The sequence below is a fragment of the Pelophylax lessonae genome (assembly GCF_965119305.1).
Source record: "Pelophylax lessonae genome assembly, chromosome: 12".
NCBI classification, from domain to species: domain Eukaryota; kingdom Metazoa; phylum Chordata; class Amphibia; order Anura; family Ranidae; genus Pelophylax; species Pelophylax lessonae.
The window spans coordinates 99,812,766-99,956,944 of record NC_138779.1 but is presented as its reverse complement, the minus strand read 5'-3'; the positions used below and the strand labels follow the sequence as shown (position 1 = coordinate 99,956,944).

Below are 144,179 nucleotides of genomic sequence, written 5' to 3'. Positions count from 1 at the left end.
GGTCCCAGTGGCAGATCCGCTGCCGAATCCGCCGCAACGGTGCATGGGAAGAGGTGCCCCCCCCCCTCCCGCCGCATCCTAGACGTTTTCTCAGCTTACCGGACCCGCCGGCAGCGGGGAAAACTATCCGGTGTAACGTTAAAAAACCATACCCCGTGGAGAAACCATACCCTCGTCACTTCCGGGCTGAAACAGCTGAGCAGCGCAGCAGTGCGCATGCTCAGAGCCCCGGATACGTGATTGAACATTAAAGAATTAGACAAGTGCGCATGCTCGGTGGGCATGAAATTCTCACGGCACTGTGTGTAATGTAAAACTTGCGGCGCTTACATTAAAACAGCTTATCTGAAACGTAAATCATCTCCGCTCTTCGCCCTGTCACTGCCCTCATCTCCGGTAATAAATATAAAAGCGGCGGTGGGTGTATGAGATGTAAATGTGACGGCGATCGTGGCTCCGTGATCCGCTTTTATATTTATTACCGGAGATGAGGGGCGAAGAGCGGAGATGATTTATGTTGCAGATAAGCTGTTTTAATGTAAGCGCCGCAAGTGAGAAATCCATACCCTCCGTAGCGGAACCGGAAGTGACGAGGGTATGGTTTTCTCACGGGTATGGATTTTTCACGGAACACCGGTCCCGGATCCTCAGAGACAGGAAGTTGAGTGAGGGCAAGATGGCCCTCACTCGACTATGGTCTTGGAGGACCGGAGCTACGTCAAAAGTCGTTGCCTAGCAACCGGTTTAAAGGGCCGGTTTTTTTTTGTTTTTTTTTTTCTTTTTCAACAATTTTTTTTTTTTTTTTTTTTTTTTAGTGTAGTTGTGAGGTGGGAGGTCTTTTTGACCCCAGATGTCACAATAAAGAGGACCTGTCTTGCCTATTTCTATTACAAGGGATGTTTACATTCCTTGTAATTGGAATAAAAATGATCAAAATTTTTTTAAAAAAAACTTTAAAAATAAAGAATTATTAAATAAAATAAATAGGAAAAAAAAAAAAAATTAAAGCGCCCTGTCCCCGTTAGCTTGCGCGCAGAAGCGAACGCATACGCAAGTCCCGCCCACATATGTAAACGGTGTTCAAACCACACAGTGAGGTATCGCCGCGATCGTTAAAGCGAGAGCAATAATTTAGACCTCCTCTGTAACTCTAAGCTGGTAACCTATAGAATTTTTTAAAATGTTGCCTATGGGGATTTTTAAGTACCAATGTTTGGCGCCATTCCGCGAGCGTGTGCAATTTTGAAGCATGACATGTTGGGTATCTAATTACTCGGCGTAACATTATCTTTCACATTATGGAAAAAAATTGGGCTAAATTTACTGGTTTCTTATTTTTTTTATTCAAAAAAGTGAATTTTTTTCAAAAAAATTGCATTTGGAAGACTGCTGCGCAAATATGGTGTGATAAAAAATATTGCATTGATCTCCATTTTATTCTCTAGGGTCTCTGCTAAAAAAAAATATATAATGTTTGGAGGTTCTAAGTAGTTTTCTAGGAAAAAAATTGATTTTAGCTTATAAACACCAAGTGTCAAAAATAGGCCCAGTCTTAAAGTGGATAAATGGACAACTTTGTGTAAATAGCTTCTTGGATGTTAGGGCTCTGTATGTGGTCAGGCTCTGTAAAAGTGTTACACATGTGGTATCGCCATACTCAGGAGGAATAGCAGAATGTATTTTGGGGTGAAATTTTTGCTATGTATATGCTATGTGTTAGAAATATTGCATAAATGGACAGCTTTGTGCAAAAAAAATGCATTTTCATTTTCATTCCACATTTTCCAAAAACTTGTGGGAAAAAAAATGACATGTTCAAAAGACGCATTATGCCTCAAAAATTATACGTTGAGGTGTTTGCTTTCCAAAATGGGGTCATTTTATGGGAGTTTCCATTGTCCTGGTGCTCCAGGGCCTTCAAAAGTGCGATAGGTTGTCAGGAAATTATATGTGTAATTTCTGCTTCTAGAATGCCGGACGGGGCTACTTGAATGTTGGGCCTCTGTATGTGGCCAGGCTGTGAAAAAGTCTCACACATGTGGTATCAGCATACTCGGGAGAAGTAGCAGAATGTATTTTGAGGTGCAATTTTTGCTATGTACATCCTATGTGTTATAAATATTGCATAAATTGACAACTTTGTGTAAAAAAAAAAAAAAGCATTTTCATTTTCTTTCCACATTTTCAAAAAACTTGTGGAAAAAAATGACATGTTCAAAAGACTCATTATGCCTCAAAGATTATAACGTTGGGGTGTTTGCTTTCCAAAATGGGGTCATTTTATGGGGGTTTCCATTGTCCTGGTGCTCCAGGGCCTTCAAAAGTGCAATAGGTTGTCAGGAAATTATATGTGTAATTTATGCTCCTAGAATGCCGGACGCTGCTACTTGGATGTTAGGCCTCTGTATGTGGCCAGGCTGTGAAAAAGTCTCACATGTGGTATCGCCATACTCAGGAGGAGTAGTAGAATGTGTTTTGGGGTGTAGTTGCAAGTATACATGTGCTGTGTGAGAGAAATAACCTGTTAATCAGGCAATTTGTAAAAAAAAAAAAAATCTTCATTTTGCAAAGCATTGTGGGAAAAAATTACAACTTCAAAAAACTCACCATGCCCCTTATTAAATACCTTGGAATGTCTACTTTCCAAAAAAGGGTCATTTGGGGGGTATTTGTACTTTCCTGACTTTTTAGTGTCTCAAGAAATGAGATAGGCCTTCAGTACATCAGGTGTGATCAATTTTCAATGATTCGCACCATAGCTTGTGGACTCTATAACTTTCACAAAGACCAAATAATATACACTTACTTGGGTTATTTTTACCAAAGATAAGTAGCAGTATAAATTTTGGCCAAAATTTGTGAAGAAAAATTACTAATTTGCAAAATTTTATGACAGAAACAAAGAAAAATGCGTTTTTTTCACGATATTTTCAGTCTTTTTTTTATTTATAGCACAAAAAATAAAAAACCCAGTATTGATCAAATACCATCAAAAGAAAGCTCTATTTGTGTGAAAAAAGGGACGCAATTTTTGTATGGGTACAGTGTTGCATGACTGAGTAATTCTCAGTCAAAGTGTGAGAGCGCTGAAAGCTGAAAATCGGTCTGGGCAGGAAGGGGGTGAAAGTGCACTGTAGGCAAGTGGTTAAACATATCACGCTATAAGAGGCTTTTCTGCTTGTATTTTTGGAGATGATTAATAGTGACAGGTGGGCTAATATGTTATGCTGAGAGTGATGAATTGTGTGATCCAGACCCCTCGTTTCCGCTACCTACAGTCTGCATTCTGTGACCTGTTTTAGGTTTAACTGTCTGGTAAAAAACATATTAAGGAAATTTCCGGTGGTGGATCTTTACTCCTCTGCACTACTAAGCCTGCTGGTGTGATTTATAATTTTACGTGGATATCCATAATTTTCTATGGACTGTAAATTATCTGTCTCTGGATTAGCGCTACATCTCCACCTACATTGCTTTTACTGATTTTTATTCAGAATCATTTTGTGTTAGCTGCTTTTCATTCATGTATATGTTTTATCATTATTGTACTAGTGTATTTATATGAAATTAGCGCAGCAATACTTAACTTTTAGGGCTCTTTCACACGGTCCGCCTCCGTAGGCGGATCCGTGTTGCTCAGCGGGGATCGATCCGCGATCCCTGCTGAGCCGGCGGATGACAGCTCCGTCTCCGCTTGCAGAGCGGAGAGGGAGGTGTCTCAGTCCCCGCTGCCCTCTATGGGGGATCGGATGAGAGATCATCAGATCCGATACGCTCTGATTACTGAACGGATGGAAAAATAGGGTTTCCATCCGTCCAGATTTCACTGACAGGATCGGATCGGATGCGGATGGCAGCGGGTGTCAGCGGAGGTGTCTCCGCTGACACCCGCTGCCCCATAGAGCTGCATGGAGGATCCGATCAGATCCGCCTAAAAAACTGACAGGCGGATCTGATCGGATCGCCCGTGTGAAAGAGCCCTTAAACCACTACACTTATCTGGACTTTTTTCACCCATTATCGCCGTTGTCATCCGTTTTTCGTCCGATCTGTTTTTTTGACGTTTGATGTAAAAACGGATGACAACGGATGATCATCAGTTAACATCCGTTTTCATCCACTTCCGTCAATGTCCGTTTTTTTGAACGGATGAATGCCCTATTTTATCATCCGTCAAAAAAACAGATCGGATGAAAAAACGGATGAAAAAACGGATGAAAAAACGGATGAAAAAACGGATGAAAAAACGGATGAAAAAACGGATGAAAAAACGGATGAAAAAACGGATGAAAAAACGGATAACTACTGACAAAAAACAGATGACAACTGACGAAAAATGGATGAAAAACTGATACATTTTGATGTGACTGAACTGATGAACTGAACGGACTGTATGTGTGAAAGGGTCCTATCTGTTTCTTTAGAAGTTCATTCAGCTTCACGTTTTTGCTCAGGCTGGCCATACACTATACAATTTTCTTGTTCAACTTTCCTTTAGATTTACCAAAACCATGTAATATAGGGTCAAACCTAAACACTTTCAATTTGTATGCAGTCAGGCAGGCCCTTGCACTACATAGTTTAAGGTAAATCTAAAGGAAATTGAATAAGAAAATTGTATAGTGTATGGCCAGCCTTAGTCAAAGCAGCTTTATATGTTCTCAACCATTCTTATGCTTGATCTGGAGTGCTAAAAAAAACACAGCCTTCTATCCTCTACTCTCCGTCTAGCAGGATATGCCATTGAGTATACTATTTCTTTTTCTCAAAGTTTCCGCTTAATTTCATTAAATGTAGCACGCTGTTTCTGTAATTCCAATGAAAAATCTGGGAATATGGATACTTTGTGACTTTCAAACTGTATGATGCCTTTCTGTCTTGCCTTCCACAACATTGATCTGGGTCCTTGCAGTTTAGTAGGCATGCTATTATTGGTCTTGCAGGTGCACCTGGTTGTGGGGATCTTGCTGGAACTCTATGAGCTCTCTCTACTGCAAATGCAGTGGAAAACTCAGAAAACTGTTAACCATTTTTCCACAAATACACCGTGTTCTGCCCTTTAGCTCTTTCAGGCATCCGCTCAATCCTAATATTATTCCGCCGTATGCGGTTCTCCAAATCATCCATTTTCTGTTGCCACCAAACGGTTTGCTTTCCCATGTCTGCTACTTTTTAGATATGGGAGGAATTGCATCCTCTATAGCGGACACTCTGTTTTCTACTTCAGCCATCCTTTCCTGAATGTTCTTAATATCATGTTTAAGCAGTCCTATATCTTCCTTTAGCTCCTCCATTGTACCTGTTAAGGTGCTGCTGCTTACTTGTATTGGTGCCAGAAGCTGTGTACTCATTTGCTCCAGAGTAAGCCTCGGGTGCCGGTCAGTTTGCTCAGACTTTTTGTGTTTTGGGTCTCCACGTTTGGCAGGCTGCTACTCCGCGTCAGAGGCGGGCTCCGTCCGCCCTCCTGCTTCTCTGTCCTGGCATATTCTCGAAGCTGCTCCGCCGCTGCATGTCGGTCCTTGCTTGCATTCTGTCGCCATATTCACTGAATCAGAAACCCTCCTTATGGGTCCTCAGCCGCGGATACATTACATGATTCTGCTGGAGACTAGAGGCTGAACATGGAGCTCACGCTCACCACGTTGACAACGCTCCTCTAACCACTTCCGTGCATGGTAAAGGAAGTCACGCCTTGTCTGTCCTGCTTGCGAGAGCAATAAGAGCCGGTTCACACTGAGGCGACCTGTGAAGTCACGTGCACCGCTTCACATAATGTAAGTCTATGCAAGTCGCTCCCAGGTCGCCCCAAAGTAGTACAGGACCCATTTTCTAAGTCGGAGCGACTTGTGTCGCTCCTATTAGAACGGGTCCTGTACTATTCAATGGACCGCGACTTGTCAGGCTCACAAGTCACGGCAGTGTGAATGGGCTCTAAAAGCGAACAGATTTTTTTTTTTTGTTAAATCGGAAAAAGGTCTGGTCTGGTCTGTCTTGCAAGAGCAATAAAAGTGAACAGATTTTTGTTGTTTTTTTTTTGTTAAATAAATAGGAATTTTTTTTTTTTTTTCGTTTTTTTTGCGCCCCGCTCCGCTCGCCGCCTGTCTGTCTTGGTTGCAAGAGCAATAAAAGTGAACAGATTTTTTGTTTTTTTTTTGTTAAATAAATAGGAAAAAAAATGTTTTTCCGTTTTTTTTTTACCGCCCCGCTCCGCTTGCCGCCTGTCTGTCTGTCTTGGTTGCAAGAGCAATAAAAGTGAACAGATTTTTGTTGTTTTTTTTTGTTAAATAGGAATTTTTCGTCCGTCCGTCCAGAGCAATAAAAGTGAACAGATTTTTTGTTGGTTTTTTTTTTTTTGTTAAATAGGAAAAAAAAAAATTTCACCATCTGACTGCGAGGACAGCGACCACTCAGGTAGGGCGGCATCTGGGGTGACCACATCAGCCTCTGATTCAGAGGACACCTCGATAGATGGAGAAGGCAGCGGCCGTTTTAGGCTATGAACCTTTTTCATGACTAAATCAACTTTAGTCGCCAGGCTTTGTAGGGCTGCTGAAATCGCAGCCAGCAACTGTGATCCGGACTGTCTGGGAGTCGCACAGAGCGGGTCTGAGGGGGATTTTACAGTTTGGGACTCCATTTTTCAAGTAGCAAAAACCAGAGTACTGTAGCTTTAAGAGCGCCGATCGTGGCACCCACCACCAATTGCAGCGGTATGCAGGGAACCCCATTCAAACTAAACTGACAGCAGAACGTGCAGGAATATGTCTGCAGGGACCCCAAGTGCTGTACCACCTCAAACAAACCGTCCTCCTCAGCATGGAGAGAAAGACAGGAAGTGACCTCGGCCAGCAGCAGGAAACAAAAGCACAGAAAGTGATGTCACCTGAGGAAGGTCATGGCTGCTCAGCATAGCACAAAGGCTACACAAAGATGGATGCCCATACACATCAATAGGAAGCTTCAGGGAAAATGGCTGCCCCATACCAGTCTATAGGAAAAATTCACATTGCCCACACTTAAGATGGCGGCGCCCACGGTGAGGAGGCCTCCGGAACCACAACAGGAACCAGCAAGCCCAAGGTACCATGACTCTCCCCCACCCCCCCCCCCCACCCCCCAGAGCATCAGGCACTCCAGACAACTCCAGCAGGGTCAGAGGGTAGGAGACAGACCGGGCAGGCCAGGGGGATCTTCTGGGAGGCACAAATCCCATTATCCCCAGGAGAGGGCCCAAATCCCCCCAAGGCCACCAGGGGCAAGGGGAGCACATTTACTCACCATACTATCGACCGGGTGGGCTCTGCTCCAGGCAGGCTGCCTCCCACCTGAAGTAGGGGTGCTGCCAGCCAAGGGGTACGATACGACTCAGGGCGTTACAGGTCGTCATGTCCCAGGAAGGCATCTGCTCGCAGGCTCGTCCCCATCTGGAGAAGGGGCACCGTCGTGGCTAGGCCTAGGTCCGGACTATAACCTGCTCACGCTCGCAGGCTAGACTGGGGGGACCATAAGGATCTAGATTATCTAGTGCAAAGCCCCAGCCGGCATCATTGCTTGAAGATCACCACCAGGAAAATTCTGGACTACTCCTGCAGGTGGCAGCATAACCCACTATCTAAAGGGATGGAGGCCCAGCACATTTCCTCAGAGCTTTGCAGGTGCACAGCCGATTGATAATTAGGAAACCATTCCCATTAGACAAACTCAGCGCAGAGGAACAAACCGTGATTTCTTCAGAACAAAAAAGGTAGGAATCCGCAACAAAGGTTATTATATTCCTTGCAATGTACACAATCACCCAGAGGGGAATGTTTCTCAACAAAAGTGGAGTTACGCTTAAATGAAAGGGTTGAACAGCGCTGGATAATTTATGGCCAATAATAGGGTCTTCACAAACTCTCATACTTAGGCTTATCGCAAATTATATTTTAAAAATTAAATACAAGAGCCTCATTGCAAGCTGACATGCTCTCCTGTATACAGCAATGCAGAAGTGAAATCCATGATGTTGGGGATAGGGTGCACCAAGTTGAGACCCAATTGTGTGACTTCTCTACCTCCTTCAACACCCTAGTGGACTCCCATGCTGCCCACCAGGAAACCCTGACCAATCTTCAGGCCAAAAATAGCATACCTGGAGGACCGTTCCCGCTGGAACAATTTAAAGATTAGAGGCATACCTGAAAACGTTCTACCGCAGCAGCGTTCTTGGGAGGATCCATTTCTTCCAGGTTAAGCAAAGTATCCCGAGCTCATTCCGTCGCCCAGCCGACCTGCCTCCACAAGCAGCTAACCTACAAGTGCTCCCAGATTTCTCCCAATATACGCTCCAACGCTGCCGCAGCCTCTCCTCCCTCACCAAAGCAATGAGGAACCATAAAATAATCTATCGCTGGAAATACCCAGCAAAGCTGGACATCACCTACAACGGGTCCAACCACCTAATCTCCTCAGAAGATGGCATTCACCTCCTCCGTTCCTGGAACATACTCCCTGACAACCAAGGGGCTCACACTACGCCATCCTACTTCCACTACGACTGGCAGAAACTCTCCCACCGCAAATCCTTCAAGAAAAGAACAGAGAGTAAGGAGTCCTCACCACATCACTAGGACCGATCAGTTCCCTGAGTGTCTGCGGGTACTGTTGAGTGTACCCAAGCCCTCCTTACTGCAGCAAAAAGCTTTGCTCTAGCCCAATTTGTGTTCTGTTTCTTTTAGTTCTCACCTTTTCACCTTCAACGTCATCCTTAGTCTCCACAGGTTCAAGCTTACCTGATGTGCCACTACCAAACTTCATATATCCCCAGGCCTGCATCTGCCCATCAGCCCTCTTTCTACAATGGTCACCTACTGCTACGACCCATTACCATAGTTTGTTTCCATGTACAATATTCCCTTTATCAGTCCGTGACTTCCATTGACTCCCTTTCATTGTGCTCTCCTCAAGCATTGATCTGGCTTCTGGAACATACTCTACCACCCTACATCATTTGGAACTGTCCCCATGACGATTAAAGTCCTTTCAATTAACACCCGAGGCCTCAACCACCACCCAGCAAAGAGACGCTCTCTTTGGCATCTAGCTCTCCAACAAAAAGCTGACATTGTTGTAGTCCAAGAGACGCACTTTGCCCGTCAAGCTCCGCCCAAATGCTCACACCCGAACTTTCCCACTATCTTCACTGCCTCGGCAGAGGAGAAAAAAAAAAAAACGTACTGTTAGTTCACCGGTAACGGTCTTTTCTTCTGAGCCTTCCAGGACGGCCCAACAGTGAGAGATGAGAGGCTCCTCCCTACCGGAAGCACAATCAATTAAGATTAGTTAAAAGGCCCCACTTTTCCCTCTAGCCCTCAGTTGTAATAGAGTATTTTCCACAACCAATTTCGAGGGAAGTGTCATAATTTTATAGGTATATGTCACCTACATTTATCCATATTATCATTCACCCTTTTAACAAGGGCGGGTAGGCGGGCCGTCCTGGAAGGCTTGAAAGAAAAGACCGTTACCGGTGAACTAACGGTAAGTTTTCTCTCCTCACCTTCCAGGATGGCCCAACAGTGAGAGGATAATAGAGATCCTTTTTGCCTACCTTAGGGTTGGACCACTGCCTGCAAGACTTTTCGGCCAAAGGCTAGGTCTTGTTGAGACAGTATTTCTATACGGTAATGCTTCAGGAAGGTGTCATGACTAGACCAGATGGCTGCAGTGCGGATTTGTTCCCATGAAGCTCCGGCCTTTTCAGCCCAGGATGTGGTAATGGCTCTTGAGTGCGCCTTTACCTTAGTTGGAGCAGGAAGTCCTGATGCCTCATAAGAGGTGGTAATTGCATGTCTAATCCACCTGGCCAATGAAGGCTTAGAAGCCTGCAATCCCATCCTAGGCCCAGAATGAAGGACTAGGAGGTGGTTTGATCTCCTGAAGGTTTTTGTTCTCTCGGGAAGAGCTCTTCTCACATCAATACAGTGGAATTACCATTCTCATTTTTTGTTTTTTCACAAAAAGAAAGTAGATTTATCTCCTGAGTTCTATGGAACGAGGATGCTACCTTGGGTAAATACAGAGGGTCTGCCTTTAAAACAATCCTATCTGGGAAGACCACCATAAAGGGTTCTTTAATAAAAAGAGCCTGTAGATCACCGATTCTTCTTGCTGTAGTGATGGCTAAGAGGAAAGCTACTTTAAAGACAGAAATTTAAATGAGATTTCCTTTATAGGTGCAAAGGGGTCCTTAGATAACACCTCTAAGACCCTGTTCAGGTCCCAAGCAGGGAACATGTTTTTCATAATAGGGGTAATCCTATTCCTAGCCAACAAAAATATTTTAAACTAATGGCTCTTTTGCCAGACTGGTGTCCAAAAATATCTAAAGAGCCGCTATCTGTACCCTAAGGGTGTTAACCGCCACACCCTTATCTGCTCCATCTTGTAAAAATTCCAGAATAACGGGAGTAGAGGTAGAAGCAAAACCCTTTTGCTTCTGCCAGGCACAGAATCTTTTCCATATTTTTAAATACATTTTTTCAGTGGACTGTTTTTCTACTCAGTAAGAGGGTATCTACCACTCTGAGCATCCCTTTGCTTTAAGCAATTGGCGTTCAGTAACCAGGCTGTCAATTGGAAGAAGCCTGGATCCTGACAGTGTACTGGCCCCGGAGACAGAAGGTCTGGGGAAACTGGGAGATGCCAAGGACAAGACACAGACATGGCTTTTAGGAATGGGAACCATGGTCTTTTGGGCCACCATGGAGCAATCAGGATTAGTTTTAGACCCTGAGACCTGCTCAACTTCTGGAGGACTCTGGGAATTAGCATCAGAGGGAGAAAGGCATAGGCCAGATTAAACTGTCATGGCTGGGCTAGAGCATCCAGTCAAACCATTTCTTGGGCCCTGGTTATGGAGAAGTTCTTCACCTTTTTGTTCTGGGCTGAGGCAAATAGGTCTATCTCTGGTTGCCCAAACCTCTCTACAGATTGGAAGACATTTGGATTCAGTTCCCACTCTCCCTCTTTGATGCAGTGGCGGCTGAGGAAATCTGCCTGCAGATTGTCCTTTCCCTTGATGTGGACCGCTACTAGGGAAATTACCCTCCCTTCGGTCCACCCAAAGATGTCTTGAGTCAGGGAAACGAATGATCTTGATCTGGTTCCTCCTTGACGATTCAAGTAGGTCGTGGTGTTGTCTGATAATATCAAAACTTCTCTGTTCGATATGAATTTCCTGAATGCCTTTAAGGCTTTCCCTACCGCCTTCAGTTCTCTGAAGTTGGACGAGGCCTGAGCTGTTTTCTTGCTCCAAATCCCCTGGGCTTGCGCCCCTTCTAGGTGGGCTCCCCAGCCTCTGGTACTGGCATCTGTGGTAACCCTTACTGGGTCCCATTGACCCCAAAGTCTGCCCCCTGCTAGGTTGTCCTGATTGGTCCACCACTCTAGAGAGTTCTGGACCTGTGGAGTGAGGGTGACCATTTCGTGTAGGGATTCTATTCTTTTGTTCCAGGAGGACAGATGGAAGAACAGTAGTTCTTTTGCGTGGTGTTGAGCCCACACAATGGCTGGGATGCTGGCTGACATGAGGCCTAAGACCTTTAGAACATTTCTCCCGGTACAGGATTGAGCATCCTTTAGGTCTAAGACTGTCAAAACTATTTGTTCCCTCTTGTCTTTGGGAAGAAAAAGTTTTTGCGACAGAGTCCACTTGAAATCCTAGGAAGGTTTGCACTTGAGTCGGCACCAGGGAGGATTTTTCACAATTTTTAAGCCACCCTAGCTTCTGTAGGTAGGTTACTACTTGCTGGGTGTCCATTTTTATTGTACCTCTGATCTTGCAAAGATCAGCAAGTCTTACAGGTAAGGGATCAGGGCTGTCCCCTGGTTGTGCAAATGAGCAACCGGCTCCGCTAGGATCTTGGTAAAGATTCTTGGACTGGAGGATAGGCCAAACGGTAGTGCTCTGAATTGCCAATGAGAAGTTCCCTCCTTTGTCACTATTGCAAACCTCAGAAATGGCTGATGGTCCTGGTGAATAGGAACATGCAGGTATGCATCCTTGAGGTCCAAGTGGTCATGAACACATCTTTCAATACATTTTTTTTTTACTGAGTAGATGGTTTCCATAGTGAATTTGTTGTAAAGAAGGAACTTGAGACTTCTCAGGTTTATTATCAGGCAATGTTTCCCTGAGGGTTTTGGTACCACGAAGACGTGAAAATAAAACCCTTGGAAAACCTGACCCTTTGGTACTGGGATGATTACTTGTTGCTCTGCCAGCTCCCGAATCCCTAACAATAGGGCTTGTCCTTTTGCAGTTCCCTCGGGGACATGTGTAAGGATCATTGTTGGAGGGGGTATTGATACAAATTCTAGTCGGTAGCCTTCCTTTAGGGTACTGAGGATGTATGGAGAGACTCCTTTCTTCCAAACTGGGAAGACATTGACTTAGTCTGCCCCCTACTTTGATTCCGGAGTCATTTTTTATTCCTTGCGGTTGAGCTGGAAGGAAAGGAAGTCTTGTTCCTTGATCTTTCCTTCCTAAAGTTCAAATTTTTTGTGGGTTCCCTTTTTCTTCTTTGCTGCTTATCTCGGGGGCCACGAAAACATTTCCTACTAGTCTTTTGGCTTTGTGGGAAATGTATTTCCTTTTTCTGAAGATCTGGAAAGGACCTCGTCTAGCCCTGAACCAAACAGGAGGGTCCCCTCAAATGGAAGACCTCAAGGCTTGGTTTTGGAAGGGAGGTCTCCTTCCCATTCCTTAAAGCCAAATGGCTCTTCTGGCTGTGTTCAGGAGAGCTCCTGTTTTTGCAGAGGCTTCCACTGATTCTAGTGCAGAGTCTGGTAGATATGCCACTGCTTTAGTTATCACCGATAGGGAATCTTGGATATCCTGGGTTTTTGTCTGAGAAAGGTTTCTGTTCAGTCTATCTATCCAGGAGAAGGCATTTCTTGCCACACAAGAGGCAGTTAGGCCTGAAGCCATAGCAACTGCATTGGCATCTCAGGCTTTCCCCAGTAATGTCTCAGCCTTTCGGTTCATGGCATCCTTGATGCTACCAGCATCCAAAAAGGAGAGATCTGACTTTAGAGACCTGTGCAAGGGGGGCATCTAGTTTTGGCCTTTTTAGGAATATGCTTGAATCCTCTTCCTTAAAGGGGAATCTCCTCTTTCAAGAATTCCCTCTATTTTACCTTTTTTCAGGTAATTGCCATTGTTGAAGAATCAAAGTCTTCAGTGAATGGTGAATATGAAAAACTCTAGAAGGGCTTTTCCCTATCCCTTTGTAGAGTTTATCTTGTGCCGTGGTTTCCTTAGGCAAATCAGGTATCTCCTCTGAGGTATAGATGGGCCTGAAGGAGAGCCTGCATATTTTCCAACCCAAAAAGGTTTTTAGCTGACTCTACCTCCCCTTAGGTATCCGAGTCCCTATCCCCCTAAGCTTCTGAACCAGATGGGGAATCTGAGCGGTTATCTTCTGGAGATCATCTATTTTCTTCTGTGACCTGGGTTAGGGGGAAGACTTGTAGCTGGTGTAGTGCCTGAAGGTCCTGCTCTAGACAGAGCTTTCTTGGGATGAAGTCCCTTCCATTGAAGAAGAGTCTATAGGTTCCACTCTACCAGACATTCCTAGGGTAGACCGAACCATCATAGTGGATAGCATTTAATCTTGCATAGTTTTAAAAAAAATCTTTCATCATTCCTGAAGTTTCCTTCCCATCAACTTATAAATGCATTCATAACAAAAGGGCTTGGTGTGGGAACTGGACAACTTATCTGAGCAATTGCCACACTTCTTATAGACAACTGGCCCTTGTACTGCCGGATAGATGTAACTTCTTGTAAACCGCTCAGGGACTCTGGAAGACAGGATACAAGATAGTATAAGTATCACTCTTCCTTAAATAACATAACATAACATGGGGACCATAGAAAGAACATAGCAAGTTCGACTAAGGTCAGGGAAATGGAACAACTTCCAGGTACATTTAATGTCGGTAACCAGCAGACTTTTGGATGCATAGTCCAATAAAAGGATACATGTTCAGCACTTACCATGTTCTGACCTGGTTTTGGCTGCCGACACCTGGACCTGCCTCTCCTCATCCTTCCCCGAAGGATGAGTCGTGGAGGGCTTCATTTCCCCAGCAGATATCAGAGCTCCGATAGCCTTGGATTCTGCTTTACCGCTAACCAGCGATTCCGGCGTCTCCTCCATGTTCTTCTTCCTCTTCAAGTCGCGTGTGACGTTGCGCCGGAAGTTCCGGTCTGAAGAGGAGGCTTGGAGCACCCGTCCGGCGGGAAATTAAAAATCTTGTGGAGGAGAGCTGCTGGCGCCGGAGACAAGACCTGGAAACACAATCAAAGGTGACCGAGGGCTTGTGCATCAGTGGGCGACCTGTGAGCTCCCGGAGGGGATGGCAGGTAAAGCTCCGCTCGTAAGGTCCCCCAAGGGGAACCCGTGGCCTTCTGCTGAACCTGGCTCACAGGGTACCTTTCGACTCTAGGAGTCTGCAGGTAACACGTAACCAACGTTTCTTGTAGGAAGAAACACAATCTAAACTGAGGGCTAGAGGGAAAGGTGGGGCCTTTTAACTAATCTTAATTGATCGTGTTTCTGGTAGGGAGGAGCCTCATCTCTCACTGTTGGGCCGTCCTGGAAGGTGAGGAGAGAAAAGAGGCGTTCGGTTGCCATCCGCGACTGTCACGTTCGCACTTCAAGACTATCATCGATCCAGATGGCCGGCATTCGATTCTTGTTTGTACTGTGAAAATGCCATCAACATTGGTCTCCGAATATGCACCGAATACGTACCAGAGAAAGTTCCTGCGCCAACTTATAAAAAAAAACGGAATTTTTGTAAAATCTTACCTGTAAAATTCCTCTCTCCGAGTCCTCCGACAGTCGCCGCCTCCTCTAAGTCCTCACTGTTGGGTATTGTCTTCCTATCCGTAGGAATAGCTAGGCATATAGACTTAGTCCAAAGACAAAAGGCATTAGCATATACACACCAATGGGGGCTGTCCCATCCGGTCAATACCCCCCCTGCATCACCACTCCCAACTCAGTTTGGTAGCATAGCAGTAGGTAACAAGAACCCCAAAAGAGGGGCGGGGGCGGCGACTGTCGGAGGACTCAGAGAAAGGAATTTTACAGGTAAGATTTTACAAAAATTCCGTTTTCTTTTACGTCCTCTGACAGTCGCCGCCTCCTCTAAGTCATCACTGTTGGGATGTCCCAAAGCAGTATAGACATGAGGGGTGGGAGACGCAACCGTAGAAAAGGCAACGCAGTACCCACATCAGAGAAAGGAATCTTACATGCACCGTAAGAGAACCAACTGGGCAACAGAAAACAATGCTCAACAGGAGCAACAGCCCAGGAAAGCAAATGCCAACAGCCAGGGACCCAGAGAAAAATTCAAGGGTCCATCATGGCACTGCCGCACTGAGAACTTTGCGGCCAAAAGAAGCATCAGCTGATGCCAGAACGTCTAATTTGTAGAACTTGGAAAAAGTGTGCACCGACGACCAAGTCGCCGCCTTGCACACCTGGGCCACCGAGGCCCGATGCCGATAGGCCCAGGATGCACTCAAAGACCTGGTAGAGTGCGCCTTAACAGGGAAGGGCGGAACCCGTTCCTTCAAGGCGTAAGCCTGCTCAATGGTCTGTCTGATCCATTTGGCAATAGTTGCTGCGGACGCAGCCATGCCCTTCCGAGATCCCTCAGGAAAGACAAAGAGGGAAACCGTCTTTCGACAGGATTCCGTAGACGACAGGTAAACCCTGATCGCCCTGACAACGTCCAAGGAATGCAACGCAATCTCCTTTGGATGTTTTAGCTTCGTACAAAGCGAAGGCAGGACAATGTCCTCATTAAGGTGAAATTCAGAGATCACCTTGGGAAGGAAGGATGGGGGAGGTCTCAAAACCACCTTATCCTTGTGAATCAAGTAAGGGGAGCGGGCAAGACAACGCCGCCAGCTCCAACACCCTGCGAGCCGAAGTGATCGCCAATAGAAAAGCAACCTTTTTCGACCGTAGAGGCAACGATATCTCCCTGATGTTTTCAAAGAGAGCACAGAACCAAGTTCAAGTCCCATGGAGGTAAAGGCTCCTTCCTGGGAGGAGCCAGATGTCGCACACCTTGAATGAAGGTGCACACCAAGGAATGAGACGCCACAGGGCGTTGGAAAAGAACAGCCAGTGCAGACACCTGGCCCTTTATCGTGGCCAGCGCCAGGCGCTGATCCACTCCAGACTGGAGGAAAGCCAAAATTCGACACCGAGTAAAAACGAGGGGAGAACCCCCTGGACTCACACCAGGTGAAATAGGCTTTCCAGGTACGGTAATAGATCTTACCAGAGGAGGATTTTCCTAGCCTTGATCAGGGTAGGGATAACCTCAGGGGATAGACCCTTGTCCTTCAAGACCTGGGTCTCAACAGCCAGGCCGTTAAAGCCAGCGACTGTGAAGCAGGATGGAAGATCGGACCTTGAGACAGGAGATCTTCCCGCAGAGGCAGACGCCACGGAGGCGCCACTGCCAGGTGAACAACGTCGGCGTACCAGTACCGGCGAGGCCAGTCCGGCGCCACCAGAATCACCATGTGTGGTTCAGAGACCAATCTGCGGAGGAACCTGGATAGTAACTGAATCGGAGGAAAGGCGTACATCAGACGATACTGATGCCAAGGGGCCACCAACGCATCCGAGGCGTCCGCCAACAGATCGCGCGTTCTTGCCACGAACCTTCCCACCTTTCGATTTAGCCGGGATGCGAACAGATCCACGTCTGGGGATCCCCACCTCGCACACAGCATCTGAAAGACCTCCGGGTGCAGGGACCATTCCCCCTGGTCCAGGGTCTGGCGGCTCAGATAGTCGGCCTGCCAATTTTCCACACCCGGAATGTGAACTGCCGAGATCGCCGGGACATGAGTCTCGGCCCAAGACAGAATATCGGTCACCTCCCGGGCCGCTTGAGCACTCCTGGTGCCCCCCTGGTGGTTGATGTAAGCCACCGCGGTAGCATTGTCCGTCTGTACGCGAACAGGCAGGCCCTGGAGACGGTCCGACCACTGGAAGAGACAGTTTTATCGCTCGTAGTTCCAGCACATTTATCGGGAGGGAGGATTCCTCCTCTTCCTCCTCCGACCAAGTGCCCTGGGCAGACAGGTTGCCCAGGACACCACCCCAGCCCGACAGGCTGGCGTCCGTGGTAACCACTGTCCACACCAACGGGCGGAAGGGACTTGCCTTCCGCCACCGATGGGGACTGGATCCACCACAGAAGAGCCAATCTGGTCTGGCGACTCAAGGAGACATCTAGATCCAAGGACTGAGGAAGTCTGTCCCCTCTGTGATAGCGAACCGAAGGTACCGCTGATGACCCTCGAAAATGGGGATGTGCAGGTACGCATCCTTCAGATCTATCGAAGCCAGGAATTCTCCTGGACTCAAGGAGGCCACTACCGAACGGAGAGACTCCATTCGAAACTTCCGAACACGCACGAAGCGGTTCAGCGCTTTCAGGTCCAGACTAGGACGCACTTTGCCCTCCTTCCTGGGCACAGTGAACAGATTCGAATAAAACCCCCGAAACCTGTCCCGATGAGGCACCGGGACAATCACCCCCTGAGCAAGCATGTCCTGCACCGCTTGATGCAAGTCCTGCAGACGCCCCGGAAGCAGATGGAGATTGGAGGGAAAGAATCTGTCCACCTGCCTGGAAAGGAATTTGATCTAGTAACCTCATCGAACGATTTCCTGGACCCACCTGTCTGAAATCCGGAGCAGCCAAGGCTGGAGGAAACCGCGCAAACGTCCCCCCACCCCTGAAATGGGTGAGGGCGCCCCTTCAGGCAGAGGCGGATTGTCCCGCCGAGCCGGCATTGCCGGCCTTCTGCTTACCCGCCCAGGGCTTCTTCTGGTTGCCCTGGGCCTTAAAGGGCTTGCCCTTGGATTGGTTCCGAAAGGACCCCTGATTGGATCTAGGCGCAGAACCCCGCTTGCCTCGGAAAGACTTGTTCTTGGGGTTCTGGGGCAGCATAGTGCTCTTACCCCCCGTGACGCCTTTTACCAGGGTATCCAACGCCTCGCCAAAAAGGCGAGAGCCAGCATAGGGAAAATCAGCAACTGTTTTCCGTGAGGACTGGCCGGCCGACCAGCTCTTCAGCCATATCAGTCGCCGGTTAAGTACCGCGACACTCGAGAGGCGAGCCACCAAGGGGGCCTCATTTAACCGCTTGCCGACCGCCGCAAGTAAACTTACTGCGGCGGTCAGCCCCGGCCAGGCAGAGTGACGTTAATTAACGTCACTAGCCTGGGAGGGTCTGGCTCAGTCACGGACCCCCCCGCGCGCGTGTGACCGGCGGACCCGATGTCCGCCGGTCACTCGGCGATCGTCGGGGAGAGGGAGAAAGTCAGGCGGCTTGTGTAAACAAGCTGCCTGTCATTCTCCTTGGTGTAAAAATACTAATCACACGGTTCCACTATGTAGAACCGTTGATCAGTGTCCTTACACCTCAAGCCACAGCCAATCACAGTAAGAATCACGCCCCTAGGGACACACACAGCCCCTCCCTCTCAAATAAAGTTAACCCCTTCACTACCAGTGTATTTTTACAATAACAGTGCATATGTATAGCACTGATTACTGTAGAAATGTCACTGGTAACCCCAAAAGTGTCAAAAAAGTCAGTCAAGGGTCCGATCTGTCGGCCACAATGTCGCAGTACCGCAAAAAAAAAAAAAAAAAAAAAAAAAAAAAAAAAAAATCGCAGATCGCCGCCATTACGCGTTAAAAAAACAACAACAAAAATGACAAAAATCTTTCCCTTTGTTAGTAAACGTGATAACTTTTGCGCAAACCAATAAAAATACGCTTTTTGCGATTTTTTTTACCAAACATATGTAGCATAAAACAAATTGGTCGAAAATGTTAAAAAAAATGGATTTTTACATTTTTTTGGGGGGAATTTCATATAAAAAAAATGTGAAAAATATTGTTCTTTTTGCAAAATTTACGCTCTTTTTTTGTTTATAGCGCAAAAAGTAAAAAGCGCACAGGTGATCAAATACCACCAAAAGAAAGCTCTGTTTGTGGGAAAAAAAGGACGTCAAATTCGTTTAGGTACAGCGTCGCAGGACCGCGCAATTGTCCGTTAAAATCACGCAGTGCCGAATCGCAAAATACCCCCTGGTTGTTTAGCAGCCAAATCCTCCGGGGCTTAAGTGGTTAAGGCTGCATCACACAAATACATGACTCCTTGGTGGATCTGATCCACCATTTCCAGTCGGGCAGGCGGCACGTCATCAGACACGAGATTGCTTCTAAGCATCTTAGTCCAATCAGCCACCGCCTGAGCCACCAGAACGGACGCGAAAACGGGTTTGAGCAATGAACCCGCCACCGTATAGGAATGGCGGGCTAGAGACTCCAACCGCCGGTCCGTGGGATCCCGGAAAACCGGGGTATCCTCAGTAGGAACCAAGGTAGCCTTGTTCAGCATGATCTACCTGTGGAGGCACACACCATCGCGATTCCGTAGCCGGCGCAAAAGGATAAAGCAATTTGAACCGACTAGGTACCAGGAATGGACGTTTTAACGTGCGCCACATTTCATTAACAGTGTAATGAAATTCAGCTGGGCAGGGAAAAACCTGCGCAGACTGTGCGTCCCAAACGAGGACACAACGCCCGGAGGACAGGTCTCATCCTCTAAATGCAAGGTTTCCTTAACAGAAACAATTAACTCATCCATGGTCGCCCGTTCTTCAGGTGACCCTGGGGAGGATGTATCAACACCCTCCATTTCAGCCTCCCCCTCAGACCCCGGGGGGTCTAAGGATGAGCGGGACCCTGAAAAGGGCACGCTCGCAGCAGCAGCCATATCCCCATCTGAATCAGAAGAGAGACAACCTGGACCTCTTTCTCGTAGCCCGTTCAGACATCAGCATTTCCATATTTGCCACCAAAGTCGCAACTACAGCAGCCAGATCAGGTCGCAGCAGGGCCACAGGAGAACTGGGGCCCCCCACTAAAGCTGGAGGAAACTTGCTTTCCTGAGAATCCATGGCTCAAGTTAACAAAAAAAACAAACTACAGTGCAAAAAACAGTGTACTGTCCCCTTAAATAGCGCTGCGGAGTGCGCAGCCCACCGCTACTGTCACAGCTATGAAAAGACCCCCAAAAGGAGAATAGAAACTGAGCCAGAAGCAATATACAGAGGGAGATTGAGAGAGAACCTGCAGAGCCCGCAGAGCGTTGCTACCAGTGTCCTTGCTGCTGATGGAAAAGGAAGTGCTGCTGGAGAGGGCTGGACTATAAGCCAGACCCCAGGGAAAATGGCTGCCCCATAGGGATGCATTGGAGGCTACGCCAAAATGGCCGCTGACATGCGGCCGAACCGATCGTTCCACCACTCCACAAAATGGCGGCGGATGGCGCCAAAATGACAAGCATGATCGTCCCAGAGGAGCTATACACGTGTGCCCACAGTAAAGATGGCGGACCGCGCGAAAATGCACCGCTGCGGTCGCCGCACAATCATAAACGTCTGCACCCCCCAACAATGCACCTAAGGTGACACAGGGACCCCCAAGGCAACATACAGATCTGCACAAAGCGAACCCCGCAGGGATCGCACAGGGAGTCACACAGGCACAAACACGGGGAACATACAGCAACACAGACTGTCACCCCAAACAGAAGCCCCACACAGAAAAGTACTTACCTGTACCAGATGGCGTGGGGAGCCTCTAAGCACGGAAAACCTCTGTCCTCTCTGACAGGGAGTGCCGTGAGCCAGGGACATGACGCTGCAGCACCGCAGACGAGTCCTGTGAGGTAGCCACCTCACGGCTGCATCCCTGCAGCGAACAGGGATGGGTCGTTCGTAATGCCAGGGCGAACCATAGCTGAACGCTCGATGGCGGGCTGGGGGTCCATCTGACCCTTGTGCTCTGGAGAACCAGGGCGGCCAGTCCGAATCCCAGCACCGCATGATCCATCTTCATCCGAAGAGAAGACTAACACTAGAAGCTGACAAAATAAACAGCTAGTAAAGTAAGAGAAAAAACTGACATTTTCAAAGAAAATCAAATTAAAGATTAGGAAGGCTGAGACTGAAGCCCCAGCACAAGGGAAGCCTGACTATTCCTGACGCTAGGCAAATTAAAACTGAGTTGGGAGTGGTGATGCAGGGGGGGTATTGACCGGATGGGACAGCCCCCATGGGTGTTTATATGCTAATGCCTTTTGTCTTTGGACTAAGTCTATATGCCTAGCTATTCCTACGGATAGGAAGACAATACCCAACAGTGAGGACTTAGAGGAGGCGGCGACTGTCGGAGGACGTAAGAGAAAAAGTTTCTCCGTTACGTTCCAGTAATCTCATATGTGGCGATTTTAATACTGTTAGACCCAGGCCTTGACACATCCTCCCCATCCGGGGGTCGTGACCTCCTAGATGGCGAGGACCTGTTCGACGCCTGGCGTTGCCTCCATGCCTCTGAGTGGCCGTATACATACCACTCTCCATGCCACAACACCTACTCTCGTTTGGATTTCTTCTTAACGAGTAAAGGGCTGCTGCAAAGGGTAACCGACTCCTCCATCCTCGATATTACATGGTCGGACCATGCACCGGTGACCCTACAATTAGAGGAGGGGGTGCCCTTTGCACCAGCCAATGTATGGAGATGTAATAACTCGGTGATTCAAAACCAACACCCATAAAGAAATTGTAAAAAACTTTTAACCAAATTTTTCCGTTTTAACCGCCCCAAGGATACCAACCCTTTTAACAATCGCAACTCCCACAAAACCTTTATCAGAGGCGTCATCCTTAAATATAGTGCCCAAGCAAAGAAATCATCCAAGTCGTTAATACTGGGCCTACCACTTCTCACATCCTCCTTTCGGTATGCATGGACAGATAAATCTATACCATACCTCGGGATAATTATAACACCTCAAACATCGAAATTTGCAGATATCAACATAAAACAGCTACTTCACCAAATTCCCCAAGACACTGCCCGTATCTCTAAATTTGAGGTCTCATTGACAGGGAAACTAGCTTCTTTTAAAATGCTGATTCTACCCAAAATCATCTACTTATTCTGTACCCTTTCGATTCCACTAAAAAGTCCCACATCAATGAAATCTCTAGATGCCTCAAACACCACCTTTGGCAAGGGAAAATACCGCATTGCCCCCATCAGCACCTCATCAAACACGAGTGCAGGAGGCATAGGCTTACTAGATATCAATGACTAACTACCACCTAGCCACTATACTTGCTTAACTGGGACACTGGTTTTCACACACTCGACTCTTGCTGGGTCGACTTAGGTTAGTGGTGCAAGAACAAGCTGCTTCTATCACTCCTCTTGATAGCGGACACATGGAAGCCCTCTCACCCACTTTGAGCATCACTGATGGCTTGGAGAACCTTGCTTTCACAATCTGACCCTGCTCATTCCTACCGCCTCCCCAATATCCCACTAGGCACACTGGAAGTCCTGATCCCGAGTCTGTTAAATGCCTCCAAGACGCAGGCATATCCTGGATCTCTGACCTACTTACCGATGGCAAACCTAAACCACTTTCCATCCTGACTTCACACTACGACTTACCAAAGACGGTAGCTTTCACTTATTCCCGAATTACCTCTTTCCTCCAAAAATACCCACCACGGGTTCTCATGCTCGAATCCTCAGCTTAGGAATTTCTTCTGAACACTGCCTCCACCAACAAAGGCATTTCCTTATTCTACCATATCCTTCAACATAAACTCGATCTGACTAAAACTATCTCTATGAAAAAATGGGAGCTTGACCTAAAACAAATACTCCTCACAACAATGGTCTCTAGCCTTTAGATATAGCTACAAATCCTCATTGCATCAACCATTTGGAAGCGACCCAAAAATTGGTGGCTAGATGGTACAGAACTCCATCCCTCTTGGCCAAATTTTACCCCTCCACGTCCCCACTATGTTGGAGGGACTGCAGATTTCGTGGCATACCTTCTGCATACCTTTTGGACCTATAAAAGCCTTAACAGTTACTGGAACAAAATTTTTTCTATTGTAGCCACAATTACCGGCATTGTATCCCCTCCACAGATGCAGGTATGGCCCTACTACTACTACTAGGCATTGATAAATATCCACCTGAATTTAGAACTTTTATCTCCCATATCTTATCGGCGGCAAAATGAGTCATAGCCAGGCACTGGAAAAGTACTCTTGCCCGAATCCCTCAGAGGTAACAGCTCAAGTTGACCTTAATTCACATTATGGACCGCTCCTGGCACGGAGATAACCTTCACACTTCGCAAACTCTAAATACCTCAAACATTGGCAACCTTGGCTTATGTGGTACCACCAGCCATAGTCCTCTGCCTTTCACTAACCGCTACCTATTCTAACAGCCGGTTCCCCTCTATCATAAACATGTCCTTTGTATTCATCTCTACCATGATTATAGCTTGATGTTGACTGATGCACCTTTTCAGTTATTTGTTCTGTTTTCTACTGACAAATTACCGTTCTTTGCTTGAACCTTAGTGGCTGCGACCACACATGTTTTATTCCTTTACTGGTGTATAACTTTTTCATATTGTTTAATGAAATATTTCATGTGTCCTGTTTATTCCTTTAAAACAAATAAAAATTACTTTAAATAAAAAATTAAATACACAGATTTCTCTACTAATATGTTTGAGGTTAATGTGATTCTAAAGGCTCTTAAATAAAAAAAAAAAACACACAAAAAAACTGGGATTTTTGACTTACCGTAAAATCCTTTTCTCTCAAGTTCATTGACGGGCGCAGTTCTCTCCGATTCATATCAGTAGGGATGTCCCAAAGCAGTGCCATAAAATGAGGTGTGGGAAGCAGAAAAGAACAAGTCCCCAAGGCCAAACATAAATGACCAGGCAATATAGGACTTATCAGCTCAAAATATGAAAACAGTAAACACCCTAAAGGAAGGCCAAAAGTCCTCCAAAAACACCAGCCAGCAAAAACATTGCGGCCGAAGAGAGGCATCTGCAGATGCCAGCACATCCACTTTATAAAACGTGGTAAAGGTTGTGAACAGACTACCAGGTAGCCAACTTGCAACCTGGAGCACAGATGCCTACAAGGCAAAAAGCCCAGGAAGCACTAGGCACCTGAGTAGAACGCGCCTGAAACAGGGAAAGGTAGGACCTGACCCTTAATTTGACAATACTGCACCACCAGCTGTCCGATCCATCCGGGAATAGACGCAGGCAGTCCTGTTCACGGGCCATCTGTAAGTACAGAGAGCGAGCCTGACTCACGCAAAGACTCAGTAGTCGCCAAGTACACCTTGAGTGCCCGCACTCTAAACAGAGTAAGAAATGCACATTCCTTAGGATGTGAGGGCCCAGGTCACAAGATGGGAATACAATGTCCCCGTGCAAGTGAACACCAGAAACCACCTTTGGAGGGAAAGGAAGGATCCGGACGAAGGACCACTTGGCCCCATGATAAACATATAGGGAGAACGAAAGGACATTGTCGCCAGTGCTGACACCTGCACACAGAGTGTAATCGGGACCCACAGGGAGACCCCCCCAAACTCCCATCCATAGCAGAGAAAACCCCACCAAGGCCACCCCCCCCCCCCCCGCAGGATCGGTCGAGGGCCACGGACGGCGCACTCTCCCGGCCCCTCATGCGGTCTGCACACTAGGCCCCAGTCTCAGGTAGGCCCAAACAGTCCCCCACGTGGGAGTGGGGATAAGAGGGGGGAGTGGTGGAGAGGGGTCACAACAGGACAGAGGGAACCCTGGAGTGTGAGGGTCCGATCATCCCAGAAAGAGGCCCTGCGTCCACCCCAAAATCCGCCAGGGAAGGGTGGACGTTACTCACCACACCGGGAACACAGGCGGGCGACATCTCATGACAGGACTCCCCGCCACCTGAGTAGAGGGGCTGTCGGGCAAATAGGAATGCTGCGACATCCGTCTAGACCCTGTCGTGTGCATCCTGGCGAGATGTTTAACTCGCGGGGCCACTCCCCGTCCAGTGGGACTATGTCGCGGCCGACCCAGCGCGGAGCTAAGGCCTGCACACGCTCGATGGCCAGACTGGGGTGACCACTGGATATGGGGGTCCAGTCTGTCGCCCAGCCAGGCATAATTGCTAGAAGATCTCACAGGAAAAACAATCCGGAGAAAAAAACATTACTAGCAAAAAAAAAAAAAAAAAAAAAATCTACATAAAAAAAATTACTTCTTTGCCAGGACCAAAGATCCCAGCAAGGAACTAGGTCCTTACTCCTGACTAGGCAAATTAAAAAACTGGCATCCTATGCAGGAAGAGAGAGGGTGTACCCTCCGGGACTGCCCATAGGCCTAGACAGAACTTTTTTCTGCCTAGTGTCCTACTCCTGTAGGGGGTAGTATTACCCTACTGATATGAATCAGAGAACTGGGAGAATTACCTACCCCGTGAGAAAAACCTACCCCTCGTCACTTCCGGCCAGGAACAGCTGAGCAGCGCAGCAGTGCGCATGCTCAGATCCCCGGATACCTAATGGAAGAGCTGAGGATCAGACTAGTGCGCATGCGCACTAGTCTGAAACGATCTCGGTGTCCGTTAAAAAAAACCTACAGACGTGGCGGTGACATAAAATAGCTGTGCTGCACTATGAGTCATCTCCGCTCCTGTCCCGGTCACTTCCCTGATCTTGGCTAGTAAATATAAAAGCGGCTCTCGGCTCCGTGATTTATCTTTTCATACAGCCGCCGCTTTTATATTTAGTAGCCGAGAGCAGGGAAGTGACCGGGACAGGAGCGGGGATGACTCATAGTGCAGCACAGCTGTTTTAATGTAACTGCTCGCGTTACACAGACTGCCGTGAACCGGAAGTGACGAGGGTAGGTTTTTCTCACGGGTAGGTAATTCTCACGGAACACTGGGTCTGAAAATGAACGATAGAGAAAAACTGAATTTTTTGTAAAATCTTACCATAAAATTCCTTTCTCTGAGTCCTCCAACAGTCGCCGCCCACTCATACAGTCTTCACCAATGGGTATTAACTTCCTCTCCGCAGGAGTAGCTAGGCATAAGACTTGTTAAAAACAAAAGCTCTTAACATAGACACACCCATGGGGGCTGTCCCACTGGTCAATACCCCCCTGCAGTAAGCCATCCCAACTCAGTTTGGTAGCATAGCAGTAGGTGTACAAAAAAAACCCAAAAGAGGGGCGGGGGCGGCGACTGTCGGAGGACTCAGAGAAAGGAATTTTACAAAAAATCAGTTTTCTTATGTCCTCCGACAGTCGCCGCCCACTCATACAGTCTTCACCAATGGGACGTCCCAAAGCAGTGTAGACATGGGTGGGAGACGCAATCGTATAAAAGGCAACTCAGTACCCACATCAGAGAAAGGAACCTTACACGCACAGTAAGAGAACCTCCTGGGCAACAAACGGCTCAACAAGAGCAACAACCCAGGAAAGCAAATAACCCAGGGGATAAACAACCCCAACAGCCAGGGACCCACAAAAAAAACAAGGGTCCCCTATGGCACTGCCGCACAGAGAACTATGCGGCCAAAGGGGGCATCAGCTGATGCCCGAACATCAACCTTACAGAATTTGGAAAAGGTGTGCACCGACGACCAAGTCGTAGCCTTGCACACCTGGGTCACCGAAGCCTGATGCCGGTAGGCCCAGGACGTACTCCTCGATCTGGTAGAGTGCGCCTCAACAGGGAATGGAGGATCCAGTTTCTTCAAAAGCATAGGCCTGGACAATCGTCTGATCCATTTGGCAATGGTCGCCGCAGACGCAGCCATGCCCTTACGAGGTCCCTCAGGAAAGACAAAGAGGGAATCCGATTTCCAAAAGGATTCAGTGGACGACAGGTAAACCCTGATCACCCTGACAACATCCAAGGAATGTAACGCAACTTCCTTGGGATGTTTAGGCTTCGCACAGAGCGAAGGCAACACAATATCCTCATTTAGGTGAAAATCAGACACCACTTTTGGGAGAAAAGACGGGTTAGGTCGCAAGACCACCCTATCCTTATGCACCACCAGGTAAGGCGAGCGTCAAGACGCCACCAACTCCGACACCCTGCGAGCCGAAGTGATCGCCACTAGAAAGGTGACCTTCTTAGACAGCAGAGGCAACGATATCTCCCGGATGTTTTCAAAGGGAGGACACTGCAATCCGGACAGAACCAAGTTAAAGTCCCATGGAGGTAAAGGCTCCCTCCGGGGAGCGGCCAAATATCGCACACACCCTGAATGAAGGTGCGAATCAAGGAATGAGACGCCACAGGGCGTTGAAAAAAACAGCCAGTGCAGATACCTGGCCCGTTATCGTGGCCAGCGCCAGACGCTGGTCCACACAAGACTGGAAGAAAGCCAACACTGTCGCCACCGAGTATGAGCGAGGAGAAAAACCCCTGGACTCACACCAGGCAAAATAAGCTTTTCAGGCACGGTAAAAATTACCAGACAAGGTTTTCCTAGCCCTGATTAAGGCAGGAACGACCTCTGGAGGAGAGACCCCTGTCTCTCAGGACCTGGCTTTCAACAGCCAGGCCGTTAAGCCAGCGACTGTAAAGCAACTGAATCGGAGGAAAGGCATACATCAGACGATACTGATGCCAAGGGGCCACCAGCGCATCCGAGGCGTCCGCCAGAGGATCGCGCGTTCTTGCCACGAACCTTTTCACCTTGTGGTTTAGTCGAGACGCGAACAGATCCACGTCCGGGGATCCCCACTTCACACACAGCATTTGGAAGACCTCTGGGTGTAGGGACCATTTCCCCTGATCCAGGGCCTGGCGGCTCAGATAATCTGCCTGCCAATTCTCCACACCCAGAACGCGAACTGCCGAAATCGCCGGGACAAGAGTCTCGGCCCAAGACAGAATGTCGGTCACCTCCCTGGGACTCCCGGTGCCCCCTTGGTGGTTGATGTAAGCCCCTGCGGTAGCACTGTCTGTCTGTACCCGTACAAAACGGCCCCGAAGTCGACCCGACCACTGGAAGAGACAGTTTGATCGCTCTCAATTCCAACATGTTGATCGGAAGGGAGGATCCCTCCTCCAACCAAGTGCCCTGGGCAGACAAAGGTGCCCAGGACTCCACCCCAGCCCGACAGGCTGGCATCCGTGGTAATCACTGTCCACAGTAACGGACGGAAGGATTTTCCTTCCGACAGCCGGGAACTGAAGTCAGCACAGAAGATCCATTTTGGTCTGGCGACTCAACGAGACACCCAGATCCCCAGGGACCGCATGCAGGTCCGGAGTGACGAGGATTCGTTGTCCCTGAGGGATCTCATCTCGTTCTGAAGGGTCCGGAGCTTTTCCTCCGACAGAAACACCTTCGCTTGAGCAGAGTCCAGAACCATTCTTATTAGGGAAGACGAACCGAAGGAGACAGTCGACTTCTGAACTTTGATGGTCCAATCGAACTCCTGGAGCGTCTGCATCGTAGTCGACAGATCGCGCAACAGGCTCTGACTGGCACTCAACCTTAACAGGAGATCATCCAGATATCCCAAGACCGCAACGCCCTGTGCCCTCAACAGGCCCAGAACAGGTGCCAGCACTTCGTAAAGACCCTTGGAGCCGAAGCGAGACCAAAAGGTAACACTACAAACTTTTGAACTCGCACGAAGCGGTTCAGAGCTTTCAAGTCCAGGATTGGACGTACCTTGCCCTCCTTTCTGGGCACAGTGAACAGATTCGAGTAAAACCCCCAAAACCTGTCCCAGTGAGGCACCGGGACAAGCACCCCCTGGGCAAGGAGGTCCTGCACCGCTTGATGCAGGTCCTGTAACCGCCCTGGGGTCAAATGAAGATTTGAGGGAAAGAATCTGTCCGCCGGCCGCGAAAGGAATTCGATCTTGTATCCTGATCTAATGATTTCCTGAACCCACCTGTCCGGATTTCGGAGCAGCCAAGGTTGGAGGAAACCGAGCAAAACGTCCCCCCACCCCTGAAACGGGTGAGGGCGTCCCTTCAGTCAGAGGCGGATTGAGCCGCCGCACCGGCATTGCCGGTCTTTTGCTCGCCCGCCCAGAGCTTTTTCTGGCCACCTTGGCCCTTGAAGGGTTTACCCTTGTTTTGTGGCTTGAAGGTACGAAAGGACCCCTGATTGGGTCTAAAGGCGGGACCCCGTTTACCGCGAAAAGACTTGTACTTCGGATTCTGGGGCAGCAGAGTGCTCCTGCCCCCAGTGACTCCTTTCACCAAAGTATCTAAGGCCTCGCCAAAAAGGCAAGACCCTGCATAAGGAAAATCAGCCACCGTTTTCCGTGACGCCTGGTCAGCCGACCAGCTCTTCAGCCAGATCAGTCGACGGGTAAGTACCGCGACACTAGACAGGCGTGCCGCCAAAGGGGCCTCATTCAAGGCCGCATCGCACAAATACATGATCCCTTGATTAATTTTATCCACCATGTCCAGCGTAGCAGGTGGGGCAGAATCAGACGCGAGAGTGGGGCTAAGCACCTTAGTCCAATCCGCCACCGCCTGAGCCACCATGACAGAAGCGAAAATAGGTTTGAGCATGGAACCCGCCACCATGTAGGCATGGCAGGCAAGAGACTCCAACCTCCTGTCCATAGGATCCCGAGACACAGGGGTAGCTTCGGCGGGAGCCACACACCAGCACGGCCACAGTGTGATCCACCTGGGGAGCCACACACTAGCACAAATCCGTAGAGGGCGCAAAGGGGTAGAGCAATTGAAACCGTGTAGGCACCGTGAAAGGGCGTTTCAAACTGCGCCATTGTTCATTCACCGTGTGATGAAACTCAGCGGGGCAGGGAAAAACTTGCGCCAACTTGCAGGTCCTATGTGTACCAAAAGAGGACACAATGCCCGGAGGACTGGGCTCATCCTCCAAATGTAGTGTTTAACAGAAGAAATCAATTCATCCATAGCTGCGCGTTCTTCAGGCGACCCCGGGGGAGAATCCTCTACCCCCTCCACCTCAGACCCCAGCGGGTCCTGAGAAGAGCGAGACCCTGAAAAGGGCACGCCACCCACAGCAGCCACATCATCTGAATCAGAAGAGAAAGATATCCTAGGCCTTTTTCTAGCAGCTCGTTCAGCCATCAGCACCTCCATTTTGGACACTAAAGTCACCACCACAGCGGCCAAATTAGGTAGAACGGGGGGTTCAGCAGAACTGGGGTCCCCCACCAAGGCTGGAGGGAATTTGCTGTCCTGAGATTCCATTGCAGAAACACAATTGACACAAGGTACTGGCCCTTTAAGAGCGCTGCGGACCGCGCAGCCCACCGCTAAATAGACTGTGTACACAGACCCCCCACAGGGACAAAACTGAGCCAGAAGGAATAAAAGGAAATATGGAAAGGACAGTCTGCAGAGCCCCACAGAGTGTTACCACACCGATCGCTGCTCCAGAGGAAAAGGAAGTGAGGTCGCCAGGGGCTGAACTGAATGCTGCAGGCTAAGGGAAAATGGCTGCCCATAGGAAGAAATGGGAGGCTTCGGCAAGATGGCCACAGACATGTGCTCGGAACGATCGTTCTGCCATACACGATGGCGCCAAAATCACTACATCGCAAGCTGTTGCAAAAGCCCACAGTGAAGCCAGACCTATTGCCCACACCTAAATTAGCGGACCCACAGCGGCCGCCACACACATAGTCTGCACCTCCAAACACTGAAGTAACACAGGAGAGGGGCCCTCAAACCCACACAGCGCAGTCAGTGCAATAAAAAAGACCCCTGCAGGGATCGCATCAGGGAGCCCCACAAATGCACAGACATGAGGGGACACACAGCACACAGGACTGCCACCCCAGACAGAGGCCCCAAACAGAAAGTACTTACCTGTACCGGATGGCGCGGGGTGCCTCTATGAAACAGAAAGCTGCTGTCCTCAGATGACAGGGGATGCCGTCAGCCATAGCGCAGGACACTGCAGCACTGAACCGCAGATGTGTCCAGTGAGGTAGCCACCTCACAGGCTGCATCTCTGCTGCGAACAGGGATGGGTCGTTCTTAGCACCAGGGCGAACCATAGCTGAACGCTCGATGGCGGGCTGGGGATCCATCTGACCCTCTGCCCTGGAGAGCCAGGGCGACTAGTCCGATTCGAAGCTCCGCAAAAACCATCTTCGTCCGAAGATCCGACTAAACTAAAGCTGACAAAATAAAGCTGACAAAATAAACAGCTAGTAAAGCAAAGAAAAAAAACTGACATTCTTGCAAATAAAAATCATAAGAAAAGATTAGAAGGCTGAGACTGTAGCCCCAGCACAGGGAAGCTTATCTACTCCCAACGCTAGGCAGAAGACAAACTGAGTTGGGATGGCTTACTGCAGGGGGGTATTGACCAGTGGGACAGCCCCCATGGGTGTGTATGTTAACAAGTCTTATGCCTAGCTACTCCTGCGAAGAGGAAGTCAATACCCATTGGTGAAGACTGTATGAGTGGGCGGCGACTGTCGGAGGACGTAAGAGAAATAAGTTATCCTTACCTGATCTATAAAAGAATATTGCACAGAGCGGTCCTTTTCCTCGGCAGTCCTGCCAGTGTCGTTTGCTCCTCCTTCCTTTGAGTGCACCCTCAAGCAAGCATCACTTAACACTGATCAAATTTCACCCTTTAAAAAAAAAAAAAAAAAAAAAAAAAAAACTTATTCTTTGAAATCTGTCTATTCTCCTTTCAGCTTCCTCTCCATGCTCCCACACACCAACTGATGCGAGGCCAGCATCCCCTTAGTTCTAGTCTATGAGCACAGGATGAATGTGTAGACATCGTCAGTCTACAGATCAAATTGGTAGCAAGCAGCCTTGGGCAACATTGCTACTAAACCTATACATAGAGCGAGTTAGTTTTTTTTTTTAGCTTTCTCACCCTTGGACAGAAGGGTCATAAAGTATTAAAAAAAAAAGATATACATTCTTAAAGTGATTTAACCACTTCCGGACCGCCCGTGTATTTCATTGCCTTTTAGTGTAAAACGTGAGATTTGAGGTCTTTTTGACATCAGATCTCAAAAAATTCTCGCTTATTTCTAGTACAAGACTGTTTACATTCCTTGTAATAAGGGAAAAAAAAAAAAATGGAATTTTTTTTTTTTTTTAAAGAGACAGGGAAAAAAAAAAATAAAACAAAATAAAAAAACAAAACAAAATGTAAAGCATCCTGTTCCTCCAAGCTCGCAAACTCATATACAAGTCACGCCCACAAATGTAATGTGTGTTCAAACTATATGTTAAGGTATTGCCGCAATTGTTAAAGCGAGAACATAAATTCTAGCACTAGACCTTTAACTCCAACTTGGTAACCTGTAGAAACTTTTAAAAAATCTTCATAGGAGAGGGCTTTAAGTAGCAAAGTTTGTTGCCGGCGTGACATCTTTCACATTATAGAAACAAAATTGGGCTGTTTTCCTATTTTTTATTTAATTCAAAAGTAACAAAAAAAAAAAAAAATGGATTTTTAACTTACCGTAAAATCCTTTTCTCTGAAGTTCATTGACAGACACAGCTCCATATTAATATCTTCTTGACCATTGGGTTATGCTGCCCCATACAGGAGGAGGACACTAGGCAGTAAAAATCTTTACCACGCCTATAAGGCAGTCCCTGCAGGCATACACCCACTCACTCTGCTATAGGATTCAGTTTTGCTGCAAGCAGTGTTTAGAAGAAAAAAACCCATCCCACTCAGAAATAGAGGGGTGGGTGCTGCGTCTGTCAATAAAAGTGAAAAATCCCGTTCTCTCCATCATTCACTGACAGACACCACTCCATATTCTTAACCGTTGGGCCGTCCCAAAGCGGTATTTGCATGAGGGGTGGGAAAACAGCGCAGAAAGGAACGTAATTCCCCAAAGGCTAAAAACATGGCCAACCAATGAACATGGACCTCAACCAGGAAAAACTGGAGCTCACCTAAAAAACAAATACACCCTCGTAAGAGAAAATTCTCTTTAAACAGCAGCCTGCAAAACCTTGCAGCCAATAGAAGCATCCGCGGATGCCAACACATCTACTTTGTAGAATTCTGTGAACGTGTGCACAGATGCCCAAGTTGCCACCTTGCAAACTTGCATTACTGACGCCTGATGGTGAAAAAACCAAGAGGCACTCGGCACCCTAGTAGAATGCAGCTTCACAGGGAAATATGGAACCTGACCCTTTGGTAAATAAGCTTGAACTACTTCCTGCCTGATCCATCTGGATATGTCATGGCAGAGGCAGCCAATCCCTTTAGAGGTCCTTCCGTAAGGACAAAGTCTGATGTCCTGAAAGATTCAGCAACGGACAGGTAAACACTAATTGCCCGAACCACATCCAAAGAATGCAAGGCAATTTCCTTGGGATGCCTGGGCTTAGGACAGAGTGAAGGCAGCACAATGTCTTCATTCAAATGGAAATCAGAAACCACTTTAGGAAGAAATGACTGATTAGCACGAAGTACCACCTTATCTCTGTGGACCACCGGACAAGGTGAATGGCAGGATAGCTATCAGAATAGAGGTACTCACCGAGGCCGAGATGCCGAGAGCGGTTCGCTGTTGCGACTAAGCGCACTCTGCCCCTCTGGAGGTGATACAGAGGGTGGATGGCACAAAGAGGCACAAGCTACCAGCAGGCAGGATAGAGCTTGCGTGGAGGTCCTGTAGAGCTGGAGCAGAGACTGATCAGGATCCAGCAGTAAAAGTCCGGAGCAGGCTGAGGGTCAAACACAGGTAAGCAGACAATCCAGGTCACAGGCTGAGGGTCAAGGCACTGGAGATAGGAGACAAGACTAGGTCACAAGCAGAAGGTTAAGGCACAGGAGACTGAAGGTAAATCCGGGTCGCAGGCAGAGGGTCAAACACAGGTAAGCAAAAGCAAAGTCCGTAAAACAAGCCAAGGTCGGGTCCAGGAGAAGAGCAGAGTAAGTCAGGGTCAATCCGGGTCACAGCAGGTAAACGATCACACAGGAAAACAGGAACTCAGGTACAGGAAGCTGAAAGACAAACCAGCAATTCCTCTGAGCACTTGCTCAGCTTTTATAGGCAGCCAGGAAGTCATGTGGAAGTCATGTGGTGCTTGTCATGTGACGACCAGTCTGCAGCTGAAGGTTTCTCTGACAGTGCCCCCCCCCCCCCCCCCCGAGGGGCGGCCTCTGGACGCCCAAACTGGACATCAACTCCGGGTGATTCACATGAAAAGCTCGGATCAAGCGAGGGGCGTGTATGTTTCTTGAGGGTTCCCAAGAGTTGTTTTCAGGTGGGTACCCCTTCCACTTGATTAGGTATTGGAGAAGTCTACCCCTCTTCCTGCAGTTCAGTATGGCTTCAACCTCAAATTCATTTTCTCCATGCACCTGGACCGGTGGAGGAGGCGGCTCCTCTCTTCCCGGGAAGGGGCTAGAAATCACTGGTTTCAGTAAGGATGCATGAAAGACAGAATGAATCCTGTAAGAGCTGGGTAAGGCCAATTCAAAGGCCACAGGGTTAACCATCCTCTTGATTTTGAACGGCCCTATGAACTTTGGGCCCAACTTCCGTGAGGGAAAAGGTAATTTGAGGTTAGCTGAAGATAACCAAACTTCCTCACCGACCTTGAAAACCGGGTTCTCCTTCCTTCCCCTGTTGTAGTACTTCTTATAGTCATCCTGGGCCTTTTGCATGGTTTCCTGAATCCTTTGAAAGTTCTGTTGGATGGAGGCTATGCGATCTTGGACAGCAGGAACAGATAATTCAGGGGTAGCGTTTGGAAGGAAAGAAGGGTGAAACCCAAAGTTAGACCAGAAGGGCGTTTGGTTGGTGGCTGAATGAACTGAATTATACGCGAACTCCGCGTAGGGTAGCAGAGAGGACCAGTCATCCTGGGAGCCAGAAGAGAAACAGCGGAGATACTGCTCCAGAGTTTGGTTCGTTCTCTCTGTCTGGCCATTGCTTTGAGGGTGATACGCAGAAGAGAGACAGACCTTTATTTGTAGTGCTTTACAAAGTTCTTTCCAAAATTTGGAGGTGAACTGAACCCCTCTGTCAGAAACAACACTGTCGGGTACTCCATGTAGCCTTATTATTTCTTTGATAAAAATGTTAGCTGTCTCCAAAGCAGAGGGGGTGCCCACCATGGGCAAGAAGTGTGCCATTTTGGAAAGGCGGTCGACAACAACCAGAATGGAGGTGAAACCTTCCGAGGGAGGAAGATCAACAATGAAGTCCATAGAAACTTCAGCCCATGGGCGTTCTGGAATGGGTAAAGGTCTAAGTAATCCCCAAGATTTGGTGTTAGCCACTTTACTGCGCTGCCAAGAAATACAAGAGAGGACATACTTTTTACAGTCCTGCCTCCAACCAGGCCACCAAAAAGAACGGGCGACCAATTCCAAAGTCTTTTGAGTCCCAAAGTGACCAGCCAGTTTATGGTCATGAAGCAACTTTAACGTCATGGGTCTAGCCTCCGGTGGGACAAAAATTCTTCCTTGGGATCATCTCGTTTCTCCAAGGAGGATATTTCTGGGTCAGTACAATGGCTGGATGCCCACTTGATGGTGGTCATAAGATCAGTGTCTGTGAGCAGAAGGAAGTTTTGTGGAGATAAGATGGTGCTAGGTTCCGTTGACTGGGGAGATTCAGGGAACATCCGGGAGAGTGCGTCTGCTTTCCCATTCTTAAGGCCAGGTCTATAAGAGATATGAAAGTTGAACCTAGAAAAGAAGAGGGCCCACCGGGCTTGCCTGGGTCTTAAGCGTTTGGCTGTCCTGAGGTATTCTAGGTTTTTATGATCGGTGAAGATCATGATGGAATGGGAAGCACCCTCCAACAGATATCTCCACTCCTCCAGAGCGAACTTGATGGCCAACAGCTCCCGGTCTCCCACATCATAATTCCTTTCCGGGGAACTTAGTTTCCGAGATGCGAAAGCTACAGGATGGAGGAGAGCCTTGGGGCCCTGTCTCTGGGAGAGGATGGCTCCAGTGGCGGTTTCCGAGGAGTCTACCTCCAACACAAATGGCAGGGCTGGATCCGGATGCCGTAGGATTGGTGCAGAGGTGAACAGGGCTTTGAGCTTGGTAAAAGCTTCCTGGGCCTCTTGGGACCACTGAAAACGACTGTGTTGGCGGGTTAGTTGGGTGATGGGTGCAACAATGGATGAGAAGCCAACGATAAACCTCCGGTAAAAATTAGCGAATCCGATAAACCGCTGTACCCCCTTTTTGTCTACTGGAGCCGGCCACTCCTGAATTGCCTTGACCTTCTGTGGATCCATTGCGACCCCGTTGGTAGAAATGATAAAGCCTAGGAATTGCACAACAGATTTTTCGAATTCGCATTTCTCTGCTTTAAGGTACAATTTGTGTCTCCTGAGAATTGCAAGGACTGTCTTTACATGAACCCGGTTTAGCTCAATGGTGGCAGAAAAAATAAGAATGTCGTCCAGGTAAACAACTAGGAAATTGTCCAGATATTCTCGAAAAATGTCGTTTACCAGGTGCTGAAATGTGGCCGGGGCGTTACACAACCCAAAGGGCATTACCAAATATTCATAATGTCCAAACCTGGACCTGAAGGCAGTCTTCCATTCGTCTCCAGGCCTGATTCGGATGAGGTTATAGGCACCTCGCAGATCCAACTTGGAGAAAATTCGGGCAGACCGGAAACGCTGAAACAACTCTGGGATAAGTGGAAGAGGATAGCGATTTTTTATCGTTATTTTGTTCAGTTCTCTATAGTCTATGCATGGTCTTAGGGAACCATCTTTCTTTTCCACAAAGAAGATGCCGGCTCCGGCCGGTGAAGATGATGGACGAATGAAACCCTTATCCAAGTTCTCATCAATATACGTTTTAAGAGCCGCTAGTTCAGTCTCTGATAGTGGAAAGATGCGGCCAAAGGGTATTTCCGAACCAGGTAGCAAATCAATGGGGCAGTCGTAAGACCGATGAGGTGGTAGGCAATCAGCTTTTTGTTTATCGAAGACATCTCTAAATTCAAGATATACCGGAGGGACATGCTGGAGATTGTCAGGTGTAGGTGCTACTGTTAAACAGGCGGCTGGAGCTGGAGGAAGGCAATGCTGGGAACAGTAGGGAGAGAAGGAGACTTTCTTGTTCCAATTGATGTCAGGTTCATGTGCCTGTAGCCAGGGGAGCCCCAAAATGATGGGGAACATGGGGGAGAAGATGATGTCAAAGCTTAGAAGCTCCTGGTGGCCGGAGTCCGTGGTGACAAGGATGGGCCTTGTCTGTTGTGTGACAAATCCAGAGCGAGGGAGAGACCCATCAGCCAGGTAGACTTGGAGGCCTTGTTCTTTGGTTTGCAGTGGAATGTGTAGTTTTTGGGCCAGTGAAGTGTCTATAAAACTACAGGCTCCGGAATCAATAATTGCTGGTAGATGAACTTCCTTTTCCATTAGATGTAAGGAGACAGAGAGGGTGACATAAGTCTGGGATAAACCAGGGTTCTGAAAGTTCATGAAAAACTGCGAGCGTGACTTACTGGGTCTCACGGGGCAGGTATGCAGAAAATGTCCAGTTCCCCCACAGTACAGACAGAGATTGGCCTGTCGCCGTCGTTGCTTCTCTTCAGGGGTAAGAGGAGCACGGACCAATCCAAGCTGCATGGGCTCAGCCTCTGGAGCAGAGGTGACAGGAGTCACTGGAAAGGATGGGTGAACGGGAGAAGGTTTAGGGAGCATCCAACTAGGTCGGGGACCCTGGGAGCGCTCAGAGCGCCGCTCGCGCATGCGCCTGTCTAGCTTGGTAGCGGATTGGATTAAATCCTCCAAAGTGGCAGGGGTTTCAATCCTGGCCAACTCATCTTTCAAAGCTTCTGACAGCCCCTGGCGGTACTGGTATTTAAGAGCGGGTTCGTTCCACCCTGTGTCAGCTGACCATTTTCGAAATTCAGCAGTGTAGTCCTCCACTGGTCTCTTTCCTTGGGACAGGGAGTGTAGCACGGCTTCTGCAGTAGCGGTGCGTTGGGGGTCGTCATATAGTTGAGACATACTTTCAAAGAAAAGGTCCAAAGAATTCAGAAGAGAGCTCCTCTGTTCCATCAGGCTGTGGGCCCAGGCCTGCGGCTCTTCGGTCAACAGGGAGATGACAAATCCCACCTTAACTACTTCGGATGAAAAAGTCCTGGGCTGAAGGGCTAAGTACAAGGAGCATGCATTTTTGAAGGCCCGGAACTTTTTGCGATCGCCTGAAAAACGCTCCGGTGTGGGAACCCTGGGCTCAGGGGTAGCCATGATCACTGTGGGGCTTGATGCAACTTGAGAAGAGGAGGCTCCGCTGGTGGGCGCAGGGGCTGCGGCTGTTGATGCAGGTGACCCTGAAAGTTGCTGGAGACGACCGTCAATCTGGGCATAGCCTTCCTGCAGTTTCTGGACTGCATCAGTGAGGGTTGTGACCTGCTGGCACAGGATCTCAAGAGGAGAACCCGCTCTGTCGGCCTCTGACATGGCTGGTTTGTACTATCAGAATAGAGGTACTCACCGAGGCCGAGATGCCGAGAGCGGTTCGCTGTTGCGACTAAGCGCACTCCGCCCCTTTGGAGGTGATACAGAGGGTGGATGGCACAAAGAGGCACAAGCTACCAGCAGGCAGGGTAGAGCTTGCGTGGAGGTCCTGTAGAGCTGGAGCAGAGACTGATCAGGATCCAGCAGTAAAAGTCCGGAGCAGGCTGAGGGTCAAACACAGGTAAGCAGACAATCCAGGTCACAGGCTGAGGGTCAAGGCACTGGAGACTGAAGGTAAATCCGGGTCGCAGGCAGAGGGTCAAACACAGGTAAGCAAAAGCAAAGTCCGTAAAACAAGCCAAGGTCGGGTCCAGGAGAAGAGCAGAGTAGGTCAGGGTCAATCCGGGTCACAGCAGGTAAACGATCACACAGGAAAACAGGAACTCAGGTACAGGAAGCTGAAAGACAAACCAGCAATTCCTCTGAGCACTTGCTCAGCTTTTATAGGCAGCCAGGAAGTCATGTGGAAGTCATGTGGTGCTTGTCATGTGACGACCAGTCTGCAGCTGAAGGTTTCTCTGACAATAGCGCCGCCAATTCAGATACTCTGATCAGAGGTTATAGCCACCAAAAAAGCTACCTTCTATGACAGTGTAAGCAGAGGAATCTCTAATGTTCTCAAAAGGGAGGTTTTTGAAGGATAGACAGTACCAAGTTAAAATTCCACGGAGGCAAGTAACTGGGATCTTATCAGAGGAGCCATACGGTGAACCCTTGAATAAAAGTGCGAATCAACGAATGCGTTGAAGGTCAAAATCATAGCCACCAAAAAAAAAAAAAAAAAAAAAAAAAAAAAGGAGGGGATGCACCTTCAGCGATTCACACCACGAGATATACGGTTCACACATACGATGGTATATCTTCCTGGGAGGTAGATTTTCTACACTTCAAAACAGTGTAGGAATCACTGAGTCAGAAAGATTCTAGTCCTTCAACACCTGGCTTTCAACAGCCACGCCGTTAAAGCCAGAGACTAAAGCAGGATGGAAGATCGGCCCTTGGGACAGCAGATCTTCCCTGAGAGGAAAACTCCAAGGAGCATTGGCGAAAAACCTTATTAGATCTGCGTACCAAGACCAGCGAGGCTAGTCTGGAGCCACCAGAATGACCGGAATCCCTTCCACCTCTATTCTGTGCTGAAGCCTTGGCAGTGGAGGGAACACATAGATCAGCCAATGTCGACCCCAAAAGGAGCCTCCAGTGTGTCTGTGGCGTCGGCCAGAGGATCCCGAGGCCTGGTTACAAACCTCTGTACCTTCTTGTTGAGCCGAGAGGCTAACAGGTTGACGTCGGGTGTCCCCCACAGGACACCCAGCAGGTGACACACCTCCGGGTGCAGGGACCATTACCCCTGAGCCAACACCTGACGACTCAGGTAATCCACCTGCCAGTTCTCCACTCCTGGGATATGCATGGCGAAAAGGGCTGGAACAAAATGTTCCGCCCATTTCAGGATCTCTGCCACGTCCCGGGCCGCCAAGACACTCTTGGTGCCCCCTTGATTGACGTAAGCCACAGCCGTAGCATTGTCCGATTGATTCTGAAACTGGTAAACCCTGCAGACAATTTGTCCAGTGACTCAGACAAAGCTTTATCGCTATGAGTTCCAGAAAATTGATCGGTAGTCTGGACTCCTCCAGGGTCCAGGACCCCTGAGAACACACAGTTTCCCAAGCACTCCTCCCCAGCCGGACAGGCTGGCATCCGTGGTTACCAGGGTCCAATTCAGTGGGAGGAAGGACTTGCCCCGGCGTAGTCGAGTGAAGCCACCGCAGAAGAGCACACTTTGTGCTGAAACTCAACCAAATCATAGTGTCCAAGGATTTAAAATCTTTGTTCCACTTGACGTGAATTTCCCTTTGTAAGGGTCTGGTTTGGAACTGAGCAAACCGAACCGCCTCGAAGGTCGACACCATCAGGCCTAAGGCTCGCATTCAGGTCCGCAGAGAGGACAGGTTACTGGATAACAGCAATTGAATCGCCCTCTGCAACTTTTGCAGCTTTTCCGGGGATAGAAACACCTGCGCCGAAGCGGAGTCCAGAGTCAGGGCCAGATAATCCAGTTTTGAATATGGTACCAGAGCAGAATTTTTGAAATTGATGTTCCAACCGAACTCTTGCAGAGTCCGTACAGTGATTGTCAAGTCTCCTAACAGGACTGAATGCGAGTCTGCTCCTTAGAGGAGATCTAGGTACCCCAGTACAGCAATCCCCCGTTGTTGCAGTAATGTCAATACCGGAGCCAACACTTTGGTAAAGACCCTGGGAGCGGAGGCGAGACCAAAGGGTAACACCACAAATTGATGGAATGAGGGGTACCCAAGGGTTCGATCTTCTCAGGGAGGGGCCCACCTCTGCCCTGAGACCGCCAGAGCTATGGGGGGGGGGGGGAGAATACTCACCATACCAACGACATGGGGGGGGCGCCACCCTGGACAGACTACCTCTCCACTCGGGATGGGGGAGATTTAGACCAAGGAGTACGCTGCGACTCAGGCTGAACCTGGTCATGTGCGTCGCAGCAAGCTTTTTTTTTTCCCCACTCGCGGGCCAGCCCATCCATTGGGGTTCTGTTTTGGCGAGGCCTAGCGCTGGGCAATAACCTGTGCACGCGCGCTGGGAGACCTTAAGTATCTAGGATATCCAGCCCAAAACGCAGTCCGGCTGTTGATTTCAGTTCTCTCAGGAACATAACTAGCTATAAAAAAAAAAATGGATTTTTGTAAAATCTTACCGTAAAATCCTTTTCTCTTAAGCTCATTGACAGACGTAGTCCTCCTTGATTAATATCAACTCGGGTTATACTGCCCTCTACAGGAGTAGGACTAGACAGGAAAGAAAACGTTCTGGCCACACCCTAGGGGCAGTCCCAGAGGGTATATCCTCTCACTTCCTGCTACAGCAAATCAGTTATGTCACAAAGCAGTGTTTAGAGAATTTAACCCAGCTCAAAAACAGAGGGGCGGGTACTACGTCTGTCAATGAGCTTAAGAGAAAAGGATTTTACGGTAAGATTTTACAAAAATCCATTTTTCTCTGTCGCTCATTGACAGACGTAGTCCTCCTTGATTAATAGCACTCGGGACGTCCCAAAGCAGTGCCACAAATGAGGGGTGGGAAAATGGAAATCAAAATCCAATCTAGAAGGCCCAACCGGTGCCAACTAGAAGTTTTAAAGGCTCATCAATCACACGATGAGACTCAACTGAAATTCCAACGGAAAAAACCCTCGAGGTAGACCACCGGTCTCCTCAAATTGCGGCCTGCAAAACCTTGCGGCCAAATGAGGCATCCGCCGATGCCATCACATCAACTTTATAAAATTTTGTAAAGGTATGAACCGACGACCAGGTAGCCGCCTTGCACACCTGGACCACTGACGCCTGATGGCGGTAGGCCCAGGAAGTACTGAGCGCTCGAGTGGAGTGCGCCTTAACAGGGAACGGAGGATTCCGACCCTTAATAGAATAAGCCTGTACCACCGTCTGTCTAATCCATTTGGAGATAGTCGCGGCAGATGCAGGCAACCCCTTTCTGGGGCCATCCGTGATCACAAAAAGTGAATCCGTCTTACGGAACGATTCCGTAGTCTTCAGGTATACCCCGATTGCCCGAACCACATCCAAGGAATGCAACGCATATTCCTGAGGATGATTGGGCTTAGGACACAAGGAAGGTAGCACAATATCTTCATTCAGATGAAAATCTGAAACCACCTTAGGAGAAAGGATGGCTTCGGATGAAGAACTACCTTATCCTTATGAACCACTAGATATGGGGAATGGCATGATAATGCAGCCAGTTCTGACACCCTGCGTGCAGAAGTGATAGCCACCAAGAAGGCCACCTTCTGGGATAATGTAAGCAAGGGAATCTCCCTGATATTTTCAAAGGGAGGTTTCTGCAGAACCGACAAACACCAAATTAAGATCCCAAGGCGGTAAGGGCGCGCGCACTGGCGGAGCCAAGTGCCGCACCCCCTGGACACCAAGGAATGAGTAGCCCAAGGCTTCTGAAAGAAGATTGCTAATGCTGAAACCTGACCCTTGATAGTGCTCAAGGATAGTTTCTGCTCAACCACCTTTTGCAGAAAAGCCAAGATTCGGGTCACCGAATAGGTACGTGGGGGAAATTCCAAAGATTCACACCACGCGATACAAGTCTTTCATGTGCGATAATAGACTTTGCTGGAAGTCGCTTTCCTTGCTTTAATTAGAGTAGGAATAACTGAAGCTGACAACCCTCTGTCCTTCAGTACCTGGGTCTCAATAGCCAGGCCATTAAAACCAGCGACTGTAAAGCACGATGGAAGATCGGTCCTTGATACCGCAGATCCTCCCTGAGAGGAAGTCTCCAAGGAGCGTCCGCGACTAGCCTGTCCAAGTCGGCGTACCCGGCTTGACGAGGCCAGCTCGGAATTTCCAGGATAACTGGAGTTCCCTCCACCTCTATCCTGCGGAGAAATCTCAGCAGCAATTTGAGAGGGGGGAAGACATAGTAGCTGATACTGCCTTTACAGGCCATTCAGCGCGTCTGCTGCGTCCGCTAGAGGATCGCGGGTGCGAGCCCTGTTGAGCCAACCTACCAACAGATCCATATCCGGGGTGCCCCAATGAAGGGACAGCTGGTGAAATACCTCTGGATGAAGAGACTATTCCTCTTGATCCAGAATCTGACAGCTGAAATAATCTGCCTGTCCACCCCCGTGATAAATATCGTGGAGAGAACTGGAACAACTGTTCCCCCAATAAGAATGTTGGCCACTTCTATGGCCGCCAGGGCACTCTTGGTGCTCCTTGGTGATCGACCTAAGTCATGACCGTGGCATAGTCCGATTGGATCCGAACCGGGCTGCCCTGGAGCTGCTCGGTCCAGTAAATCAGACAAAGTCTGATCGCTCTCAGTTCCAACACATTTATCGGTAACCTGGAATTTATCAGAAGAAATTACTTCCCCTGGCTGAGCATCGGAGACCGAAGCCACCAGACCAGAGCCTCCCTGGTCCGCTCACTCAATCGGATCCGATTGTCCAGGGAATCGGGATTCCGATTCCATATGAGAAGAATCTCCTCTTTGGAGAATTCGGGTATGAGACTGGGCAAACGGTACTGCCTCTAAGGAGGCGAACATCAATCCCAGCCAGTTGACGGACAACAACATCCGAATCATTGACTGAATCTTCTGGAGTTTCTCCGCATGGAGAAACACTCTTGCCAAGGATGTATCCAAAATTAGGCCCAGATAGTTCAGTCTCCTGGTGGGAACCAGGGATGATCTTTGGTCAAAGCAACGAAAACGCTGATGTCCTGCGAAGATGGGGATATAAGGATAGGCATCCTAAATGTCTATGGACGCCAGGAAATCCCCCTGATGCAGGGAGGCCACCACTGCATGGATGGACTCCATCTCTTCCAAGACCAGAATTGGACGCACCTAGCCCTTTTTCCTGGGCATTGTGAACAAGTTCGACTAGAACTCCTCCAAGGAATGGGAATTACCCCTGCTTGTTGTATCAAGCTGTCCCCCGCAAAGCTTTTAAGCGACCCGGGGATGTCAACTATTGGAAGGGAAGAATCGCACCGGTGGAAGTGATCAAAACTCGATCTTTTATCCCGACCATATGACCTTGCGAACCCCTTTATCCGAGATTCTGGAAAGCCCTGGATCCGGAAACCGGTGAAGACGCCCCCCCACCCTAGAGATGGGTGGGGCCCATTCTGTCAATCCAACGGGATAACAGTGGCTTTATTTAGTCTGGAAATCGATGAGTCCACTATTGGTGGTACCATCCATCTTTGTAATGAGGGATTCCTCAAAATGGAGATAGAGGAGAGATAGAGGAGAGATAGATAGATATATAGATAGAGACCTGATGCACAGAAGTTTCTTATCAACCTGCTTCCAGAACTGTCTGTTACAGACAGGAAGTCTTTGGCTTGCTTTCCCTGGGCCAAGGAGGCGGCTCCGCCCCTTTACACACCTTCCGGCGCCTCCCAATTACTCCACGAGGTGTTTGGTCACCTCAAACATGGCCGCCCCCATGCTGGAGACACGAGGCTACGCCAATATGGCAGCCTTGTGCGATCTGCAGGAAAATGGCGGCGGCCTGTGTAGGATAGCGGCAGCTTGCAAGTTAGCAGCGGCCTGCGGGATGTGTGCATTCGGCCTGTGCGGCCTGCCGAAGTGCCTCGGCCTGCGGGAGGTGTCCACGGCCTGCAGGAGGCTGTGCGGCCTGTGGAAGTGACCGGCTTTCTGGAGGGATGGCGATCTGTGGCTGCAGTAACTCAGGCATAGGCATCGGCCTGTGTACACACTAGACAGGTAGGATACCTCTATACCTCAATAGTAATGCCTTTTAGTAGTCTGCCACTGACTTCAGTCACCCTTACAGTCATATAGTGACTTTAGATAGTCAGCTCCCAAACCAAGCCTCCTGGTTTCTATTCACAAAAATCACACTCAAATTGGGGGATCTGTGACCTGTTATAGGATAGAGGGGAGACCCAGAAACTGAGTGTCCGACCATCCCAGAGAGGGGCCCGCGTCCACCAACAAACCCGACAGGGGGAGAGGGGGAACATTCTACTCATCATACCGGAACCAGGCGGGCGCCAACTCCTGACAGAACCCCTCTCCACCGGGGTGGGGGGGCTGTCGACCAATACGGATGCCGTGACTGTTGGTCATTGGCGTCCTGGCGAGACGTTTAACTCGCAGGGTCAGTCCCCGTCCAGTCCGACTATGTCGCGGCCGACCCAGCGCGGAGCTATGGCCTGCACGCGCTCGTAGGCTGAACTGGGCTGACCACTGGATCTCAACATCCAGCCCATCGCCCAGTTTCAGCGTACTTGCTTGAAGATCTCACAGGAACACTGGAGAAAAAAAGCTGTCTAAAAAAAGTATTTCTAAAAAAAAAAATCCTGCCAGGACCGAAGATCCTAGCAAGGAATCTAGGTCCTTACTCCTAACTAGACAGAAAAAAACTGATTTGCTGTAGCAGGAAGTGAGAGGATATACCCTCTGGGACTGCCCCTAGGGTGTGGCCAGAACGTTTTCTTTCCTGTCTAGTCCTACTCCTGCAGAGGGCAGTATAACCCGAGTTGATATTAATCAAGGAGGACGTCTGACAATGAGCGACAGAGAAATTACATTTTAACAAAGGTTCCCTTTAAAATAAAGACAAGCTAAGACCGAAGTCCCAGCCGGAATTAGGTCCTACTCCTAAACTAGGCAGAAAAATGGAATCCTATAGCAGAGTGAGTGGGTGTATGCCTGCAAGGAGTGCCCCATACGCGGGTTAACGATTTTTTTCCTGCCTAGTGTCTTACTCCTGTAGGGGGCCGCATAACCCAATGGTCAAAAAGAACACGGAGCTGCGTCTGTCAATGAACGATAGAGAAATACTGATTTTAACTTAACTTGTAAACAAATGTCAGAAATAGGCCTGGTCCTTAAGTGGTTAAAAAAGTTGGCATTTACAAACAAACAATGCCTTGAAAAAGTATTCCTACCCCTTGACATTTTCTACATTTTGTAATGTTACAATAAAAACAAATTTATTTTATTGGGATTATATGTGATAGGCCAACACAAAGAGGCACATTTTTTCAAGTCTTGCCACAAATTCTGAATTGGATTTTAGGTCTTGACTTTGGGCCAGTCTAACATGAAGATGCTTTGATCTAAACCATTCCATTGTAGCTCTGGCTGTATGTTTAGGGTCCTTGTCCTGCTGGAAGGTGAACCTCAGGCCCTCTCAAGTCTTTTGCAAACTGGTTTTGCTGTGTATTCGGGTCCATCCATCTTTCCCATTAACTCGGACCAGCTTCCCTTCCCTGCTGAAGAAATGCATCCCCACAACATGATGCTGCCACCACATTGCATGGTGAGGATGTTGTGTGCAGGGTGATGTGCAGTGTTAGTTTTCAGCTGCACATGGAGTTTTGCTTTTAGGCCAAAACTTTCATCAATTTTGGTCCTGACCAGAGTACCTTCTTCCACACATTTGCAGTGTTCCCCACATGGCTTCTCGCAAACTGCATACAGGACTTCTTATGGTTCTCTTAACCACTTGCCGACTGCCTAACGACAATTTAAGTCGGCAGTCAGCCCCTCACAGGCAAAGCGACGTAGGTTTAAGTCGCTAGCCTGTGAGGCTCTAGGGAGCGCGCGCGCGCCTCCGGAGGCTCGCTCACAGACCCCGCCGGGCACTCGCGATTGTCCGTTACAGCAGGAAAAAGGCAGACGGCTAATGTAAACAAAGCCGCCTGTCATTCTCCCCTGTGTAAGAATAGAGATCATACGGTTCTGCTATGTAGGACCGTTGATCTCTGTTCTTACACCTCAAGCCACATCCAATCACAGTAACACGCCCCTAGGGACACACTTAACCCCTCTCTCTCAAAAAAAGTTAACCCCTTCACTCCAGTGTCATTTTTACAGTAACAGTGAATATGTATAGCACTGATTACTGTAGTAATGTCACTGGTAACCCCAAAAGTGTCAAAAATGTCAGTCAAGGGTCCGATCTGTCCGCCGCAATGTCGCAGTCCCGAGAAAAAAAAAAAAAAAAAAAAAAAAAAATCGCACAGGTGATCAATACCACCAAAAGAAAGCTCTGTTTGTGGGAAAAAGACGTCGTCAAATTCCTTTAGGTACAGCATCGCACGACCACGCAATTGTCCGTTAAAGTCACGCAGAATCGTGAAATAGGCCCTGGTCAGGAAGGGGGTAAAATCTTCCGGGGCTTAAGTGGTTAACAATGGCTTTCTTCTTGCCACTCTTCCATAAAAGCCAGATTTGTGGAGTACACGACTAATAGTTGTCCTGTGAAGAATTGTGGATCTCTGCAGCTCCTCCAGAGATACCATTGGCCATGAGTCAATGGCTTCCACTGCTATTAATCTGCCCTGTGAGGAGAGAGAGAGCCACTACTCTAGGGCACAGCACTTGATCGAGAATGGACTAATGCAAGTATAAATGGAGGAATGAGGGGGAAGGAGAGAGGGCTGCACAGAGTTTTAACCTTCAGAACAGAATGCATGAATGTGTAAAAAAAAAAAAAAAAAAACGGTCAGATTGATTTTTGGTGGCTCTAGAAAAAAAAAAAAAATTAAAAAAAAAAAAAAAAAAAGGGATCAGTACGACAGCTGGTCACTTTAAGAAGGTGGTTAGCAAAATGCAGCAACACAGAGATATCTATCTATATCTCTCTCTCCGCATCTATAAAAACACCTGTCAAAAAAAAAAAAAAAACACAAACACACACCTACCTACCCATATAAGTTTTGAACAAAAAAAATCCTCATGTGGAACATTGTCGCCTGTCCGCACTCTGAACCATATTCGATTTAAAAGTGGCTTCAGCTCAGTCTTCCTTCCATGGGAAAATCCCCTTCAACGTGTTTTAACTAGAGATCGACCGATTAAACGGCAACACCGATATATCAGGGGCCGATATGCACTTTCCCCGATATATCGGAATCGGCCTTTTGATTTACTTATATTTTCATGACGTCATTCTGTATGTTGCGCGCACACGTTATGCCTTCTAACACCTCCTCCCATGCGTGACACCATTTCACCATGCGCTGCACTTAAAACCGCCTCCCACAGCCTCGTGTTACAGCCAGCTTCAGTCTGGTCCGGTCACGCTGCCAGCCATCCATCACACCACAACAGGGTGCCAGCCCAGCGAGCAAGCAACCAGCCACTCAGACGACACCAAGCCAGCCACCCGCCACAGAGACCAGTGTTCCAGCAAGCCAGCTACCTGCCACAACCGGCCAGGGTGAGTGAGTGACACCAAGCCAGCCCCCTCCCACCACAGTGTTCCAGCAAGCCAGCCACCCACCAACATGTTCCAGCAAGCCAGCAGGGTGACACCAAGCCAGCACCACCACAGTGTTCCTGCAAGCCAGCCACCAGTGTTCTGGCAAGCAAGCCACCCAGAACAGGGTGACACCAAGCCAGCCACACTGCCAGGCGTCAGCCACCAACCCACAACAGGGTGCCAGCAGCAACTTCAGCAAGCCATTTCTTTAATATTTTTTGTCTTTCAAGTTGAAATGGAGATGGATGAGGAGAGAAAGAGTAAAAGTGTGGTCTGGGACTATTTCTCGTCCCAACCATCTCCAGGAAAAGCAGCAGTGTGCAACACAAGTACAAACATCATAAGCATGGGATCAGTAACTGCAAAAAAACAAAAATATGTCAAATCTTTGGGCCCATCTAAGAGTTCATCATATTGAATTGTATCATGCAGCACAGAAAAAATAAAATGAATATCAATGTGATTTTGATTCAATACCTCTTCCACTATCCCATTCCCAAGCAACAATACCAGATATGTTTGTGAAAAAAAAACAAAAAAAAAAAACAAAAAAAAAAAACAGATGTCAAACGATTGTCACTGATAACCAGCCATTTACAATGGTGTCCGACTCAGGATTTTAAGTGGTTGATGTCCATCCTTGAGCCAAGGTACACACTGAAGAGTGAGAAGTATTATCAAACTGAAATGCTGGCAAAGCTACACCAAAAAGGTAGTTGACAAAAGTAAAGACTATGCTGCAACCAGAAAATGCTGACAACTTGCTCTCATTCACGACAGACTGCTGGTCACAAACAGAGTCCGAGTCACTACTCATTCTTACATGCCACCTCATTGACAGCAGATGGACAAAAAGGCAATTGGTGTTGAATACAAAAGTGATGCAAGGATCCCACACAGCCAAGTACAGTAGAGAAATGTTTCTAGGCATGCTTGAAGAATGGGGAATCAACAAAGACCGAGTGATGCTTGCGCAACTTCGAGACAGTGGAGCAAACATGCCTAAAGGAATGAGGCTTGCTGATGCGTCAGACCTCTGGTATCATGGCACACAACACCCTCCATCTTTCAAATGATGGTCTGTCAAGCCAAAGAGCTTGGATTGATATATGTTTTGAGAAGCATGAAGAGATTAAAAATGTTGTGCTTGCAAGTCTTTTGAAACCTCGATACAAGAACCATGCTTTCTCTTCTGATGTATTGGCTAAGGCGAAACAATGGCCGACAGAAGATATGGAGGTGCAGGAGGTTCCTGCAGAAAAGACAAGTCCAGAACACTACTTTTATGAAGAGCAGCATGCTTAACCACTTTAGGTCCGCTCACATTGCTGCTACTGCGGCAATGTGGCTCGTTATCGTCCAGCGGCGTAGACCTACGTCGCTGGACTCCGCCCCTTGCTCGCCGCTGCTCTTCCCCGATCGTCAGGGAATCTAGTTTGGAAATCCGCCCGCTTGTGTAAACAGAGCGGGCGGATCTCCTCAGTGACAAGGAGTGACAGATTGCAGTGTTCAGCATAGCTGAACATGCGATCTGCCCTTGTGTCACTCAGTCACCTCCCCCCCACATGTTAGTAAGCACCAGGCATACATTAACCCCTCCCTCTCCAATAAAATTATCCCCTTCCCTGCCAGTGTCATTTTTACAGTAACAGTGCATATATATATAGCACTGATTACTGCAGTAATATCACTGGTACCCCCAAAAGTGTCAAAAATGTCAGTCAAGGGTCCGATCTGTCCGCCGCAATGTCGCAGTCCCGAAAAAAAAAAAAAAAAAAAAAAAAAAAAAAAAAAAAAAAAAAAAAAAAATCGCAAATCGCCGCCATTACGCGTTAAAAAAACCCGCCAAAAATTACAGAAATCTTTCCCTTAGTTAGTAAACGCAATAACTTTTGCGCAAACCAATCAAAATATGCTTATTGTGATTTTTTTTTACCAAACATAGGTAGCAGAAAACAAACTGGCCAAAAATTAAAAAAATTTGATTTTTACATTTTTTGGGGGGGGGGGGAATTTCATATAAAAAAAAATGTTAAAAATATTAGTTATTTTTTCAAAATAACTCATTTTTTTGTTTATAGCGCAAAAAGTAAAAAAATCGCACAGGTTATCAAATACCACCAAAAGAAAGCTCTGTTTGTGGGAAAAAAATGACGTAAATTTTGTTTGGGTACGGCATCGCACAACCGCGCAATTGTCAGTTAAAGTTGCACAGCGCCGAATCGCAAAAAGTGGCCTGGACGTAAGACAGCAAAATCCTCCGGTGGTAAAGTGGTTAAAAAACAGACAATACATCAATGGACAGAAGAGAATCTGCTTCATAGTCAAAATTGATCAGGACATTTAATTTCTTCTGAATCTGCAACGATGAACTTCATCTCTATTTGAAAGAAGCCTTAATTGACAGAATTCATCCTCTTCAGTGGAGGAGAGAAAATAAGGCACTCTACAAAAGACTTGCTTCCCATGCTAGAAGATACCTCTCTCTCCCCTCGCCTCTGTCCTCCACTCCTGAGCAGGTTTACAAAGTTGCAGCATTGTTTGAACAAAACAGAAGACCTTTAACAGGTGACAATGGACATGCTGAAATGTTCTGCTTTCTGCATTATATTATTGTTCTACTTAACTGGGAGTATTGAAAAGAGTAGTGTCCACTCCACTGTCTAGCTGTTGCCTAACTTTTTTTCTAGCAGTTTTGCACTGACTGCTGTAGTTGCAGTGAGTGCCCTACTACAGAGGTAGTCCACTGACTCCAATCCTGTCTGTCTAGCTGTTGGCTTGATTTTTTTTCTAGCAGTATTGCGCTGACTGCAGTAGTTGCAGTGAGTGCCATACTGCAGACAGAGTCCTCCACTGACTAGTCCAATTAAATGCAACATTCTAGCAGTTTTGCACTGACTGCACTGCATTAGTTGCAGTTAAGTGCCTTACTGCAGAGGTAGTCCTTCACTGACTCCAGTCCATCTGATCCACTGTGTATGTGTGGTCACGGTGTATATTGTGTAGCTGTTGCCTTTCTAGCAGTTTTGCATTGACTGCACTGCATTAGTTGCAGTGCGTGTCTTACTGCAGAGGTGGTCCTCTTCCACTGACTCCAGTCCATCCAATCCAGTGTGTATGTGTATTTTGTGTAGCTGTTGCCTAGCTTTTATTCTAGCTGTATTGCACTGACTGTACTACAGTAACATATTGCAGTGTGTGAGCGCTACTGCAGCACTTTATTATGCATTAATGCACAATAAGATGTGAAATGCAAAGCAAATGTCCCTGCAATTGAAGTTTTCCATATCAGTTTTTATGCAGTTAAGGTGTGAAGAACGAGCACTAAATGTTAATAAAGATGAACATGTTTATTAAGAGATTTGTGTCGAATTTTGTCTTTTTTTGTGGTAATTTTTACATGTGTGAAAATATCGGCCGATACGCGATCGGCAAAATATCGGTATCGGCAACGAAAAAACGATATCGGTCGATCACTAGTTTTAACCATAGAGCTCTTTACAGTTAAGCACCACATAATTGAAAGCTATTGGGAGGGATCTCTACCATGGGTGAGGGACAGATGAAGCCACTTTTAATCAAATAATGGTCACAGTGTGCTGATTTATTGTGCAGATGGTGCAATTTTTCTGTAATTCCCAGATTAGCTTGACAAAATCGATGCTCAGCCCGATCAAAAGCAGCCTCTGTGCTCCTTCAGTAAGAGTGGGGGTACTCTAATACAGGTGGTGTTACTAGCCAGATCACCAGGGAAAAAACAAAAAAAATAAAAAAAAAAAAAAAAAAAGGAGGGGAAAAAAAAGCCACTACATTTTGGTTTTGGGTTGAATACCTCTTTCAAATTACTTGCAAGTGTTTTTTCTTTTTTTTCCACCTTGAATGCTTAAGGCTTTGTTTTCATCAGTGACACAACTTAGAACTTTTGCAAAGATTTTTAATCCTGCTGGTACATTTAGTACAGTCAGTTTCCTGTGTATTTTTTTTCCTTACAACGAAAGATGCATCAAACAATACAGATCATACAATACAGAAACGTTGCCATTACATATAAAGAAATGTTGAGTGGCAAGAAGTCTCTGATCCTAAAAGGGATAACCTTTTAGATAATAGACATAGCACCATAGAGATTAACAACCAATGATAACACAAAAGCTAACTAATGGGAGTGCATATTCAATGAAGGCAAATCATAAAACCTGGACAAAGCATGTCTGTTATGATGTCCATCAAGTGTTTTTTTTTTCCTTTTAAAAATAGAGGATGAAGACACGACATAAAATTGGATGTCAACCTGCTTTAGAGACTAAGGCAAACTGGTGTGTTAATTCAAAGAGGAACTTCGGAGGGGATGAGAAAGTCATTGAAAAATATATAAAACCAAACAGCACCCACAGTCAAAATGTGACCTGGCAAAACTGTAAATCCTGCAGTTTCTTCATCTAAACTTTGGAATCACTGACAAAAAAAAAAAAAAAGGAATGACAATATTGGGTTTGGGATTTTCAGTTGGACTCATCACTAGCAGAGGATGCAATGTCCAGATCTATAGAACCATTATTAACAACAAGACGCAGTCTTTTGGAAGGGGTAAAAGGACTAAAGGTCACATTTTTTTTCTTGCTGCTGTTAGTCAAAAGTTCAGACTGTGGGGAAATGAACATGTTCTTGTCAGCTGCTCCCTCTGTTAATTGCACAGGACACGTTTGTGCTTCTGAAACAGAGACTCTTCTTTTGAGACTGTTGTTTAAACTAAGTTCTACGTATGGCTTTAAAGATAACTTGGGATCCGACTGCATTTCGATACTGAGTAGTGTATAAGGAGCAGAGTGACGTCTGTCAGGTCTACTTCTATGCTTTTCTGTCACTTTAATGTGCCCATTAAAGTCTAGATGGGTTGTCCGCCTCTTTTTATGAAAAGTGGTCTTTCTTCTATTTGTGTCTTTTAACAATATAGGTCTGGATCGTAAAGAGAAAACTTTATTTGTGTATGTCCTTGTCCTAGGTTTCACATTTATATCAGTTGATTCCGTTAAGGAGCTGTTTGCATCCATGACCTCACTTTCAATAGCATTTTTTGCTACCATCTGATCATGTACAATTCCAGTAAATGGCTTTTGATTGCGGCTACGCTTATGCTTTTTGACATCGGAATGGAAAGAGCTTGGTGTATTTGAATATTCAGCACCTGAAACTTTTGATTTGCTCAAGTTGACTGTGATATAATGTGTTAAACCAAGCTGTTTAGGCGACCTAGAATCCGAAAATAATTTGAAGCTTGAATGATTTAGGTTCACAGTGTTTTCAGGTAAGGATCCAGCTGGTGGAAAGTTATCGTCATCCTGCATTTGTGGTACAATAGTTGAACATAATCTATTAGAGTTTGAAGGATAAACAAGACCCAACTCTGGTTGAACCATGGAGATATCAGCGCCATTTGTGCTCAATCCATCAGAGTTTGAAATGGAATCGGATTCACAGGTTTGATTTTCGGAGACATCTATAGCCGGTTCCGCTATCGACAAGCTGGTACTGGCAGAGAGGCATTCAGGATCTAAATGCTCCTCCACCACCATATGTTCATTAAAAAGTTCACAATTCAAAGTATGATCTTTGGCAGTTTTCTCCAGAGCATTGGTTTTGCCTTGTAGAGAGGTTTGAGATGAATTGTGCAGGGCTCTATCAAAACCTTTGTAAAATCTTAGCATATCAGGACTTACATTTTGCCGTCTAAGTCGCACCACAGGTTCTTTGCCCAATTTGCAGCCATGGACTTCACTAGGAGTTCCTGCAGCTGAAGAGTATTGACTACATTTGGGGTTGTGCAGGTTTATGCGTATGTCTCTTATGATAGTTCCTGGAGGCAATGAGAACCTTACTGGCATTTGTGACCTGTTAAAAGGAGAGCACTGGGCTCTGTGGCAAGAGCGGGAATATGGAGATGAAAATGGCGACCTGAGACGTGACAGAAAAGTGCTTTTCTTGCAATTTACAGGGCTCTTTTTGAGGCTTGGTGATGATCTACATCTTGAACCTGAGGGGGGGAAAAAAATAATACAATTGGCTGAGCATGAATCGAATTTTTAGGATACAGACATAAGCTGGGGATAAAATCATGTATTCAGTGGGACACATTTTCAAATACAGTAAAACTATAGCTAAAGAATTAACAAAGTTTAGAAATAAAATGATTCATTACGTAAATTTGTGAAGGATCTCATGTACCCATGTCATGGTATATCTATTAGTGGTCAGTTACATTTACAGATCGCACCAAGCACCTTGGAAACTAAAATTACTATGGAATGGCAAATGTTATTGTCCAAGGACATGATGGGAGGTGGAACCATTCTGTCCTAGTTTTGAAAATTCACATTTTCAGTGATGTAAATCCAAGGAATAACATTCAAGTCATCCTGTCACAAAGGAAGGCATTACAGGGTGGTTCCACAATTCTCAAACTTACAATTTGGTCTTTAGACAACAACCCTTCCAATATCTGCTCTTCCATGGCGATAGGATCAAGGAGTTAGCACTACCCTTCTGGACATAAATGCTGGGGAATTTTTCTCACACTAACTAAAACTGACAAAGTCACTTGGACCAGGTATGAAACGTCAACATTACAGAACAAATAAAGATATTCAAGAAGAAAATCTTACGCGAAACACGTTTTCGTTTAGAACCATGCTGGTTTTGCTTGTCACTTTGACCTTGCAACCTTTGCAGGCGACCATCAGTTTCTCTGAGCTGGTATTTCTCTGATGAGGTAGATTCACTGGGATCTTTCTTCAGCAGTCTGAATGCTCCATCCCCTTTTCTGAAAGAAACACATCTTGAAATGCAAATGTATGCAAAAAATAATTGAAATCTTAGCACCAGTGAAGCAAACCTTATAAATAATATATTGCAAAAGATAGTCATTTCTTGAATTGCAATAGTAATGCGTTTTATATGTATATACAAACCCAGCTAGAAATAACATTTTATTCACAGTAAAAAATAGAAACATCCCAAATATTTAAACAGAGAATGTAATTTAAAGTGGAGTTCCACCCTTAAAAGACACTTTGCCCCATCTGCTTGCTCTGTGTCACCTGAAAAATAAAAGGATAAATCACAATTTTTTTTTCTTTACTTACCTTGTTTTAGAAGAAAATATACTCACCTTACTTCCTCTTCCTCTCTGCGGCCGTGGCCCGCACCGTCACTTCCTGCTTGCATTGATTCCTGGGAGCTGAGCGTCATCGCTCCCAGGAATCAATGCACCTGCACCGGCCCCGCTCGTCATGTCGGGTGCAGGCGCGTCATTTCCTGCTAAACAGCTTCTGGGCATGCCCAGAAGACGTGCAGGAATGACGCGCCTGCACCGGACATGACAAGCGGGGCCAGTGGAGGGCATTCTGGGACGAAGAGGACACCGAAGAGGACTCGCTGGCTTCAGCTGCCCACACCTGAGATGGCAGCACTGGACAAGACATTTTCAAAGGTAAGTATTTCTTCTAAAGGGTAAGTGCGACCTGGGACAGTTCAGAGGCTATCCATTGTGGAATGCACTAGCCCTGACTGTCCCGGGGGTGAAACTCCGCTTTAACAAAAAAAATAAGATAATTGTTGAAATCGATGGCAGCAGCAGGTCTCAAAAAAATTTGGACAGAGCAAGAGTAAACAAGGAAGAGCTGGAACATTTTGCAACTATTAAAGGTTAATTGGCAACAGGTTAGTAACATGATTGGGTATAAAAAGGGCATCTAAAAGTCAGTGTCTCAGACCTAAAGAAAGGCAGAGGTTCAATCTATGAAAAGCTGCATCCAAAAATTGCCAACCAATTTAAGAACGTTTCTCAATGTAAAATTGCAAAGACTTTTTAACCACTTTGGCTCCGGAAGGTTTTACCCCCTTAACCACTTGCCGACTGCCGCACGACTATTTACGTCGTCAGTCAGCCCCTCAAAGGCAGAGTTGGGAACGGATCCCCCCCCCCCCCCCCGCGCGTGACCCGATGTCCGCCGGGCACTCGCGATCGTCCGTGACAGCGGGAGAAAGGCAGGCGGCTAGTGTAAACAAGCCGCCTGTCATTCTCCCCTGTGTAAGAATGATGATCAAATGGTTCTACTATGTAGGACCGTTGATCATTGTTCTTACACATCAAGCCACAGCCAATCACAGTTAGAAGCACTCCCCTAGGACACACTTAACCCCTCCCTCTCCAATGCACTCCCCTAGGACACACTTAACCCCTCCCTCTCAAATACAGTTAACTCCTTCACTGCCAGTGTCACTTTTACAGTAAAAGTGCATATGTATAGTGTATACATATGTGTATATAAAGTGTATATGTCACTGGTAACCCAAAAAAAAAAAAAAAAAAAAAACACGCAGATCGTCGCCATTACGCGCTAAAAAAAAAAACCCAAAAATCTTTCCCTTGGTTAGTAAACGCAATAACTTTTGCGCAAACCAATCAAAATACGCTTTTTTGCGATTTTTTTTACCAAACCTATATGGTGTTAGTAAAAGCAATAACTTTTGCGCAAACCAATCAAAATACGCTTTTTGCGATTTTTTTTTTACCAAACCTATATGGTAAAAAAAATTTTTTTTGCCTAAAATGTTAAATTTTGGTTGATTTTTACATTTTGGGGGGGGGGGGGGGGGGGGGGAATTTCATATAAAAAAAAAAGTGAAAAATAGTTATTTTTGCAAAATTGACGCTCTTTGTTTATAGCGCATGATCAAAAAAAATAAAAAATAAATAAAAATTGCACAGGTGATCAAATACCACCAAAAGAAAGCTCTGTTTGTGGGGAAAAAAGGACGTCAAATTTGTTTAGGTACAGCGTCGCAACGATCGTGCAATTCTCCGTTAAAGTCACGCAGTGCCGAATCACAAAGTAGGCCCTGGTCAGGAAGGGGGTAAAATCTTCCGGGGGTTAAGTGGTTAATGACCGGGCCCATTTTTTGAGAAGCGGCACTGCGTTGCTTTAACTGACAATTGCGCAGTCGTCCTATTGAGCTTTCTTTGGTGGCGTTTGATCACCTCTGGTTTTTAGTTTTTGCGCTATTTAAAAAAAAAAAAAAAATGATCAGTATAGGCCAATTTGTATTCTGCTACATATTAAAATTATAAAAAAAAAAAATCCCCAAAAGCATATAATTGGTTTGCACAAAACTTATAGCGTTTAGAAACTAAGGGATAGATTTTTGGACTTTTTTTTAAAATTAGTAATGGCAGCGATCATCGACTTAAATCGGGACTGCAACACTTTCCCTGCCTCTGACAGGAGAGCCGTCTTGCATGGTTTACATTCCAGATGGCTCTTCTGTCAGCCTAGCCGAAGATCGCAGGAGGCCAGCGATGATCGCGCCCGCTCCTCCCGCGGTCTGTCTTCCACTGTGTCTAATCACAGTGGGAGCGCAGCCGAGACTATGTGCACACAATCGAGTAGATCTACGTTATTATTCGCAGCAAAGCTGACCTGCCGCAGTAAATCTGCGTTAGGCGGTCGGCAAGTGGTTAAACATAGATCTACAGTACAGAATATCAAAAGAGTCAGAACCTGGAGAAAATCGCTACACAATTGACAAGGCCGAAAAACAATATTGGATGTGTATGATCTTTGGGCCCTCAGACAAGCATGTTCTGTGATGGACATCACTGCATTGGCTCAGAAATACTTCCAAGAAGCACTGGCTGTGAAAACAGTCTGCCTTGCCATCCAAAATTGCAAGGCAAAGCTCTGTCATGCAAAGCAGCTGCCATATGACCCAGAAAGGCCGCTGTCTTTCCTGGGCCAAAGCTCCTTTAAAATGGTTTGCTGCAAAGTGCAAAAACGGTTACATAGTTTGTGAGATTGAAAAAAGACATCAGTCCATCCAGTTCAACCTATGATGTGTGTGTGTGTTTGCTGTTAACCATACATTGTATACCCCTGTATGTTGTGGTCTTTAAGGTGCCCATCTAATAGTTTGAAACTATCAATGCTCCCTGCTGATACAACTGCTTGTGGGAGAGAATTCCACATCCCCACTGCTACGACAGAGAACCCCCTACGTATTTTAAGCTTAAACCGTTTTTCCTCAAGTTTAGGTGAGTGGCCACGTGTCTCATGGGCCATACACACTAAGATTTTCTGAAGACTTTTTCCTTTAGATTTACCAAAACCATATAATATGAGGTCAAACCTAAACACTTTCAATTTGTATGCAATCTGGCAGGCCCTTGCAATACAAAGAAAGTCTGAAAGGAAAAAGTCTTCAGAAAATTTTATAGTTTGTATGGCCCTTTATTGTATTCCCTTTCTCTGAAAAGTTTGTTCTCTATGCTAGGGTCGCCAGTACAGTATTTGTACATTGATATCATATCCCCCCTCAATCGTCTCTTCTCCAGAGAGAATAAGTTCAGTGCTTGTAGTCTTTCCTCATAGCTGATGTCCTCCATTCCCCTAATTATTTTTGTTGCCCTTCTCTGGACTCTCTCCAGTTCCAGCAAATCCTTCCTGAGGACCGGTGCCTAGAACTGGACAGCATATTCCAGATGTGGCCGGACCAGAGTCTTCTAGAGTGGGAGAATAATATCTTTATTTCAGGAGTGAATCCTTTTTTTTTTTTTTTAATATATCCCAGCATTCTGTTGGCTTTGCTTGCAGCGGCTTAGCATTGCATGCCACTGCCAAGCCTGTTGTCTACCAGTACCCCCAGGTCCTTTTCCATCCTAGACTCACTCAGAGGTCCCCCCCCCCCCCCCAGAGAGAGTAGCCTGCTTTCGCATTACTGATGCCCAGGTGCATTATTTTACATTTTTCAACTTTTAACCTCATCTGCCATGTAGTTGCCCACCCCATTATTTTGTTCGGATGCGCTTGTAAGTTTTCTACATCTTGCATAGAAGATATTGGCATGCTTGGTTTAGTATCGCCTGCAAATACAGAGATTGTGCTGGATATCCCCTCCTCTAGATCATTTATGAATAAGTTAAACAGGATTGGCCCCAGGACAGAACCTTGGGGGACCCCACTTTCCACACCCGCCCAATCCGAGTACTCTCCATTAATCACCACCCTCTGAACTCTCCCCTGGAGCCAGTTCTCTATCCAGGTACTCACCCTATGGTCCATACCTACCTTCCTTAGTTTGTACAGTAAGCGTTTGTGGGGAACGGTGTCAAAGGCCTCTGCAAAGTCCAGATACACCACATCCACAGGCTTTCCTTTATCTAGATGGCAACTCACTTCATCACAGAAGGTTTATAGATTGGTTTGGCAAGAACGATTTTTCATGAATCCATGTTGATTACTAACAACAATACCATTTTCATTACTAAAGTCTTGTATGTGGTCCCTTAACATCCCCTCCAAAATTTTGCAGACTACTGAAGTTAGGCTGACCGGCCTATAGTTACCCAGGATATATCTCGGCCTTTTTTAAATATTGGTACCACGTTGGCTTTTTTCCAATCAGCTGGCACCATACCCGTCTGTAGACTAGCCTTAAAGATCAAGAATAATGGTCTGGCAATCACCTGGCTGAGCTCTTTAAGAACCCTTCGGGTGCAAGCCATCTGGTCCCGGTGATTTATTTATGTTAAGTTTCTCTAGTTTAGTTCTAAGTCTATCCTGTTAGCCATGGCGGTACTTCCTGAGGTGTATTATTTAGTTTAGCCTTACCAGTTGGGTTAGTGTAGCCCCCCCGATTCTTTTGTGAAAACTGAAGAGAAGAAATTAAACACTTCCGCCTTTTCTCTGTGGCCATATTTCCTTTGTCGTCTTACGGGGCCAATGTGTTCTGGCCTCGCTTTCTTACTGTTTATACACTTAAAGAATTTCTTGGGGTTCTTTTTACTCTCTTCCGCTATACGTCTCTCGTGTTCTATTTTAGCCGCCTTGATTTCGTCTTCACGTTTCTTATTACACTCTTTGTATTGCTTGAATGCTGCCAATGACCCCTCAGTCTTGTATTTTTTGAAGGCCTTTCCTTTAGTATTAATATGCATTTTTATGTTGGAGTTTAGCCACCCAGGGTTTAGTTTTGCTCTTTTAAATTTATTTCCCTTTGGAATGCACTGGCCAATCCCTTTGTTAAGTATCCTTTGAAGCACTCCCATTTTTCCTCCGTGTTCTTTGTTCGCAGGGTTCTATCCCATTTGATATTTTCTAGCTAGCAGAGAGCGCAGTTTGGGGAAATTGGCTCTTTTGAAATTCAGTGTCTTAATATTACCCTTGCATTTCCTATTACTATGATTAATACTGAAACTATTGACCCAGCTCTCCCATCTTGTTGGCCAGGCTTCTGGCATTGGTGTACAAACCTCGTAATTTTGACCGGTTGCATATATCCTCGTTCGATGTTTTTAGGCTGCTCTTGTGATTTTTTCCCCATACCCACCCTGGGTTTACCCCATCACTAATGTCCCCATTTGTGCCCTCTGAATCTTGCTTTCCACTGGCTAATTCTACATCTGTACCCTCCCACCCATGACCTAGTTTAAAAGCCCCTCTAACTTTTCAGCCATCTTCCCACCGAGTACGGCTGCACCTTCCCCATTTAGGTGCAATCCGTCCCTACCATTGAGCCGGTGGCTGACTGAGAAGTCGGCCCAGTTCTCCAGGAACCCAAAACCCTCCTTACTACACCAGCTCCTCAGCCACTTGTTGACTTCCCTAATCTCCCGCTGCCTCTCTGGTGTGGCTCGAGGTACAGGTAGTATTTCTGAAAATACTACCTTGGAGGACCTACTCCTGAACTTAGCGCCTAAGTCCCTGAAATCGTTTAGGACTCTGCCTATGTCATTGGTACCAACGTGTACCATGACAGCTGGGTCATCCTCAGCCGCACCCAGTAATCTGTCAACCCGATCCGCGATATGCCGAACCCCCGGTAAACAACAGACTGTTCGGCGCTCACGGTCTTTGTGATAGATTGCACTATCTGTCCTTCTAATGATTGAGTCCCCTACCACCAGCACCTGTCTTTCCCTTTCTCCTGGCCTCACTGGAGGAGTTCTGCCCCTGGCAGCTAGGGGCGTCGCTCTGCTCCAGAAATGCTGGTCCCTGACTGGTTTCCCCAACATCGGGGCGAATATATAGATCCTCCAGCCCAGGATCGGCCTCCTTGCCTTTTTCCCCTCTACCCTTCCTGTCACCCATCTACTCTGCTCTGATGCCTGCACCTCCGTCACTCGGCCCACCTCTGTGCAGGCCCCAGCCTGCACCTGACGGGTACAATCCCAGCTCTCCTTCAGTATGGACATACGTCTCAGTGTTGCCAGTTGCTTCCCTAGATTCAGGACCTGAGCTTTCAGGGAAACAACGTGCTTACACTTTGTGCATTTGTATCCGCCCTCGATCGCATGATCGAGGAACGTATACACACCACAAGATGTACACCGAGTCGCATCTCCACACCCGCCGGGCATTGTACCTACTAATCTAATGGGGGAATTAGTAATTTAAATCTGTCCTGTGTGGCTGTTTCCTGGCTTTCTAACTCTGCTTTCTCACCCTCTGGTACTCTGTTACACAGGCACAGACAGTCGCACGGCACAGACAGTCGCACGGCACCCACTGATACTCAGCTACACAGTACTCACTGACTTATAAGTACTACCCTACACCCTCAGTCACAGTCTTCAGTCACAATCAAATCACAGCCTTTACTTACAATCGCAGTCTTAACTTACCAAGTGTGTGTCCTTGTGTACCTGTAAGCCGATACTTACAGTGCTTGTCAGCGATGCCTCACTCCTTCCTCCCTCAGTCAGTCAGTCTTCTGCTCCCGCCTCCCTCTTCTGTTACTTCCTGGTCTTGTCAGCCAGCCAGCTAGTGGGGGGGTGAGCTCTCTCTGTCTGTCTCGGTGTGTGAGGGGGGGGGGGGGGGGGGGGAGGGGGTTGCTAGCTCTGTTTCGTAGGGGGGAGAGGGTCCGGTTATTCCGCTCACTCTGAGAGGAGGGGGGGGGGGGGTTGCTGTACTACCCCACAGCTCTCTCACCACGCAGCCTCCTATCCCGCGTTCTCAGCTACCTCTGATCCTCTCACACGCTGCCTCTGATCCCGCACTTTTCCACCGGAAGCGATACCGGAAATGGCACACCAAAGCTCTGTGGATGGGCGCTCCTTTAACATTTGTAATCTTATGGTCAGTAACTGAAGTTTGAAATTTTTTGGTAACCAGGGGTGCGGTGTCCTCAGGACTAAAGAGAGGGACTTTCCAGCTAGTTAGCGCTCAAGTTCAAAAGCCTGCATCTCTGATATGGCGGTGCATTCCTGTGTATGGAACTGGCAGACTGCACATCTGAACACCATTAAATCTGAAAAATATATTCAGGTTTTAGAGCATCATATGTTCCCATCCAGACAATGTCTTTTGCAGGAAAGGCCCTGCATATTTCAGCAGGATAATACTATACTACATCAATGACAACAGCGTGGCTTTATAGTAAAAGTCTGCTTAACTGGTCTGCCTGCAGTCCAGACCTTTCACCAATTGAAGATATTTGGCACATCTTGAAACAAGAAATACAACAAAGATGACCTAGGATTGTTGAGCAGTTAGAATCTTAGATCATGCAAGAATAGGACAAGATTATTCTCCTAAAACTTCAGCAACTGGTCTCCTCTAATAATATATATATATATATATATATATATATATATATATATATATATATATATATATATATATATATATATATATATATATATATATATAGCCCTGTCCAAACTTTGAGATGTGCTGCCGCCATCAATTTAAAAATGACCTTATTTTTCTTAAAATGGTAATTTTCTCAGCTTAAACATTACAAATTACAAATCATTGCATTTTTTTTTTTTTTTTTTTTTTTTTTTATGTACAAACCTTTTTTTTATCCCAAACCTTTTGGCATTGGGGTTTTTGTGAAACCTTCTTTCGGACACTGAAAAACCCATTGTAGAAAGTAGTGACTGCTGGGGTTGGGCTCAGATGTTGATCTTTCAGAAAGCAGAACACTGGAAACAAAGCATTAGCTCCTGACAAATGCTGCCAATCAGCAGATTAGAAAAACAAAACCAAAGCTCTAATTGGGTATGGCTTTGGAAGTGGTGAACCCACGCTGCTAAGGTTTATAGAATTATTTTTTTTTCTAAGGCTAGGTGCTCCTGTCACAAAAAAAAACAAAAAAACGCTGGCTTTACCCGATTTCAGAGCGCCGATCAACCGTCAAGTGACCAGCTGCCTCTCCCTGCCTGATAGCTTTTTCAGCAGCAGGAGGAGGGGAGGGGCAGGCATCTGACAGGAGCAGAAAGCAGGGAGGGGAGAATAACACAGGGAGACAAGGAGGACAGGAGAACTGCGGATGTCGGAGGCACGTACACCGACCACGGTGTCAGAGCTCAGCAGCCATGATACACGTGGTCAGTTTACAGGGGGAGGGCAGAAACTGTCAGGATCAGCCAGGTATTTGACGTGATACGGTGGGAAAAAATACACAGCACAAGCACTGTGCTGTGTAACATGCTTTAAAGGAACAGGATCTTTATTTTTTTGGGGGTAACAAATGCTTTAATTGCAAAGAACAGCATTCCCCAGTAACAAGAGCTTTGATTCAAGCATTCAGATAAGGTAAGCGGTTGTTTCTAAATGGCTCCTAAGGGTTACTATACTTTCAACATACTGCTCCAAAGTGGAGTTAAACAAACATCAATTGTTCCAAGAAAAGGAACAGGGGAAAAAAAAAAAAAGGATTTTTGACTTACTGTAAAATCCATTTCTCTGATGTTCATTGACGGACACAGCTCTTCATCTTCCTGACCGTAGGGTTATCCTGTCCCCAACAGGAGTAGGACACTAGGCAGAGAAAAGCTTGAACACGCCTATGGGGCAGACCTCCCGTGGGTATACTCCCACTTCCTGCTATAGGTATTCAGTTTTGTAACAAGCAGTGACAGAAGTAAAAAACCCAACTCCAAAGAGAGGCAGGTGCTGTGTCCGTCAATGATCAGAGAAATGGATTTTACGGTAAGTCAAAAATCCCATTTTCTCTTTCTCTTGATTGACGGACACAGCTCTTCATCTTCATGATCGTAGCGACATCCCAAAGCAGTGTCAAACATGGAGGGGTGGGACCAGCAGATAATAAACTTCCCAAAGGCTTAACATAGCCAAGCAGGTAACAGCTCAACTGAGCAACTGGAGCTCACCTGACAAACACCCTGAAAGAGGACAATCCTCTGAACAGCAGCCTGCAAAACTTTGCGGCCAAAAGAAGCATCCGCAGATGCCAACACATTCAATTTATAAAACGTGGTTAATGTGTGCACAGACGACTAAGTGGTTGCTTTGCAAACTTGCACCACTGACGTCTGATGACAAAAGGCCCAGGAGGCACTAAGCGCCCGAGTAGAGTGCGGCCTGACAGGGAAAGGAGGAACCTGACCCTTAATAGCATAAGCCCGAATCAGTCTGCCTGATCAATCTGGAAATGGCCGCAGCAGAAGCAGCCAGCCCCCTGCGAGAACATCCGTGAGGACTAACAGTGAGTGACTTTTCAAAACTACTCTGTAGCTGCTAGGTACACCCCGAATGCCCAAACCACATCCAGGGAATGCAAGGCAACTTCCTTAGGATGCTTAGGCTTAGGACATAGGGAAAGCAACACAAGGTCTTCATTTAGATGAAAATCAGAGACAACCTTAGGTAGCAACGATGGACATGGCTGAAGAACCCCCTTATCCCTGTGAACAACTAGATAAGGTAAACGGTAGAAGAGCGCCACCATATCAGACAGCAAAAGGCCACCTTCTGGGAATATGTAAGCTGGGGAATCTCCCGAATATTTTCAAAGGGAGGTTTCTGAAGAACTGTCAACACCAAATTGAGGCCCCATGGTGGCAATGGAGACTGCACCGGGGGAGCCAAGTGTCTCACTCCCTGGTGAAAAGTACACACTAATGAGTGTGAGGCCAAGAGACGTTGAAAGAAAAAAATCACCAAAGCCGAGACCTGGCCCTTGATGGTACTCAAGACCAAATGTTGCTCGACCCCTTGCTGGAGGAAAAGCAAGATTTGAGCCACCAAAAAAGGAGCGAGGGTAAACCCAAGAAGACTCACACCACGAAATGTACGTCTTAAGTACGATGGTAAATATTCCTGGAAGTAGATTTTTTAGCTTTTAAAAGCATAGGAATAACCAGATCAGACAATCCTCCATTCTTCAGCACCTGGCTTTGAACAGCCAAGCCATCAAAGCCAGTGACTGTAAAGGAGGATGGAAGATCGGTCCTTGAGACAGCAGATCTTCCCTGAGTAAGTCTCCAAGGACCATCGGTGACCAGCCATAGCACATCGGCGTACCAAGACCGGCGAGGCCAGTCTGGAGCCACTAGAATGACTGGAATACCTTCTGCCTTGATCCTGCGCAGGAGTCGCAACAGAAGCTTGAGGAAAGGCGTATAGACGATGACGACTCCAGGAAGCCACTAGGGCGTCTGTGGCTTCAGCTAGAAGGTCCAGAGGCCTTGCCACAAACCTCTGAACTTTCCTGTTGAGGCAAGAGGCCAACAGGTCCACCTCGGAGTCCCTCACTGGAGACACAACTGACTGAACACCTACAGATGAAGTGACCATACTCCCTGGTCCAACGCCTGTCGACTGAGGTAGCCCATCTGCCAATTTTCCACCCATGGAATGTGTACAGCAGAGAGGGCTGAAAGAAACCATTCTGCCCACCTTAGAATGTTGGCTACTTCCCGACCCACCAGCACACTTCTTGTGCCCCCTTTGAGGTTGACATAGGCCACGGTATTGTCCAATTGAATCTGTACCAGACATCCCTGGAGACGAACTGTCCAATAATTCAGGCAGATCCCTGATCGCTAACAGCTCCAGTACATCGGTATGAGAGAAAAAAACCCAAAGTGGTTGGGATTGGTATAGCGCTTGCTATTAATATCCGGGGGTAAACAATGGCTTGTTAATAGCCCGGATAAAAATGCGTGAGGCAAATGTAAATTATGGATGTGATATAGGTGAATACAAATATAAACCGATTACAAACCTCAATAAATAACATGTACTAAATTACACAAAGTTGTAGTGTGAAATCAATAAACAAACACATATCGGGTCATAAAAAAAATCAATCAATTACCATAAGTGCCTTAAAGTGCAAATAAGTGCCAAAAAAGTCCAAATAAAGTTCATAGGTGACTTATGTGTATACAAATAACTTCAGTGCCAAAGGGGGAAAAAAGTGCAAGTGATTGTGCCGAATTCTCCAGTGGTCCAACTGCTGGTACTTATAATGTGGCTTTAAGAAATAATGGGGGGTGCGCACTCACCAGAGGTAGTGGGTCTTAGTTGCCATATGGCAAAAAGACCTTCAGAGCCTTGTGGCCTCCTAGGCCGGAGAGATGGCGACTGCTGGGCTTTCTAGTCCTTGTGGTCCGGGATCCCCTTCCTGGATAAAACTGGATCCTCAGGGTCCAATTGGAGTAAAAAATAAATGCTCCCAATAGTGCAGTACCATTAAAATGCTTTAATAAGGGTCACTGATAATACAGTACAAAAGGTTTTGAAAATTTCAAGGATCGCGCCTGCTGTACTAGTGCCTGTGCGTGGAGAGCGGTGACTACCGGCTTGCATTCCACCGGGCATACAGGGCGTGCGTTCCACCTGACGCGTGTTTCGTCTGAGCGTGTGTACGTCTTTGACCACTTGATGTGGAGGTCCTGGGCCAGTGTTTGCAGAGTTATCTCCAAGTTAGCCAACAGGGCAGTTGAAGACCCTGCTTGCAAAAGCAGATTGTCCAGGTACCCCAGTATCGTGATCCCCTGCAAACGCAGTAATGTTACCGTCAGGGCAAACACATTTGTGAAGACCGGAGGAGCAGAGGCAAGACCAAAGAGTACCGCCACAAATTGATAATGCTCCTCGCCCACAGCAAAGCGGAGGAAACACCGATACAAATGGGGATGTGAAGGTGCACGTCTTGATGTCAATGGATGTGAGAAAATACCCCAGATGTAGGGATGCTACCACCGTATGAATGGACTCCATTTGAAACTTCTGTACCCACACAAAGCAGTTTAGCGCCTTGAGGTCCAGAATGGGATACTCCTTGCCCTCCTTCCTGGGAACCGTAAACGGGTGTGAATAGAAACCTTAAAAGCGCGCCCACATCAGAACCGGGACAATCACTCCTTGAGACAATAAGTCTTGCACTGCCCCATAGAGATCATGTAAGCGATCTGGGGATTAAGTGCAGGTTGGAAGGAAAGAACCTTGCTGGCGGGTATGATGGAAACTTGATCTTGTAGCCGGATCAAATGACTTAGTGCAGTGGTCCTCAAGGCCCACTAACAGGCCAGATTTTAAATATTACCTTGGGGAGATGCAGACTAGAATACTGCAATCACTGAGCAGAAAATTAGATCACCTGGGAGGTATTTCAGTTATCTTGCAAACCTGGCCTGTTAGTGGGCCCTGAGGACCACTGCCTTAGTGGACCCACTTATCCTGAATTAGGAAGGTCCGCAGGTCCGGAAAACAGCAAAGACGTTCCCCCCACCTCTGATACGGGTGAGAGCACCCCTTCATGTGGAGGAGTTTTTGTCTACAGGCTTGGAAGACCCCGCTCTTGGTTTGCCCGACCAAGACTTCTTGGAACCTCCATTGGAGGCCCTGATGGGTTTTAAACTCTTATCCTGAGGAACGAAAAGGCAGCTTGTGAGTAGAAAAAGAGGGTCCCCGTCTGCAACAGGACTCCTTACCCTTGGAAGCCTGAGGAAGAAGAGTACTCTTTCCCCGTGAGGCCTTTGATGTCATTCAAGGAAGTTCCAACTAGGCGATCTCCCACTAATGGAAGATCGGACAAGGCTTTTTTAGAAGCCTGGTCCGCGGACCAGCATTTCAGCCAAATAATCTGCCCCAGGAACACTGTAGAGATAGACAGTCTAGAAAGCAAAGAAACGGCATCCAAAGAGGCGTCCCATTAGAACTGTAGCCCTTGGACCAACTGATCCGCCAGCTCAACAAACTCAGGAGGGAGCCGTTTCTCCTCCAGGTCATGGCGTAAAACTTTTGCCCATTCGGTCATAGCTTGTGACACCAGGGTGATGGTAAGTGCCGACCCAGCCAGTGAACATATGGCGGGACAAAGCCTCCGACCTCCTTATCAGCCGGATCAGAGAAGACCGGAGACTCTTCTACCGGAATTACTGTGACTTTATTCAACCTGGAAACCGTAGAGTCCACCACAGGAGGTAACGTCCATTTTTTAAGGAGGGACTTCTCATAAGGGTACCTCATTGCAAAACGTTTAGGGATTGCAAAGATGCATTTTGGGGACCCCCAGTTTTGAGACAATATTGTCGAAGATGGCGGGAAAGGGGAACACCCTTGCCACTTTGGAGGACTTGTGGGTGCCACCAACCCCTCTGATGCTGCATTAGTTTCATCTTCCAAATGTATGGTTTCCCGCACTGATACAATCAGTGCATCCACTAGCGCCTTTTCATATGTGGCTACAGGAATCACCCTCACTATCTGAGCATGCAGGGTTCGTGGATGCAGACCCCAAAGGGTAGAAAGCATCCTGGGTGGCCGATTCAGACTCTAGATCTGAAGAGACAGAGGAAGCAGGTGAAGGCCGGGGGAAGCTTTTAGGTGGACCATTTGCCCAGGACCAAATCCACTTTGAACACCAAGACAGCCATCAGTGCAGCCAGATGTGGGGCCCTGAGGGCCCAGCGTCAGAGTGGATCAGGTGGTGAAACGTGTGTCCATGAATGGAGAGGGAATCTGCATCACAAGTGTAAAAACACACTGTAAAGGACACCCCACCGCGCTGTCCGGACTACAAGGCCCAGCACAGCACTACCGCTGTGTAGCACAAGAGGAAGACCCAGGCACTCACCACCACCGACAGCTCACAGTAAGCTTCTGCACAGCACGCGGCGATCAGTAAATGCATGTCTGGCTATAGGCACTAGAGGCTGAGGACTTCCCACCCCCGAATCACGGCTCACCATCTGAGCTCCAAAAACATGGCCGCTGCCATTTTCAATGGGAAACTATAGGAAAATGGCCACCGAAGCCTAGACAAACATGGCCGCCGATCTCTAGCAAGCCATGCTACAAAAAAATGGCGGTGCCATGCAGCTCCCTGGGGGTTCACGGCTGGAAAAAAAATGGTCCCAACAGGTAGGGTGGCCCAGACAGGCACCCCCACCCAGCCCATCCCCATTAAGAAGCTTTGGGCGCCGGCGGCACGCTACCCCCCCACACACCTAAGAAAGGTATGTTATGTGTGGATGAGCAGATGGGGGCCACAGAGACCACACAGAGCTGGAGGGAGGGGAGATGCGATTGGGAACCCAGGGGTCCAACTATCCCAGGGAGGGGCCCACGTCTGCCAGGGTAGAAGGGGGACAGTTACTAAATCACACCAGGAACAGGCACCGCTCCAGACAAGACACGGCTCCATCGTAATGTGATCATTTGCTTCACGCAGTGCAACACATCTCCTTCGCAAAGAGTTGATCAGGTTGTTGATTGTGGCCTGTTGGTCCACTCCTACTCAATGGCTGTGCAAAGTTGCTTGAAATTGGCAGGACCTGGAACACGCTGTCGTATACGCTGATCCAGCGCATTCTAAACATGCTCAATGGGTGACATGTTTGGTGAGTTTGCTGGCCATGCAAAGACTGGGATGTTTTCAAGTTCCAGGAATTGTGTACAGATCCTTGCAACATGGGGCCATGAATTATGCTGCAACATGAGGTGTTGGTCGTGGATGAAAGGCACAACAATAGGCCACAGGATCTCATCACAGTGAAAACCGGGATTCATCCCGTGAAGAGAACACCTCTCCAAAGTGCCAGACACCATTTGCATTGCATTTGCACACTCAGGTCCGTTAAGACAAACTGCGGTCAGGTCGAGATCCTGATGAGGATGACGAGCATGCAGATGAACTTCCCTGAGACAGTTTCTGCAGAAATTCTTTGGTTATTCAAACCGATTGATGCAGCAGCTGTCCAGGTGGCTAGTCTCAGACGATCTTGGGGGTGAAGATGCTTGATGTGGAGGTCCTGGGCCAGTGTGGTTACACATGGTCTGTGGTTGTGAGGCCGGTTGGATGTACTGCCAAATTCTCCTTTGGAGATGGCTTATGGTAGAGAAATGAGCATTCAATTCATGGGCAGCAGCTCTGGTGAACATTCCTGCAGTCATCATGCCAATTGCACGCTCCCTCAAAACTCGCGACATCTTTGGCATTGTGCTGTGTGATAAAAAACATTTTAGGCCCCCATGCACACAGGGCGTCAGAAAAAACGAGCTGCAGAGCCACTTCCAACGCCAGAAAAATGCAGCTGTAAAAAACTTGCTTTTAGCAGAGTTTTTTCTGCCTCCTTTCAAAATCAATGGTTCCCTATGGGAGCCTAATGATTTGAATGGAAGACGCATCGCAAGTTGGGTCAGGATGATGCGACTTGCGCTCTGAGAATCACAACCACCGCCCAGGGCTGTCGGGAAGAGGCCCTTGTCCCCATCAACATGGGGACAAGGTGCTTTGGGGTGGGGGGTGCAGAGCCCTCCCTGCCCCAAAGCACCCCCCCTCCCATGTTGAGGGCATGATGTGGCCTGGGGGGTGGGGGGGCGCTCTCGCTCGTCCCCTCCCCTTTCCTGCATGCTCAGATAAGGGTCTGGTATGGATTTGGGGGCACGCCGTTCTTTTCGGACTGGGGCTCCCCTCAAAATCCATACCAGGTCCGAAGGGCCTGGTTTGGAACCTGGGGGGGACCCCCACCCCATTTTGGCGTGGAGTTCCCCCTCAAGATTCTCAGAGCGCAAGTTGCACCGCAAGTCGGATCATCCTGATCCGACTTGCGATGCACCTTCCTTTCAAATCAATAGGCTCCCATAAGACCATTGATTTTCACATAAAAAAAAAAAAAAAAAAAAGTATAACGTGCTTAACGCTGTATAAGCGACGTTATTCAGCCTTTAGGAGCGACAGACATTTTTACAGTTTGACGCTGCAGCTCCAGAACGCACTGGTCCTGGGTGTTTTTTGCAGCTTAAAAAAGCCTATGCCACTTGGAGCTCCTAAAAGCCCTGTGTGTGCGCGGGCGCACGCGCAAGAGGCCATAGGACAAACATGGAGGGGCGTTTTTAAGCTGCAAAAAAAAAAAAAAAAAAAACACGTCTGACGCTCCTAACAGCAGCTGCAAAATGGCCCGTGTGCATGGGGCCTAAGGCCCCTTTGGGTCCTTTCACACGGCCGCTCCGTGTGTCCGCAAATCATCCCATCCGTTTGCGGATGATTTGCGGACATAATGTAAGTGAATGGCACTGCGGGTGTCAGCAGAATACCATCCGCTGACATCCGATTTTCCTCCTTTCAGTTCTGTTCCGTTTTTACGAATGGAACAGAACCCCATTTTTTTCTTCCGTGTAAAAAACGGAAAGGAAGGAAAATCGGATGTCAGCGGTATCATCCGCTGACATCCGCAGTGCCATATACTTGCATTATGTCCGCATATCATCCGCAAACGGATGGGATGATATGCGGGCACACGGAGCGGATGACAGAAATGTCATCCGCTCCGTGGAAAAAAAAAAAAAGTCCCGCAGCGGACCTTTCACACGGAGCAGCCGTGTGAAAGGACCCTTTCACACATACGGTCCGTTCAGTTCATCAGTTCAGTCACGTCAGTTGTCATCCGTTTTTCGTCAGTTGTCATCCGTTGTGATCCGTTTTTCATCCGTTGTGATCCGTTTTTCATCCGTTGTGATCCGTTTTTCATCCGTTGTGATCCGTTTTTCATCCGTTGTGATCCGTTTTTCATCCGTTGTGATCCGTTTTTCATCCGTTGTGATCCGTTTTTCATCCGTTGTGATCCGTTTTTCATCCGTTGACATCAGTTGACATCCGTTTTTCGTCCGATCCGTTTTTTTGACGGATGAAAAATAGGGCATTCCTTCGTTCAAAAAAACGGACATTGACGGAAGTGGATGAAAACGGATGTTAACTGATGATCAGTTGTCATCAGTTTTTACATAGAGATGCATTGATGTCCGTTTTTCATCCGTCAACGGATGGATGAAAAACAGACAGCATGTGTGAAAGGGGCCTAAGGCTGGCCATACACTATACAATTTTCTTATTCCATTTCCTTTAGATTTACCTTAAACTATGTAGTGCAAGGGCCTGCCTGACTGCATACAAATTGAAAATGTTTAGGTTTGACCCTATATTACATGGTTTTGGTAAATCTAAAGGAAAGTTGAAGAAAATTGTATAGTGTATGGCCAGCCTTAGAGTGGCCTTTTATTGTGGCCAGCCTAAGGCACACCTGTGCAATACTCATGCTGTCTAATCAGCATCTTGATATGCCACACCTGTGAGGTGGATGGATCTCAGCAAAGGAGAAGTGCTCACTAACCTAAGATTTAGACAGATTTGTGAATAATATTTGAGAGAAATAGGCCTTTTGTGTACACAGAAAAAGTCTTAGATCTTTGAGTTCAGCTCATGAAAAATGGGGGCAAAAAAAAAAAAAGTGTTGCGTTTATAAATTTTGTTTATATATACACACACAATCTGCCAGAGTCAAGTGACTACAGCAGAGTGGTGCTTCCCATGGACTTTAACGGAACACTCACCTTTCACAAGTGCAACACTCGCACATCTCATTCTTCTCTCCGAAAAAACTGTCCCCGTAGAAGCAGGTGATTTCATCGTCTGGCTTAATGTCCCTGAGAACTTTTACACAAGCTGTATTTCCTTCTGTAGGAACAAACTGAACCACAGAATAGGGAATTTGGTAGGAGCACTTACATAACACATTCATTAAAACAGGAAAAAAAAATACATAAAGTAACCCCAGGTACTGTAAAAAAAAGGAAAGCAAGTTTGCAAAATAATCCATCTAAAAACGGAATACTTAAAGGGGTCATTCTCAGGCTCTTGTTCCCACTCCAGTTCTGAGGACTTGGTATTTGAAGACTAGGGTGAAGCTACTCAGTTAACCATTCACAACTGCAATATGTATAGGTCTATTCTGCAATCTGCATTGGAAAGCTGCTGGCTTGGCTGTAAAGGGATTGTAAAGGCATTTTAATATCTTAATGCATTCTATGTATCAGAATAAAACCTTCTGTATGCAGAAGCCCCCCTCATACTGACACCTGAGACCATCTTTATCCAGCAATGTTGCAGAAGTGTCTCAGCTCCCTGTGACTCCCCTCCGCATTGGCTAAGACAGTAGAGCGGTGCGATTGGTTCCCGCTGCTGTCAAAGTCAGTCAGCGAATCAGTGAGAAGAGGCAGGGCCGGGTCATGGCCCCGTGCCTGTATGAACACAGGAAGCTGTGACTCGGGTCAGGTGCCCCAACATCAAGCTGCTTGCGGTGGGGGCACTCAACAGGTCGGAGGGGCCAGGAGCACAAAAGAGGAACTGGAGGAGGAGGATTCGGGCCATTCTGTGCAAAACCAACTGCACAGATCAGGTAAGCATAACATGCTTTTTTCTTTTTCCCTTCTATAACAAAGACTTTACAAACACTTTAAGCAGCCTATAGATAACTCATTATTCTTTCCTTCCACCAGTGTTTGCCTGCATAATGCATACATTGTTCATTATGGCAAACAATTTCCCACTCCCCTCAAAAACAAAGACAAACCAATAGGATTTTTCCTTGCCGGAGGAACCAGAATAAGAGCATCTAGAAAAGGTAAGCTGCAGTTTTGAAATCTTCATTAGGTTTGTTATAGGAATTAGAGCTGCACGATTCATCAAAAGATCCTGATTCAACCTCCCACACGATCTTAATCCAGCATTTCCACAATTTATATACAAAGTGTAGAGCGGTTCCCTGGGTCACAGCTACAGCGGTCAAAAAAACAAACACACACACACACACACACAACAGCAGGCAATGTTTATCAACATTGCTCAGTGCTGAAAGAGTCCTGGATAAAAAGAAAACATTGCATCTTATCTGTCAATTTATTCATTTACAGATCAAAAAGGGATGAACTTTGGTCTGCAGATGTAGTCAATTTAAAAGCAACCTTATTCAAATTTTTTTTTTTTTTTGGGGATTAGTACATTTTTTTAACCCCATAATTAACCCTTAATTTACTCTAATTAGCCTTTATAACTCAGTATTTGGTATTCTGGTTAAAAAAAAAAAAAAAAAAACACCCCTCCAACATAACGGTATTTTTTTTTTTTTTTAATTTCTTTACACATTAAATTTTATTGAATTGCCATCTTGTTTGATAACCTAATGTTCAGGGGTTGTAAATAAAAAGAAAAAAAAAAAAAAAGATTTACAACCCCTGAACATTAGGTTATCAAACAAGATGGCAATTCAATAAAACTTAAAGAAATTGAATGTGAAAGGAAATAAAAAAAAAAAACGGAATTTTTGTAAAATCTTACCGTAAAATTCTTTTCTCTGAGTCCTCCGACAGTCGCCGCCCATTCACACAGTCTTCACCAATGGGTATTGACCTTTGCTCCGCAGGAGTAGCTAGGCACAAGATTTGTTAAAAGCTTTTAGCATAGACACACCCCTAGGGGCTGTCCCACTAGTCAATACCTCCCTGCACCAGCATTCCCAACTCAGTTTGGTAGCATAGCAGTAAGAGTACACAAAAACCCCAAAAGAGGGGCGGCGACTGTCGGAGGACTCAGAGAAAGGAATTTTACGGTAAGATTTTACAAAAATTCAGTTTTCTCTTACGTCCTCCGACAGTCGCCGCCCATTCACACAGTCTTCACCAATGGGATGTCCCAAAGCAGTGTAGACATGAGGGGTGGGAGACGCAGCCGCAGAAAAAGGCAACGCAGTACCCACATCAGAGAGAGGAACCTTACACAGTAAAAGAACCAGCTGGGCAACAGGAAAAAAGTGCTCAACAGGAGCAACAACCCAGGAAAAACAAGTAACCCAGGGGTAAGCACCCCAAACAGCCAAAGACCCAAAAAAAAAAAAAAAAAAAAAAAAAAAAAAAAAAAAAAAAAAAAACAACAAGGGTCCTCAAGGCACTGCCGCACTGAGAACCTTACGGCCAAAGGAGACATCGGCTGATGCCTGACACCTTATAAAACTTGGAGAAGGTGTGCACGGATGACCAAGTCGCCGCCTTACACACCTGGGCCACTGAAGCCTGATGCCGGAAAACCCAAGACGCACTCAAAGACCTGGTAGAGTGCGCCTTCACAGGGAAGGGTGGAACCCTTTCCTTCAAGGCATAGGCCTGCACAATGGTTTGTCTGATCCATTTGGCGATTGTAGCAGCCGACGCCGCCATGTCCCTCAGGAAGGACAAAGAGGGAATCCGACTTGCGAAAAGATTTAGTGGACGATAGGTAAACCCTGATCGCCCTGACAACATCCAAGGAAAGCAAGGCAACCTCCTTAGGATGCTCTGGCTTCGTGCAGAGCGAAGGCAAGACAATGTCTTCATTGAGGTGAAAATCCGAGATCACTTTCGGAAGAAAGGACGGGTTAGGTCGCAAGACCACCTTATCCTTGTGAAGCACCAAGTAGGAAGAGCTGCAGGACAAAGCCGCCAGCTCCGACACCCTGCGAGCCGAAGTGATCGCCACCAAAAAGGCCACCTTTTTGGACAACAGAGGCAACAAGATCTCCCTGATCTTTTCAAAGGGAGCATGTTGCAACACGGACAGAACTAAGTTCAAGTCCCACGGAGGTAAGGGCTCCCTCCGAGGAGGGGCCAAATGACGCACCCCTTGAACAAAGGTACGAATTCGACGCCACAGGGCGCTGAAAAAGAACGGCCAGCGCAGAAATCTGGCCCTTTATCGTGGCCAGCGCCAAACGCTGGTCCACTCCAGTTTGGAGGAAAGCCAACACTCTCAACACCGAGTATGAGCGAGGGGAGTGCCCCCTGGACTCACACCAGGCAAAGTACGCTTTCCTAGTACGGTAGTAAATGTTCCCCGAAGAGGCTTTTCTAGCCTTGATCAAAGTGGGAATGACCTCAGGGGAGAGACCCCTATCCTTCAGGACCTGGCTTTCAACAGCCAGGCCGTTAAAGCCAGCGACTGTAAAGCAGGATGGAATAATCGGCCCTTGAGACAGAAGGTCTTCCCGAAGCGGCAGGCGCCACGGAGGTTCGACTGCCAGATTGACGAGGTCTGCGTACCAAGACCGGCGAGGCCAGTCCGGTGCCACCAGAATCACCGTATGCGGTTCCGAGGCTAACCTGCGAAGGAGCCTGGACAGCAGCTGAATCGGGGGAAAGGCATAGATCAGACGATACTGATGCCAGGGCGCCACCAACGCGTCCGAGGCGTCCGTCCGAGGATCGCACGTTCTTGCCACGAACCTTTCCACCTTGTTGTTCAGACGAGACGCGAACAGGTCCACATCTGGTGAACCCCACTTCGCGCACAACATCTGGAAGACATCCGGGTAAAGGGACCATTCCCCCTGGTCCAGGGTCTGGCGGCTCAGATAATCCGCCTGCCAGTTCTCCATCCCCCGGAATGTGAACTGCCGTAATCGCCGGGACGTGCGTCTCGGCCCAAGACAGAATGTCAGCCACTTCCCGAGCCGCTCGGGCACTCCTGGTGCCCCCTTGATGGTTGATGTAAGCCACCGCGGTGGCATTGTCCGTCTGAACCCGAACTGGACGGCCCTGAAGCCGGTCCGACCATCGTAGAAGACAAAGCTTTATCGCTCTTAATTCCAGAATGTTGATCGGAAGGGAGGATTCCTCCTCCGACCAAGTTCCCTGGGCGGACAGATTGCCCAGGACACCACCCCAGCCCGACAGGCTGGCATCCGTGGTGACCACCGTCCACAACAATGGACAAAAAGACTTGCCACCCGACACCGCCGGGGACTGGAGCCACCACAGAAGACTCCTTCTGGTGCGGCGGCTCAATGAGACCCGCAGATCCAGGGACTGCGGTCGCCCGTCCCACTTGGCAAGAATCTCCGCCTGGAGACCCCGTGTGTGAAACTGGGCAAAGGGGATCGCCTCGAAAGCCGAGACCATAAACCCCAGACATCTCATGCGTGTCCGGAGAGACGAGTGTTGGTTGTCCCTGAGGGACCTGACCTCGTCCTGAAGCGTCCGGAGCTTGTCTTCCGGTAGAAAGACCTTTGCTTGAACAGAGTCCAGAACCATCCCCAGATAGGGAAGGCGAACTGAAGGACACAGAGTCGACTTCGGAATGTTTATGGTCCAACCGAACTCCTGCAGCGTTTGCATCGTGGTGGACAGGTCGGTCAACAGGCTCTGGCTGGCATTCGACCTTATCAGGAGATCGTCCAGATACCCCAAGACCGCAATGCCCTGTGCCCGTAACAGGGCCAGGGCCGGCGCCAGCACCTTGGTAAAAACCTGCGGAGCCGAAGCGAGACCGAAAGGTAACGCCACGAACTGGTAGTGGTCCTCCGCAATGGCGAATCGAAGGTACCTTTGGTGACCCTCGAAAATGGGGATGTGTAGGTACGCATCCTTCAAATCGATGGAGGCCATGAACTCCCCCGGGCTCAGGGCAGCCACCACTGAGCGTAGGGATTCCATGCAGAACTTCCGAACACGCACAAAGCGGTTCAGAGCTTTTAAGTCCAGAATCGGACGCACCTTGCCCTCCTTTCTGGGCACAGTGAACAGATTGGAGTAAAACCCCCGAAATCTGTCCCGATGAGGCACCGGAACCACCACTCCCTGGGCCCGCAGATCCCGCACCACCAGGCGCAGATCCTGCAAGCGCTCCGGAGACAGCTGAAGATTTGAGGGAAAAAATCTGCCCGCCGGCCGAGAAAGGAATTCAATCTTGTAACCCAATCGAACGATTTCCTGAACCCATCTGTCCTGTATGCGGACCAGCCAAGGTTGGAGGAAACCGCGCAAACGTTCCCCCACCCCAGAAGCGGGTGAGGGCGTCCCTTCAGGCGGAAGTGGAATGGGTTGCAGAACCGACTTGACCGGATTTCTGCTTACCCGCCCACGGCTTCTTCTGGGAGCCTTGGCCTTTGAGGGGCTTGCCCTTGGATTGCGACCGAAAGGCACGAAAAGACCCCTGAGAGGGCCTAAACGAGGAGTTCCGCTTGCCACGGAAAGACTTGTTCTTGGGATTCTGTGGTAAGAGTACTCTTGCCCCCAGTAACTCCTTTCACTAGAGTATCCAAAGCCTCGCCGAAAAGGCGAGAACCAGCGTAGGGAAAGACCGCCACCGTCTTGCGAGAGGATTGGTCGGCCGACCAACTCTTCAGCCATATCAGACGACGGTTGAGCACTGCTACACTAGACAGGCGTGCAGCCAAAGGGGCCAAATTCAGGTCCGCATCACACAAGTACATGACTCCCTGATGGATCTGATCCACCATAGCCAGCGTGGTCGGCGGAGCCGAATCAGCCACCAGGGTTCGCTTGAGCACCTTTGTCCAATCGGCCACCGCCTGGGCTGCCATAACCGAAGCAAAAATAGGCTTGAGCATAGAGCCAGCAACCATATATGCATGACGGGCAAGAGACTCCAACCGCCTGTCCGTAGGATCCCGGAAAACCGGAGTATCCTCAGTAGGTACCAGAGTAGCCTTGTTTAAAACGGCTACAGCGTGATCCACCAGCTACACACCAGCGCTAGTCGGTGGAAGGCGCAAATGGATAAAGCAGTTTAAACCTATTAAGCACTGTAAAGGGCTTCTTTAAATTGCGCCACTGCTCATTAACAGTATGATGAAACTCCGCAGGGCAGGGAAAAACCTGCGCTGATTTGCGGGTTCTGTGTGTCCCAAAAGAGGACACCCTAGCAGGAGGAGTGGGCTCATCCTCCAGGTGCAGCGTATCCTTTATGGAGGCAATCAGCTCATCCATGAGTGCAAGCTCTTCAGGCGAGCCAGGGGGAGAAGTATCAACCCCTTCCACCTCTGCCTCCCCCTCAGACCCCATAAGGTCCAGAGATGAGCGAGACCCTGAGAAGGGCACGCCAGCCACATCGCCCTCTGAATCAGAGGAAATTGATAACCTGGCCCTCTTTGCAGATCGTTCAGCCATCAGCACTTGCATCTGAGATACCAAAGATGCCACTACAGTGGCCAGATCAGCCCCCTCGGGGGGTGCAGCAGCCCCCTGGTCCCCCACCAGGGCGGGGGGAAACTTGCTATCCTGAGAATCCATGCCCAAACAGGAATGAGAGAAAAAAAAAAAAAAAAAAAAAAAAAGGTACTGGCCCTTTAACACTACGGCGAGCGCAGCCCACCGTATACCAACTGTATGCACCGACCCCACAGGGACAGAGAACACTGAGGTAGGAAGGACAGTACAATGGAGGAAAAAACCTGGAGAGAGAACAAACAGGCTGCTGCCACCGATCGCTGTTCCTGAGAGAAGAGGAATTGATGCAAGAACCGGCTGAACTTATATAGCCTATGAGGCTCCAGCAAAATGGCTGCTCGGCATAAGGGATAGAGGCTACAGTAAGATGGCCGCCGACATGTGCTCGAAAACGAGCGCGCACGTCCTCGCCAAAATGGCGCCAAAACACATAGTTGCACCAGGTCCAGAAAAAACTGGCCGCCCACAGCATATTACAAAAAAATGGCGGACCGCAATAGCGGCCGCCGCTGCAGCATGTCTGTACACATCTCCCAGAGGAATCTCCCCCCCCCCCCCCGCAGCCCATAAAGGCATGTTAACCCCATACAGGGATCTACCAGGGAGCCCGCACCATAACAGACAGGGGGGTACACCCAGCCACAGACTGACACCCCAGACAGATGGTCCCCACACAGAAGGTGCTTACCGTACCGGATGGCGTGGGGAGCCGTCTCCAAGCGACAAACCGCTATCCTTAATGACAGGGAGAGCCGCAGCCGGGACGCAGTGGACCGCAGCACAAGACCGCAGAATGGCGTCCAGTGAGGTAGCCACCTCACAGGCAGCATCCCTGCAGCGAGCAGGGATGGGTCGTTCATGGCGCCAGGGTGAACCGTAGCTGAACGCTCGATGGCAGGCTGGGTGATCCCTCTGGCCCTCAGCCCTGGGATCCAGGGCGGCCAGTCCGATACCCAGCTCCGCATGATGCATCTTCATCCGAAGATCCCTAACTAAGAGCTAACAAAATAACAGCTAGTAAAGTAAAGAGAAAAAACACTTGAAATAAAATCAAAAAGGGTAGAAGGCTGAGACTGAAGCCCCAGCACAGGAAAGCCAGCTACTCCCAAGCTAGGCAAAATCAAACTGAGTTGGGAATGCTGGTGCAGGGAGGTATTGACTAGAGGGACAGCCCCTAGGGGTGTGTCTATGCTAAAAGCTTTTGTTATTAACAAATCTTGTGCCTAGCTACTCCTGCGGAGCAAAGGTCAATACCCATTGGTGAAGACTGTGTGAATGGGCGGCGACTGTCGGAGGACGTAAGAGAAAATACCTTTGTTATGTTGGAGGGGTGTTGTGTTTTTTTTTTTTTTTTTTAAAGTTCCTCAGAATCAGGAGAGAAGCATGACCTTTATTCTAAGCCAAAAAAATAATCGTGATACTCATTTTATCCAGAATCATGCAGCTCTAATGTGAATGGGGACATGCAATAAATATAAAGAAGGTCTTATCCCAATTTAACTTGCCAAAGGGGAAAAATGTAAAAAACTGTTTTGGATCAAGGAAACACACACACACACACACACACACACACGATTCCATTTACTTTGTGTAATGTAAATTTACCTTGCAGTTGGGCCGACAGTCTTGTTCACAGAAAGCATAAAAAAACAGGGAAGGAAAAAAAAAAAAAAAAAAAAAAGAAGAAGAAAAACAATTATAAACTAGAATTATACGAGACTAAAACAAAATGACATGTAAAAACACAAGCTATGCACACAACATCTATCTTTATTATCTACAAGCCAAGTCTACACAGTCACAAGCTTCTTTTAGTAGACACTGTATGGATACAATTGCAGTAACCAAAGCCAATAGCCTACTGTTTATTTTCATTCTATTGAGACATGACTGACTAGTTACAATGGTCTGTTAAACTCTGCAATGGTTTTCGGAAGTGTAACCTGTGCTTCTTTTGAAAGAAAAAAAACTTTAGAAGTCCAAGATGCCCATTGTTACTTGTGTTAGCCAAAAAAGCTGTGTTTTTATTATGTTTGCCCAACTTTCCCCGATTATGACTAAGCTTCATTAACCGCTTGCCGACTGCGCACAGTATATTTACTGCGGCAGTCAGCCCCGGCCAGGCAGAGTGACATAGATCTAGGTCGCTAGCCTGTCACCGGGTTTTGAGCCAATAGCGGGCGAGCGCGTGCCCGCTGAGGCGTGTGCCCGCCTCGGCTCGTTCACAGAGGAGTCCGGGCGTGTGACCGGCAGACCCGACGTCCGCCGGTCACACTACGATCGTCGGTAGAGCGGGAGAAAGGCGGGCGGCTTATGTAAACAAGCCACCTGTCATTCTCCCCTGTGTAAAAATGGAGATCAGACGGTTCTACTATGTAGAACCGTTGATCTGTTTTTACAATAGGAGACCTGTCCCACTACAGTTAGAAACACGTCCCTAGGACACACTTAACCCCTCCCTCTCCAATACAGTTAACCCCTTCCCTGCCAGTGTCATTTTTACAGTAACAGTGCATATGTATTACACTGATTACTGCAGTAATGTCACTGGTACCCCAAAAGTGTCAAAAATGTCAGTCAAGGGTCCGATCTGTCCGCCGCAATGTCGCAAAAAAAAAAAAAAAAAAATTGCAGATCGCCGCCATTACTCGTTAAAAAAAAAAAAAAAAAACCAAAAAAATGACAGAAACCTTTCCCTTAGTAAACGCGATAACTTTTGCGCAAACCAATCAAAATACGCTTTTTGCAATTTTTTTTTACCAAACATATGTAGCATAAAACAAATTGGCCGAAAATGTTAAAAAAATTTTGATTTTTACATTTTTTTTTTGGGGGGGGGGGGGGGGGGGGGATTTCATATAAAAAAAAAAGTGAAAAATATTTTTGCAAAATTTTTGCTCTTTTTTTATAGCGTTTATAGCGCATGATCAAAAAGAAAAAAAAAATCCCACAGGTGATCAAATACCACCAAAAGAAAGCTCTGTTTGTGGGGGAAAAAGGACGTGAAATTCGTTTGGGTACAGCGTCGCACGACCGCGCAATTGTCCGTTAAAATCACGTAGAAAAAAAAAAAAAAAACGCAAAAAACCCCCTGGTCAGGAAGGGGGTAAAATCTTCCGGGGCTTAAGTGGTTAGCTGCCATCCATTGTCCAACACGGATACCCTCAATGGACTGGGGGTAGAGGTGGTAGTTGATGAAGCATTGTCAAGAGGTTAAACAGCCATTCTGCAGAAACCATTCTGTAGAAGGTTTTAGTAAGGAACTTTTACCATCAAGCCTAGGGCCCGATTATTATTCCAACGGGGACCACGGGCTGCCAAAAAAAAAAATCTATTACTGGAAACGGCATGGTGTGCACGCGTTTTGTACAAGATAATACACGTTTACTTCAGCTGCATAGTTAAACCAACAAAAGACCCTTTCAGTCTACAAATACTGACCATAAGCACATATCTGACTAAAATAAAGTACAATCATAGTCAGAATAATTTACCATGATTAATAAAAGCAGCCGGCCCCAGCCAAAGTTGTGCACACTTCTTCCTGGTGGAGTACATAACACTGAAGTCATTCTGACCAAAGCGAAGGAGGCTCTCATCAGCTTTGGTCAACTCAGCTATGCAGCCAACAAGCAGAGCTATTTTTTCATTCTTTGCCCTGAAAAATAATCCATAGCAGTTAAAAACTAAAACCTCCGAAAAATGTTTTTTTTTTTTTTTTTTTTAGTAATACATAACTACATCATATACTTATTCTAAAAGAGCAAGTATGATGGAGGTTTAGCTCCCCCTTTGTTTCAGATGAATATAAAGTTTGCATGTTCATGTTAATATGGTTTTAATAGTTTAGGACGGATGAGCGATAAATACTGTATTATTTCAAATAAACTCTTACCTTGAAGGTAAATATAGAATCATTATGTATGCTTGATTCTTCAAAAAGGGCTGCTGTGCTTAGAAAGGTTGTGTAGGAAAGTAGGCAGTGGGAGTCTTAGGGTTTTAAATGCATGTAAATCACCAAAGTAAAATTGGGATGTTTCGGGACATCATGCCTGAAAGAGTCCTACGTTGACCCAAAACATTCCAATTTATTGCGCTGTGATCCCTTTAATAATTTCTGTATACGCCATTTTGAAGAGCTGTGGTGTGCTGATGATGTTCGCTTTGACTTGTAGCAATTACAGGCTGGGAACCAGTATTAACACAGCACCCACTTGTTTCTAGCCATTTTCAGGAACATGTGCGATGAGAACATTCTACTTAGGTGACTATAATGAACACAGACCCATCCAGGAATCAGTCTAGGAACAACTTGGGGACACTAACTGCTCTTTCTTCAGAGCAGAAAGGAAGCAATCTACAACATCATTTGTTAAAATCCTTGCAATATTCACAGATCACCCATTAAAATTTGTATGAGCATTCATCAGTACTTGAATTCAAATATTTTTGCGGTTAACATTCAATTTTGAAATTAAGGGACTTCCCACGAAAATGGCACTCCGTTAGAAATGTGTGTGCAAGAAAAAGAAAAAGAAAAAGAAAAAAAAAAAAAACCACAACATCCTGCTCAAATTTTCCCAACACTGATGTCAAACGTTGATTTGACCCCGCAATCAATCAGAAAATCGTCAAACATTCTTAAAAACAAAGATTTGTATGAGCACATGGCCAGCTTTACACTTGAAGGATAAAGAAACTTTCAAACAGCATTTAACTGAATATTTCATCACCCTATTTCCCCCCACTGTGATTTAACTCCTCCTCCAGCACCCCCACCCTCCCCCATATACTTCTACAGTTCCAATAGTCCACCAGTGTTCTGCTGCAATGTTTACCTGTGGTGAGTTGGTCTTCCACTTCCAACTGCCTGTACATGTGCAGTAGAACATAATAGATCCATCAGCCATGCACAGGAAGCAAGATCCAGCCCCAGCTTTTGTTCTTCTGACCACCAATCACCGCACACACAAGCTTCCTGTGCTGGGAGTGGATCACTAAAGCAGTCACTAAATGCCAGTTCGCTCTGAGGATACTGTAAGGTGTCTGGTATAACACAAAGTGTGCAGGTGTGCCAAAAAGGCAACATGACATCTACAGTCAACGGTTAACTGTAGACCAGCACCGCCAACACCACCCACACCCAGCGGGAAGCCCAACCAGAGTGGTCCCTGCTGTCTACAATAAAATGGGACATGGCCTAAATTCTGTCAGCTCACACCATCTCCCAACCCCTGGCTTGTGCTGTAACTTACAGTCTTTAGTCTACAGCCTGGCTGCTCACACCACCAATGCCCTAGTAATCTCTGCGGCTGGGAGGACTATATCTAGAGCAATAGCTAATCACCTCTCCTGGAGACACCACTCACCACCACACCGTGCCTGAAATCTCTCCACATTACTGCACCTTGACACCACACCCCCAGCACTCTTACCACATCAGCTGACACCCCCCCCCCCCCCACACACACACACACACCAAGCCCCCTCTCACTACTGCACCTGGAACCCATCCTCTCCCCCTGCTGTCACTATCTCTGCCACTTCACTCATCATTGCACCAACTTCCACCCTTTGGGCTCACTGCCACTGCACATATTGATGCCTTGGCACTGACCACCACTGTAAAAGGCACACTTCTGTGTTCTCCACCATTGTAGTGGAAAATCCTTCTGTGCTCTCAGCTGCTGCAATGACACACCCTTTTATAGCGAGCCTGTAACAAAAAGGGTGCACTTTTGCTGGCTGCTATTAAAAACGCTTACCTACTTACCAAGGTTTTGTAGCAACTACTTTGGCTCCATTGGTTTCCAGAGAGTATCGATTGCAAGACAGAATCATAAAACCACTCTCTGGTAGGAACATCCGAAGATATCGGAATATCTGAAAAGTGAAGAGCAGGAGTAAATATTACAGGCTCGTTCATGACCATCCAGGTATAAAAAGCTCACTTGCTGTGGTTGTAAGCTTTAAGATGTCAGCGTGGTCAAGTCCTGATCTTAAAACACGAAATACATCCTCCCCATCCATCCGTTAAATATAACCTCTAATAACTTCCCACCTCCAAAAGAAAAAATAAAAAAATAAAAAATCCACCCACTACAAAAAGGTACCGTTTTATTTTTCTACAAATGACTTAGCAGGGTACACAGGGTTTTTTTTTAACCAGCAGGGGGGAGGGAAAAAAACCCAACCACCATCAGATCCCTTCATCAACACAAGCAATGTTGAAGAAAGAATCTCCCCCGCTGTTCTATTGGAAGGGGGGGGGGGGGTTGGGGTATCATTCCACTATCTGGCTGTGGTCATTTTGAGTATGGGCAGATGGTTCACATAGCATTTACTTCATGGAATCCATCTGCCCTCAGCTCAGGCACGCAGACAGGAGAGTGTGCTTAGCTGAAAAAACCCTCCTGAAGCCTTCTGGGATTTCTGACATTTGCCTAGGTATAGAAACCAGGAAGTAACTGATTTGGGGGGGTTGGAGAAGGGGCTACCATTTGCATGGTGTTACACCCCAACTACAGGTTAACATGTGTATCAAAGGTGTAGTTAGCTTCACTTTGGTGGAATCTTGAATAATTTACTTAACGCAGAACTAAGGTCTCTTAAACAGTAAAGTAGTTGAAAACCTCTGACATAAAAAAGGAGCTAAGCACATCCTTTCCTTCTATACTGTTTACTTGCCTCATTCCAAAGTACAGAGTCATTTCTTTCTCCTGTCAAGTTTGTCTCTTCTCTGCATGACTCACTGCTGAAAGGTTTCCCAGACTAAGAGATAAACCGGGACAGGGGAGGGGCCCTCTAGCATACATCCTGTGATTGATAGCCTCAGCTTTGTATGTGTTTGTGTGCTGTGTGGAGGGGTGTCCCTTCCCTTTAATCAGCTGTAATGCTACACAGTACTCTCCTCTCTGAGCTGTGCAGTGAGTGATGTCAGATCCCCGCCCCCCTGCTATCTACTGTTGAGAAATAGCCTTTGATCTGTGTGTTTTAAGAGGCAGTGCAGGAGATAGCGCTGCAGATCAGGTACATCTTAAAAACAATACATTTTTGTTTATAATAAACATTGTTACAAAAATTCAGTAACAGATAAGAACTATAAAATAATGGTCTCATTGAAATAACATAGTAAGAACCGTTTGCAACAAAGGGTTAACAAATGTTGATATTCTTGATAACCAAATCTTGCCTACCCCTATTGGGTTCAAGCTGTAAGCAGAGGTTGATCAAACTAACTAAATTTAAAAAGGAACAGAGAATGTAGTGTTGGGTAATGAATCACGCCACAAATTCAGACTTAAGAGATGTTAGGGGATATGTTCTTTTAAGAATTTAGAGGCTCTAGGGTGAGATAGCCAAAGCTTGCCATTTTTTTTTTTTTTTTTAAAGTGATGATAGAGTAGCTCTTATTAGGTATAGACCAATTTTTCTTTAAACGGCTGGCTTGCTGGCACCCTGTCGGTGGCCGGCTGGCAGGCATAGGGCCTGTGGATGTGGGTGGCTGGCACCGGGCTACTGTGAGTGGGTGTATGGCTGTGATGCACTCCCGCGAGACTAGTCCGTCTCCGGAAGTGGCTGTCCAAGGCGAGGGAGGCGGCCTAAGGCAGAATGATGTCACAAAAATATCGGCCAGTCCTGGGGCCGATACCGATATATCGGGGTAAGTGCATATCGGTCTTGCCGATAATCGGTCTATCCCGAGGTTCTTATAAGCTTACCTTATTTCATATTGTACTTGTATATTTACTCTAGCAATGACATTTGATAGATTAGTTTATGGAAATCAAATGACTCCCCTAGTTATATTCAGCCTTGTTAATATATGAACCACAATCTTATCTATTGAGGGAGAATTATCAAGATTTATTCCCAATAGAGCCGTAGCAGGGATAAGCTTATTAAGGTTTCCCGTAAACGTAGCTATGAAGGAGGATAGACTTTTAAGAAATAATGTATGTTTTATCAGCTCCACAGAGCATGGTATAGGTTACCAATTAGTTAATTACATCAACAAATAGGAGACATGGAAGGGTACATTTTTGATATATGGTATTTGAACCCATACAAACTATTTAATGTGAGTTGTCCCAGTAACATAAGGTGGCTATACTGGATATCTTTATAGCATTTTGCCATTGGTTCCAAGAAATTCTTGATCTAGGTCTTTCTCCCATTTGATCATATGTGCGTTTTTTTTATTTCCACTTGATTGGGAGGCCGATTTAATTTTTAACAAATGGAGATTCCTCTTTTTTACTTTATTATTTTTAGTAAAATATTACCAGATTCCTAGAGGAATTTCTATGGCGTTATGAAACCTTCATAAGAGGAAGTGTTTGGTGATTTTGTTTAATATTGTGCTCATATATTGTATTGGCAAACTTCTAAAGAAAATAATGACCTTGTTGAATCCAGATTCCCACTGATCAGCAAATTTTGCAATAGCCTATAATTTTTGTTGGAATGGATACCCTGGCTCGGTTTTTTTTTTTTATAAGATAGATATATATATATATATATATATATATATATATATATATATATATATATATATATATATATATATCTATCTTTGGTTTTAGATCGTATGCATTTCCATGTTATTAGTGTGGATCTGATGCTATGTAAATTAGGTGTGCTAATTTTGGGAAGTACATAGCTGGCAATAGATCAGGCAAATAGGTCATGGCCTGAGGTGACCTCAATGTTTAGCCAAAGTTTATCCTCGGGAGAGGAAAACCAGAATTTCATTTGGTCCAATAAAGATGCATAGTCATTTTCAATATCTGGTAATCCCATGCCTCCTGAGGGGTTTGGTGGTTGTAATAAAGCCACCCTAGGTTTTTATTCCCCCCATTCCAAATTAAATTTTTAAGTTTCTAATTTATCTGCATGAAAAAAATTTGATAGGGAAAGGAAGATAGAATTTTTGGGAGAGTTTGCATGCCGTGATTTTGCTAATCAGGTACATCTTATGTAGGGTGACTTGTGTATCACCTGAAGCTTGCCGCTATACTGGGTATATGTATGAGTTTACAACCACTATTTTAATCCTTATGCTACCAACCTTAGTAAATATATACTTTACCAAGTTTTTTTTTTTTTTTAATTATATACACACATACGCACACACACACACACACACCTGTTTTCTGGCCTAGGCCATAATGATGTCATACATCCCAGGAATCTTCATGGGTATTTTTCTTTTATCTGGATGGGTGACAGTTTGCTGTGAATATTTAAAGTGAATTATTGGCAGTTTTAGTTTATGGTGCTCAGATACAGTTAAAGCGGAGCTCCACCCAAAAGGGAAAGCTCTGCTTGTCAGCGGGACCATTCAGAAAGCGCAGTGCAACTCGCACATGTGCAGTAGGAAACAGGCTGTGAAGCTGCAAGGCTTCAATACCCGTTTCCTTAGTGAGGATGCCGGTGCCTCGACCTGGAGCTGATGGACGGATCGGCTTTGGGTGCTGACATCACAGGATCCCTGGACAGGTACGTGTCCTTATATTAAAAAATAGCAGCTACAGTATTTGTAGCGGCTGATATTCTTTGCACCCCCACCCCCCCAGGCAGGACTCCTACGTTCCGCTCTAACCCTTTCGCTGCCAGATCCAAACATAGCACAGACCTGACAGCAGGTGGTTTTAGACAATCTGGTGGCTGCAGCAACCTGGAGTGGGTGTACCACTTGCAGGGAGACTCCTGCCTCTCAGGTGGAAGCATTCGGACGACCGCGCTCCCCCGGTATTAGTGACATGTTGGGTACCCATTTACTCACTGCAACCTCGTCCTTTACATTTTACCACAAATTTGGGTAGTTTGTGTTTATTCTCCCTAATATTCACTTTGTATTTTTTTAACTGAACGGTTGCATTTCCTAGACTGGGGGTCAGCAACCAGTAGATGGCAGACAGGACTTGCTGACCCACCATTGCAGAGCATCAAACAGAGTGCAATGCAGAGGGACTACTTTTAAAGTTGGAGCTGTAGTAGGGAGCAAGAGCCGATACAGACTGTACTCCACCTCTCATCTCGGCTAACGGTCTCCAGAGTGGTGACATCCGCAGGAAAGATTTTCAGGTCATTGTGAAGCAATATACTGGGCATAGTAGTATAGGACTATTTTCACATTGATGTGCTGCAGTTTACCCACACCGCGGGTGCAGCTTAGTGTACCTGCAGCTTTCATATCGGTTTGCTGAGCTTAGCCATAGACTTCCATTATGTCCATGTCCTTCAGGAGTTTTGGTGCACTTTCAAAAAGTTCACTACACCGGCTGGATATAATAGAAGTTTATGGAGGTAAACCTTATAGGGGGGCTCATTTACATTTGCACTTTAGAGGGTGGTAAAACCCCATAGTGAAGACGTGTTTTTATCACCACCGTACCCACTTCAGCTGCAGTGGCCAGGGATGTACACGTCAAAGCTGCAGCATAAGTTATACACCCTGCCATAGATTATGGCTGTAGCACCTTCCAAGCATCACCATTTCAAGTGAATGAGGCCACTCAGCAAGTGCCCTGCAACCTTGAGCAGTACAGCAAACACGGGGTTAAAGCAGGCAGCATTGTGTTGCTCTCTCACCACCTGCTTTAATTCCTTTGATCCCACAGAAGCATGTAGTTATGGGGCAATTGCAGAGTGGCCCCATTTACTTGAATGGGTCGTGATTGGCAGGCAACAGCACCCACCAAAAGCAACGGAGTTTAATTCCTGCTGCGGCATGTGTACACCTTTGGCTGCTGCCTCAGTAGCCAAAGAGAAGGGATTGGGGGTGGTAACACCATGACAACCACAGAGTTTTACCCCCCCCCCCGCCCGCCATCTTGTGCCGCTGCCGAATGCAACTAATAGCTCATTCATAATTGCAGCAGGCACTGCTGATCCTCAAAAAAAAAAAAAAAAAAAAAAAAAGTGTGTGTGTTTGACAGGTGGTGAGGAGGAGACAGGTTGCCTCCTCACCACTTGATTTAAACCCATGTAAGCCACGTAAGCTCTAACAAGCAGGGCCCTCTAGTTCCTCCTGTTTTGAACTGTATTGTAACTGTATTGTCTTCCTTCACATTGTAAAGCGCTGCGCAAACTGTTGGCGCTATATAAATCCTTTATAATAATAATAATAATAATAAATGTGACGCAGTAGTACAGCAATTAGGTTTAAATCAGGTGTGAGGAGGAGACACTGAGCAACACTGTGCCCAGTGATCTTGAACTTCTGTGTCTTCAGGTAGATCTCCACCTCTAAAGGTTGCCTACTCCTGTCCTAGACCTTTGTGGTAATATTAAAAAGACAAAAAAATTGGAACTACCACCATTTTATTCTTTAGGGCATCTGCTTTCAGAAAATAAATGGATTTCCGTAAAATCCTTTTCTCTGAGGTTCACTGACCGACACAGCTTCAAGTCTTCAGACCATTGGGCTTATGCTCTTGCTCTCTAGGAGTAGGACTAGGCGGAAACCCTTTTAGTTATGCCCCTGGAGCAGTACCAGAGGGTATACCATCACTTCCTGCTGCAGGACTTACAGTTTGTAACAAGCAGTGTCAGAAGAACAAAACTCAATCCCAAAAGAGGAGCGGGTGCCGTGTGTCAGTGAACCTCAAGAGAAAAGGATTTTTACGGCAAGACAAAAATCCAGTTCTTTCGTTTACTGACAGACCACTTCAATTCTTCAGACCATTGGGATGCCCCAAAGCAGGGCAACATGAGGGGGTTAAGAAAAAAAAAAAAAAAAAAAAAGCAGCAAACGCAGAATTCCCAACAAGGCTAAACATAGCTAACCAGGTAACAGGAGCTCAACTAGGAACAACTGGAGTTCACCACCAGAAAATGTGCACCCTCAAGAAGCGGAAGCCTCTGCAACCGCAGCCTGGAAAACTGCTGCCAAACGCCGCATCTGAAGATGCAAGTACATCCACTTTAAAAATTTTGTGAATGTGTACACAGACGACCAAGCAGCCGCCTTGCACACCTGAACCTCTGATGTCGGAAGGCCCATGAGGCACTAAGCACCCTCGTAGAATGGGCTTTAGGGAAAGGAGGAACCTGACCCTTAATGGAGTAGGCCTGCACCACCGTTTACCTGATCCACTTGGAAATGGTCGCAGCAGATGCGGCCTGCCCCTTACGAGGTCCATCCGTAAGAACAATCGGATTTCCTAATCGGTTCAGTCACTGCCAGGTAAACCCGAATCGCTTTTACCATATCTAAGGAATGTAAGGCAATTTCCTTAGGATGTATAGGCTTAGGAAACATGGACAGTAGCACAATGTCCTCATTCAAGTGAAACCCTGAACACCACTTTGTCCCTATGAATCACCAAACAGGACAAACGCAGCCAACTCCGACATGTGGAATGGCCACCTTCTGTGACAAAGTGAGCAGAGGAATTTCTTGAAATTTTCAAAGGGAAGCCTTTGAAGCACCGACAGAACCAAATTGAGATCCCACGGAGGCACCAAGAATCGCACCGGAGAAGCCAGGTGGCAAACTCCCTGCACAAAAGTGTGACCCAAGGACTACGCCACCAACGGCCTTTGGAAAAAAAAAATAGCCAAGGCGGAAATCTGGTTCTTGATGGTGCCCAGAGCCAAACATTGATCTACACCCAATTATAGAAACTCCAACATGCGAGACACAGAAAAGGAGCGAGGAGAAACTCCCCGCCACTCAAACCAAGTAATGTAAGCCTTCCAAACTCGATAATAAACCTTCCTAGAATTAGATTTTCTAGCCTTCAAAAGCGTAGGATTTACAGACTCAGACAGCCCCCTGTGTTTCAATAGCCACACCATTAAAGTCAGCGACCGTAAAGCAGGATGGAAGATCTTCCCCGAGAGGAAGTTTCCAAGGGAGGTCTGCTACCAGCCTCACCAGGCCTGCGTACAAGGACTGGCGAGGCCAGTCTGGTGCCACCAGAATGACTGGAATTCCTTCTACCTCGATTAATACCTGAGACGTTACCGACAGTGGAACCGTCAGTTTCTTCAGAAGGGACTCCTCAAAAGGGATATCTTCTGGCAAAATGCTTCGTTATTCCAACCATGCGTTTCGGGGAACACCACTGACTAGTGACAATCTCATCAAAATAGACAGGAAAGGGAAAAACCTTATTCCCCTTGGAAGATTTGCGGGTGCCAAACTGCACCGGCGTCACCCACTCAGCTGAGACCTCCAACTTTAAAGTTTCCCGCACTGATACAATCAGGGCCTACACGAACGCTTTTTCATGCGCAGCGGCAGACGACGACTCATCCTCACTATTCGAGAACTCAGCGTACATGGACGCAGACCCAGTGGGCTGACCCATGTCCGCGGCGGCCAAATCCACCTCAGAATCTGAGGAAGCAAAGGATACAGGCAACGGTTCTTGCCAGGTCTCCTTTGCAGGGCCATATCTAGTTTGGCTACTAGTGACTGCAGGGCTGTCGTCATGGCTGCCAGGGCAGACAGACCCAGAGGGTCCAGCAGCTTCCAGGAGTGGATTGGGTGGTGAAATGAGCTCCCTAGGCTCCATTACCATAAAGAGTTAAGTGGAACCGCTGCTCAGCAAAGAAACATTTGTGACACTACAAGAAGCAGCGCACCCACGACGCTGTATACAGCAAGGAAGGATAGTGTACTCCCAGAGATTCACCACCTGAGCTGGGAATCACCAAAACGATCTGCCACACTTCTGGAAAGAGGAACCCCTGACTTGACACTAGAGGTCCCCACATCCTCAACACTGTCTCCGATTACAGGAAAAATGGGCGCCAATGCAAGTCTATGGGGGAACCAAAAACATGGCCGCTGAACCAGGAATCACAGACACCACGGAAAAACGGCGGTACCACGCAGAGCTGCACAGGTACACAAACAACTTACAGACCCCAGGAGAGGGCAGTCTAGAAATGCTCACTGACAGCAGCAGGAGCCAATGGCGCTCCACTGCTGTCTCAGCCAATGAGGAGAGTTCTGACAGCAGAGTCCCTCCTGCAATATTGCTGGATAGAGATGGGCTCAGGTAAGTATTATGGGGGCTGCTGCACACAGAAGGCTTTTGCAGGGGACTGCAGGCAAGCCTCTTGCCTATAGACTATGGGCCCTGGCTTGTGAGGGAACACTGCTCTTTGTGGGGTGTATTCTGGGGGACCCTTGGGGTAATGTTAATTTGGATTCAAGTCCATGTCTCCCCAAGACACACAGACTCTGGGACTAGAGGCCCAGGGTCCCTGTTAGGGCCTAGCTGCCCATTACGATAGGAACTGATCCACACAGTCAGACTCATAGCAGATGCTAATATCAGCTCAACCACCCGTCTTACACACATTGTTAATTGTTCCAATTAAAGCGGAGTTCCAACCACGAAAAAAAAAAAATTTCAATAAAAAACACCCCCGGGACAGTCAGGGCTAGTACATTCCACAATGGATAGCCTCTGTACTGTCCCGGGTCGCACTTACCTGAAAGCTTACCTTTAAAATTTCTTCTCCAGCGTTGCCATCTCGGATGTGGGCAGCTGAAGCCAGCGCGATCCTCTTCTGCGTCCTCTTCTCCCAGAATGCGCCTGCACCGGCCCCGCTCGTCACTTCCGGTGCAGCGCCGCATTCCTCCACAGCACCTGGGCATGCCCAGAAGCTGTTTAGCAGGGAATGCGGCACCGCACCGGAAGAGAAGAGCGGGGCCGGTGCATTGATTCCTGGGAGCGATGACGTTCAGCTCCCAATAATCATTGCAAACCGGAAGTGATGGCGCGGGCCGCGGCCGCCGAGGGAGGAAGTGGAAGGAAGGTGAGTATATTTTTCTACAACAACAAGGCAAGTTGGAAAAAAAAAAAAATAGTAACTACCCATTTCTTTTTCAGGGGACAAATAGGAAGCGGATGGCCACAAAATCGACTATGTTGATTTTGTGGCCGGAACTCCGCTTTAACTCACCTATTGTCTAAGGGATGTGCTTACATTTGTAAATCAGGTGTATTGTTCTTTGGGAGCTCAATGTCAGCAAGTCTTACCTGCAATGAGACCTCTGAGTGGCTAGTTAATTAAATCACTGTCAGCTATTAGTTGAGTGGGAAAGTAGTATACGGTTTGTGTTGGTTGTTCTTTAGATATGGTAATTATATTTCTGTATACAATTTCGTCTGCAAACGATAATGTAATCAGGCACCTGACTTGGTGGGGTATATATTCGGTGTGAGTGTTCATAAAGAGTTCCAGATTTGCAGCTAAAATTAGTTCTGCCTATTTTTTGGTTGCAATAGGCGGCTATAATATCTGATATCCATGTTCAAGACTGGAGGAAGCGGTATACTGACGGAAGCACTCAAGCACAGTGTGGGTCGGTTCTGTCACATTGGTGGCAAGTGATGGGATGCTTCCTGTAATCTGGGACATCCAAACCTCCACTGGGAACCAAGGTCTGGATAGCAGGAGAGGAGAGGTACAGATACCAGCCACCATGGAAGAGGAAGGCTGCGAGAGATGTGGATACAGCACAGGGGACCAGTGTCAGAGCAGGTCCTGCTTGCATGGTACGGTTCTATCCGCTGGCAACTCTGGAAGGAAGCACTAGCCCGTGAGCAGCGACACCAAGGAAAAATTCTCCCCTTCATCCAGGAAAGGTACTGGTCGTTCAAAGTGCGAATGGTGTTTTTGGGGAAACAACCACACAAGGAATGGAAAGCGGAGTTAAGCAGGCTGGTCCAGGCGGAGATGTGATTGGAGAGCTACAGAGCTCTAGGCCAGTACGTAACCCAAGTGTATTCATGGACAGTGGACGAAAGCCCAACGGATGGCTTTGGCTACGGCAGTCTGGGGCTATTAGAGAGACAGTCCAAGGACCCTGACTTTGGGAGTGAACTGGAGTGGTGTTTGGAGGAAATCTTGGAATAGAGAGAAGAGATGCCAAATGTCTTGGAAGTACACTGGAACATTTGGAGTCTCTAGCCAATCAGGAATAAAAGCTGGAGATGGCTCTGCAGCCGGTCTGGGCTCCCTTTGCCTGGGACTATCCAGAGGTACCAGTTGACAGTTCTGAATGCCTGGCTGAAGTGTCTGCTGAAGTGTCTGCAATGGGTTTGCCTTGCCAACCTCCACCCGCAACTATGGAAGCGTAGCTCTTATGGTGGTTGCAGCAAGTGTTGACTGACCTTGATGAACCTGTTCTGCACAGGATGAGCTTAGATGGAGAAAGGAGTCTATCCCAGCAGCTGGATATAAGGTACGGGAGATGGAGCATTCAGCTCATCTTCCTAGCTGCAGTTCAAGGGCTAAAGAGAAGAGGAAGCTGTTCTCATTCCCCAGCCACAGAAAACATGGATTTAATTGATTTTTCATCAGAGGATGTTATGGATGATGAATCACCCACCAAAGTGTTGGCACTGGGCCCAAGTGCCATCAGCCTGTGCCCTGGACTTTCAGCAATTCCAGTGACTGGGGATTTAATAGACTTCTCTGCTGAGGAAGAACAACCTGGTGAGCCTCCAGCAGAAGAGATGGCATCAGGGACAAACACCACTGAGCTCTGCCCCACACCAACAGCAGCTTCCTGAGAGAAAAGGCAGCCAGCCAGCTATACCACTAGCAGGGACATGGAATTTCCTGCCAGCAGCATCTATGGAGGTACAAGAAACTTCTCCAGCTGAAGTGCTAACAGACAGAGGGTCCAGGACTTCTGCCCACACCCGCAGAAGTTCTGGAGACCCAGGTTGAAAAAATGGTGGTCACTCCCCAGGAGCAGATCGAGATCCAGGGGGAGAAAGAAGGTGTTCGTCCTCCCTCCCCAACGGCAGTGTAGTGACTTAGGAGCAAAGCAAGTCCTCCTCACTCCCCAGCGGGAGAACAGGCGTCTGGGAGATGGAGCAATCAGCTCATCTCCTCAACGGCAGATCTAGTTTAGGAGGGGAGATGGTTGTCCTCTCTCCCCAACAGTCAGCCAAAATGGTCTTCTCTCCTCAGCAAGGATCAGTGCAACAACAGAGACAGTGACAGAACTGTCATCCCGGCAGCCAGATGAGGGAACGGAAGATGAAGCAGTCGGCTCCTCTCCCAAACGGCAGCTACACATTTTGGGTGAAAAAAAAAAAAAAAAAAGTCATCCTTCCTCCCAAGCAACAGATTCACAGTATGGGAGTGGAGGCAGCTGGCCTCCCTCCCCAACAGTTAGCTGGAGCGGATGTGGTGTCCCCAGCAGAAGTGCTGACAACAGCACAGAGTGCTACTGACCTCTGCCCAGTACTGGCAACAAAGGTCCAGGGAGCTGGGGCCATCGGCCCCTCTCCCCAACAAGCTGATGTAGTGAAGCTTCTACTCCCAGCTGAATCGCTGGCAATGGGGCAGAGCGCCGCTGGCCTCAGTCTAGCACCTACAATGTTTGCACAGCTTCAGGGAACTGGGGCAATCTGCCCCTCTTTCCAGCAGCAGACCAAGCCCCGAAATGGTAAAATCCATCCAGCTGAAGAGCTGGCAGCAGGACAGAGTCAAGGACCTCTGTTCCACATTGGAGGACAACTATTCTCTGCAGCCAAGAATGGAGATCATGCAGACTGTGAGTTCACTCTGCCCAACTAACACGTTAAGATCAGGTGGAGGTCTGGGACCTTGTTAGTTGACTTTTGATGAGGGAAGAAATTAAATAGACCCATCCGAAACAGAAGCTTTTGTAGGGAACTGCAGGCTAGCCTCTTGCCTACTGACTATGGGCCCTGGCTTGTGAGGGAACACTGCTCTTTGGAAGGTGTATGCTGGGGGGACCCTTGGAGAAATGTTAATTTGGATTCAAGTCCATGTCTCCCCAAGACACACAGACAGACTCTAGGCCCAGGTAATATTAGCTCAACCACCTGACTTCCACACATTGTATACAGAAATATAACTTAACAATTTCATCTGCATACAATAATGTAATCAGGCACCTGACCTGGTGCGGTATATATTCCGTGCAAGTTTGTTCAATAAACAGTACAGATTGCAGCCAAAACAATTTCTGCCTAGTTCTTAGTTTCAAAAGAAGGTTATAACATCTGATATCTATGTTCAAGACTGGAGGAAGCAGTATACTGACGGAAGCACTCAAGCACAGTGTGGGTCGGTTCAGTCACAATTACTTTTCGGGTTTTCTTTTACTTTCAATGATCATGATAAACAGGACAAATAGTAGGGTGAATCTCATTAACAGGAGAACAGACCACAATAAAACTGACAGGGGTTCCAATCCCTCTCCACTATCCAAAAAGTTTTAGTTATACTTAAAATGTATACAATGCACATCAATATGTAGTCTCATGGGAACATGTAAGCACATGCTTCCACAAGCACATACATATGCTGTACATATGTTAGCACATTTACTATAAACATTTAGCCATGGATTTAATCCCTGGTGTGGGAATGGACTACATGTTAAGATGCAGATTTACACCCCTTAGTCATTAATGGGTTCAGCATGCCTGGTAATACCCTGCTGCAGAGTGTATACAATACAAGAAAAAAAAAAAGTCCATTTACATGTGCCTTCAGTGTCGCTTCCTGCTGTGTTATTTGGTTTTTGAGGTAAGGATTAGCCCCGGTTATCAGAGCACGGAATGCTGCCTCCAGGTCTCGCTTCTTACGGAATGTGTGCAGTGCCTCTCTCAAGTGATGCTGTCTCCTTATAGATGGCAGTGGACTAGAACATAAAAAGAAATAAATACATTAATATGTAGAACATATAAAACAGCTTAAGGTAATTTAGCCTAACAGCGATAACATGCAAATAACTAAGTGACCCTCTGGCTAATCAATATCCTTGTCCATTAACAAAAACTGCAACGGACATGTGTACCCACTTAAGCAGGTTCACACCAGTGCAGCTTTGAAATCGTGCTACTTCAGCACTGCTGGTTTTATTGCAGCTTGCGACTAAATTTAACAGAAGTCTATGAAAGTAGCAATGAAGTCGACAAGTAGTGGTACAGGAACCTTTTCATATTCGCTGTGACATAAGTGGCGATATGAACAGTTCCAATGCCAACAATAGGGTGAGATGTGATATGGAACTGTCAAATCATATGGCAAGTTGCACCAGTGTAAGCGGGGGCTTAAAGTGCAGTGCAACCACATGGTGATTAAATAGATTAAGGAAACTCTTGAAAAACACACAACGTTCAACACCAGTATAGTGAACCCTGCTCCAAGTTGGTAAAGATGGGATGGTCCTGTACCCAGCCTAACAAAGAAAACGTGGGAGTAGAATTGCTGATAAATGACCAATAAACAAAAAAAAAAAAAAAAGTGTACAAATAAACACGGTAATCAAAAGTGCAGATAGCCCAGAGTGCCAAGAAGAGACTAACTGCTCCAACTATGGAGTATTGGTTTTAGTTTGAGTGGGTGCTCGCTTCGATGACAAAAAGAAAAAAAAAAAGTAATTGAAAACGAAATAGGAAAAGATTAAATAAAAATTGCACTCACAAGTGAACTTGTGCACTGTTCGAGAAGGCTTTGGATTGGGTGTATAGAAAGGCTTTGGATTGGGTGTGCCAGGAGAATAGTTTCTGGCTATTCTTGTACACTTGGTCCAAAGCTTTCTCAGGCAGTCCCACTTGGCACATGCCTTCCCCTGCGAGTTCAATTTCATTTAATAAATCAAAAAGATTAATTGTGCATAATCCACCATAGGTTAATAAAAGTGCTGCTATTCCATAGATCAAAAAAAAAAAAAAAATTAACAAAATACTGTATGTGATATTCAGTTAAAACAAAACAGATAACTCCATGCTAGAAATAACTGCATGTGCATAGGCCACTACAGTAGTTCTTAATGGGTAAATTCCATAAAATTATTGATGGTCCTTTTTACTTCAATATGTGCATAAACAATTTTTGGGGTGCTTGTGACTTTTATCAAGTGAATCCAACATGTACTCCACCACAGTTTTAGGCAAATGTGAAAAAAATTCTATAAGAATGCTTTCAGAAATAGAAGTGTGGAAAAATAGAAAAAATATCCGGGCTTTGGACTGATTAGTGTAATGAAGCTGGTGCCTCCACTTAAACGGCTACCTAGGTAGAGGGTAGTATATGTGATAGAGCAAGTTAGCGGGTGTTGCGCAATACTCCGTGTGTACACACCTAAAAAATACAGTATCTAACAGTGAGTACACCCCTACCATTTTTTGTACATTTTATTATATCTTTATGTGACAACACTGAAGAAATGACACTTTGCTACAATGTAAAGTAGTGAGTGTACAGCTTGTATAACAGTGTAAATTTGCTGTCCCTTCAAAATAACTCAGACATGTCTAAACCGCTAAAATATGAATATTTACAAAAATGTGAGGGGTGTACTCACTTGAGATACTGTAACTTATACTTTCTAAACATAATGTAAAGCAAATCACAAAAAATACATAAACCCATTGTGACTCAGTGATAAAGTGACATGTGCAAAAAAAACCCCAAAAAAAAAACAAAAAACACAACTTTCAATATAGACCATTATTAGTGGCTCAGTGCAAAAGTGGCATGTGCATGAATACAATATAAGGACAGTACTAAAATTTGATAATGCATGGAAATGAGAATAAAAAGGTGCTTTCACAAAATGTTCATGGCGGTGTCTTTACTCATGCTCCCTCTTCTGTGCCGCACTCACCAGAAAGCTCTCCACACCCAGGGGGTAGCCAATGTTCACAGCACCAGTGGCTGTATGTAATCTCCTTTTCGCAATAGGTGGCTGACACACTATATTCTTATTCTCCAGTTACCCCCACGGTATCATACATTTGTGGGAGACTCAAACATCCATAGCATAATTCCTGGGCGAGTGAGTGAAGACACGAGCACAAACATTTCTGATTTCCGTGCAAGATCAAATTTTAGGACTTTTGCACTGAGCCAATATTAATGGTCTATATTGAAAGTTTTTTTCACATCACTTTATCACTGAGTCTCAGGTTAATATATCGATTTTTTGCAATTTGCTTTAAACTATTGCGTTTAGCACATATAAAAGTTTTTAATTTGGTTGATACACACCCAGTATAAGCAGCCCCCCACCCACTAACTTTCTAACACAGAAATAGAAGTGTGACTAGTTTGTTATCAAATCACAAATTAAAGTAAACAGAAGAAAAATCCAAATCAAAGCAATATACCATCCTTTTTCTCCACACCAGCATCAATTCTTCTAGGTACACTTGCGCACAGTTTTTGAAGGAACTCGGCTGGTTGATTGTTCCAAACATCTTGGAGAACTAACCACAGATCTGTGGATGTAGGCTGCCTTCAAAAACTGTGTGCAAGTGTACCTAGAAGAATTGATGTTGGTTTGAAGAAAAAGGGTGATCGCACCAAATATGGATTTGGGATTTCTCTTCTGTTCATTTACATTTCATTTTGTGATTTAAAAATAAAAATATAAATAACTTCACACTAAGAAAACTTTCAGAACTAGAATTTACACTAACTTTTCCCCCATGAACACAATATTACCTTTTTCATTAAGCTTGTCATTCACTTTACAAAGTAAACCATCTCTATTCCTTTAGTAGATTTATAGCCCCAATACATAAAAGAAAAAAAGTAACAAGATTGCAGGACTGAGTGCCGGTTCACACATATACGAGACCGCATTGCTATGCAAATCACATGCGATGTCTGTGCGTTGCTAAATCAGCCATACAGGTTGTATGGCTGAATTTGCATCGCATTCAGACCAAAGTCGCACAGGATCCTTTTTTGGTCCGCACCAGAATCAGATCACATGAGTGTTCACACTACGATTCCACTGCTGCCACTGTTAGATTGTAAAGTATTTTTTTTTTCCTATTAAAATAACATGCTATACTTAACTGTTCTGTGAAATGGTTTTGCAGCCCAGATCCTCCTCCTCTTGGTTCCCTGGCTGGAGCTCCTGGCCCCTATCTCCTGTTAAGTGCCCCCACAGCAAGCAGCTTGCTTTGGTGGCACCGAGCCAAGGCTCCCTCTGTCCATTCAGAGACTGAGCTGCGGTTCGGCTCTGCCACCTCTCCTCAGTGGCTAATTGGCTTTGATTGACAGCAGTTGGAGACAATGGCGCTGCTGCTGTATCTCAGCCAATCAGGAGGACTGTACAGCTGAGGTATTTGTGGACATTGCTGGATCGATAGGGTGCTCAGGTAGTATTAGGGGGGCTGCTGCATACAGCAGTTTTTTTTTTTTTTATTTAATGCATAGAATTTTTACTTAATGCATTAAATCACTTTAATGCTAAACTTACCCATTCGATTTAGAAGGCTTCATTCACACAGGTGCTGAGGCCCGTAGACTGAAATGGCCATTTACGCATGTGGTCTGAGCTGCCAGTTACATTGGCTATCCGCACACAGCAAGATTATAGCGATGCAGCAGCTTTATAGACAAAGCTGCTTGTCCTATTTTGCAAGGTGCGCAGGTGAACAGCTCCAAACAGACCGTTATGCTCGCTGGCATACCAATCAAATTTGAACAAGCAGCTGTTTCTAAGCAGCCGCTGCCTCCCCAAAAACTTACATGGGCTGGGTACACTCAACAGCTGGAGGCTCAAGCTGTATAAACAAATGGACCATAGCACCTGTGTGAATGAGGTTGATAGGAAAATAAAAAAAAGCTGAAGCAATGGCTGCGCAGGATTAACATCAGGAAGCATTGAACTTCTAGGATAGCAGCTATTGGCACACAGATAACTGATTGCTATCCTCAGTAATATGGTTACCTTCGAATACATTTTAAAAAGGGGCCCGTCCCCTTTCACTCCTCATTGACTGACTACAGCGGGAACCAATGGTGACGCACTGCTGTCTCAGCCAATGAGGAGGCGAGTCCCAAGCAGCCGAGACACTCCTGCAACATCGCTGGATTTAAAGGAACCTAAGGTAAGTATTAGGGGGACTGAGGGGGCTGCTGTACACAGAGGGCTTATTATCTTAATAGAATGCATTAGGATAGAAAAACCTTCTGATTTTACAACCACTTTAAGTTAATTCTCGGAAGGGCAACAATGCAAATAAAGTGCTGTACCAAAGCAGAATTAAAACGTCATTCTTCAAAAGATTAAAAATTGTACGTTTATCTGACATGCCACGACTGGTGCGAGCAAACTGATCACAAGATGCTTAGCCAACAATGTAAAGCTACGTGAGATTTGGAGGTGCTGAAGCCGCATGCATGCGGGAGGAGGTATTGCATTCCGGTAATGAATCCTGTGCTGGAGTGGGGTCCTCTCGGTGCCAGACACAGCCTCCCGGGACATCCAGGTCGCCAGCGCCTGCCACCAAATGCACCACAAAGGGAGCCGCACACGTTGCCTGGAAATGACGTCACAGGACTGGCAACATGGGCGGCTCCCAGGCAGCCACGTCTGGCATAGAGTGGACCCCACTCTGGCACAGGATCCATTAACTGAATGCGAGACCCCCTCCCACATGGAGGTGTCGAAGCCGCATGCAATTGTCACACAGCTGAGCGGTTTCCTCAAGAGTCTGTTGGAGTGCCTCGTCACTCATGCATCCATCTCTCCAGGTACTTAACATTGTTGGCTAAGCGTCTTGTGATCACAATTTGCTCGCACTAATCGTGGCATGTAGAATAAAACGGTTATAATTTTATCTTTTGAAGAATGGAGTTTTAATTCTGCTTTGGTACAGCTCTTTATTCCCATTTGTTGTTAACCTTCACTGATCTCACTGGTTTTTAAGTTTGGGACAGCAGCGACCTGTTAGAAGACTAAACACTTTCTAAGTGGGACAGCTCCTTAGCGCCTGGACTTTGTTTTTAAGTTAATTCTCTGCCTACTTAGTTTAGGGATTATGTTTAAGTCTTATGGGTAGCTCAAGGGCTATGAGGGAGTTGACAATAGGCGATAGACCTTGGGGGAATATGGGTGTTCATACTCAGCCTCTAAATCTGTAAAGCCCCCCTCACACGGGATTTCTGATCAGGTCCGCCTGTCAGTTTTTCAGGTGGACAAGATCGAATGCTCCATGCACCCCTATGGAGCAGCAGATATCAGCAGTGACATGTCCGCTGACACCTTCTGCTAACCGATCTCGTTCATGAAATCCAGACAGATGGTAACCCTATTTTTCATGCCCCTGGAAGATCAGATGAAAATGGAGAGGTGGTCAGTTTTCATCTGATCTCCCATAGAGGAGAGCGGGGCTCTGACAGGTCCGTCTCAGCACAGTGAGCAGAGATGGACCTGTCATCTGCCTGCTCAGCGGGAGATCGGCAGATCAATCGCCATTGAGCAAAACAGAGTCCGCTGGGCGGAAAGCCCATATGAAAAAGGACCCTTAAGACGGTAGAGAAGGGACATGATAAAACCAATGTGTATGCAATCAAGCGCGGAGATCTGACATTGCACTAAGCACGGCTGTTAAACACTGCTCGGTTCTTTTAAGCATAATCTTACAAGACAGGAGCATACTAGAGACTTTTAAGTAAAAATAAAGAAACTGGTCTCTTTAAAGAAAGCTAAAAAAGTATTTGCACAGCATAGAGTGCAGCTCACCCGACGTTCATTTTGTGTGTTCGGAATCCCACGTAAGGATCAAGCACCAAGCTGGTTGCCAGGTCATCATTCTGACAAAGTTCTCTTGCTGTCACACGGTTGGAACCCATAGTATTGTTGGATTGTGTATCATGCTGTTATTACCTATTATCCCAAAAGAACGAGAGAGAAAAAAAAGATAGTCAAGTATCATTCCCGGAGGAGAGGAGGGGCAAATGCATAATATCTCTGTAAAAAAAATTTGCCTGGAATTAATAGTGTGCGTAGTAGAGACTGTCCTCCGTAAGGCTCAGTAACACTGAGCTGCATGCCCAACCCCAGTGTATGTTCACAAACGGGCACAGCAGGCAAAAGGCTGATGGGGGTTCTGAGAGACTTGTAGGTCCCCTTCCCTTGTGATTTGCAATAGAGAACAGTGGACAGATTGCATAGCATGGAATTCACGCATTACCGTCCTCTGTCAATCACAAGGATGGGTGACCTTAAGGAAAATCGTTCTCAGCATCCCCATAAGGTTTTGCCCACTGTCAGTGTTCATGCCCCTGGTCTTTGGTAGGATGCTGGCATCCTGTTTTGAAGTAGCTAATGAAGCTATGCAGCCAACCATGTCCTAGTAACTAGTACTGGTTGCTAGGACACAGTCTGCCGCCACCTTACACTTTATATTACTTAAATAAAAAAAAAGTGCAGAGCATATTCAACATTTTGGACTGTGCTGCACTGTACTCACAGCAAGTGCCCAGCCTTCAGAGTTGGAAGGACCCTGGGTGCCTACACAGCACAGTCTCCATTCCATGCTGCCCTATGATTGGAAAGTAGACTCTAACCAAGCTCACTTGTCACCGTGATCTTTCCTGAAATCAAATGCCTTGCACTGAATGGGGTGGGGCAAATCCATTCACATGTTGCAGTTCTACTTGCCGAAAACAATGGGGGTATTTAAGGTTTGCTGTGTCACAAAGCAAAGCATCGGGGCCACAGCAGAAGGACTCCATCTCCATATGGCTGCTTTTGCTGCCTGGAGGGAGGTGTGGGAGGGGGGGGGGGGTGGCCCAACCTCCTGTTTTTATTTGCCCGCCCCCTCCGCAAAATTTAAAGGAAGCCTTAGAATCGGGTACTTACATGATGCGAGTGCTTCAAATGCTTTCTGGAAACTATCCCAACCATCATTTTCAATATGCTTTGTCTGAGATGTGGAAACAGCTTTTTTTTTCGCAATTACTTCTCCTTCAAAACTCTGGGGCTTCAATTAAGTCCAACACCCACTGCTTCTCATTAAAAATAGCTCAGTGGGCTACATGATCACGATTACACCTGCTGCTGTGTTAAAATCCTCTAGGAATCCATACACACTGCTACACAAGAGGAACAAAAATGTTTCATATGTGTAATTAGACCACATATCATCTTTCATAGCAATTTGTGGAACATCACACTCATTTTCTTTACACAGAAAGGCACACCAGTCTATTGTATCTGACAAAGCAGGTATAATAAACATGAAAATGTTACATTATTACAAGCAATTGTATTTTACACAAGGTATACATCAGAGTTTAGACCATGTCATGTGTTTGCGATTGCACTTACTGTGATGGTATGTTTATTGAGGCTTTCAGAGTTTGATAGCAGCGTACAGAATATGCAGAGCTTTGCCCTTCCTATGTGGTGAATAGACACAGGTCCATATATTTCAATCATATGCAGGAGAAATAACAGGAAAATGCTTCTTCTCAGAGCAAAGGAATGGCTATGAATGTGGCTCCATTTACACCAGCTGACTCCAAAGTTGCGTGATTTTTAGTGCAACTTTGGAGTCAGGCTTTGATAGGATTTTTACACCCTCTTGGCATGGAAGCGGTGTCAGTCAGATCAAAGTAGTGCAGGAACCTTTTCTGAAGTAGCTGCGGCTTTGGTGGTGTCAATTGGAACAGAACTCATAGAAATAGAATTTTACATGTCCTGCGACTTGGGGTCTCACAAGTCAGATCCCAAGTCGCACAATTGTGAAAGCAACCTTTCTGCAGAACCCTTGAGGCACCAGAATAACCAGAACTGTGCCCCCGACTAATTTCATGTACTCCAACAATAAGTGGGTGATGTGGACAAATGTAATTCTTCTGTTCGCTATCATGCGTTAGGGCAAATCTGGTGCAAAGTGCAAGTCAGCGCTTGGACACAGGTCACATTCTGCACAAAGCAGCATCCTGCATCTGCTGTTGGAAGAGCGATCTATAGGCACAGAATTCTCAAGTATTCAGGCATGAAGAACTTCCCAATGAGGGTGAATGTCAGCCTGAACCATAAAAACTGCATTTTTGACTTACCGTAAAATAATTTTCTCTGAAGTTCATTGACAGATGCAGCTCCATATTCTTAACCATTGGGTTATGCTGCCCCCTACAGGAGGACGACACTTGGCAGAGAAAAGCTTGAACACGCCTATGGGGCAGTCCCTGGGGGTATACTCCCACTTCCTGCTATAGGTATTCAGTTTTGTAACAAGCAGTCTCGGAAAAAAAAAAAAACTACAAAGAGGGGCGGGTGCTGTGTCCGTCAATGAACAACAGAGATAAGGATTTTACAGTAAGAAAAATCCCATGTTCTCTTTCATTCATTGACGGACACAGCTCTTCATCTTCATGACCTTAGGGACGTCCCAAAGCAGTGTCAAACATGAGGGTGGGAACAGCAGACAAACTTCCCAAAGGCTAAACATAGCCAACCAGATAACATGGAGCTCAAATGAGAACTGGAGCTGACCTGGAAAAAAAAAAAAAAAAAACCCTCAAAAGAGGACCTCTAAACAACAACCTGGAAAACTTTTCGGCCAAAAGAAGCATCCGCAGATGCCAATACATCCACTTTATAAAAAAAAAAAAAAAAAAATTTGAACGTGTCCACAGACAAGGTGGCTGCCTTGCAAACTTGCACCACTGAGGCCTGATGACGAAAGGCCCAGGAGGCACAAAGTGCCCGAGTAGAGTACAACCTGACAGGGAAAAGAGGAACCTGACCCTGAATAGAATAGGCTTAAACCACAGTGACTGATCCATCTGGAAATGGTCACAGCAGAAGCAGCCAACCCCTTGCAAAGACAAACAATGAGTGACTTCCTAAACGACTACATAGCCGCCAGGTACACCCTGACTGCCCAAAGCACATCCAGGGAATGCACGACAACTTCCTTAGAACGCCTAGAGTTAGGACACCAGGAGGGCAACGCAATGCTTCATTCAGATGAAAATCTGAGACGACCTTTGGAAGGAACGACGGACTCGGTCAAAGAACCACCTTATCCCTGTGAATCACTAGATAAAGGTGAACCACAAGACTGCGTTGCCAGCTCAGACACCCTGCGTGCAGACGTAATAGCCACTAAAAAGGCCACCTTCTGGAAAATGTAATGTAATCAGGGGAATCTCCAGAATATTTTCAAAGGGAGGTTTCTGAAGAACTGACAACACCAAATTGCGGTCCCACAGCCGCAATGGCGACCACACCGGGGGAGCCAAGTGTCTCGCTCCCTGGAGAAAAGGTACGCACCAAAGAGTGTGTGGCCAACAGATGTTGAAAGAAAATCGCCAAGGCTGAAACCTGGCCCTTCATGGTACTCAAGGGCCAAACTCCGCTCGACCCCTCACTGGAAGAAAGCCAATATCTGAGTCACCAAAAAAGAGCGAGGGTGAACTCCAAGAGATTCACACGAAGCAATGTACGCCTTCCAAGTACGATGGTAAATCTTCCTCAAAGTAGATTTTCTAGCTATTAAAAGCTTAGGAATCACTGAATCAGACAACCCTCTATCCTTCAGCACCTGGCTTTTAACAGCCAAGCTGTCAAAGTGAGCAACTAATGCAGGATGGAAGATCGGTCCTTGAAACAAAATATCTTCCCTGAGAGGAAGTCTGGAAAGCGCATCGGCGAATAGCCGTACCAAGACCATCGATGCCAATCCAGAGCCACCAGGATGACCGGAATCCCTTCTGCCTTGCAAGGAGGAAAGGCATATCAGACGATGACTCCAAAAACTACTCCAGAGTCCAGACCCCTTGATAACACGGTGTCAAGGACGCCTCCCCACCTGGATAGGATGGCATCTGTGGTGACAACTGTTCAGTACAGGGGAAAAAAGTATTTTCCCTGAAGAGCTGAGGAGCGAAGCCACCAAACCAGGGACCCCCTTGTGCTTTTTTTTTTTAATTTATAATGTTTATTAGAACCAGATACCGGCAATACAAAGAACCTTGGTAAGAGTTTGGCATCAACACATTTGTAAATCAACTCTCCCCTTAAAAACCACAGGAAAAAAAAAAAAAAAAAAAGGGGGGCCCTCTCTGGTATGACACTTTTTATTTTTTTTTTTTATTAAGTAGACAGAAAGTCTACCATTAAGAACAAATAGCAAAGAAAAGAAAAGACAAAAGAGGAGAAGAGAAAAAAAAAAAAAAAAAGAAGGGAAGGGAAATGAAATGTGTCCCCAAACTATGTTTAACCCTGCCAACAGACCACGTACTACTTTAGGCATAACTGTCTATTCATTTGATCCTTCTGCCATCAGACGTACCCCTTCTCCAGAGGTGTTAAAAGATCCCACATCTTCCATTTTTCCGCATGTCCATCTCCTCTATGCTGGGAGGACGCAATCAGATTTTCCATCCTAATAATCTCCTCAACCCTCTTGAGCCATTGAGCAATCTGCGGAGTCGTCTTCTGTTTCCACAAGGATGGTATACATGCCCGAGCGGCATTCAAAAGAGGACAGAGCATAGATTTCTTAAAGGCCCCAAGTGGAACGTCTACCACTTGAAGCAGAAAAAAAGCCGGATCATCTGGGATCTTCCATTCCGAGAATTTTGCTGATATTCTTCGAACCTCTCCCCAGAAAGTTAACAGCATTGGACACGACCAGAAAATATGTAACAACGTACCCTTTTCACCTCTACATCTCCAACATTGATCTGATGCCTCAGGGAAAAAACGGTGAAGACGCTCCAGAGTATAATACCAACATGTTAAAAGTTTAAAGTTAGTCTCCTGTGTCTTCGTACAGATCGATGAGTTCAGAGCTAGGTGAATCATGTTCCGTTTCTGCTGTACAGTAAACTGGTGTCCAATGTCTGTCTCCCACTTCTCTACCCAGGGTAGCACAACCTGGTCATTCTGAGGCTGAAGCAAACTATACGATTGAGAGAGGGTATGAGAGAGCACCTCTTTTCCCATACATAGAGCTTCAAACGGGGTCAGGGGCCTAGAATAGACAGCCAGCGTCAGGAGAGAGGCAAGAAAATGATGAGTTTTAATGGCAGACCAGAACTGAAGTGCAAAGGGCCCCCCTTCTGAAATCAGTTCTGAGACAGTTGGCCAACGGGTCCCTATCAGAAAATGGGAGGCCTGATAAATCCCTCTATCCTGCAAAGCCACCAGCTCACGATCCGAGGTTCCCGGAGGGAACAATGGATGGCCCAATACCGGCTGGATGGGGGAGGGCAGGGGGGCCAGGTGGAAGCGTTCACTCAGATGTTCGATCACTGTAAGAATGGTCCCGATCAAAGAATGTCGGCGAACCAGAGGTGGAATATTACAGATGTACCATGGTGCTCCCTGTATTGGAAAGCCACATTGTGCCTGTTCCAACTGGACCCATAGTTTGGAAGTAGCATGTCTACACCAATCCAGGGCCCTGCATAGGTGGGATGCCTGTTGGTATTTATAGATATCTGGGAAGGCCAAACCCCCCATGCATTTCGGTAATGCAAGAAGATTTCTGCGTAGCCTAGGTTTTTTACATGCCCACACAAAACGAACAAAAAGAGAATTGGTCTGACGCAAGAACTGCCAAGGAATCCTTACAGGTAGAGCCTGAAACAGATACAGAAATTAAGGGAGGATGCACATTTTTAAAAGGTTGCATCTTCCAAACCAGGAGTGTGTTCCCTTCACCCATTTATCCAGTAACAGCCGGGAACGGGTGACAAGAGGGGGGAAGTTAAGAGCGTATACTTTTGAAGGATCCGGGGGTATCAAAGTACCTAGATATTGAAGTGCATTATCTGTCCACCGCAATCCAAAGCTAGTCTTCAAAATTTTTGTCATAGCCATGGGTAACCGAACCCCCCATCGCCTCCAACTTCCCAAAATTGATTTTTAAATTGGACAGTGTACCATACAGATCGAATTCTCTCATCAGATTCAGTAAGGACACCACTGGGTTAGAAATTGAAAAGCATATCATCGGCATAAGCCGAGACTTTATAATGGTCCAGTCCTACACGAATCCCTCCTATGTCAGGGTTTTGGCGGACCCTGCTGAGGAAAGGTTCCAAAGTAAGGGCAAGCAAAAGAGGTGACAGGGGACACCCCTGCCTTGTACCATTCCGAATTGCAAAATTATCAGATAATATACCATTTGCCTTTACTTGCACACAGGGGTCAGTATATACCGACCTAATCCTATTAAACATAGTATCCCCTAGGCCAATGTGCCGAAGTACCAGAAACATAAACCGCCAGTTCACGCGGTCAAATGCTTTCTCAGCATCCGTACTGAGAAAGACACTCGGGATATCTCTGGTACTTGCTGCTTGTATCAAATTAAGTACTTTGACCGTATTATCCCTGGCCTCCCTCTTCGGGACAAAGCCCACCTGGTCAAGGTGTACCAAAGATGACAGATGTCCACTCAACCGAGATGCCAAAATCTTGGTGAAAAACTTAAGGTCTAAGTTGAGGAGGGAGATCGGTCTATAACTACCGCAGGCCGAAGGATCCTTCCCTTCCTTGGGGAGAAGGGTAATATGCGCCCGAAGCGTAGCAATCTGAAATGAAGAGCCCTCTCCTACTGAATTAAACAGCCGTATTAAATGAGGGCTTAAGATGGGGAACAGTATCTTATAGTAAGCTAATGTGAAACCATCTGGTCCCGGAGCTTTCCCTGGCTTGGTGGAAGCAATGGCCTGCTCCACTTCTATGAGAGTAATTGGTTCCTCCAACATCTCCACGACCTCTCCTGTAAGACTAGGCATCTGGGAAGAATTAATATACTCCACCATCTTGGATTCTGGCAAAACAGGTAGTTTGAGGTTATATAATGATGCATAGAAATCCCTGAAAGTTTGGACAATCTGTTTGGGTAAGGTAAGTTTGCGTCCCATAGAGGACATAACATGTGGTATATAGTTAGACCCCCGAAGGTCTCGCACTACCCTAGCAAGTGTTTTCCCACACTTATCTCCTGACTCAAAGAAAACTCGCCGGCAGCGCTGGAGAGAGGCCTTCGCTTTAGATAACTGCAAGTCTAAAATAGACTTGCGAGTAATATGCAATTCCTCCATTATCGCAGGCATAGGGGCATGTTTATGTCTAGCTTCCAGTCTGTGCAGATTATTCAACAGGGATGATAGTTGAGCTGATCGTTCACGTTTTAATCTTGCACCATGCTATATGAGGACGCCCCGTATCACCGACTTATGAGCTTCCCAGAGGACCCCTGTATTACAGTCCGGGAGGTTGTTCAACTCAAAGTAGGTACAGAGTTCCCTCTTGACCTCTGCCAAGACACAAGAATCCTGCAGCAGGCTTTCTTTGAGCTTCCAAAACATAGATTTAGAAGCTTGAACCTCCGAGAGTGTATAAGTTAACAAAACCGGTGCATGATCCGACCAGGTAATAGAACCAATAGATGATTTACGGACTGCATGCAGCTGGGCATGAGGGACCAGGAAAAGATCGATCCTAGAATAGGACCCATGAGGGGGGAGAAAAAAAAAAAACGTATAGTCCCTCTCGTCTGAATGTTGTAGCCGCCAAGCAGCGATAAGTTGAGCCCGATGAAGTGCTTGAGCAATTTGTTTATTAACCCTGGAAGGGACCGATGAGGATCCTGTAGAGGAGTCAACAGATGGCACCAATGGGACATTAAGGTCCCCGCCCAGCACTAATTGGCCCTCTGAGAAATCGGAAAGGGCCTCCAATACCTTTGAAAGGAACGTATCCTGGCCAGTATTTGGTGCGTAGATCGATGCCAGGGTAACCAACACGTCTCCAATCGTGCCCTTAACAAATACATAACGCCCCTCTGGGTCTATAAGAGTCTCACGGAGCGACCACGGCAGACGACTAGAAAATAGGATGGAAACCCCTCTAGACTTGGAATCAGCAAAGGTCGAATGATAAGCATACGGAAAATATCTATTCCGTAGAATAGGCAATCAGTCCAAAAATGGGTTTCCTGTATAAATGCTACATGAGTGCCTAAACAATGCAAGTCATAACGCAAGAGACGACGTTTTTCTGGTGTGTTTAGGCCTCTTGCATTTAAAGAAACCAACTGCAAGTCATCCATAGCGTGGGGAAGAAAAAAAATACATACTGTTAAGCACAAGGGAAAAAAAAAATGTATCGGATTGTCCAGAGAAGGAGGATCCTTGTTCCATTTCTCCAGAATGGAACAAGGATCCTGCAGAGATCTCGTGTGGATCTGTGCCTCGAAGGTAGACACCCAACACTGGCATGCAAGTCCAAAGACATAACCGTGCGCTGGACAGCAGAAGCCGGATGGCCTCCTGCAACTTCTGAAGTCTTGCCAGAGGGAGAAACACTCTGGCCAAGGCAGAGTTCCGAGTCAGTCACAAATATCCCCAGCTCACGGACAGAACCAGAGCAGACTTCTGAAGATCCAGAAACCGAAGATCCAGAAACCAACCAAACTCCCTCAACGTTTGAAGAGTGATTTCCAAGTTGGCCAACAGAACAGTTGACGATGACTGCTCGTAAAAGCAGATCGTCCAGGTACCCCAGTACCGCTATCCCCCGCTGACGCAGCAATGCTAGCCTTGGGCCAACACTTGTGAAAATCTGAGGAACGGAGACGAGACCAAAGGGTAACGCCACAAATTGATAATGCTCCTCGCCCACGGCAAAGCAAAAGAAGCGCTGATGGGCAACCCAGATGGGGATGTGAAGGCAAGCGTCCACGATGTCCATGTATACGATAAAATTACCCGATGTACCAGCACAAAGCAGTTTAGTGCCTTGAGGTATAGAAATGGATGCACCTTGCCCTCTTTCCTGGGAACCGTAAACAGGTTTGAATAGAAACATTGAAAACATTTAGAAATCAGAACAATCACTCCTTGAAGTAAAAGGTCTTGCACTGCCCCATAGAGATCCTTTAAGCAATCTGGGGATAAGCGCAGGTTGGAAGAACCTTTCCGGTGGATATGATCGAAACTCGATCTTGTAGCCGAATCAAATGACTTTGTGGACCCAATTGTCCTGAATCAGGGAGGTCAAAGGGTTCGGAAAAAAGCGAAGACATCCTCCCCTCCCACCCATCTCTAATGCGGATGAGGGCGCCCGTCATGCGTAGGAATTTTTGTCTGCAGTCCAGGCAGACGCCGCTCTAGGTTTGCCCGACCAAGACTTCTTGGAACCCCCCTTGGAGGCCGTGGAGGGTTTAGATTCCTTGTCCCAAGATTCTGAGGGGTGAAAAGGCCGCTTGTGAGCAGAAAAAGAAGGACCCCAGCCTGCGACAGGACTCCTTACCCATTGGAAGCCTGAGGAAGAAGAGTACTTTTTCCCCCTGTGAGGCCTTTGATAAAGTCATCCAAGTAAGCTCCAAACCAGCGATCCCCCACGAAAGGCAGATCGGACAAGGCCTTCGTAGAAGCCTGATCTGCAGACCAGCACTTCAGCCGGATAATGCGACGCAGGACCACTGCTGTAACAGACAGAGGAAGCAGGTGAAGGAGGTGGACGCTTTTTGTTAAACCATTTGCCCAGGACCAAATCCACTTTCGACACCAGGGACTCCAGGACCGCCGTCAGTTGTGGGGCCCGGAGGGACCAGCAACATCTGAAAGGGGATTAGGTGGTGAAGCATGCTTCAGAAAACTATGAATGGATAGGGGAATCCGCAAAACAAAGTGTAAAAACACTGTAAGCGACACCCCAACGCGCTGTCTGTACCACAAGGCCCAGCAAAGCTATCTGCACCCACGCAGCAATCAGGGAGAGGAATAGTGCTATTTGAGAAACTAGAGGCAGAGGAAGAATTTCCCACCACTGAATCACCGCCCATCTAACTCCAAAAACATGGCAGCCGCTATTTTCAATAGGGAGCCATGGGAAAATGGACACAATGGCTACACAAACATGGCCGCTGATCTGTAGCACACAAGGCTACAAGAAAATGGCAGCCAGTGCTGCTCCCAAAGCCTGAAAAAAAATTATCCCAACAGGGAGGGGGCCCTGGCAGGCACCCCCACCAGGCCCAGACCCCTCAAGGAGCGAATGATTTGGCGCTGGCAGAGCCCCCCCCCCCCCCCAATTGCCAGCATTGAACCCCATTTAACCTAAGAAAGTTGGGGGGGGAGTGAGTGAGCAGATGGAGGATGGAGGACACAGGCCGCAATAGACCACCGAGCTAGGGGGAGGGGAGATGCCGATGGGAAAGAGGGGGACCGGGGGGTCCGACCCTCCCAGGGAGGGGCCCACGTCCATCCCAAGTCCCTGTAAGGAGAGAGGGGGGACAGCTACTTACCACACCAGGAACAGGGTGGGCGCGGCTCCATCGTAACGTGAGTGCTGTCGGCCAGGAGGAAACGCTGCAACTCGCAAGCCAGCCCCCATCCAGTGCGGCTATGTCGCGGCCGACCTAGCGAAGAGCTGTGGTCTGCCCACTGGCCGGACCCTAAGGATCTAGATTATCCCATGTGTTGCCCAGTCCGGCACTAAATTGTAGATTCTCACAAGAACAAAATAAAAAGGAGGAAAAACTCCATTACAAAGGAAAAATCAGAGATCCCAGTAAAGAACTAGGTCCTTACTCCTGACTAGGCAGAAAAAAATCTGAATACCTAAAGCAGGAATTGGGAGTATACCCCCATGGACTGCCCCATAGGCGTGTTCAAGATTTTCTCTGCCTAGCATCCTACTCCTTTAGGGGCAGTATAACCCTACGGTCAAGATGAAGAGCTGTGTCAGTCAATGAACGAAAGAGAAATTATGTTTGGCAGTGTAAGCTGCAGCACTACACGGACTGAGACCTCATTTACCAATGGAGTTCACATCCCACAGACAAGCACTGATTAATACAGTAACAACCAGTATGTTAAAATAATTTATAGAGATCAGGGCTCGACAAATCCCAGGCACCAGGTTGCCATAGCGACTAGACATTGCGACCTGGTGCTTGGGCTTTTGTCAGCCCATTTACTGCTGCAGGAATGCACAATATGAATCACCCGACATGCAATGCAGGGCGTCCAGGAAATGCCCCCCCCCCCCGATGTACCCCAGACTCCACTTACCCAACGGCATAGCTTTCGGTCCACTCTCCTCCCCATCCTATATGATGTCACTTCCAGGTTCCCCGGCCAGAATGGCTGTGAAAGAAGGTAATGTAGTGCGATCTGTACTGCATTACTTTCAGTGGAGCACAGGGGAGACATACAGGATTGGGTCGCTTACGCATGAAAACGTTGATTACAATGCACGTTACATATTGCTGTGTGCCAACTGGCTCCTAAATATTTTATAGCTCCTAGATTCTAAGCAAATTTGTCAAGCTCTGATAGAGATGCTGTTATTTTGAGGTTAAAAAATTACAGGTAAGGCAAGTGACTCCAACACCAATTTTCGTGTTGTATATGCTACAAATTATGGTTTCTGTTGACACTGACCATACTAACATTTAAAGGAGTATTCAATATCAGCAAGGAGTTCTATAACTCCTAATAATAACTACCGGTAATACCTAAAGACAGCAATCTGAGCACTCCTACTGCAGATTTTAGTGTGAAGAGCATTAATAAACTGAGGGTTTGCTGCAGCTCAAATTGATTTTTTATGTCCTTGTTTATTCCTTTTTACCATGTCTACAAACCCCACAGTCCCTTTGGGAATGCACATGACACTTAAGTCAACCCTTAGCCCCAAAAGTGGCTTACAACCTCATGCCCTATCAAACATACAGACAGATAAAACCATAAACAGTGCCGTGCTAGAAACATGAAAATAAATTGGTTGAATCCAATGGGTATGATAACCCCTGTTTGCATAAACATGAAAATCAGATAAAACCCATACGATACTGCATATAATGTAAACATGAAACAATTTGTGTCAGAAAAGTGCATTGTGCAAAACTGTAGTCTTACAATTGAATTTCAATTATGCTTCCACCTTTCGATGAAAAAGTGCAATAGTGTAAAAAGTCCACAAAGATAAAAAGATGGGTTGAATGAGCTTATCTCTTAAAATGTGTGCCTATTTTTTTACTACATGTGATCTCTAACTGAATGCCTGTTTTTTTACATGGAAAATTTAAGTGGTTTCCTTTTTAATAGTTATTTTGGACGGTATCACACTATGTGGATCATTTTTGTTTTTTGAAGCACCTGAAAGACCGGAGGAGTCTGATACCAAGGGTCGTTTCAACAAGGTTTCATTACCCCATGTTTATGCGACTCTGTGCTAACGGCATTAGAGTCCATTATCTCTGGTAAGTGCTCCTTGTTTGGTGTTTGATCCAAAATGGGAAAAGGGAAAAGACCACCACCACCAGTACTTCACAGAAAACTCCCATATTCTATGACATAGACACTTCTATATTTTTTCATCTTTGTGGACTTTTTACACTATTGCACTTTTTATCAAAAAGTATAATTGGACTTCTGTTGTAAGAATGCACAAAGCACTTTTTGGTCACAAATTTTTTGATGTTTACGTTATATGCAGTATCATATGGTTTTATTTGATTTTCATGTTTATGCAACCACGGGTTATCATACACATTGCATCCATCTAATTTATTTTCATGTTTTTAGCGTTGTACTGTTTATGGTTAACAGTTTGACAATATAGTTGTCTTGTAGTGTCGGCAGCTGGTTCAATTTTTTTTAGTACGGTAAGCGCCGTAGTCTTCCCATATTTATATTTCATACAGACAGAAACACTCAAGGGTCTAATAAAAAGGATAAGTTCACCTTTATAATATATATATATATATATATATATATATATATATATATATATATATATATATATTATAAAGGTGAACTTATCCTTTTTATTAGACCCTTGAGTGTTTCTGTCTGTATGAAATATAAATATGGGAAGACTACGGCGCTTACCGTACTAAAAAAAAATTGAACCAGCTGCCGACACTACAAGACAACTATATTGTCAAACTGTTACACACATTTTTTAAATTTTATTTTATTAAGAGTCTGTAAGGCATTACACCTGCGATCAGCAGATCATAGGTGCAATCTCAGGCTTCAGCAGACTGTCAGTCTAACTCATATGGGCAGGCAATTACTAAATGAAAGGAAGGATCAATTAGCTACCTAGAGCTCTGGTAGTTCTTTAGGAATTCTTCCATTTACAGAATTCTGTAAAATAAAGGACGCAGTTGGGTGGGTGGAGCCCCACTTGGCTACTTTTTGTAAATTGTAACTGTGGGTGCAGGGAAAATATCCCTGACCCACTGTCACAACGGGGACTCGGGGGTGCAGGGCTGCTCATTTAGTAACATGTTACAACCTGGATACGAGTGCAGCATGTAATGAAAGCTGAACAAATCCTTTAAGAGCCTATTTGTAATGCAGTTAACACACAGGTATGGGTGCTAATGAGCAAACGCACATACACAGCAGAACAGAATGCACTTTTGCTATAGCACACTGCAACAATCAAATCAGAACCATCTGCGCATTTTAGTACACTGTGTTGATAGGTATTTATTTTTTTGTGCATCGAAGTTCTAAATGGGATGCCTCCAGGTAGCATGCCTTAGCCCCCGTTCACACTGAGGCGACCTGGTCGCCTGACAGGTCACCCCCATACAGAAGCTATGGACCCGTTCTAATAGGAGCGACACAAGTCACTCCGACTTAGAAAAAGGGTCCGAAGCTTCTTTGGGGCGACCCGGAGTGACCTGCATAGACTACAATGTTATGAAGTCCGTGCCGGCCGCTCTGTGGTCACCTGGGAAGTCGGATCGCCCCAGTGTGAACGGGGCCTTAAGGTATTAAAAACCTCCTTAACCACTTAAGACCGGGCCTATTTTTGACACTTGGCGTTTACAAGCTAAAATCTGTTTTTTTTTTCTAGAAAACTACTTAGAACTCCCAAACACATAATAATATTATATATTTTTAGCAGAGACCCTAGACAATAAAATGGAGATCATTGCAATATTTTTTTTTTATCACAACATATTTGCGCAATTTTTTTGGCAAAAAAAATTACTTTTTTTAAATTAAAAACTAAGAAAACAGTAAAGTTAAACCAATTTTTTCCCATAATGCGAAAGTTAATGTTACGCCAAGTAAATAGATAGCCAACATGTCATGCTTCAAAATTGCGCACGCTCGTGGAATGGCGACAAACTTGTACTAAAAATCCCCATAGGCGACATTTTAAAAGTGTGTACAGGTTACCAGCTTAGAGTTACAGAGGAAGTCTCAGGCTCAAATTATTGCTCTCCCTCTAACGATCGCAGCGATACCTCACATGTGTGGTTTGAACACCGTTTACATATGTGGGCGGGATTTCTGTATGCATTCGCTTCTGCGTGCAAGCTAACAGGGCGCTTTCATTTTTCCTATTTATTTTTACACAGTTAAAAAAAAAAAAAAAAAAAAGAATGTTTTGATCATTTTTATTCCTATTACAAGGAATGTAAACATCCCTTGTATTAGAAATAGGCATGACAGGTCCTCTTTATTGTGAGATTGTGGGTTAAAAATACCTCAGACCTCACAACTACAAAAAAAAAAAAAAAAAACGGCCCTTTAAACCGGTTGCTAGGCAATGACGTTTGACGTCGCTCCGGTCCTCAAAGACCATAGAGTCAAGTGAGGGCCATCTTGCCCTCACTTGACTTCCTGTCTTAGAGGATCCGGATTTGCATTGTAAGGGTGATTCCGCGGCGAATCCGCTGCTGGGACCACCCTTATCTGAAAGCCGACCGCCCGCCATTTAAAATACCAGAGTTATGACAGCTATCTGCGAGCGGCATATATAGTCGTTGGGCGGTCGTTAAGTGGTTAACTGTATGCAAACCTCTTACTGTACATATAACAGTGGCAAGGTGGCTCTCCTTTGCTGGCTCATGTACCTAGTGCGTGATCCAGCACTTCTGGGCTACGCAGGCACGTGATGTCTGCCGGCACCTGACGATTGTTCGTATCACAGCCAGAACAGCAGTCTGCCTATGTAAACAAGGCAGATTGCCATTCGGTCAGTGGGGCAGGCATTGATCCTGTGCTCCTGCAAAGCAGAAACATGGATTAATGTCTTCCCCTGGTATCCAAAAAGTGTCAGTGTCAAGACTGTCTGCTGCAATACCAAAGTCCCGCTATAAGACGTTGGAAGACACTAACTTTTGTGCAATCCAATCAATACAAGCTTATTGGGATTTTCTTTTGTTACCACAAATATGTAGCAGAATACACATCGGCCTAAATCGATCAAATTTAATTTTTTTACATTTTAATTGATTTTTTTTTTTTTTAAATAAAAGTAAAACATTTTTTTATGTTTTATTTTTAGCAAAATTATCGAGCTTTGTTTTGTTATAGCGCAAAAAATTAAAGTCACAGCACATACCACCAAAAGAAAGCTCTATTGGGGGGGGGCGCGTAAATTTTATTTGGGTAGAGTCCCACGACCGCACAATTGTCAGTTAAAGTATCACAGTGCCATATTGCAATAAATGGTTATGAATGGGGGTAAATCTTCCAGAGCTGAAGTGGTAAATAGATGTAGCAGCAAACCCTAGAACACATTTGTTTTTTTTTTTTGTCCCCTTTATTGTGCAACGCTTACAGCAAAATTATCTTTGAAAGTCTGGTTTGTAAAGTTTCTGCCTATACTGCGGCTCCTTTGTCTTGCAGAATCTTCTAGGATCAACCAATATGCCACTCCTGGCAAGGACTGCATATACACATGCTGCTTGGCGCCATTCTCGCATGTACTATAGGCTCAGAGTTTTGGTGCCATTGGCCCAACACATGCGCACCACGGGCCACTAGTGCTCTTTTGCTGTGACAGCTGCCTATACTGTGCACAGCATCAGAGTACAGTAGTGCTTGTAGCCTGTACTGCACATGTGTCAAGCGAATGCAGCGCACAGGGAATCATGGGACATGATGCCCTGAAGATTACTTTTTCTGATGTGTTCAGGGAGTGAGCAGACGTTTTGGGGAAATGGAGAGAAACAGAAGAGAAAAATGGTGACTGCAATAAAAAGGTAAGAATTTTGGGACACAGGAAAAGAAAAACTACAGTTTACCATTTGGTCTCATGCACACAGGATTTTTTTTTTTTTTTTTTTTTTTTTAAACTTTTCTAGAAGCCAGTAGCGTTTTTGCAGAAAAAAAAAAAAAAAAAAATGTACATGCGTCTTTTCTGCCAAAACGCTGCTGCACCCGGATGCGGTAGCAGGTTTTTTTTCCTGCCTCTAAATGCTGCTAGAAGTCTATGTACACATAGGCCAACATGCAGGAGAGTTTACAGGTGGTGAAAAAGGCCCATAGTGCTCATGAGGGGAGCAGACATCCCCCCTGGGGGTACAGTGGAGTATACCTATCCAGGAGGGAGGCAGACAAGACCCCAGTGATGTAATGTCATACTATCTGCCTACAGAAAAAAAAATATATATCTCATGGGTCAAAAAGGGTATTTCTTACACCTCACTCACAGATATAGAGATCTGTACAGATGTGAGAAGTACAATTAACCGTAATGTTCCATGCAGGCAGCCTGCTCAGATCAAGGACAGGCAGGTGATGGCACGGATCTCCTAGTACATCCCAGACTGAACGTCTGTGCAGAATCAATGCAGACAGACTGCGCCCCCAGCAATACCATAAGGTGCCCACCCCCAGAAATACCATGAAATGCCCCCCTCCGCCCTCAGAAATATGAGGTGCCCCCCCTCCCCATCCAGCAATACTGTGATGTGCCCCCCCCTCCTCCTCCAGCAATACTGTGATGTGCCCCCCCCCCCCTCCTCCTCCAGCAATACTGTGATGTGCCCCCCCCCCTCCTCCTCCAGCAATACTGTGATGTGCCCCCCCCTCCTCCTCCAGCAATACTGTGATGTGCCGCCCCCCTCCTCCTCCAGCAATACTGTGATGTGCCGCCCCCCTCCAGCAATACTGTGATGTGCCCCCCCCCTCCAGCAATACTGTGATGTGCCCCCCCCCCTCCAGCAATACTGTGATGTGCCCCCCCCCCCTCCAGCAATACTGTGATGTGCCCCCCCCCCCTCCAGCAATACTGTGATGTGCCCCCCCCTCCAGCAATACTGTGATGTGCCCCCCCCCCTCCAGCAATACTGTGATGTGCCCCCCCCCTCCAGCAATACTGTGATGTGCCCCCCCCCTCCAGCAATACTGTGATGTGCCCCCCCCCTCCAGCAATACTGTGATGTGCCCCCCCCCTCCAGCAATACTGTGATGTGCCCCCCCCCTCCAGCAATACTGTGATGTGCCCCCCCCCTCCAGCAATACTGTGATGTGCCCCCCCCCTCCAGCAATACTGTGATGTGCCCCCCCCCTCCAGCAATACTGTGATGTGCCCCCCCCCTCCAGCAATACTGTGATGTGCCCCCCCCCCTCCAGCAATACTGTGATGTGCCCCCCCCCCTCCAGCAATACTGTGATGTGCCCCCCCCCCTCCAGCAATACTGTGATGTGCCCCCCCCCTCCAGCAATACTGTGATGTGCCCCCCCCCTCCAGCAATACTGTGATGTGCCCCCCCCCCTCCTCCAGCAATACTGTGATGTGCCCCCCCCCCCTCCTCCAGCAATACTGTGATGTGCCCCCCCCCCCTCCTCCAGCAATACTGTGATGTGCCCCCCCCCTCCAGCAATACTGTGATGTGCCCCCCCCCCTCCAGCAATACTGTGATGTGCCCCCCCCCCCTCCAGCAATACTGTGATGTGCCCCCCCCCCTCCAGCAATACTGTGATGTGCCCCCCCCCTCCAGCAATACTGTGATGTGCCCCCCCTCCTCCAGCAATACTGTGATGTGCCCCCCCCCCTCCTCCAGCAATACTGTGATGTGCCCCCCCCCCCTCCTCCAGCAATACTGTGATGTGCCCCCCCCCCCCAAGCTACGCCATGTGCCCTTTACACACACTCCCCCTCCCCTTCCCACAAACCACTAACATGATGTGCCTTGACCCCCTCCTCCAGCAATACCATGATGCGCCCTGTGCCTCCCTCCCCAGTAATACCATGATGCGGGCTGTGGGTGTCCCGGGCAGGCCTGTATGCTGTGCACTGTGTCTGGCGGGTAAGTTGTAATGTCACACCACGTTGCAGTGTAAAGCTGCACGCCGGACGGAGTTCTCATCTCACTATGACAACCCCCCGCCCTTCTCTTACCGGGGAGATCCCTGCTGGCAGGAAACCCCTTCCTCCCTCCCGCGCCCGGCACCTCACGTTTCCGCTCCCACAATGCCTTGCGAGGCGTGCTTAGCCTGAGCTGACCCAGCCATAGCTACACCGCTATAAACCCATTCACACGTCTTACCGAACCTCAGCGCTCCTCCACCCGTAATTCACCCGATCCGCTGCCGCCCTCCTCTGCCTCTTCTTTTTTTTTCTCTATTAGTGTGTTCCTCCTAGATCAGCTAGGCCGTCCTTTCCATTGGCTGAGAGCTTCATGGACGCCTTTATCCATAGGTTAATGATGCTGCCAATCAAACCAATCCTGAGCCTTTCATTGGTAAATGCATACGTCTGTCTAAGCCTATGGACTCCACCCACGGGGGAAGTGACGTAGTGGGTTCTCCCGCAGTGTACACTGTAGCCATGCGGTGGTAACGGTGAACCAATCGGTAGACCATAACGTTACCCGGGTAACTGGCAATCATGTGGAACATTGCTGCTTCTGAATGTTCACTACACGTTCCTTCACTGGTTCATTAGTTGTAGGAAATAGCTGCCTGTGTGAGGAGGATTATCACACTTATTCCCGGGGATAGGGGGGCACAGCTCACAATTCCTGGGGATAGGGGGGCACAGCTCACAATTCCCGGAGATAGGGGGGCACAGCTCACAATTCCCGGGGATAGGAGGGGCACAGCTCACAATTCCCGGGGATAGAAGGGGCACAGCTCACAATTCCTGGGGATAGGAGGGGCACAGCTCACAATTCCCGGGGATAGGGGGGCACAGCTCACAATTCCTAGGGATAGGGGGGCACAGCTCACAATTCCCGGGGATAGGAGGGCACAGCTCACAATTCCTGGGGATAGGAGGGACACAGCTCACAATTCCCGGGGATAGGAGGGACACAGCTCACAATTCCTGGGGATAGGAGGGGCATACCTCAAAATTCCTGGGGATAGGGGGGCGCAGCTCACAATTCCTGGGGATAGGGGGGCACAGCTCACAATTCCTGGGGATAGGGGGGCGCAGCTCACAATTCCTGGGGATAGGGGGGCACAGCTCACAATTCCTGGGGATAGGAGGGGCACAGCTCACAATTCCTGGGGATAGGAGGGGCACAGCTCACAATTCCTGGGGATAGGGGGGCACAGCTCACAATTCCTGGGGATAGGGGGGCACAGCTCACAATTCCTGGGGATAGGAGGGGCACAGCTCACAATTCCCGGAGATAGGGGGGCACAGCTCACAATTCCCGGGGATAGGAGGGGCACAGCACAGCTCACAATTCCCGGGGATAGAAGGGGCACAGCTCACAATTCCTGGGGATAGGAGGGGCACAGCTCACAATTCCCGGGGATAGGGGGGCACAGCTCACAATTCCTAGGGATAGGGGGGCACAGCTCACAATTCCCGGGGATAGGAGGGCACAGCTCACAATTCCTGGGGATAGGAGGGACACAGCTCACAATTCCCGGGGATAGGAGGGACACAGCTCACAATTCCTGGGGATAGGAGGGGCATACCTCAAAATTCCTGGGGATAGGGGGGCGCAGCTCACAATTCCTGGGGATAGGGGGGCACAGCTCACAATTCCTGGGGATAGGGGGGCGCAGCTCACAATTCCTGGGGATAGGGGGGCACAGCTCACAATTCCTGGGGATAGGAGGGGCACAGCTCACAATTCCTGGGGATATGAGGGGCACAGCTCACAATTCCTGGGGATAGGGGGGCACAGCTCACAATTCCTGGGGATAGGGGGGCACAGCTCACAATTCCTGGGGATAGGAGGGGCATACCTCAAAATTCCTGGGGATAGGGGGGCGCAGCTCACAATTCCTGGGGATAGGAGGGCACAGCTCACAATTCCTGGGGATAGGAGGGGCACAGCTCACAATTCCTGGGGATAGGAGGGGCACAGCTCACAATTCCTGGGGATAGGAGGGGCACAGCTCACAATTCCTGGGGATAGGGGGGCACAGCTCACAATTCCCGGGGATAGAAGGGGCACAGCTCACAATTCCTGGGGATAGGAAGGGCACAGCTCACAATTCCTGGGGATAGGGGGGCACAGCTCACAATTCCTGGGGATAGAGGGGCACAGCTCACAATTCCCGGGGATAGGAGGGACACAGCACACAATTCTTGGGGAAAGGAGGGGCATACCTCAAAATTCCTGGGGATAGGGGGGCGCAGCTCACAATTCCTGGGGATAGGGGGGCGCAGCTCACAATTCCTGGGGATAGGAGGGGCACAGCTCACAATTCCTTGGGAATAGGAGGGACACAGCTCACAATTCCTGGGGATAGGAGGGACACAGCTCACAATTCCTGGGGATAGGAGGGGCACAGCTCACAATTCCTGGGGATAGGAGGGGCACAGCTCACAATTCCTGGGGATAGGAGGGGCACAGCTCACAATTCCTGGGGATAGGGGGGCACAGCTCACAATTCCCGGGGATAGGGGGGCACAGCTCACAATTCCCGGGGATAGGGGGGCACAGCTCACAATTCCTGGGGATAGGGGGGCACAGCTCACAATTCCTGGGGATAGGGGGGCACAGCTCACAATTCCTGGGGATAGGGGGGCACAGCTCACAATTCCAGGGGATAGAAGGGGCACAGCTCACAATTCCTGGGGATAGGAGGGGCACAGCTCACAATTCCTGGGGATAGGGGGGCACAGCTCACAATTCCTGGGGATAGGGGGCACAGCTCACAATTCCCGGGGATAGGAGGGGCACAGCTCACAATTCCTGGGGATAGGAGGGACACAGCTCACAATTCCTGGGGATAGGAGGGGCATACCTCAAAATTCCTGGGGATAGGGGGGCGCAGCTCACAATTCCTGGGGATAGGGGGGCACAGCTCACAATTCCTGGGGATAGGAGGGGCACAGCTCACAATCCCTGGGGATAGGAGGGACACAGCTCACAATTCCTGGGGATAGGAGGGGCACAGCTCACAATTCCTGGGGATAGAAGGGGGAACAGCTCACAATTCCTGGGGATAGGAGGGGCACAGCTCACAATTCCTGGGGATAGGGGGGCACAGCTCACAATTCCTGGGGATAGGGGGGCACAGCTCACAATTCCCGGGGATAGGGGGGCACAGCTCACAATTCCCGGGGATAGGGGGGCACAGCTCACAATTCCTGGGGATAGGGGGGCACATCTCACAATTCCTGGGGATAGGAGGGCACAGCTCACAATTCCTGGGGATAGGAGGGGCACAGCTCACAATTCCTGGGGATAGGAGGGACACAGCTCACAATTCCTGGGGATAGGAGGGGCACAGCTCACAATTCCTGGGGATAGGAGGGGCACAGCTCACAATTCCTGGGGATAGGAGGGGCACAGCTCACAATTCCTGGGGATAGGGGGGCACAGCTCACAATTCCTGGGGATAGGGGGGCACAGCTCACAATTCCCGGGGATAGGGGGCACAGCTCACAATTCCTGGGGATAGGGGGGCACAGCTCACAATTCCCGGGGATAGGGGGGCACAGCTAACAATTCCTGGGGATAGGAGGGGCATACCTCAAAATTCCTGGGGATAGGGGGGCACAGCTCACAATTCCTGGGGATAGGAGGGGCACAGCTCACAATTCCTGGGGATAGGAGGGGCACAGCTCACAATTCCTGGGGATAGGAGGGGCACAGCTCACAATTCCTGGGGATAGGGGGGCACAGCTCACAATTCCCGGGGATAGAAGGGGCACAGCTCACAATTCCTGGGGATAGGAGGGCACAGCTCACAATTCCTGGGGATAGGGGGGCACAGCTCACAATTCCTGGGGATAGGGGGGCACAGCTCACAATTCCCGGGGATAGGAGGGACACAGCACACAATTCCTGGGGATAGGAGGGGCATACCTCAAAATTCCTGGGGATAGGGGGCGCAGCTCACAATTCCTGGGGATAGGGGGGGCACAGCTCACAATTCCTGGGGATAGGGGGGCACAGCTCACAATTCCCGGGGATAGGAGGGACACAGCACACAATTCCTGGGGATAGGAGGGGCATACCTCAAAATTCCTGGGGATAGGGGGGCGCAGCTCACAATTCCTGGGGATTGGGGGGCACAGCTCACAATTCCTGGGGATAGGAGGGGAACAGCTCACAATTCCTGGGGATAAGAGGGACACAGCTCACAATTCCTGGGGATAGGAGGGACACAGCTCACAATTCCTGGGGATAGGAGGGGCACAGCTCACAATTCCTGGGGATAGGAGGGGCACAGCTCACAATTCCTGGGGATAGGAGGGGCACAGCTCACAATTCCTGGGGATAGGGGGGCACAGCTCACAATTCCTGGGGATAGGGGGGCACAGCTCACAATTCCCGGGGATAGGGGGGCACAGCTCACAATTCCTGGGGATAGGGGGGCACAGCTCACAATTCCTGGGGATAGGGGGGCACAGCTCACAATTCCTGGGGATAGGAGGGACACAGCTCACAATTCCTGGGGATAGGAGGGGCACAGCTCACAATTCCTGGGGATAGGAGGGGCACAGCTCACAATTCCTGGGGATAGGAGGGGCACAGCTCACAATTCCTGGGGATAGGGGGGCACAGCTCACAATTCCTGGGGATAGGGGGGCACAGCTCACAATTCCCGGGGATAGGGGGGCACAGCTCACAATTCCTGGGGATAGGGGGGCACAGCTCACAATTCCTGGGGATAGGGGGGCACAGCTCACAATTCCTGGGGATAGGGGGGCACAGCTCACAATTCCCGGGGATAGAAGGGGCAAAGCTCACAATTCCTGGGGATAGGGGGGCACAGCTCACAATTCCTGGGGATAGGGGGCACAGCTCACAATTCCTGGGGATAGGAGGGGCACAGCTCACAATTCCTAGGGATAGGAGGGACACAGCTCACAATTCCTGGGGATAGGAGGGGCATACCTCAAAATTCCTGGGGATAGGGGGGCGCAGCTCACAATTCCTGGGGATAGGGGGGCACAGCTCACAATTCCTGGGGATAGGAGGGGCACAGCTCACAATCCCTGGGGATAGGAGGGACACAGCTCACAATTCCTGGGGATAGGAGGGGCACAGCTCACAATTCCTGGGGATAGGGGGGCACAGCTCACAATTCCTGGGGATAGGGGGGCACAGCTCACAATTCCCGGGGATAGGGGGCACAGCTAACAATTCCTGGGGATAGGGGGGCACAGCTCACAATTCCCGGGGATAGGGGGGCACAGCTCACAATTCCTGGGGATAGGAGGGGCATACCTCAAAATTCCTGGGGATAGGGGGGCACAGCTCACAATTCCTGGGGATAGGAGGGGCACAGCTCACAATTCCTGGGGATAGGAGGGGCACAGCTCACAATTCCTGGGGATAGGAGGGGCACAGCTCACAATTCCTGGGGATAGGGGGGCACAGCTCACAATTCCCGGGGATAGAAGGGGCACAGCTCACAATTCCTGGGGATAGGAGGGGCACAGCTCACAATTCCTGGGGATAGGGGGGCACAGCTCACAATTCCTGGGGATAGGAGGGGCACAGCTCACAATTCCTGGGGATATGAGGGGCACAGCTCACAATTCCTGGGGATATGAGGGGCACAGCTCACAATTCCTGGGGATAGGGGGGCACAGCTCACAATTCCTGGGGATAGGGGGGCACAGCTCACAATTCCTGGGGATAGGAGGGGCATACCTCAAAATTCCTGGGGATAGGGGGGCGCAGCTCACAATTCCTGGGGATAGGAGGGGCACAGCTCACAATTCCTGGGGATAGGGGGGCACAGCTCACAATTCCTGGGGATAGGAGGGGCACAGCTCACAATTCCTGGGGATATGAGGGGCACAGCTCACAATTCCTGGGGATAGGGGGGCACAGCTCACAATTCCTGGGGATAGGGGGGCACAGCTCACAATTCCTGGGGATAGGAGGGGCATACCTCAAAATTCCTGGGGATAGGGGGGCGCAGCTCACAATTCCTGGGGATAGGAGGGCACAGCTCACAATTCCTGGGGATAGGAGGGGCACAGCTCACAATTCCTGGGGATAGGAGGGGCACAGCTCACAATTCCTGGGGATAGGAGGGGCACAGCTCACAATTCCTGGGGATAGGGGGGCACAGCTCACAATTCCCGGGGATAGAAGGGGCACAGCTCACAATTCCTGGGGATAGGAAGGGCACAGCTCACAATTCCTGGGGATAGGGGGGCACAGCTCACAATTCCTGGGGATAGGGGGGCACAGCTCACAATTCCCGGGGATAGGAGGGACACAGCACACAATTCTTGGGGAAAGGAGGGGCATACCTCAAAATTCCTGGGGATAGGGGGGCGCAGCTCACAATTCCTGGGGATAGGGGGGCGCAGCTCACAATTCCTGGGGATAGGAGGGGCACAGCTCACAATTCCTTGGGAATAGGAGGGACACAGCTCACAATTCCTGGGGATAGGAGGGACACAGCTCACAATTCCTGGGGATAGGAGGGGCACAGCTCACAATTCCTGGGGATAGGAGGGGCACAGCTCACAATTCCTGGGGATAGGAGGGGCACAGCTCACAATTCCTGGGGATAGGGGGGCACAGCTCACAATTCCCGGGGATAGGGGGGCACAGCTCACAATTCCCGGGGATAGGGGGGCACAGCTCACAATTCCTGGGGATAGGGGGGCACAGCTCACAATTCCTGGGGATAGGGGGGCACAGCTCACAATTCCTGGGGATAGGGGGGCACAGCTCACAATTCCAGGGGATAGAAGGGGCACAGCTCACAATTCCTGGGGATAGGAGGGGCACAGCTCACAATTCCTGGGGATAGGGGGGCACAGCTCACAATTCCTGGGGATAGGGGGCACAGCTCACAATTCCCGGGGATAGGAGGGGCACAGCTCACAATTCCTGGGGATAGGAGGGACACAGCTCACAATTCCTGGGGATAGGAGGGGCATACCTCAAAATTCCTGGGGATAGGGGGCGCAGCTCACAATTCCTGGGGATAGGGGGGCACAGCTCACAATTCCTGGGGATAGGAGGGGCACAGCTCACAATCCCTGGGGATAGGAGGGACACAGCTCACAATTCCTGGGGATAGGAGGGGCACAGCTCACAATTCCTGGGGATAGAAGGGGGAACAGCTCACAATTCCTGGGGATAGGAGGGGCACAGCTCACAATTCCTGGGGATAGGGGGGCACAGCTCACAATTCCTGGGGATAGGGGGGCACAGCTCACAATTCCCGGGGATAGGGGGGCACAGCTCACAATTCCCGGGGATAGGGGGGCACAGCTCACAATTCCTGGGGATAGGGGGGCACATCTCACAATTCCTGGGGATAGGAGGGCACAGCTCACAATTCCTGGGGATAGGAGGGGCACAGCTCACAATTCCTGGGGATAGGAGGGACACAGCTCACAATTCCTGGGGATAGGAGGGGCACAGCTCACAATTCCTGGGGATAGGAGGGGCACAGCTCACAATTCCTGGGGATAGGAGGGGCACAGCTCACAATTCCTGGGGATAGGGGGGCACAGCTCACAATTCCTGGGGATAGGGGGGCACAGCTCACAATTCCCGGGGATAGGGGGCACAGCTCACAATTCCTGGGGATAGGGGGGCACAGCTCACAATTCCCGGGGATAGGGGGGCACAGCTAACAATTCCCGGGGATAGGAGGGGCATACCTCAAAATTCCTGGGGATAGGGGGGCACAGCTCACAATTCCTGGGGATAGGAGGGGCACAGCTCACAATTCCTGGGGATAGGAGGGGCACAGCTCACAATTCCTGGGGATAGGAGGGGCACAGCTCACAATTCCTGGGGATAGGGGGGCACAGCTCACAATTCCCGGGGATAGAAGGGGCACAGCTCACAATTCCTGGGGATAGGAGGGCACAGCTCACAATTCCTGGGGATAGGGGGGCACAGCTCACAATTCCTGGGGATAGGGGGGCACAGCTCACAATTCCCGGGGATAGGAGGGACACAGCACACAATTCCTGGGGATAGGAGGGGCATACCTCAAAATTCCTGGGGATAGGGGGGCGCAGCTCACAATTCCTGGGGATAGGGGGGGCACAGCTCACAATTCCTGGGGATAGGGGGGCACAGCTCACAATTCCCGGGGATAGGAGGGACACAGCACACAATTCCTGGGGATAGGAGGGGCATACCTCAAAATTCCTGGGGATAGGGGGGCGCAGCTCACAATTCCTGGGGATAGGGGGGCACAGCTCACAATTCCTGGGGATAGGAGGGGAACAGCTCACAATTCCTGGGGATAAGAGGGACACAGCTCACAATTCCTGGGGATAGGAGGGACACAGCTCACAATTCCTGGGGATAGGAGTGGCACAGCTCACAATTCCTGGGGATAGGAGGGGCACAGCTCACAATTCCTGGGGATAGGAGGGGCACAGCTCACAATTCCTGGGGATAGGGGGGCACAGCTCACAATTCCTGGGGATAGGGGGGCACAGCTCACAATTCCCGGGGATAGGGGGGCACAGCTCACAATTCCTGGGGATAGGGGGGCACAGCTCACAATTCCTGGGGATAGGGGGGCACAGCTCACAATTCCTGGGGATAGGAGGGACACAGCTCACAATTCCTGGGGATAGGAGGGGCACAGCTCACAATTCCTGGGGATAGGAGGGGCACAGCTCACAATTCCTGGGGATAGGAGGGGCACAGCTCACAATTCCTGGGGATAGGGGGGCACAGCTCACAATTCCTGGGGATAGGGGGGCACAGCTCACAATTCCCGGGGATAGGGGGGCACAGCTCACAATTCCTGGGGATAGGGGGGCACAGCTCACAATTCCTGGGGATAGGGGGGCACAGCTCACAATTCCTGGGGATAGGGGGGCACAGCTCACAATTCCCGGGGATAGAAGGGGCAAAGCTCACAATTCCTGGGGATAGGGGGGCACAGCTCACAATTCCTGGGGATAGGGGGCACAGCTCACAATTCCTGGGGATAGGAGGGGCACAGCTCACGATTCCTGGGGATAGGAGGGACACAGCTCACAATTCCTGGGGATAGGAGGGGCATACCTCAAAATTCCTGGGGATAGGGGGGCGCAGCTCACAATTCCTGGGGATAGGGGGGCACAGCTCACAATTCCTGGGGATAGGAGGGGCACAGCTCACAATACCTGGGGATAGGAGGGACACAGCTCACAATTCCTGGGGATAGGAGGGGCACAGCTCACAATTCCTGGGGATAGGGGGGCACAGCTCACAATTCCTGGGGATAGGGGGGCACAGCTCACAATTCCCGGGGATAGGGGGCACAGCTAACAATTCCTGGGGATAGGGGGGCACAGCTCACAATTCCCGGGGATAGGGGGGCACAGCTCACAATTCCTGGGGATAGGAGGGGATTACCTCAAAATTCCTGGGGATAGGGGGGCACAGCTCACAATTCCTGGGGATAGGAGGGGCACAGCTCACAATTCCTGGGGATAGGAGGGGCACAGCTCACAATTCCTGGGGATAGGAGGGGCACAGCTCACAATTCCTGGGGATAGGGGGGCACAGCTCACAATTCCCGGGGATAGAAGGGGCACAGCTCACAATTCCTGGGGATAGGAGGGGCACAGCTCACAATTCCTGGGGATAGGGGGGCACAGCTCACAATTCCCGGGGATAGGAGGGACACAGCACACAATTCCTGGGGATAGGAGGGGCATACCTCAAAATTCCTGGGGATAGGGGGGCGCAGCTCACAATTCCTGGGGATAGGGGGGCACAGCTCACAATTCCTGGGGATAGGAGGGGCACAGCTCACAATTCCTGGGGATAGGAGGGACACAGCTCACAATTCCTGGGGATAGGAGGGACACAGCTCACAATTCCTGGGGATAGGAGGGGCACAGCTCACAATTCCTGGGGATAGGAGGGGCACAGCTCACAATTCCTGGGGATAGGAGGGGCACAGCTCACAATTCCTGGGGATAGGGGGGCACAGCTCACAATTCCTGGGGATAGGGGGGCACAGCTCACAATTCCCGGGGATAGGGGGGCACAGCTCACAATTCCTGGGGATAGGGGGGCACAGCTCACAATTCCTGGGGATAGGGGGGCACAGCTCACAATTCCTGGGGATAGGGGGGCACAGCTCGCAATTCCCGGGGATAGAAGGGGCACAGCTCACAATTCCTGGGGATAGGAGGGACACAGCTCACAATTCCTGGGGATAGGGGGGCACAGCTCACAATTCCTGGGGATAGGGGGCACAGCTCACAATTCCCGGGGATAGGAGGGGCACAGCTCACAATTCCTGGGGATAGGAGGGACACAGCTCACAATTCCTGGGGATAGGAGGGGCATACCTCAAAATTCCTGGGGATAGGGGGGCGCAGCTCACAATTCCTGGGGATAGGGGGGCACAGCTCACAATTCCTGGGGATAGGAGGGGCACAGCTCACAATCCCTGGGGATAGGAGGGACACAGCTCACAATTCCTGGGGATAGGAGGGGCACAGCTCACAATTCCTGGGGATAGGAGGGGCACAGCTCACAATTCCTGGGGATAGGAGGGGCACAGCTCACAATTCCTGGGGATAGGGGGGCACAGCTCACAATTCCTGGGGATAGGGGGGCACAGCTCACAATTCCCGGGGATAGGGGGGCACAGCTCACAATTCCCGGGGATAGGTGGGCACAGCTCACAATTCCTGGGGATAGGGGGGCACAGCTCACAATTCCTGGGGATAGGAGGGCACAGCTCACAATTCCTGGGGATAGGAGGGGCACAGCTCACAATTCCTGGGGATAGGAGGGACACAGCTCACAATACCTGGGGATAGGAGGGGCACAGCTCACAATTCCTGGGGATAGGAGGGGCACAGCTCACAATTCCTGGGGATAGGAGGGGCACAGCTCACAATTCCTGGGGATAGGGGGGCACAGCTCACAATTCCTGGGGATAGGGGGGCACAGCTCACAATTCCTGGGGATAGGGGGGCACAGCTCACAATTCCCGGGGATAGGGGGCACAGCTCACAATTCCTGGGGATAGGGGGGCACAGCTCACAATTCCCGGGGATAGGGGGGCACAGCTCACAATTCCTGGGGATAGGAGGGGCATACCTCAAAATTCCTGGGGATAGGGGGGCACAGCTCACAATTCCTGGGGATAGGAGGGGCACAGCTCACAATTCCTGGGGATAGGAGGGGCACAGCTCACAATTCCTGGGGATAGGAGGGGCACAGCTCACAATTCCTGGGGATAGGGGGGCACAGCTCACAATTCCCGGGGATAGAAGGGGCACAGCTCACAATTCCTGGGGATAGGAGGGGCACAGCTCACAATTCCTGGGGATAGGGGGGCACAGCTCACAATTCCTGGGGATAGGGGGGCACAGCTCACAATTCCCGGGGATAGGAGGGACACAGCACACAATTCCTGGGGATAGGAGGGGCATACCTCAAAATTCCTGGGGATAGGGGGGCGCAGCTCACAATTCCTGGGGATAGGGGGGCACAGCTCACAATTCCTGGGGATAGGAGGGGCACAGCTCACAATTCCTGGGGATAGGAGGGACACAGCTCACAATTCCTGGGGATAGGAGGGGCACAGCTCACAATTCCTGGGGATAGGAGGGGCACAGCTCACAATTCCTGGGGATAGGGGGGCACAGCTCACAATTCCTGGGGATAGGGGGGCACAGCTCACAATTCCCGGGGATAGGGGGGCACAGCTCACAATTCCTGGGGATAGGGGGGCACAGCTCACAATTCCTGGGGATAGGGGGGCACAGCTCACAATTTCCGGGGATAGAAGGGGCACAGCTCACAATTCCTGGGGATAGGGGGGCACAGCTCACAATTCCCGGGGATAGGGGGCAAAGCTCACAATTCCCGGGGATAGGAGGGGCACAGCTCACAATTCCTGGGGATAGGAGGGACACAGCTCACAATTCCTGGGGATAGGAGGGGCATACCTCAAAATTCCTGGGGATAGGGGGGCGCAGCTCACAATTCCTGGGGATAGGGGGGCACAGCTCACAATTCCTGGGGATATGAGGGGCACAGCTCACAATCCCTGGGGATAGGAGGGACACAGCTCACAATTCCTGGGGATAGGAGGGGCACAGCTCACAATTCCTGGGGATAGGAGGGGCACAGCTCACAATTCCTGGGGATAGGAGGGGCACAGCTCACAATTCCTGGGGATAGGGGGGCACAGCTCACAATTCCTGGGGATAGGGGGGCACAGCTCACAATTCCCGGGGATAGGGGGGCACAGCTCACAATTCCCGGGGATAGGGGGGCACAGCTCACAATTCCTGGGGATAGGGGGGCACAGCTCACAATTCCTGGGGATAGGAGGGCACAGCTCACAATTCCTGGGGATAGGAGGGGCACAGCTCACAATTCCTGGGGATAGGAGGGACACAGCTCACAATTCCTGGGGATAGGAGGGGCACAGCTCACAATTCCTGGGGATAGGAGGGGCACAGCTCACAATTCCTGGGGATAGGAGGGGCACAGCTCACAATTCCTGGGGATAGGGGGGCACAGCTCACAATTCCTGGGGATAGGGGGGCACAGCTCACAATTCCCGGGGATAGGGGGCACAGCTAACAATTCCTGGGGATAGGGGGGCACAGCTCACAATTCCCGGGGATAGGGGGCACAGCTCACAATTCCTGGGGATAGGAGGGGCATACCTCAAAATTCCTGGGGATAGGGGGGCACAGCTCACAATTCCTGGGGATAGGAGGGGCACAGCTCACAATTCCTGGGGATAGGAGGGGCACAGCTCACAATTCCTGGGGATAGGAGGGGCACAGCTCACAATTCCTGGGGATAGGGGGGCACAGCTCACAATTCCCAGGGATAGAAGGGGCACAGCTCACATTTCCTGGGGATAGGAGGGGCACAGCTCACAATTCCTGGGGATAGGGGGGCACAGCTCACAATTCCCGGGGATAGGAGGGACACAGCACACAATTCCTGGGGATAGGAGGGGCATACCTCAAAATTCCTGGGGATAGGGGGGCGCAGCTCACAATTCCTGGGGATAGGGGGGCACAGCTCACAATTCCTGGGGATAGGAGGGGCACAGCTCACAATTCCTGGGGATAGGAGGGACACAGCTCACAATTCCTGGGGATAGGAGGGACACAGCTCACAATTCCTGGGGATAGGAGGGGAACAGCTCACAATTCCTGGGGATAGGAGGGGCACAGCTCACAATTCCTGGGGATAGGAGGGGCACAGCTCACAATTCCTGGGGATAGGGGGGCACAGCTCACAATTCCTGGGGATAGGGGGGCACAGCTCACAATTCCCGGGGATAGGGGGGCACAGCTCACAATTCCTGGGGATAGGGGGGCACAGCTCACAATTCCTGGGGATAGGGGGGCACAGCTCACAATTCCTGGGGATAGGGGGGCACAGCTCACAATTCCCGGGGATAGAAGGGGCACAGCTCACAATTCCTGGGGATAGGAGGGGCACAGCTCACAATTCCTGGGGATAGGGGGGCACAGCTCACAATTCCTGGGGATAGGGGGCACAGCTCACAATTCCCGGGCATAAGAGGGGCACAGCTCACAATTCCTGGGGATAGGAGGGACACAGCTCACAATTCCTGGGGATAGGAGGGGCATACCTCAAAATTCCTGGGGATAGGGGGGCGCAGCTCACAATTCCTTGGGATAGGGGGGCACAGCTCACAATTCCTGGGGATAGGAGGGGCACAGCTCACAATTCCTGGGGATAGGAGGGACACAGCTCACAATTCCTGGGGATAGGAGGGGCACAGCTCACAATCCCTGGGGATAGGAGGGACACAGCTCACAATTCCTGGGGATAGGAGGGGCACAGCTCACAATTCCTGGGGATAGGAGGGGCACAGCTCACAATTCCTGGGGATAGGAGGGGCACAGCTCACAATTCCTGGGGATAGGGGGGCACAGCTCACAATTCCCGTGGATAGAAGGGGCACAGCTCACAATTCCTGGGGATAGGAGGGGCACAGCTCACAATTCCTGGGAATAGGGGGGCACAGCTCACAATTCCTGGGGATAGGGGGGCACAGCTCACAATTCCCGGGGATAGGAGGGACACAGCACACAATTCCTGGGGATAGGAGGGGCATTCCTCAAAATTCCTGGGGATAGGGGGGCGCAGCTCACAATTCCTGGGGATAGGGGGGCACAGCTCACAATTCCTGGGGATAGGAGGGGCACAGCTCACAATTCCTGGGGATAGGAGGGACACAGCTCACAATTCCTGGGGATAGGAGGGACACAGCTCACAATTCCTGGGGATAGGAGGGGCACAGCTCACAATTCCTGGGGATAGGAGGGGCACAGCTCACAATTCCTGGGGATAGGGGGGCACAACTCACAATTCCTGGGGATAGGGGGGCACAGCTCACAATTCCCGGGGATAGGGGGGCACAGCTCACAATTCCTGGGGATAGGGGGGCACAGCTCACAATTCCTGGGGATAGGGGGGCACAGCTCACAATTCCCGGGGATAGAAGGGGCACAGCTCACAATTCCTGGGGATAGGAGGGGCACAGCTCACAATTCCTGGGGATAGGGGGGCACAGCTCACAATTCCTGGGGATAGGGGGCACAGCTCACAATTCCCAGGGATAGGAGGGGCACAGCTCACAATTCCTGGGGATAGGAGGGACACAGCTCACAATTCCTGGGGATAGGAGGGGCATACCTCAAAATTCCTGGGGATAGGGGGGCGCAGCTCACAATTCCTGGGGATAGGGGGGCACAGCTCACAATTCCTGGGGATAGGAGGGGCACAGCTCACAATCCCTGGGGATAGGAGGGACACAGCTCACAATTCCTGGGGATAGGAGGGGCACAGCTCACAATTCCTGGGGATAGGAGGGGCACAGCTCACAATTCCTGGGGATAGGAGGGGCACAGCTCACAATTCCTGGGGATAGGGGGCACAGCTCACAATTCCTGGGGATAGGGGGGCACAGCTCACAATTCCCGGGGATAGGGGGGCACAGCTCACAATTCCCGGGGATAGGGGGGCACAGCTCACAATTCCTGGGGATAGGGGGGCACAGCTCACAATTCCTGGGGATAGGAGGGCACAGCTCACAATTCCTGGGGATAGGAGGGGCACAGCTCACAATTCCTGGGGATAGGAGGGACACAGCTCACAATTCCTGGGGATAGGAGGGGCACAGCTCACAATTCCTGGGGATAGGAGGGGCACAGCTCACAATTCCTGGGGATAGGAGGGGCACAGCTCACAATTCCTGGGGATAGGGGGCACAGCTCACAATTCCTGGGGATAGGGGGGCACAGCTCACAATTCCCGGGGATAGGGGGCACAGCTCACAATTCCTGGGGATAGGGGGGCACAGCTCACAATTCCCGGGGATAGGGGGGCACAGCTCACAATTCCTGGGGATAGGAGGGGCATACCTCAAAATTCCTGGGGATAGGGGGGCACAGCTCACAATTCCTGGGGATAGGAGGGGCACAGCTCACAATTCCTGGGGATAGGAGGGGCACAGCTCACAATTTCTGGGGATAGGGGGGCACAGCTCACAATTCCTGGGGATAGGGGGGCACAGCTCACAATTCCTTCGGATAGGAGGGACACAGCTCACAATTCCTGGGGATAGGAGGGACACAGCTCACAATTCCCGGGGATAGGGGGGCACAGCTCACAATTCCCGGGGATAGGGGGGCACAGCTCACAATTCCTGGGGATAGGGGGGCACAGCTCACAATTCCTGGGGATAGGAGGGCACAGCTCACAATTCCTGGGGATAGGAGGGGCACAGCTCACAATTCCTGGGGATAGGAGGGACACAGCTCACAATTCCTGGGGATAGGAGGGGCACAGCTCACAATTCCTGGGGATAGGAGGGGCACAGCTCACATTTCCTGGGGATAGGAGGGACACAGCTCACAATTCCTGGGGTTAGGAGGGGCACAGCTCACAATTCCTGGGGATAGGGGGGCACAGCTCACAATTCCTGGGGATAGGAGGGACACAGCTCACAATTCCTGGGGTTAGGAGGGGCACAGTTCACAATTCCTGGGGATAGGGGGGCACAGCTCAAAATTCCCGGGGATAGGAGGGACACAGCTCACAATTCCTGGGGATAGGAGGGGCATACCTCAAAATTCCTGGGGATAGGGGGGCGCAGCTCACAATTCCTGGGGATCGGGGGGCACAGCTCACAATTCCTGGGGATAGGAGGGGCACATCTCACAATTCCTGGGGATAGGAGGGACACAGCTCACCATTCCTGGGGATAGGAGGGGCACAGCTCACAATTCCTGGGGATAGGAGGGGCACAGCTCACAATTCCTGGGGATAGGGGGTCACAGCTCACAATTCCTGGGGATAGGGGGGCACAGCTCACAATTCCTGGGGATAGGGGGGCACAGCTCACAATTCCCGGGGATAGGGGGGCACAGCTCACAATTCCTGGGGATAGGAGGGGCATACCTCAAAATTCCTGGGGATAGGGGGGCGCAGCTCACAATTCCTGGGGATAGGAGGGCACAGCTCACAATTCCTGGGGATAGGAGGGGCACAGCTCACAATTCCTGGGGATAGGAGGGACACAGCTCACAATTCCTGGGGATAGGAGGGGCACAGCTCACAATTCCTGGGGATAGGAGGGGCACAGCTCACAATTCCTGGGGATAGGGGGGCACAGCTCACAATTCCTGGGGAAAGGGGGGCACAGCTCACAATTCCCGGGGATAGGGGGCACAGCTCATAATTCCTGGGGATAGGGGGGCACAGCTCACAATTCCCGGGGATAGGGGGCACAGCTCACAATTCCTGGGAATAGGAGGGGCATACCTCAAAATTCCTGGGGATAGGGGGGCACAGCTCACAATTCCTGTGGATAAGAGGGGCACAGCTAACAATTCCTGGGGATAGGGGGGCGCAGCTCACAATTCCTGGGGATAGGAGGGCACAGCTCACAATTCCTGAGGATAGGAGGGGCACAGCTCACAATTCCTGGGGATAGGAGGGACACAGCTCACAATTCCTGGGGATAGGAGGGGCACAGCTCACAATTCCTGGGGATAGGAGGGGCACTGCTCACAATTCCTGGGGATAGGAGGGGCATACCTCAAAGTTCCTGGGGATAGGGGGGCGCAGCTCACAATTCCTGGGGATAGGAGGGCACAGCTCACAATTCCCGGGGATAGGAGGGGCACAGCTCACAATTCCCGGGGATAGGAGGGACACAGCTCACAATTCCTGGGGATAGGAGGGGCACAGCTCACAATTCCTTGGGATAGGAGGGCACAGCTCACAATTCCTGGGGATAGGAGGGGCACAGCTCACAATTCCTGGGGATAGGGGGGCACAGCTCACAATTCCTGGGGATAGGGGGGCACAGCTCACAATTCCCGGGGATAGGGGGGCACAGCTCACAATTCCTGGGGAAAGGGGGGCACAGCTCACAATTCCTGGGGTTAGGAGGGGCACAGCTCACAATTCCTGGGGATAGGAGGGGCACAGCTCACAATTCCTGGGGATAGGGGGGCACAGCTCACAATTCCTGGGGATAGGAGGGACACAGCTCACAATTCCTGGGGTTAGGAGGGGCACAGTTCACAATTCCTGGGGATAGGGGGGCACAGCTCAAAATTCCCGGGGATAGGAGGGACACAGCTCACAATTCCTGGGGATAGGAGGGGCATACCTCAAAATTCCTGGGGATAGGGGGGCGCAGCTCACAATTCCTGGGGATCGGGGGGCACAGCTCACAATTCCTGGGGATAGGAGGGGCACATCTCACAATTCCTGGGGATAGGAGGGACACAGCTCACCATTCCTGGGGATAGGAGGGGCACAGCTCACAATTCCTGGGGATAGGAGGGGCACAGCTCACAATTCCTGGGGATAGGGGGTCACAGCTCACAATTCCTGGGGATAGGGGGGCACAGGTCACAATTCCTGGGGATAGGGGGGCACAGCTCACAATTCCTGGGGATAGGGGGGCACAGCTCACAATTCCTGGGGATAGGAGGGGCATACCTCAAAATTCCTGGGGATAGGGGGGCGCAGCTCACAATTCCTGGGGATAGGAGGGCACAGCTCACAATTCCTGGGGATAGGAGGGGCACAGCTCACAATTCCTGGGGATAGGAGGGACACAGCTCACAATTCCTGGGGATAGGAGGGGCACAGCTCACAATTCCTGGGGATAGGAGGGGCACAGCTCACAATTCCTGGGGATAGGGGGGCACAGCTCACAATTCCTGGGGAAAGGGGGGCACAGCTCACAATTCCCGGGGATAGGGGGCACAGCTCATAATTCCTGGGGATAGGGGGGCACAGCTCACAATTCCCGGGGATAGGGGGCACAGCTCACAATTCCTGGGAATAGGAGGGGCATACCTCAAAATTCCTGGGGATAGGGGGGCACAGCTCACAATTCCTGTGGATAAGAGGGGCACAGCTAACAATTCCTGGGGATAGGGGGGCGCAGCTCACAATTCCTGGGGATAGGAGGGCACAGCTCACAATTCCTGAGGATAGGAGGGGCACAGCTCACAATTCCTGGGGATAGGAGGGACACAGCTCACAATTCCTGGGGATAGGAGGGGCACAGCTCACAATTCCTGGGGATAGGAGGGGCACTGCTCACAATTCCTGGGGATAGGAGGGGCATACCTCAAAGTTCCTGGGGATAGGGGGGCGCAGCTCACAATTCCTGGGGATAGGAGGGCACAGCTCACAATTCCCGGGGATAGGAGGGGCACAGCTCACAATTCCCGGGGATAGGAGGGACACAGCTCACAATTCCTGGGGATAGGAGGGGCACAGCTCACAATTCCTTGGTATGGGAGGGCACAGCTCACAATTCCTGGGGATAGGAGGGGCACAGCTCACAATTCCTGGGGATAGGGGGGCACAGCTCACAATTCCTGGGGATAGGGGGGGCACAGCTCACAATTCCCGGGGATAGGGGGGCACAGCTCACAATTCCTGGGGAAAGGGGGGCACAGCTCACAATTCCTGGGGTTAGGAGGGGCACAGCTCACAATTCCTGGGGTTAGGAGGGGCACAGCTCACAATTCCTGGGGATAGGAGGGACACAGCTCACAATTCCTGGGGATAGGAGGGGCACTGCTCACAATTCCTGGGGATAGGAGGGGCATACCTCAAAATTCCTGGGGATAGGGGGGCGCAGCTCACAATTCCTGGGGATAGGAGGGCACAGCTCACAATTCCTGGGGATAGGACAGGCACAGCTCACAATTCCCGGGGATAGGAGGGACACAGCTCACAATTCCTGGGGATAGGAGGGGCACAGCTCACAATTCCTGGGGATAGGGGGGCACAGCTCACAATTCCTGGGGATAGGGGGGCACAGCTCACAATTCCCAGGGATAGGGGGGGCACAGCTCACAATTCCTGGGGATAGGGGGCACAGCTCACAATTCCTGGGGATAGGAGGGGCATACCTCAAAATTCCTGGGGATAGGGGGGCACAGCTCACAATTCCTGTGGATAAGAGGGGCACAGCTCACAATTCCTGGGGATAGGGGGGCACAGCTCACAATTCCTGGGGATAGGGGGGCACAGCTTTCAATTCCCGGGGATAGGGGGGCACTGCTCACATTTCCAGGGGATAGGAGGGGCATACCTCAAAATTCCTGGGGATAGGGGGGGCGCAGCTCACAATTCCTGGGGATAGGAGGGCACAGCTCACAATTCCTGAGGATAGGAGGGGCACAGCTCAGCATTCCTGGGGATAGGAGGGGCACAGCTCACAATTCCTGGGGATAGGAGGGGCACTGCTCACAATTCCTGGGGATAGGAGGGGCATACCTCAAAATTCCTGGGGATAGGGGGGCGCAGCTCACAATTCCTGGGGATAGGAGGGCACAGCTCACAATTCCTGGGGATAGGAGGGGCACAGCTCACAATTCCTGGGGATAGGGGGGCACAGCTCACAATTCCTGGGGATAGGGGGGCACAGCTCACAATTCCCGGGGATAGGGGGGCACAGCTCACAATTCCTAGGGAAAGGGGGGCACAGCTCACAATTCCTGGGGATAGGGGGGCACAGCTCACAATTCCCGGGGATAGGGGGGCACAGCTCACAATTCCCGGGGATAGGGGGGCACAGCTCACAATTCCTGGGGATAGGGGGGCACAGCTCACAATTCCTGGGGATAGGAGGGCACAGCTCACAATTCCTGGGGATAGGAGGGGCACAGCTCACAATTCCTGGGGATAGGAGGGGCACAGCTCACAATTCCTGGGGATAGGAGGGGCACAGCTCACAATTCCTGGGGATAGGAGGGGCACAGCTCACAATTCCTGGGGATAGGAGGGGCACAGCTCACAATTCCTGGGGATAGGGGGGCACAGCTCACAATTCCTGGGGATAGGGGGGCACAGCTCACAATTCTCGGGGATAGGGGGCACAGCTAACAATTCCTGGGGATAGGGGGGCACAGCTCACAATTCCCGGGGATAGGGGGGCACAGCTCACAATTCCTGGGGATAGGAGGGGCATACCTCAAAATTCCTGGGGATAGGGGGGCACAGCTCACAATTCCTGGGGATAGGAGGGGCACAGCTCACAATCCCTGGGGATAGGAGGGACACAGCTCACAATTCCTGGGGATAGGAGGGGCACATCTCACAATTCCTGGGGATAGGAGGGGCACAGCTCACAATTCCTGGGGATAGGAGGGGCACAGCTCACAATTCCTGGGGATAGGGGGGCACAGCTCACAATTCCTGGGGATAGGGGGGCACAGCTCAAAATTCCTGGGGATAGGGGGCACAGCTCACAATTCCTGGGGATAGGAGGGGCACAGCTCACAATCCCTGGGGATAGGAGGGACACAGCTCACAATTCCTGGGGATAGGAGGGGCACAGCTCACAATTCCTGGGGATAGGAGGGGCACAGCTCACAATTCCTGGGGATAGGAGGGGCACAGCTCACAATTCCTGGGGATAGGGGGGCACAGCTCACAATTCCTGGGGATAGGGGGGCACAGCTCACAATTCCCGGGGATAGGGGGGCACAGCTCACAATTCCCGGGGATAGGGGGGCACAGCTCACAATTCCTGGGGATAGGGGGGCACAGCTCACAATTCCTGGGGATAGGAGGGCACAGCTCACAATTCCTGGGGATAGGAGGGGCACAGCTCACAATTCCTGGGGATAGGAGGGGCACAGCTCACAATTCCTGGGGATAGGAGGGGCATACCTCAAAATTCCTGGGGATAGGGGGGCGCAGCTCACAATTCCTGGGGATAGGGGGGCACAGCTCACAATTCCTGGGGATAGGAGGGGCACAGCTCACAATTCCTGGGGATAGGAGGGACACAGCTCACAATTCCTGGGGATAGGAGGGACACAGCTCACAATTCCTGGGGATAGGAGGGGCACAGCTCACAATTCCTGGGGATAGGAGGGGCACAGCTCACAATTCCTGGGGATAGGAGGGGCACAGCTCACAATTCCTGGGGATAGGGGGGCACAGCTCACAATTCCTGGGGATAGGGGGGCACAGCTCACAATTCCCGGGGATAGGGGGGCACAGCTCACAATTCCTGGGGATAGGGGGGCACAGCTCACAATTCCTGGGGATAGGGGGGCACAGCTCACAATTCCTGGGGATAGGGGGGCACAGCTCACAATTCCCGGGGATAGAAGGGGCACAGCTCACAATTCCTGGGGATAGGAGGGGCACAGCTCACAATTCCTGGGGATAGGGGGGCACAGCTCACAATTCCTGGGGATAGGGGGCACAGCTCACAATTCCCGGGGATAAGAGGGGCACAGCTCACAATTCCTGGGGATAGGAGGGACACAGCTCACAATTCCTGGGGATAGGAGGGACATACCTCAAAATTCCT

General features: G+C 48.4%; 1 protein-coding gene across 5 annotated transcripts; it reads right to left on the bottom strand.

The window, feature by feature from the left end:
* Nucleotides 1–52,257: 52,257 nt before the first annotated feature.
* Nucleotides 52,258–122,561, bottom strand: KMT5C (lysine methyltransferase 5C). 5 transcript variants are annotated; one of them, XM_082274583.1, is made up of 9 exons: nt 122,486–122,561; nt 103,933–104,076; nt 97,926–98,085; nt 85,198–85,307; nt 82,919–83,082; nt 81,030–81,049; nt 72,981–73,117; nt 54,999–55,171; nt 52,258–54,370 (listed from the first exon to the last, which is right to left on the bottom strand). In XM_082274583.1, exons 2-9 carry the CDS (start codon nt 104,040–104,042, stop codon nt 52,842–52,844), a joined length of 2,403 nt encoding a protein of 800 aa, XP_082130709.1. In that variant the 5' UTR covers nt 104,043–104,076; nt 122,486–122,561; the 3' UTR covers nt 52,258–52,841. The 5 variants fall into 5 exon arrangements, with proteins under 5 accessions (XP_082130709.1, XP_082130712.1, XP_082130713.1 ...); XM_082274586.1 differs by having other exon boundaries at nt 54,999–55,156; XM_082274587.1 differs by having other exon boundaries at nt 83,003–83,082.
* Nucleotides 122,562–144,179: the final 21,618 nt, after the last annotated feature.

Excerpts from the sequence above, each read along its gene's own strand:
- KMT5C (XM_082274583.1), bottom strand. The coding sequence starts at position 104,042 with ATGGGTTCCAACCGTGTGACAGCAAGAGAACTTTGTCAGAATGATGAC. Across the intron at positions 85,308-97,925 it reads AAGCGACACTGAAGGCACAT|ATATTCCGATATCTTCGGAT; the intron begins GTAAATGGACTT and ends TTCACTTTTCAG. Across the intron at positions 55,172-72,980 it reads GAGTGTTGCACTTGTGAAAG|ATGTGTTTCTTTCAGAAAAG; the intron begins GTGAGTGTTCCG and ends TTGCATTTCAAG.